The following is a 144,179-nucleotide window of genomic DNA, read 5'->3' as shown; positions in this document are numbered from 1 at the left end:
GATTGTGACAAATGCATGAAAGCACATACCCACCATTAGAATGTAGAATCATATCATACTAGTAGCCCTGCACACGAATCTGTGTGTGAGTAGCTCGCTTCTGCTTGCCTCAGCTGGCCACCCTGCCCACAAATGCTGGTAGCTCTCTGCTGCGCTTAATTGCTGCCCCACCCTCCTGTAGCTCTCCACTTGTTGCCCCAATCTCCTGGAGCTCTCCACCACTTGTAGATTGGTTGTGACCTTATGGTATCCTGCCTAATTTGCATATTCCTCTATTATTATATTAGATAGTATGGCTTCACTACCACAAAAATCTTCTGTGCTCTGCTTATTCATCCTGCACTTTTCCCTAACCCCTGGAAACTACTGATCTTTTTCATGGTCTCCCTAGATGTGCCTCTTCCTGAATGTTGTGTAGTTGGAATCACACAGTGGGTATCTTTTTGAATATTTAAAGAATGAATTCCACGGTAATTGGATGTAGTTACCCAAGAAGTTCTGTGGCCTTCGTTGTTATTTTCCATTAGCTTAGGATCTGATGAAATATGCCATATAAGCTGAAAGAGAATGATTCTATTTGCATGTTCCATCTAATGGGAAGGGTTAAGAAAGATGACCTCACACACCATTGCAGAGCACTAATAATTGGACCTCCCTGCTCTATGAGGTGGGTCTAGAGAGACTCTCCCAATTGAAGGAGACAGCCTCAAGTAGTTCAACTTCATACACCTGGAATCACAGTCTTTTCTACTTACATTCCAATTGGAAATGGAGCCAGAGAGAATTTGTTTACTATATTTTACTGGGCTGCAACGTGTAGTGCCTCGAGACAATGATTCCTTATGATAGGAGTGTTTCATCCTGGACTAGCTAGTCTGCTCCTACTAGTAAGAGCTGGAGAATTTGTATTGTGTTAGGGAAAAATAAGTATACTCTACTCTAACTGCTCCTAATGGAAGAAGGCAGAAAACTTATGCTACTTAAGTTTGACATGGTTAGTCTATAGTTCTGTTCCCACTAACAATAATATTTTCTGTCAGTCTGATAGGGTTTGGTTAGGATTATTGTTCCTTGTATATAGCAGTGCTCAAGTAAGTATCAAATTTGGATAGATCCCATTTTCTTTTCTTTTCTTTTTTTAGTTGTACATGTTTAAAAAGAGAAAGTAAATGTTCTTAATGCATTAGTGGCCTACAATAATATTTACTCTAGTATAGTCTTCAGGTGTGGTCCCAAAGTTACACTTTCTAGCAATGCATTAATTCAGTACTTTTAAAGTCCTGTATTATTATTGTTTTAAACTGTATTTTTCTTTTTTTAAAAATAGTGAGTGATGTCTCTAAAGAAGACTCTTTGAGCAGGTAGGATTTTATGGATTTTTCAAAATTATATGCTCACTAAGAAAATGCAGAGAAAAGAAACTAACATTTCTAGAGTGTTCTACTGCTGTCTATACCCTATACCAGTGGTCAGCAAACCATGGCTCACAAGCCACATGCGGCTCTTTGGCCCCTTGAGTGTAGCTCTTCCACAAAATACCATGTGCGGCCACACACGTACAGTGCAATTGAAAATTGGTGGCCCACGTGAAGAAGTCGGTTGTCAGCCTGGGCGAGTTGATTTTGAAGAAGTGGCCTTAGAAGAAGTGGGGGTTGTCGATTGGTTGGGCGATGGGTTACGGGGCGCAGGCGGGTCACTGGATACCTTGGATATGCAGCGCGGGGGAGGCGTGCGAGATTCATGCACAAGTTGTTTGAGCCAGTCAGTCAGCAGTCTCATTGTGCAGTGGTTAATGCTAGTAGCATCCACAAATCGTGCGCGGGTGACAAAAGATAGAGGAAACAAGTATACAAGACGAGTGTGGATAGGAGAGTTGGAAGGGGTAGACCTCAGCGAATGTACCTCAATCAGATTGAGGATGTTTTTAGCAAAGGCCAGCTTAGGAGTACCCTAATTAAGTTAATCACAATGTACCTACCTATATAGTTTAAGTTTAAAAAATTTGGCTCTCAAAAGAAATTTCAATCGCTGTACTGTTGATATTTGGCTCTGTTGACTAATGAGTTTGCCGACCACTGGTCTAGGAGGCCCAGTTAATCTAAGCCAGCGGTTCTCAACCTGTGGGTCTTGAACAATGAAAATGCATCCTGCATATCAGATATTTACATTATGATTCATAACAGTAGCAAAATTACAGTTATGAAGAAGCAACGAAAATAATTTTATGGTTGGGGGTCACCACAACATGAGGAACTGTATTGAAGGGTCATGGCATTAACTTAAGCATTTATCTTACTCTCCTAGACAATTGTAGTGGTAAATAGGACCTTGTTTTTGCCACCAAAGCTTCTAAGGCCCATATCAGTTAGCTATGGCCACAGAACTGAATCAATAGTTTACCTAAGCAAGGCCTCATGGGGCAAGTGTTTTTAGGAAAATGATATGAATTCTTCCTGAAACTAATTGTTTATCTGTTAGTAAAGAATATCTCTGTATAGGTTATGTCATGTTAAGTATATTCAGCATCTAATTAGGGGATATTTCTAATTGATTTTCCTATTTACCCACTTCCCAGTCTCGTTTTCCCAGTCTCCTCTGCCAAATTGTATGAAGTTTTGCCTTTTTGCCTAGAGTCCTTTGTTTGTCTACCTTAGCTTTTCCTGATTTTTTGAACTTTCTTCTCTCCTTTTCTTGGTGTTTCTTTCATTGTGTTATTTCTTTCCACTTCATCCAGCTCTGGTGTTCTCCATTTTTCTGTAGACAGAATCTAAGGCAGGTAGAATTGCAGAAGTTTAAGGAAGCCTAGTAATTAATTAATCAAAACACCCTTTAGTACTGCAACCTCTGTTTACCACACTGGCCAAGTGGTGGATCTTCCTTTAAATCTTCCCCTATGTCAGATGAGTGACCTCAGCAGAGTTTCTTATCTGTGAGAGGACTTTAAATGAGCAAACCCAAGTGGGATAGGTGGTGGCCTTTTCCCCCCTTCATTTTAGCCTTGGAGGTAATGTACACAGATGAACACTTCAGCAGGTAAATGGTCAACTCTAGACAGACAATCAGGGAATTCACTTGGGGAATATATCAAGTTAGCTGTTTCAATAACGTAATTGAAGAGGCTGAGGGTGAAGTGACCTCTGTGTTATACACATAGCTCCCATGTGTGCAGGAAATAATGCGTACAAAAATACAGTCAGGTTTCTTCCACAGCCTGGTACTGCTGTTTTTTCTCAAGAGAACTGTGGGTAGATGGCAGAAGGATAAGTATTTACTAGTGGTTTTAATTTATAAGTGTTTGTTTTAAAATGCTAGTAATCAATAAATTAAGGTATAATCATTTCACTCTTACTGTTTTTTCTGAATTAAAGAGTCACATTTATTGCAATCCAGGACTATGAGGGAGTCATGCATTCCAAATCTCGAAGTCTCACTGTTACTTTTTTTAAAAAAAATATTTTATTGATTTTTTACAGAGAGGAAGGGAGAAGGCTAGAGAGTTAGAAACATCAATGAGAGAGAAATATTGATCAGCTCCCTCTTTTGCACCCCCAATTGTGGATGTGCCCGCAGCCAAAGTACATGCCCTTGACCAGACTCGAACCTGGGACCCTTGAGTCCGCAGGCCAATGCTCTATCCACTGAGCCAAACCGGTCAGGGCCTCACTGTTACTTTTTATGTAACAGCTGAGAATTCATAGTTTGCTTTTGGCAGTTTGGGGATGCCAGTCAGTTAGTCTAGGTCAGTGGTCGGCAAACTGTGGCTCGCAAGCCATATGCCACTCTTTGACCCCTTGAGTGTGGTTCTTTCTAAGCCTTAGGAGTACCCTAATTAAGTTAATCACAATGTACCTACCTATATAGTTTTTTTCCTTTTTTTTAATAAATTTTTTTTGCTAAAAGTATTACAAAGGGTATTACATATTATGTCCTTTCCCCCCCCCCCCCCGCCCTTAACAATCCCCTGCCCTCCCTTACCCCCCAGTGTCTTATGTCCATTAGTTATGCTTATATGCATGCATACAAGTCCTTCGGTTGATCTCTTACTCCCCTCCCTCCTGCCCCCCAACCCTCCCTGGTCTTCCCACTGCAGTTTGACAATCAGATTGAGGCAGCTCTGCCTCTGTATCTATTATTGTTCAAAAGTTTGTAATGGTCTTTATTATCCATGAATGAATTAGATCATGTGGTATTTTTCCTTCATTGACTGGCTTGTTTCACTTAGCATAATGCTCTCCAGTCCCATCCATGCTGTTGCAAATGGTAAGCGTTCCTTCTTTTTTACAGCAGCATAATATTCCATTGTGTAGATGTACCACAGTTTTCTAATCCATTCATCTACTGATGGGCACTTAGGCTGTTTCCAGATCTTAGCTATGGTGAATTGTGCTACTATGAACATCTGGGTACATATATCCTTTCTGATTGGTGTTTCTGGTTTCTTGGGATATATTCATAGAAGTGGGATCACAGGGTCAAATGGGAGTTCCATTTCCAGTTTTTTGAGGAAATTCCATACTGTCTTCTATAGTGGCTGCACCAGTCTGCATTCCCACCAGCAGTGCACAAGTGTTCCTTTTTCTCCACATCCTCTCCAGCACTTGTCGTTTGTTGATTTGTTGATGATAGCCAGTCTGACAGGTGTGAGATGGTACCTCATTCTTGTTTTGATTTGCATCTCTCGGATGATTAGTGACTTTGAGCATGTTTTCATATGTCTCTTGGCTTTCTGAATGTCCTCTTTTGAAAGGTGTCTATTTAGATCCTTTGCCCATTTTTTGATTGAATTATCTTCCTTTTGTTAAGTTGTATGAGTTCCCTATATATTTTGGAGATTAAGCCCTTATCAGATATGACACTGGGAAATATGTTTTCCCAAACAGTGGGTTTTCTTGTTGTTTTGTTGATGGTTTCTTTTGCTGTGCAGAAGCTTTTTATTTTGATGTAGTCCCATTTGTTCATTTTCTCTTTAGTTTCAACTGCCCTAGGAGCTTTATCAGTGAAGAACTTGCTTCGGCATATGTCGGAGATTTTGTTGCCTTTGGATTTTTCTAGAATTTTTATGATTTCCTGTAGTACATTTAAGTCCTTTATCCATTTTGAGTTTATTCTTGTGTATGGTGTAAGTTGGTGATCTAGTTTCATTTTCTTGCATATATCTGTCCAATTTTCCCAACACTATTTATTGAAGAGACTATCTTAGCTCCATTGTATGTTCTTGCCTCCTTTGTCAAATATTAATTGAGCATATTGGTTCGGGCTAATTTCTGGACTCTCTATTCTATTCCACTGATCTATATGTCTGTTCTTGTGCCAGTACCAGGCAGTTTTGAGAACAGCGGCTTTGTAATACAGCTTGATATCTGGCATTGAGATCCCACCTACTTTGTTCTTTCTCAGAATCGCTGCAGCTATTCGGGGTCTTTTTTTATTCCAGATGAATTTTTGCAGAGTTCGTTCTAGATCTTTGAAGTAGGCCATTGGTATTTTAATGGGAAGTGCACTGAATTTATAGATTGCTTTGGGTAGTATGGACATTTTAATGATGTTGATTCTACCAATCCAAGAACATGGTATGTTCTTCCATCTCTTTTTGTCTTCCTCTATCTCTTTTTTCAACGTCCTGTAGTTTTCTGAGTAGAGGTCTTTTACCTCTTTAGTTCAGTTTATTCCTAGGTATATTAATTTTTTTGGTTCGATGGTAAATGGGATTGTTTTTATAATCTCTCTTTCTGAAAGTTCACTATTGGTGTATAGAAATGCCTCAGATTTCTTGTGGTTAATTTTGTATCCTGCTACACTGCCAAATTCATGTATTATGTCTGGTAGTTTTTTAATGGAGTCTCTAGGGTTTTGTATGTATAATATCATGTCGTCTGCAAATAAGGGCCGTTTTACTTCCTCTTTTCCAATTTGGATGCCTTTTATTTCTTCTTCTTGTCTAATTGCATTGGCTAATACTTCCAGGACTATGTTGAACAGGAGTGGTGAGAGTGGGCATTCCTGTCTTGTTCCTGTTCTTAGGGGAAATGGTGTTAGTTTTTGTGCATTGAGTATGATGTTGGCTGTGGGCCTGTAATATATGGCTTTTATTATGTTGAGGTATGATCCTTCAATTCCCACTTTGCTGAGAGTTTTTATCAAAAATGGGTGTTGGATTTTGTCAAATGCTTTTTCTGCATCAATTGATATGACCATGTGGTTTTTTCTTTTAATTTGTTTATGTGATGTATCACGTTTATTGATTTACAGATGTTGTACCATCCTTGCATCCCTGGGATAAATCCTACTTGGTCATGGTGTATGATCCTTCTGATGTAGTGCTGGATCCGATTTGCTAAGATTTTGTTGAGGATTTTGGCATCTATGTTCATGAGGGATATTGGCCTGTAATTCTCTTTCATTGTGTTGTCTTTACCTGGTTTTGGTATTAGGGTGATGCTGGCTTCATAGAATGAGCTTAGAAGTGTTCCTTACTCTTGAATTTTTTGTAGTAGTCTGAGGAGGATAGGTTTTAGTTCTTCCTTGAAATTTTGGTAAAACTCCCCTGAGAAGCCGTCTGGTCCTGGGCTTTTGTTTGCTGGAAGCTTTTTCATGACTGCTTCAATTTCTTCCATCGTTATTGGCCTGTTGAGATTTTTAGATTCTTCCTGATTGAGTTTTGGAATGTGTTTTTCTAGGAATTTGTCCATTTCCTCCAGGTTGTTTAGTTTGTTGGAGTAGAGTTGTCCGTAGTATTAACAATCATTTGTATTTCTGTGGGGTCTGTTGTTATTTCACCTCTATCGTTTTTGACTTGGTTTATTTGGGACCTCTCTCTTTGCTTCTTGGTGAGCCTGGCTAGAGGTTTGTCAATCTTGTTTATCCTTTCAGAGAACCAGCTCTCTGTTTCATTGATTTTCTGTATTGTTTTTTTTGGTCTCTATGTCATTTATTTCTGCTCTAATCTTTATTATCTCCTTCCTTCTGCTCACTCTGTGGTTTTCTTGTTGCTCTCGTTCTAAATCTTTGAGTTGTAGAGTTAGATGATTAACTACCATTTTTTCTTGTTTTTTGAGATAGGCCAGTAGAGCTGTAAACTTCCCTCTCAGGACTGCTTTCATTGTGTCCCAGAGGTTTTGGATTGTTGCGTTTTCATTGTCATTAGTGTCCAGGATGTTTTCAATTTCTTCTTTGATGTCATTGGCAACCCAGTCAATATTTAATAACATGCTATTCAGCTTCCAAGGGTTTGAGTATTTTGGGTTGTTTTTATTGTAGTTTATTTCTAACATTATGCCATCGTGGTCTGAGAAGATGCTTTTTATGATTTCAATCTTCCTGAATTTGTGGAGACTTTGCTTGTGACCCAATATGTGCTCTATTTTTGAATATGTCCTATGAACAACTGAGAGGAATGTATATTCCATGGCTTTGGGGTGAAGATGTCAATTAAGTCCATCTGATCTAGTGAGTCATTTAGGATTGCTGTTTCTTTGCTGATTGTTTGTCTAGAGGACTTATCCAGTGATGTCAGTGGTGTATTAAAGTCCCCTACTATGATTGTATTGTTGTCGATCTCTCCTTTGATATCTTCCAGGAGTTTTTTTTTTTTTATGAATTTGGGTGCTCCTGCGTTGGGTGCATATATGTTTACCAGGGTTATATCTTCTTGTTGTATTGATCCCTTTAGTATTATGAAGTGTCCTTCCTTAGCTCTTGTTATGACCTTCACTTTGAGGTCTATTTTGTCCGATATAAGTATTGCTACCCCAGCTTTCTTTTCCTTTCCATTTGCCTGAAAGATATTTTTCCATCCCTTCACTTTCTGTCCGTGTGAGTCCCTTCTAATGAGGTGGGTCTCTTGTAGACAGCAGATGTATGGGTCATGTTTTTTATCCATTCAGCCACTGGATGTCTTTTGGTTGGAGCATTTAGCCCATTTACATTTAAAGTTATTATTGAAAGGTACTTGTTTGTAGCCATTTCTTTTTTTGTGTGTGGCTGTTTTCTTTCTGAGCTTTTTATTTCTTCTTTTTACACCAGTCCCTTTAGCATTTCTTGCATGGCTGGCTTGGTGGTGATAAACTCCCTTAGCCCTTTTTTGTCTGTGAAGCTTCTTATTTCCCCTTCAATTTTGAATGATAGCCTTGCTGGATAGAGTATTCTTGGATTCAGTCCTTTGCTTTGCATCACTTTGTAGATTTCCATCCATTCTTTTCTGGCCTGATGTGTTTCTGTTGAGAAATCATTTGATAATCTAATGGGAGATTCCCTTGTATGTAACTTTCCATCTCTCTCTTGCAGCCTGTAAGATTCTCTCTTTGTCCTGAACATTTGCCATGGTAATTATGATGTGTCTTGGTGTGGGTCTTTTCGGGTTCACCTTGTTTGGGACACTCTGGGCTTGTGTGACCTTTTTCTTCCCCACCTCAGGGAAGTTTTCTGATATTATTTCTTCGAATAGGTTTTCTAATCCGTGTTCATCTTTCTGTTGTTCTGGCACCCCTATTATTCGTATGTTGTTTCGTTTCATGTTGTCCCAAAGCTCCCTTAGGCTCTCCTCCTCTCTTTTAATTTTTCTCTCCAATTGCAGTACAGTTTGGCTGTGTTTTGCTTCCTTGTCTTCTAAATCACTATTTCGGTCCTCTGCTTCTCCTAGTCTACTGTTGTTACTTTCAATGGTGTTTTTTATTGCAGCTATATCGCTCTTCATTTCTTAATGGGACTTACTTAAGTTGTTGATTTTTTCATATGTTTCTTCTTGCTTCTTGCATAGGTAGTTGATTTTTTCATCTGTTTCTTCTAGCTTCTTGAAAATGGTATTGATTTTTTCCTCCGTCTGGTGCATGCAATCTAGGACACTTATTCTGAATTCTTTTTCCGTCATGTTGCATGCCTCTGTCTCACTTAGCTGCTTTTCTGGTGAGTCCTCCTTTTCTTTCCTTTTGGGGTTTCTTTGTCTACCCATGTTTGATCTCACTGACATATCTAGTTGTTGAGTCATTCAATAGCTGCTCCCTGGGTGGCAGTGGCTCCTCCCTGGGTGGTAGTGGCTCCTCGGTCTGTGGTTGCTCCTTGGGCAGTTGTGGTAGCAGCTGCTCCTCCGTTGGTAGCAGGGTCTCTGGTGGGTGCTGTTCACAGCTGTGGTGGCTCTTCTGGCTGGTGGAGGGAGGCTTCACACACAGTAACTGTTTCCCAGACAGAGTGTGTAGTGATCAGGAGGCCGCTGTTGCTTGAATCTGCTTTCCATGGGGAGAAGCAGGTCTCCTCTGAGTTCATGTAGTCGCGATGCTTGAGAGCTGTTGCATCTGGGTTAGTAGCCGATCTCTGGATGTGGATAACAGCTACTCAAGATGGCGCGGTCTCGCTGCTGAGCTGGCGCCCAGGGGGAGGTTTCAGCCTCAATCTCTAAACATCCCCATTTTCTAGGAGTTCTCTGTCGTTCCTGGCTGCGGACAGTCTCTCAGCTGAATCTCCTCTGCTTGTTCGGGCTGTATGTTACCCATTTCAGCTGCTCGCCCTTATCTGCTCCGGGACAAAGCACCAACACGTCCATCTAAACCTCCGCCATTTTTTCTCCCCTACCTATATAGTTTAAGTTTAAAAAATTTGGCTCCCAAAAGAAATTTCAGTCCTTGTACTGTTGATATTGGCTCTGTTGACTAATGAGTTTGCTGACCACAGGTCTAGGTCATCAGCCAGAAAACAAACAGAGGCTCAGCTAGTTCGAAGAAGCAATAGGCGAAATTCTTTATCTCAGAACTTTTAAGATTTCTACCCATTTCATTCCAAGTAGGACCGCTATGCATGAGGTTATAAATCGATGCTCTGATTTCTCTAACTAGTTATTTGGGGTCTTGAAGTGTTCACTGTAGCTCCTGGGGGCTATCTCCAGAACAAAGGGCCTTGAAAGGACTGACACCATCCTGTCCCTCAAGCTCCATCTGAACCATAGGAACTCCATCTTGTTCCCATAACCTCCATTTTCTAAGAACTGCCATTTTGAAATTTCCACTAAACACAGATGGTCCTTTGTTCTGTTAATTCCAGGAAGTAACTAAACCAGATATCCTCCCTGATGGAAGTAACTCTGCTATTTCTAGCTTCTGTAAGCACGCTTGCTCGATTAATGGGGAAATAAGACATTTTGGAGGAGGGGTTAGCAATCTGAATCTGTGCCAGTAACCTAATGCATATCCTCGTTAGCCTATAGTCTAGTCACTGCCCCCTCTTAATTATCTGGTCCTGCAAGCCGCTCTGCCAGCATGGGGGTCTGGTCCATCCTTGGTTCCTCCCATGCCAGGTGTCTTCTGGTTATCTGAGCTGTGCTCAAGGCTGAAAGCTTTCTGCAAGGTATCTGCTAAGCACACTGCCCGCATTCCAGCACATGTTTCTTTGTGTGTGTGTGTGTGTGTGTGTGTGTGTCTTTTGCCTTTATAAGCTAACCCCTAACTAAGTTAATTTGGGGCTGCGAGAATTTGAGAGACCCCAGTCCTCCTACCACCGCTGGCTTTTGAAATAAAGACCCCAAGTTTGGCTCTCTGATTATGGCCTCTTCTGGTTAGCTCACTGAATTTCCAATATAACACTCCTATACCCTCCCTTGAATTTTTCAGGAACATAAAGGATTCCCTAAGTCCAGGTAGACAATTTTCTGTTACAAGTCAGATGGAAATGTAAAAAAACAACATTCTAATTTTTATGTTGGTTCCATTGATTCTATTGCTACTGAGTTGCCATTGAAACCCATCACATAATCATGATTGATCTTTGCTCCCAGGTTGGCCTTGCTGATCCAGATTCCTGAGTCTTCATGTCAACTCACACTTGGACTTGGGGGTCACACCTTTTTTTAGTTTACATACATATACTTTGTATGCTTATCCACTACTCCAATTCCCAGCACCCTATTCTGGCAGATGGGCCTCCTAGCTCCTGCCACCCACAGCCTCCCTCACACACGGGAAAGCTTATGTGCAGCCACTTCCTAGCCCAGATCTCTGGGGATGAGTTATCCTTTGAGCTTCCTGCGGTTATCTGTTTTGTTTTGTTTTTCCCTGCTAGCAGGTGTTACTTACAATAATACTAAGCTGCCGAAAAAATAAAAATAATGACACAAGAAAAAATCAGAAGATCTTTCACCTTTGTTACTATATCTATACTGAAGGTCACTTTATACCCTGTGGAGCATCTTTGTTTAGGTAGTGGAAGGCCCCTTATGGCTTTCTCAGAGTAGTAAGCACCAGATTTCCTGAGGTTCCATAATTGAGGTTGGCCCCTCAGTGATCTCTTTGCCATAATAATGAAACTTCCCCAAGTGATTTGAATTTACCTCAGGTTTCAAAGTATTTTAAACTATGCCTCACATGGAAGCCAGTCAACAGAAATCTCTGAATCAAAAGTAGGTTATTGGTCCTTAAAATTGCTAAGGGTCCATCCATGACCCATAGATATCCATGGGTGGCCACTAGGATTGCATCTTCCAAGCCAACTGGGGATGGACAGGGAGATTAAGCACCATTCTCATAAAGATTTGCTGTGTCACAGTTTGAGTAGGTAGAGAAGGGGTAGGCTTACTCCAGGCCAGGTCCTGACCTTTATGAGTTTTCTGTGGTTGGTATGATTTGCTACAAAAAGAAGGGAGCGTTGTGTTATCTGACTTTATGAGGTAATATATTTGTACATAAATTCAGTTACCAGTTATGTAACAGCTGAGATATCCTGAAATACAGACCACAATCTGAGTACAGGTAATAAACAGACTTAACAACATTTTCTGAAATCTGGAACATTTAGTAACCATGACAAGTTCACACTGGGATTTATTTGGGATTTAAAATAGTTTCAACAAATAAAGTTCATAACCAGCTTTTTTCTTTGCTTTATTGTTTTTCTGAGCATAACTTTTGCTGTATTATCTCATTTGACCCTCCTTAACCTTCTAAAATAAATAATAAGATTATTATGTTGTAGAGGAGGACCTTGAGCCACACAAAGACCTGTTGGTTATAGAATTAGGATGTGTGAGTTTAAGACATTTGTGATTATGTCTAGCTAACTCTAATTAATTCACTGAACTATACTGCCCTCATATCATGACTGTTATACCTTATGTTTTTAAATTACATACTTCATAAAACAGTTGTATACCTTACACATTTAAAGTGAATGGAATAATTGAAGTTTTAACATTAGTGCTGATATTACCTGAAATATTCTAAGAATTTACTATATTTGGAAAATATTTTTATGTTAATATTAAGAAAGTAATAGTACTTATCACCATTTTTTTCTGCACAGCAAGCAACAACTAACTTCTAAACATAAAGGAAAAAAGAAACCCACAAAATCTGAAAGTTTCACTCCTGGTAAGATTTCTGATAATGAATTCCTCTTGGCTCTCCTACCATAGATGAAGTAAGAGTAGGGAAGTTTTGATAACGAAAGTGCAGGGAAAAAATACCAATGTGTAAGTTGCAAGTATAGTTTTTCTTTATCTCTTTCTAAATAGAATAGTAATCAGTATTATTAACAAAGTTAATTGTAGGTAATTTAAAACGTGGGCAATATGGTTTGCAAAGTTCATTTATTTAGTTCTGACCCCTAAAATCCAACATTATATTTTTTATGTTAAAAGGAAAAAAGATGTTAAGATGGTGTATGTTTCCTCTATATTCACATTATCCCAAACTGGACTTGTTCTGAAAATGAATCTTTAGTTTTCACTGTGAATGGATTATATTTAGTAAATGAATATTTGTTATTGCATAGTGATTTGTCCACCAAAAAACAGTAACTATAACGAGGAACTCAACAATACTTTCCCGGTAGCACAAAAAGATGGCAAACAGTAAGAGCTACAACACTTAGCCATTGTGTAAGATTCCTGATGACATTGTTTTGTAAAGAATCTACCCATAGTTCTGAACTCAGAAAGGCAATTATTGCTGAGAATTTTCATATTATACCAACAAGGTCTCACTATTTTCAACTTTATTCCTCAGAAGTCAAAACAGAATGGTATAGGTTGACTTCATTAATTTAGTAATTATCAGGATACTGGAATTTCTTTAGAACAAGAGGTTCTGTGTAGTATTCAGAAAAAAATGATAATAAATATTTGAACAGCCCATCCTGGGACTCAACCAATTATAATAAATGTACAAAAATATTTCCCAGTAAAAAAAAATGCCGGATGTGGAACCTACTTCATTGTACAGTCTGAACTGTCTGATGACACCTTGCACTTGGTAGACCATCATCAGAGGGTTTGTGTAGGTTGGCTTTGCAAGTTATAGGAAATCAATGAAATAGCATTTTGACTTTGAAATTACTCATAATCTGAGAGAAGTGTTACTGGTTTATTTCTCTGTTTTTCTAAACAAAATTCTCAAAGAAAATGTCAAAATTCAGTTATTCATTTTTCAGCTGAATGGTCTGCCATTTAACTCTCAGGTGTCTTTCAGGTACTAAGTGTTATTCTGATGCTGCCAACTTGAAACTTTTTAAAAACAGTCATTGCCCTTTAAGATCATGTTAAGTTTATTTTAATTCCCATGATTTGCTATACTTTAGTTAGTGCTTACTGGGTGCCAGATTGCATTAGGGTTTTAGAATTATCCCTATTTATTCATTTTATTGGTGTTTAGTATGCACCAGCCCCTTTAAGTCTATGATGAGAATTAGAGTTTTTAAAATGTAGGTTAAGCTTTGGGTTGGTTTCTCAGTTGCTGAAAGCATTGTCCCTGACATGTCAAGGTTGTGGATTTGATGCCTGGTCAAATACCAGACTGATCCAATGAATGCATAAATAAGTATAACTACAAACCAAGGTTTCTATGTGTCTCTCTACCTTTAATCAATTTTTAAACAGTTCAAAAAATGTGGATTGGTTTTAGAGTAAGCATGCAGACCACAAAGCAGTTTTCCAGGTAAAGGGGCAGGAGGGGTGATGTTTGACAGGAGGAATGTCTATTAAGATTATACCGATCGCAGCAGAAAGGGCAGGGCAAGGGCTAAGATGCACAAGTGAATGTTGCGGGAACTCGGAGCAGTACAGTTTCAGAGGTGCGACGTGTGTGCTATGGGAATGGTTGGTAATGGGTGAGTGCCTAGCTAAGGCAGGCTTATGGATCTTTTTATTACCACAGAGTGGTCTAGAGCTTATCCTCGAGGCCTTGGGAAATTTCTCAGATAGGATGCTTTTAGCTTCGGGATTAGGTGGCCTCATTAACAGAGGCGGAAACAGTAGGAACCAGGATTGTTTTGGTGACTCAGTGATGTCATCAGGATCACAGATATTGTCCTTTTCTCAGCTGTGAAGTTGTCTTCATTTATGTCTGCTTTCCTGCTCAGTAATCAGCTCTGGTTCCAAAGCCTCCTATTCTCACATGTCAGTATGTGAAGGCCAAAGGGACTGCTTTTCTGTAAACATTTCTTTTTCCTTCTACAACATTTTGTTAAAGTAGAGTATGCACACATTGTAAAACTTTAAGGTGAACAACCACAGTGGTTTGACATTTATGTTCCTTATGATGTGTTCACAATGATATGTCTAGTAATCCTCCATCACTGAGCAAAGTTATTATGATATTGACCCATTTCCTGTGCTGCACAGCACACTGCACCCCTCTGGCTTATGTAATTTATACCTGGAATTTTGCACTTTATATTCTTTTATTTCACCCATCACCTCTGTTTACTATGCTCTAGCAACCACCAGTTTGTTCTCTGTGGCTATGGAGTCTGTTTCTGTTTTGTTGTTTTATATTGCACCTGTAAGTGAGAACCTATGGTATTTGTTTTCTTTGTCATATTTCACTTCTTAAGACCCTCCTAGTCCATCCATGTTGCCATAAAAGGCAAGAGTTCATTGTGTGTTTTTTATGTCTGAGTAGTCTTTCATTTATTTACTTATGTATTGAAGGGCACCTATATTGCTTCCATATTTTGGCTATTGGAAATAATGCTGTAGTGAACATAAGGGTACAAATAAGTTTTTAAATTCTTGTTTATGCTTCTGTTGAATAAATACCCAGGATTAGATAGCAGTTCTATTTTAATTTTTTTGAGGAATGTCCACTGCTTTCCACAGTGACTGTGCCAAATTACAATCACATAAGCAGTGCTCAAAGCTTTCTATTTTCTCCACATCCTCAGCAACACTTGTTATTTATTTATATTTAGATGACAGCCATTCTAAGAGGAGTGAGGATTTACTTCCTTATGACTTTCATTTGCATTTCCCAGATTAGCGATACTGAGCTATGTGTTTCCTTAATTTTTTTTAAATATGTTTTTATTGACTTTAAAGGGAGAGGAAGGAAAAGGGAGAGATGGAAACATCAGAGAGGGAGACCAGTCACATCCCTGAGGCTGCCTCCTGCACACCCACTCCTGGGGATCAAACCTGCCACCCTGGCATCTGCCCTGCCCTGGAATATCACCAGGGATCTCTTGGTGAATGGGACAAAGGACTCAATCTACTGAACCACACCTGCTGGGCCTATGTCTTTGTTTTAAATAGGAAGGAACTGAGAAGCTTGCACTTGACTTCCCTAACTTTTTATAGGCTTGGGTTAATCCCCTGCTCATTCCTAAACCAGTTAGTGGTAAACTAGTGACTAGGATGAGGATATTATAATCATTTCTCTTTTTGGAACTGATACACAATGAAGACACCAGCTTCTCTGTGTATAAGGACTATAAATGTCCCAATAGAATTGTGGTTCTCCAGTAAAAATGAAGACTAAGTTCGAGAGCCAGAAATATTTACTGCAGGGATTCATTGGGGTTTTGAGCAGGAGAGGAACAAGATTAGATTTGATGAGGGCCCCCTGATTGTGGTGTGAAGCAGGGATCACCAACTTTTCTCTGAAAAGGGTCTGATTTTAGGCCATGTGGTCTGTCATATGTACTCAAGTCTGCCATTGTAGTGTGAGAGCAGTCCTAGAGAATCTGTAAGCAGGTAGGCACGGCTGTCTTCCAGTGAGACTATTTGCAAAACTGCTTGTATTGGTCTGTGGGCCCTAGTTTGCTGACTCCTCCTGTAGAGAACAGATGGAAGGAAACTGCATAAAGGGCCTGGAAGACAAAGGAATATTTTGCCTCCTTGGATGAGCCTCAGTCCACTTAGAAAGTTTTATGCTTTCATGCTCAATTGAGATAGGAAGCTAGATTTATTCCATTTGAAATGTTTTCTAGGCCTATGTCTTTCTCAGTTCTTTTGCTTAAACAAATCTTATTCATTTAAGAAAGAACAAGAATGTTTGTTGGTATTCTCACACACCACAAGGGAGACATCTTTTAAGAGCTCATGTTTGACTAGGGCAGTTGAAAGTAAGTAGCAAAGTAAAGCAGACAGTAGAGAGGTCTAGTCATATGACTGTGGTGATGATTGCATGTAAAGAACTTGTGGAGAGACAGAAATCTAAGGTGATTCATAGGTTTCCAGGTAGTGCACTAGCATTTAGTTTCGGCATAAAGAACAGGAAGACCATGCTATGGCATGCACAGGTGCCAGGCCAGCCAAAGTGGGTGCGATGTGATTGGTGGGGCAGCCCGCCACTGCCCCACAATCGCCTAGTGGAGGAAGGCCCAGACCACCAGCCATTGGGATGATGAATCAGGGGGCTCCATGATCGCCCCAAAGAGGGAGCCCAGGCCACTGACTGCAGGGTGATCAATGGGGGGGCTCCTCAGAACAAGGGAACTCTGGGTGTGTGGCTGCGGAAGTGGGCAGCACCAGGCCAAGGTGGTTGTAGGAGTGGGAGGCACACGGCTGTGAGGCACCCCCGGCCATGTGGCAGCCAGGTCTTCCAGGGCCCTGGCCCCTGGGGCTGGAGAGGCCCATCAACCTGGGCTCTGAAGGCCTAACCTTGCATAAATTTTGTGCATCAGGCCTCTAGTTTATGATCATTACTGTTGTCTTGCAGTTACTCATTACTTGATTGATTCACAACTGTTGTACAAAGGAATTAAACCTTGTTTAGTTGGAGAAACTGTGCCCTGTGATGCCCTCATTTTCCTTTTAGAAACGTTGATACTATAATACATGTTGTCAATCAGTAGGACTCTGCATTTTCTACTGTGAATAAATAGGAATGTTACTTATTTCACATTATTTTCTTACATCAATGTTTGATTTATCCCTTTTATGTCTTTATTCCAATAGTTATAGATCTACAGAAAATTCCAAAAGGAGCATGGACCGAAACACAATCAATGAAAGGTATTTGGCGAAATCAGCTTATGTATTGTAATCATGTATAACATATCAATCCAAAGAATATTTTCACATAATGCAATTTTGTTAGAGGTTCCTAAATCCACGCCTAGGTTTGTTCATTCAGTAGACAATGTTACAGGACCCAGTATATAGTAGTTGTGCTCATACCTGAGATTTTTGATAGTGAAAGCCCAGAGTAAAGTCAGCCAAGAGAAGAGGTGTGTGTGACAAAGGGTGGAGGACACCAGGCACAAGCTTCCAAGAGTCCTCTTCCTGTGGAGTTACCTTGATGTGCTTAGTAATTCCAGTATATAATCATGACAACACACGTGAAATATGTCATCTACCAGTCTTCTTAGACTCAAGGAGAGGTTTTTATGGCATGGTCTTCACATAGGCGTCTTCGCCATAGCATGCACCAAAATTTTAGACTCCCAGAAGGAAAGCAGGTGTTCAGCATGAACCCCATTGTTTGTACAAAGTGCTTAGACACACGGGGCCACTCTCTCAGTTAGGGAAAGGTGGAAAGCCTCCCCAGATTCAGCTTTTCAGACACCAAATGAAGGGTAGCCATTTAAATAGGACTTTCTAAGGAGAGCAGTCTGAGGCCTGCAACATGAAATATCTGCACAGTAAGATTGACTGACCTTTTAGCCTTGACCTAAGAATTTATTTTAAGAGCAAGTAATATTATAACATAACATGGTACTGGTTCCATTCACATCATCCATAATTGCTTGCAATGCTGGTTACATTTGAGACTCTTGGTGAGTATTTCACAGATATTTGTACATAAATTACTAGGGCAATATTAGGCAATTATAAGCTCTCCATTTTATCCAATTAATGCTTCAAGATAATTTTTTGATAAAATCAGCAGAATGATTTCTGATTTAAAATGAGAAGAAAAGGTGTCTTTTAATTATATGGATGATTCAGTTTTGATTTATATTGTACTAAATCCCTGTTTATAAATACAACACAAGATATTCAATCATATTTGTCAGTTATTTTCTTGCACTGGCATACATTTAAAAGTATTGGTGTTATTTATGTCTTTTCACATCTTTCACTCAATTGCAGGGATAATACCCACTCTCTAATACTGGGGTTTTATCTTAAACTCCTAGGTTACTATCTTGAAAATTGCATTAATATGTTGATATGTGTTAATAGCAGATGCAGGGAGTACATTATTTTGAACAAAAATTAATAAGCCATATTTTTAGAGCAGTTTTAGGTGCACAGTAAAATTGAGCAGAAAGTATAGAGAGTGCTCATAGACCACACAAATGCAAAATACACAGCCTTATTCATTTCTGTTAATAATTTATTTTTATTAATTTTAGAGAGAAAGGGATAAAGAAACAAAGATAGAAACATCTGTTATGGGATAGAATTATTGATAGGCTGCCTCCTCACACACCACACCAGGTATTGAGCCCACAGCCCAGGCATGTGACTCTACTGGGAATCAAACCTTAACCTCCTGGTTCCTAGGTCAATGCTCAACGACTGAGCCACATGGGCCTGATGCCTTGCTCATTTTTGACCTCCAGTAACAGTGAGGTATATTTATTACAATGGATGAATGTGCACTGACTTATCATTATCAACTAAAGTCCTTAAATTACAATAAGGTTCACTCTTGGTATTGTGCATGTTATACATTGTGACAAATGCATGAAAGCACATACCCACCATCAGAATGTAGAATCATATCATACTAGTAGCCCTGCACACGAATCTGTGTGTGAGTAGCTCGCTTCTGCTTGCCTCAGCTGGCCACCCTGCCCACAAATGCTGGTAGCTCTCTGCTGCGCCTAATTGCTGCCCACCCTCTTGTAGCTCTCCACTTGTTGCCCCAATCTCCTGGAGCTCTCCACCACTTGTAGATTGGTTGTGACGTTATGGTATCGTGCCTAATTTGCATATTCCTCTATTATTATATTAGATAGTATCGCTTCACTACCACAAAAATCCTCTGTGCTCTGTTTATTCATCCTGTACTTTTCCGTAACCCCTGGAAACCACTGATCTTTTTCACTGTCTCCCTAGATTTGCCTCTTCCTGAATGTTGTGTAGTTGGAATCACACAGTGGGTATCTTTTTGAATATTTAAAAAATGAATTCCAAGGTAATTGGATGTAGTTACCCAAGAAGTTCTGTGGCCTTCGTTGTTGTTTTTCATTAGCATAGGATCTGATGACATATGCCATATAAGCTGAAAGAGTATGATTTCTATTAGCATGTTCCATCTAATGGGAAGGGTTAAGAAAGATGACCTCACACACCATTGCAGAGCACTAACAATTGGACCACCCTGCTCTATGAGCTGGGTTCAGAGAGACTCTCCCAATTGAAGGAGACAGCCTCAAGTAGTTCAACTTCATGCACCTGGAATCACAAAGTCTTTTCTACTTACATTCCAATTGGAAATGGAGCCAGAGAGAATTTGTTTACTATATTTTACTGTGCTGCAATGTGTAGTGCCTCGTGACAATGTTTCCTTATGATAGGAGTGTTTCATCCTGGACTAGCTAGTCTGCACCTACTAGTAAGAGCTGGAGAATTTGTATTGTGTTAGGGAAAAATAAGTATACTCTACTCTAACTGCTCCTAATGGAAGAAGGCAGAAAACTTATGCTATTTAAGTTTGACATGGTTAGTCTATAGTTCTGTTCCCACTAACAATAATATTTTCTGTCAGTCTGATGGGGTTTGGTTAGGATTATTGTTCCTTGTATATAGCAGTGCTCAAGTAAGTATCAAATTTGGATAGATCCCATTTTCTTTTCTTTTCTTTTTTTAGTTGTATATGTTTAAAAAGAGAAAGTAAATGTTCTTAATGAATTAGTGGCCTACAATAATATTTACTCTAGTATAGTCTTCAGGTGTGGTCTCAAAGTTACACTTTCTAGCAATGCATTAATTCAGTAATTTTAAAGTCCTGTATTCTTACTGTTTTAAAATGTATTTTTCTTTTTTTAAAAATAGTGAGTGATGTCTCTAAAGAAGACTCTTTGAGCAGGTAGGATTTTATGGATTTTTCCAAATTATATGCTCACTAAGAAAATGCAGAGAAAAGAAACTAACATTTCTAGAGTGTTCTACTGTGGGCTATAGCCTATACCAGTGGTCGGCAAACCACGGCTCACGAGCCACATGCGGCTCTTTGGCCCCTTGAGTGTGGCTCTTCCACAAAACACTATGTGCGGCCACACACGTACAGTGCAATTGAAAATTGGTGGCCCACGTGCAGAAGTCGGTTTTCGGCCTGGGCGAGTTGATTTAGAAGAAGTGGCCTTACAAGAAGTGGGGGGTGTTGATTGGTTGGGCAACGGGAGACAGGGCGCAGGCGGGTCACTGGATTCATTGGATATGCAGCACAGGGGGGGCACACGCGATTCATGCACAAGTTGTGTGAGCCAGTCAGTCAGCAGTCTCATTGTGCAGTGGTTAGTGCTAGTCGCATCTGCAAATCACGCACGGGTGACAAAAGATAGAGGAAACAAGTATACAAGACGAGTGTGGATAGGAGAGTTGGAAGGGGTAGACCTCAGCGAAGGTACCTCAATCAGATTGAGGATGTTTTTAGCAAAGGCCAGCTTAGGAGTACCCTAATTAAGTTAATCACAATGTACCTACCTATATAGTTTAAGTTTAAAAAATTTGGCTCTCAAAAGAAATTTCAATTGGTGTACTGTTGATATTTGGCTCTGTTGACTAATGAGTTTGCCAACCACTGGTCCAAGAGGCCCAGTTAATCTAAGCCAGCGGTTCTCAACCTGTGGGTGGTGAACAATGAAAATGCATCCTGCTTATCAGATATTTACTTTATGATTCATAACAGTAGCAAAATTACAGTTATGAAGAAGCAACGAAAATAATTTTATGGTTGGGGGTCACCACAACATGAGGAACTGTATTAAAGGGTCATGGCATTAACTTAAGCATTTATCTTACTCTCCTAGACAATTGTAGTGGTAAATAGGACCTTGTTTTTGCCACCAAAGCTTCTAAGGCCCATCTCAGTTAGCTATGGCCACAGAACCAAGTTTACCTAAGCAAGGCCTCATGGGGCAAGTGTTTTTAGGAAAATGATATGAATTCTTCCTGAAACTAATTGTTTATCTGTTAGTAAAGAATATCTCTGTATACGCTGAAACCGGTTTGGCTCAGGGGATAGAGCATCTGCCTGCGGACTGAAAGGTCCCAAGTTCGATTCCGGTCAAGGGCATGTACCTGGGTTTCGGGCACATCCCCAGTAGGAGATGTGCAGGAGGCAGCTGGTCGATGTTTCTCTCCCATCGATGTTTCTAACTCTCTATCTCTCTCTCTTCCTCTCTGTAAAAAATCAATAAAATATATTTTAAAAAAAGAATATCTCTGTATAGGTTATGTCATGTTAAGTATATTCAGCATCTAATTAGGGGATATTTCTAATTGATTTTCCTATTTACCCACTTCCCAGTCTTGTTTTCCCAGTCTCCTTTGCCAAATTGTATGAAGTTTTGCCTTTTTTCCTAGAGTCCTTTGTTTGTCTACCTTAACTTTTCCCGATTTTTTGAACTTTCTTCTCTCCTTTTCTTGGTGTTTCTTTCATTGTGTTATTTCTTTCCACTTCATCCAGCTCTGGTGTTCTCCATTTTTCTGTAGACAGAATCTAAGGCAGGTAGAATTGCAGGAGTTTAAGGAAGCCTAGTAATTAATTAATCAAAACACCCTTTAGTACTGCAACCTCTGTTTACCACACTGGCCAAGTGGTGGATCTTCCTTTAAATCTTCCCCTGTGTCAGATGAGTGACCTCAGCAGAGTTTCTTATCTGTGAGAGGACTTTAAATGAGCAAACCCAAGTGGGATAGGTGGTGGCCTTTCCCCCCCTTCATTTTAGCCTTGGAGGTAATGTACACAGATGAACATTTCAGCAGGTAAATGGTCAACTATAGACAGACAATCAGGGAATTCACTTGGGGAATACATCAAGTTAGCTGTTTCAATAATGTAATTGAAGAGGCTGAGGGTGAAGTGACCTCTGTGTTATATACATAGCTTCCATGTGTGCAGGAAATAATGCCTACAAAAATACAGTCAGGTTTCTTCTACAGCAAGGTACTGCTGTTTTTTCTCAAGAGAACTGTGGGTAGATGGCAGAAGGATAAGTATTTATTAGTGGTTTTAATTTATAAGTGTTTGTTTTGAAATGGTAGTAATCAATATATTAAGGTATAATCATTTCACTCTTACTTTTTTTTCTGAATTAAAGAGTCACATTTATTGCAATCCGAGACTACGAGGGAGTCATGCACTCCAAATCTCAAAGTCTCACTGTTACTTTTTTTTTTTAAAATATTTTATTGATTTTTTACAGAGAGGAAGGGAGAGGGCTAGAGAGTTAGAAACATCAATGAGAGAGAAATATTGATCAGCTGCCTCTTGTGCACCCCCAATTGGGGATGTGCCCGCAGCCAAAGTACATGCCCTTGACCAGACTCAAACCTGGGACCCTTGAGTCCGCAGGCCAATGCTCTATCCACTGAGCCAAACCGGTCAGGGCCTCACTGTTACTTTTTATGTAACAGCTGAGAATTCATAGTTTGCTTTTGGCAGTTTGGGGATGCCAGTCAGTTAGTCTAGGTCAGTGGTCGGCAAACTATGGCTCGAGAGCCATATGCGGCTCTTTGGCCCCTTGAGTGTGGCTCTTCCTAAGCCTTAGGAGTACCCTAATTAAGTTAATCACAATGTACCTACCTATATAGTTTAAGTTTAAAAAATTTGGCTCTCAAAAGAAATTTCATTCGTTGTACTGTTGATATTTGGCTCTGTTGACTAATGAGTTTGCTGACCACCGGCCTAGGTCATCAGCCAGAAAACAAACAGAGGCTCAGCTAGTTCGAAGAAGCAATGGGGCAAATTCTTTATCTCAGAACTTTTAAGATTTCTACCCATTTCATTCCAAGTAGGACCGCTATGCATGAGGTTATAAATCGATGCTCTGATTTCTCTAACTAGTTATTTGGGGTCTTAAAGTGTTCACTGTAGCTCCTGGGGGCTATCCCCTGAACAAAGGGCCTTGAAAGGACTGACACCATCCTGTCCCTCAAGCCCCATCTGAACCATAGGAACTCCATCTTGTTCCCATAACCTCCATTTTCTAAGAACTGACATTTAGAAATTTCCACTAAACACAGATGGTCCTTTGTTCTGTTAATTCCAGGAAGTAACTAAACCAGATATCCTCCCTGATGGAAGTAACTCTGCTATTTCTAGCTTCTGTAAGCACGTTTGCTCGAATAATGGGGAAAATAATACATTTTGGAGGAGGCCTTAGCAATCTGAATCTGTGCCAGTAACCTAATGCATATCCTTGTTAGCCTATAGTCTAGTCACTGCCCTCTCTTAATTATCTGGTCCTGCAAGCCGCTCTGCCAGCGTGGGGGTCTGGTCCATCCTTGGTTCCTCCCATGCCAGGTGTCTTCTGGTTATCTGAGCTGTGCTCAAGGCTGAAAGCTTTCTGCAAGGTATCTGCTAAGCACACTGCCCGCATTCCAGCACATGTTTCTGTGTGTGTGTGTGTGTGTGTGTGTGTGTGTGTGTGTTTATGTGTGTTTTGCCTTTATAAGCTAACCCCTAACTAAGTAAATTCGGGGCCACGAGAATTTGAGAGACCCAAGTCCTCCTATGGCCGCTGGCTTTTGAAATAAAGTCCCCAAATTTGGCTCTCTGATTATGGCCTCTTCTGGTTAGCTCACTGAATTTCCAATATAACACTCCTATACCCTCCCTTGAATTTTTCAGAAACATAAAGGATTCCCTAAGTCCAGGTAGACAATTTTCTCTTACAAGTCAGATGGAGATGTAAAAAACAACATTCTAATTTTTATGTTGGTTCCATTGATTCTATTGCTACTGATTTGCCATTGAAACCCATCACATAATCATGATTGATCTTTGCTCCCAGGTTGGCCTTGCTGATCCAGATTCCTGAATCTTCATGTCAACTCACACTTGGACTTGGGGGTCACACTTTTTTTTAGTTTACATACATATACTTTGTATGCTTATCCACTACTCCAATTCCCAGCACCCTATTCTGGCAGGTGGGCCTCCTAGCTCCTGCCACCCACAGCCTCCCTCACACACTGGAAAGCTTATGTGCAGCTCACTTCTTAGCCCAGATCTCTGGGGATGAGTTATACTTTGAGCTTCCTGCGGTTTTCTGTTTTGTTTTGTTTTTCTTCTAGCAGGTGTTACTTACAACAATACTAAGCTGCCAAAGAGATCAAAATAATGACACAAGAAAAAATCAGAAGATCTTTCACCTTTGTTATTATATCTATACCGAAGGTCACTTTATACCCTGTGGAGCATCTTTGTTTAGGTAGTGGAAGGCACCTTATGGCTTTCTCAGAGTAGTAAGCACCAGATTTCCTGAGGTTCCATAATCGAGGTTGGCCCCTCAGTGATCGCTTTGCCATAATAATGAAACTTCCCCAAGTGATTTGAATTTACCTCAGGTTTCAAAGTATTTTAAACTATGCCTCACATGGAAGCCAGTCAACAGAAATCTCTGAATCAAAAGTAGGTTATTGGTCCTTAAAATTGCTAAGGGCCCATCCATGACCCATAGATATCCATGGGTGGCCACTAGGATTGCATCTTCCAGGCTAACTGGGGATGGACAGGGAGATTAAGCACCATTCTCATAAAGAGTTGCTGGGTCACAGTTTGAGTAGGTAGAGAAGGGGTAGGCTTACTCCAGGCCAGGTCCTGACCTTTAAGAGTTTTCTGTGGTTGGTATGATTTGCTACAAAAAGAAGGGAGCGTTGTGTTATCTGACTTTATGAGGTAATATATTTGTACATAAATTCAGTTACCAGTTATGTAACAGCTGAGATACCCTGAAATACAGACCACAATCTGAGTACAGGTAATAAACAGACTTAATAACATTTTCTGAAATCTGGAACATTTAGTAACCATGACAAGTTCACATTGGGATTTATTTGGGATTTAAAATAGTTTCAACAAATAAAGTTCATAACCAGCTTTTTTCTTTGCTTTATTGTTTTTCTGAGCATAACTTTTGCTGTATTATCTCATTTGACCCTCCTTAACCTTCTGAAATAAATAATAAGATTATTATGTTGTAGAGGAGGACCTTGAACCACACAAAGACCTGTTGGTTATAGAATTAGGATGTGTGAGTTTAAGACATTTGTGACTATGTCTAGCTAACTCTAATTAATTCACTGAACTATACTGCCCTCATATCATGACTGTTGTACCTTATGTTTTTTAATTACATACTTCATAAAACAGTTGTATACCTTACACTTTTAAAGTGTATGGAATAATTGAAGTTTTAACATTAGTGCTGATATTACCTGAAATATTCTAAGAATTTACTATATTTGGAAAATATTTTATGTTAATATTAAGAAAGTAATATTACTTATCACCATTTTTTTCTGCACAGAAAGCAACAACTAACTTCTAAACATAAAGAAAAAAAGAAACCCACAAAATCTGAAAGTTTCACTCCTGGTAAGATTTCTGATAATGAATTCCTCTTGGCTCTCCTACCATAGATGAAGTAAGAGTAGGGAAGTTTTGATAACGAAAGTGCAGGGAAAAAATACCAATGTGTAAGTTGCAAGTATAGTTTTTCTTTATCTCTTTCTTAATAGAATAGTAATCAGTATTATTAAACAAGTTAATTGTAGGTAATTTAAAATCTGGGCAATATGGTTTGCAAAGTTCATTTATTTAGTTCTGACCCCTAAAATCCCACATTATATTTTTATGTTAAAAAGAAAAAAGATATTAAGATGGTGTATGTTTCCTCTATATTCACATTATCCCAAACTGGACTTGTCCTGAAAATGAATCTTTAGTTTTCACTGTGAATGGATTATATTTAGTAAATGAATATTTGTTATTGCATAGTGATTTGTGCACCAAAAAAAAGTAACTATAACGAGGAACTCAACAATACTTTCCTGGTAGCACAAACAGATGGCAAACAGTAAGAGCTACAACACTTAGCCATTGTGTAAGATTCCTGATGACATTGTTTTGTAAAGACATCTACCCATAGTTCTGAACTCAGAAAGGCAATGCTTGTTGAGAATTTTCATATTATACCAACAAGGTCTCACTACTTTCAACTTTATTCCTCAGAATTCAAAACAGAATGGTATAGGTTGACTTCATTAATTTAGTAATTATCAGGATACTGGAATTTCTTTAGAACAAGAGGTTCTGTGTCCAGTATTCAGAAAAAAAATGATAATAAATATTTGAACAGCCCATCCTGGAACTCAACCAATTATAATAAATGTACAAAAATATTTCCCAGTAAAAAAATGCTAGATGTGGAACCTACTTCATTGTACAGTCTGAACTGTCTGATGACACCTTGCACTTGGTAGATCATCATCAGAGGGTTTGTGTAGGTTGGCTTTGCAAGTTACAGGAAATCAATGAAATAGCATTTTGACCTTGAAATTACTCATAATCTGAGAGAAGTGTTACTGGTTTATTTCTCTGTTTTTCTAAACAAAATTTTCAAAGAAATTGTCAAAACTCAGTTATTCATTTTTCAGCTGAATGGTCTGCCATTTAACTCTCAGGTGTCTTTCAGGTACTAAGTGTTATTCTGATGCTGCCAAATTGGAATATTTTAAAAACAGTCATGCCCTTTAAGATCATGTAAAGTTTATTTTAATTCCCATGATTTGCCATACTTTAGTTAGTGCTTACTGGGTGCCAGATTGCATTAGGTTTTACAATTATCCCTATTTATTCATTTTATTGGTGTTTAGTATGCACCAGCCCCTTTAAGTCTATGATGAGAATTAGAGTTTTTAAAATGTAGGTTAAGCTTTGGCTGGGTTTCTCAGTTGCTGAAAGCATTGTCCCTGACATGTCAAGGTTGTGGATTTGATGCCTGGTCAAATACCAGACTGAACCAATGAATGCATAAATAAGTATAACTACAAACCAAGGTTTCTATCTGTCTCTCTACCTTTAATCAATTTTTAAACAGTTCAAAAAATGTGAATGGGTTTTAGAGTAAGCATGCAGACCACAAAGTAGTTTTCCAGGTAAAGGGCAGGAGGGGTGATGTTTGACAGGAGGAATGTCTATTATGATTATACCGTTCCCAGCAGAAAGGGCAGGGCAAGGGCTAAGATGCACAAGTGAATGTTGCGGGAATTCGGAGCAGTACAGTTGCAGTGGTGCCACGTGTGTGCTATGGGAATGGTTGGTAATGGGTGAGTGCCTAGCTAAGGCAGGCTTATGGAAGTTTTTACTACCACAGAGTGGTCTAGAGCTTATCCTCCAGGCCTTGGGAAATTTCTCAGATAGGATGCTTTTGGCTTCGGGATTAGGTGGCCTCATTAACAGAGGTGGAAACAGTAGGAACCAGGATTGTTTTGGTGACTCAGTGTTGTCATCAGGATCACAGATATTGTCCTTTTCTCAGCTGTGAAGTTGTCTTCATTTATGTCTGCTTTCCTGCTCAGTAATCAGCTCTGGTTCCAAAGCCTCCTATTCTCACATGTCAGTATAGGAAGGCCAAAGGGACTGCTTTTCCGTAAACATTTCTCTTTCCTTCTACAACATTTTGTTAAAGTAGAGTATGCACACATTGTAAAACTTTAAGGTGAACAACCACAGTGGTTTGACATTTATGTTCCTTATGATGTGTTCACAATGATATGTCTAGTAATCCTCCATCACTGAGCAAAGTTATTATGATATTGACCCATTTCCTGTGCTGCACAGCACACTGCACCCCTCTGGCTTATGTAATTTATACCTGGAATTTTGCACATTATATTCTTTTATTTCACCCATCACCTCTGCTTACTATGCTCTAGCAACCACCAGTTTGTTCTCTGTGGCTATGGAGTCTGTTTCTGTTTTGTTGTTTTATATTGCACCTGTAAGTGAGAACCTATGGTATTTGTTTTCTTTGTCATATTTCACTTCTTAAGACCCTCCTAGTCCATCCATGTTGCCATAAAAGGCAAGAGTTCATTGTGTGTTTTTTATGTCTGAGTAGTCTTTCATTTATTTACTTACATATTGAAGGGCACCTATGTTGCTTCCATATCTTGGCTATTGTAAATAATGCTGTAGTAAGCATAAGGGTACAAATAAGTTTTTAAATTCTTATTCATGCTTCTGTTGAATAAATACCCAGGATTAGATGGCAGTTCTATTTTAATTTTTTGAGGAATGTCTACTGCTTTCCACAGTGACTGTGCCAAATTACATTCACATAAGCAGTGCTCAAAGCTTTCTATTTTCTCCACATCCTCAGCAACACTTGTTATTTATTTATATTTAGATGACAGCCATTCTAAGAGGAGTGAGGATTTACTTCCTTATGACTTTCATTTGCATTTCCCAGATTAGCGATACTGAGCTATGTGTTTCCTTAATTTTTTTTAAAATATGTTTTTATTGACTTTAAAGGGAGAGGAAGGAAAAGGGAGAGATGGAAACATCAGAGAGGGAGACCAGTCACATCCCTGAGGCTGCCTCCTGCACACCCACTCCTGGGGATCAAACCTGCCACCCTGGCATCTGCCCTGCCCTGGAGTATCACCAGGGATCTCTTGGTGAATGGGACAAAGGACTCAATCTACTGAACCACACCTGCTGGGCCTATGTCTTTGTTTTAAATAGGAAGGAACTGAGAAGCTTGCACTTGACTTCCCTAACTTTTTATAGGCTTGGGTTAATCCCCTGCTCATTCCTAAACCAGTTAGTGGTAAACTAGTGACTAGGATGAGGATATTATAATCATTTCTCTCTTTGGAACTGATACACAATGAAGACACCAGCTTATCTGTGTATAAGGACAATAAATGTTCCAATAGAATTGTGGTTCTCCAGTAAGAATGAAGACTAAGTTCGAGAGCCAGAAATATTTACTGCAGGGATTCATTGGAGTTTTGAGCAGAAGAGGAACAAGATTAGATTTGATGAGGGCCCCCTGATTGTGGTGTGAAGCAGGGATCACCAACTTTTCTCTGAAAAGGGCCTGATTTTAGTCCATGTGGTCTGTCATATGTACTCAAGTCTGCCATTGTAGTGTGAGAGCAGTCCTAGAGAATCTGTAAGCAGGTAGGCACGGCTGTCTTCCAGTGAGGCTATTTGCAAAACAGCTTGTATTGGCCTGTGGGCCCTGGTTTGCTGAATCCTCTTGTAGAGAACAGATGAAAGGAAACTGCATAAAGGGCCTGGAAGACAAAGGAATATTTTGCCTCCTTGGATGAGCATCAGTCCACTTAGAAAGTTTTATGCTTTCATGCTCAATTGAGATAGGAAGCTAGATTTATTCCATTTGAAATGTTTTCTAGGCCTATGTCTTTCTCAGTTCTTTTGTTTAATCAAATCTTATTCATTTAAGAAAAAACAATAATGTTTGTTGGTATTCTCACACACCACAAGGGAGACATCTTTTAAGAGCTCATGTTTGACTAGGGCAGTTGACAGTAAGTAGCAAAGTAAAGCAGACAGTAGAGAGGTCTAGTCATATGACTGTGGTGATGATTGCATGTAAAGAACTTGTGGAGAGACAGAAATCTAAGGTGATTCATAGGTTTCCAGGTAGTGCACTAGCATTTAGTTTCGGCATAAAGAACAGGAAGACCATGCTATGGCATGCACAGGCGCCAGGCCAGCCAAAGTGGGTGCGATGTGATTGGTGGGGTGTCCCGCCACTGCGCCACAATTGCCTTGTGGAGGAAGTCCCAGACCACCAGCCATTGGGATAATGATTCAGGGGGCTCCATGATCACCCCAAAGAGGGAGGCCCAGGCCACTGACTGCAGGGTGATCAATGGGGGGGCTCCTCAGAACAAGGGAACTCTGGGTGTGTGGCTGCGGAAGTGGGCAGCACCAGGTCAAGGTGGGTGTGGGAGTGGGAGGCACACGGCTGTGAGGCACCCCTGGCCATGTGGCAGCCAGGGCTTCGAGGGCCCTGGCCCCTGGGGCTCGAGAGGCCCAGCAACCGGGGATCTGAAGGCCTAACCTTGCATAAATTTTGTGCATCGGGCCTCTAGCAACATTGATACTGTAGTACATGTTGTCAATCAGTAGGATTCTGCATTTTCTACTGTGACTAAATAGGAATGTTGCTTATTTCACATTATTTTCTTACATCAACGTTTGATTTATCCCTTTTATGTCTTTATTTCAATAGTTATAGATCTACAGAAAATTCCAAATGGAGCATGGACCGAAACACAATCAATGATAGGTATTCGTCGAAATCAGCTTATGTATTGTAATCATGTATAACATATCAATCCAAAGAATATTTTCACATAATGCAATTTTGTTAGAGGTTCCTAAATCCACGCCTAGGTTTGCTCATTCACTAGACAACCTTACAGGACCCATTATGTAGTAGTTGTGCTCATACCTGAGATTTTTGACAGTGAAAGCCCACAGTAAAGTCAGCCAAGAGAAGAGGTGTGTGTGACAAAGGGTGGAGGACACCAGGCACAAGCTTCCAAGAGTCCTCTTCCTGTGGAGTTACCTTGATGTGCTTAGTAATTCCAGTATATAATCATGACAACACACGTGAAATATGTCATCTACCAGTCTTCTTAGACTCAAGGAGAGGTTTTTATGGCATGGTCTTCACATAGGCGTCTTCGCCATAGCATGCACCAAAATTTTAGACTCCCAGAAGGAAAGCAGGTGTTCAGCATGAACCCCATTGTTTGTACAAAGTGCTTAGACACACGGGGCCACTCTCTCAGTTAGGGAAAGGTGGAAAGCCTCCCCAGATTCAGCTTTTCAGACACCAAATGAAGGGTAGCCATTTAAGCAGGACTTTCTAAGGAGAGCAGTCTGAGGCCTGCAACATGAAATGTCTGCACAGTAAGATTGACTGACCTTTTAGCCTTGACCTAAGAATTTATTTTAAGAGCAAGTAATATTATAACATAACATGGTACCGGTTCCATTCACATCATCCATAATTGCTTGCAATGCTGGTTACATTTGCGACTCTTGGTGAGTATTTCACAGGTATTTGTACATAAATTACTAGGGCAATATTAGGCAATTAAAAGCTTTCCTGTGTATCCAATTAATGCTTCAAAATAACCTTTAGATACAATCAGCATAGATTTATGATTTAAAATGAGAAGAAACTTTGACTTTTAATTATATGGCTGAGTCAGTTTTGATGTATACTGCACTAAACTCCTGTTTATAATAATAACACAAGATATTCAATCAGAGATAACATTTGTCAGTTATTTTCTTTACTTAGAATACAAGGAAAATTATTTGCCTTATTTATCTTTCCACATGCTTCACTCAGTTGTAGGGATTACACCCATATTCTGATACTTGGATATTTATCTTAATTTCCAAGGTGACTGTTTCTTGAAAATAGCATTAATATGTTGATATATGTTAATAGCAGATTCAGGAAATACAGTTTTTAACAATTCTTTATTGTTTAAAGTATTACATGAATCTCCTTTTGTCCCTCATTGACCTCCCTCACACCTCCTCTTTCCCAAGCACAAGCCATCACTCCCTTACTGCCTGTGTTCATTGGTTTTGTTCATATGCATGCATACAAGTCCTTTGATTCATCTCTTACCCCCTCCCCCCACCACCTTCCCTCATAGGTTGTTCAGTCGGTTTGATGCTTTTATGTCTCTGGCTCTATTTTTGTTCATCAGTTTATGTTGGTCATTATATTCCACAAATGAGTGAGATCATGTGATATTTATCTTTTTCTGACTGGCTTATTTCACTTAACATAATGCTCTCTAGTTCCATCTGTGCTGTTGCCAATGGTATGAATTCCTTTTTTTTTTTTTTTTACTGCAGCATAGTATTCCATTGTGTAGATGTACCATAATTTTCTAATCCACTCATCTGCTGATGGGTACTTAGGCTGTTTCAAAATCTTACCTATTGTAAGTTGTGCTCCTATGAATATAGGGGTGCATATATCGTTTCTGATTGGTGCTTCCGTTTTCTTGGGATATATTCCTAGGAGTGGGATTACTGGGTTAAATGGGAGTTCTATTTTTAAATTTTTGAAGAAACTCCATTCTGTTCTCCACAGTAGCTGCACCAGTCTACCTTCCCACCAGCAATGCATGAGGGTTTTTTTTTCTTCACATCCTTGCCAACACTTGTGGTCTATTGATTTGCTGATGATAGCTATTCTGGCAGGTGTGAGATGGTACCTCATTGATGTCTGATTTGCATCTCTCAGATGATTAGTGACTTTGAGCATGTTTTCATAGGTCTCTTGCCCTTCTGTATACCTTCTTTCGAAATGTATCTATTTAGATCCTTTGCCCATTTCTTAAAGTATTTTTATTGATTTTTTTACAGACAGGAAGGGAGAGGGATAGAGAGTTAGACACATAGATGAGAGAGAAACATCGATCAGCTGCCTCCTGCACACCTCACACCGGGGATGTGCCTGCAACCAAAGTACGTGCCCTTGACCAGAATCAAACCTGGGACCCCTCAGTCCACAGGCCGACACTCTATCCACTGAGCTAAACCGGTCTGGACCTTTGCCCATTTTTTGATTGGATTGTTTACCTTCCTTTTGTTAAGTTGTATGAGTTCCCTTTAAATTTTGGAGATTTAAATTTGTTCATGTCTTATCAGAGATAACATTGGCAAATATGTTCTCCCTTGCAGTGGACTTTCTCTTTGTTTTGTTGATGGTCTCTTTTGCTAGGCAGAAGCTTTTTATTTTATTGTAGTCCCATTTGTTTATTTTCTCCTTAGTTTCCAATGCCCTAGGAGCTGTATCAGTAAAGATATTGCTATGAAATATGTCTGCTATTTTAATGCCTTTGGCTTTTTCTGATAATTTTATGATTTCCCATTTACGTTTAAGTCCTTTATCTATTTTGAGTTTATTTTTGTGTATGGTGTAAGTTTATGTTCTAGTTTCATATGTTTTGCAAGTATCTGTTCAATTTTTCCAGCACCATTTATTGAAGAGACTGTCTTGACTCCATTGGATTCTCATGCCTCCTTTCTCAAATATTAATTTAGAGTAATGGCTTGGGTTGATCTCTGCATTCTCTGTTCTGTTCCATTGGTCTATATTTCCATTATTGCGCTAGTACCAGGCAGTTTTGAGAACACTGGCTTTGTAATATAGCTTGATATCTGGTATTGTCATCCCTCCAACATTGCTCTTCTTTCTCAATATTATTGCAGCTAATTGGGGTCTTTTTTGACTCCCGATGAATTTTTGGAGAGTTTTTTCTAGGTCTTTGAAGTATGCCATTGGTATTTTAATGGGGATTGCATTGAATTTATAGATTGCTTTGGGTAGTATGGACATTTTAATGATGTTGATTCTACCAATTAATGAACACAGTATATTCTTCCATTTGTTCATGTCTTCCTCTATTGAGCCCACAACTGGGGCATGTGCCCCCACCGGGCATCAGACCTTGACCTCCTGGTTCCTAACTGGATTCTAAACCACTGAGCCATGCAGGTCTGGTGCTCTGCTCATTTTTGACCTCCAGTAACAAGTGAAGTACATTTTTTTACAATGGATGGACGTGCATTGACTCATCATTATCAACCAAATTCCAGAGTTTACATTAAATTTCACCGTTGGTGTGGAACATCCTATGGGTTTTGACAAATGTATGATGGCACATACTCACCATTACAGTATCATATAGAATCCATTCAATACCTGAAAATCCTCCATGCTCTACTTATTCATCTTTCCTTTCCTCCTAAACTCTGTAAACCACTGATCTTTTTCACGTCTCCCTACATTTGAATTTTCCTGAATGTTGGACGGTTGGAATCATACAGTTGATATCTTTTTGAATGTTTAAATAAATGAATTCCAAGGTAATTGGATGTAGTTATCCAAGATGTTCTTTGGCCTTAGAGGTTTGTTGTTCTTCATAAGCATGGGATCTGATGACATATGCTGTACTAGCAGAAAGAGAACGCTTTCTATAGGCATTTGACCCCTAATGGGGAGAGTTGAGAAAAATGGCCTTGCACACTGCTACAGAGCACTAACTCTCTGGCCTACCCTGCTCTCTGAGATGGGAACAGGTACGCTCTAGCAATGGAAAGAGACAGTCTCAAAGGGTTCTACTTTATACAACTGGAATCACAAAGTCTTTCCTACTTATCTTACAATTGGAAAAGGGGTCGGAAGGAAACTGTTTCCTATATTTTGCTTTGCCTCATGCCCAAGCTTCCTTATGATAAAAGTGTTTAATCCTCAACCGGCTAGTCTTCACTCAAGACCTGGAGATGTTGTATTGTGTTACAGTAAAATAAGTCTACTCTCTTCTAACTGCTCTTAGTGGAAGAAGCCAGAAAACTCATGTTTTTTAAGTTTGACATGGTTAGTTCATGATTGTTTCCATCCAAAGTGCTATTTTCTGTCAGCCTGGTGGTCTTCCGTTAGGATTACATTCATTGCACATGGCAGTACAAAATTAAGTATACATTTTGATAGGTCCCATTCTTTATTCTTTTTTTGCATTATATATGTTTAAAAAGAGAAAGTAAATGTTCCAAATGTATTAATAGCCTACCAATGATAGGATTATTGTTTAATCTAAGATAGTCTTCAGATGTGGTCCTGAAATTATACTTTCTTACAATGCATTAAACCGGCACTTTTAAAGCCCTGTATTCTTATGTTTTAAAATGTATTTTACTTCTTTTTTTTAAAATAGTGATTGAGGTATCTTCAGAAGACTCTTCAAGGAGGTAGGATTTTATGGATTTTTTAAAATGTTATGGTAACTACCAGCATGCAGAAAAAAGAAACTAACATTTCTAGAGTACTCGACTGTGGTCTAGATTGTATCCTATCTAATAAAAGAGAAACATGGTAATTAGCCGTACCTCCGCTACCCTTCCCATTGGTTAATTGGGCGATATGCAAATTAAATGCCAACCAAGATGGTGGCTGGCAGCCAGGCAGCTTGAAGCGAACATGAAGCTTGCTTGCTTCAGTGACGGAGGAAGCCAACATTCCCCGCCTGCCGCTGCCGGCCTGTGAGCTTGCAGTTTGAAACATTGTTACAAATATAGAAGCTAAACAAAACCCCAGAAACCTGCTTTCAGCCAGCCGGGATCTCAGAGCTGGAGTTGAAACAGTGTTTCAATTATAGAACCCAAACAAACCAGATACCTGCTTTCAGCAGCCGTGGTCTCAGAGCTGGAGCCAAGCCTCAGAGCTAAAGCTGGCCCAGAATAAAAAAAAAAAAGAAAAAAAGGAGAGGTTGGGATCTTCAGTCACCTGCCAGCCTGAAAACAGCTCTCAGCCCCTCACCCAGACTGGCCAGGCACCCCAGTGAGAACCCCCACCCTGAAGGGGGTGTGACCAGCTGCAAACAGCCATCAGTCCCTCACCCAGACTGGCCAGGCACCCAAGCGGGACTCCCACCATTATCCAGGACACCCTTCAGGGCAAACCAGCCGGCCCCCACCCATGGACCAGACCTCTATCCTATACAGTAAAAGGGTAATATACCTCCCAGCACCGGGATCAGCGGAGCCATGAGGCCTCCCGGCACCAGGATCAGCGTGACAGGGGGTAGTGCCCAAACCCCCTGATTGACCTGCAGCTCTGTGTGTGACAGGGGGCAGGGGCCACAACCTCCCTATCCGCCCTGCTCTGTTCGTGACAGGGGAAGGCGATCCAACCCCCTGATCGGCCCTGCTCTCTTTGTGACAGGGTGCATGGCACACCAACCCCCCCCCCCCCCCCACGGGCCCTGCTCTGTGTGTGACAGGGTAGAGCCATAACCTCCCCATTGGCCCTGCCCCGTGTGTGACATTGGCGGTGCCCCAACCCACTGATCGGCCCTGCTCTGTGGGTGATAGAGGGCAGTGCCCCAACCCCCCACCCCACGGGCTCTGTGTGTGACAGGGGGTGGTGCCCCAACTCCCCTATCGGCCCTACTCTGTGAGTGACAGGGGAGAGCTCCTCAACCCCCTGATGGGCCCTACACTGTTCGTGACAGAGGGGAGCTCCCCAACCCCCTGATCGACCCTGCTCTGTTCGTGACAGGGTATGGAGCCCCAACCCCCCTAATGGGCTCTGCTCTGGGCATGACAGGGGGTGGTGCCCCAACTCTTTGATGGGCCCTGCTCTGTGTATGACAGTGGGGATTTCCCCAACCCCCTGATTGGCCCTGCTCTGTGCATGACAGGGGGTGGTGCCACAACCTCCCCATTGATGCTGCCTTGAGTATGACAGGGAGCGGTGCCCCAACCTCCTAATCGGCCCTACCCTGAGCATGACTGAGGGAGGCATCGCAACCTCCCAATCCGCCCTGCTCTGTGCTTGACAGGGGGTGGCGCCCCAACTCCCCAATCAGCCCTGCTCTGAGCCCAACCAGGGACTGCACCTAGGGATTGGGCCTGCCCTCTGCCACCCGGGAGCAGGCCTAAGCCAGGAGGTCGTTATCTCCCGAGGGATCCCAGATTGCGAGAGGTCACAGGCCGGGCTGAGGGACTCCCTCCCCCCCGAGTGCACAAATTCTTGTGCACTGGGCCTCTAGTAATATATAATTAGCCTGTGTTATATAGTCATCACAATAGTTTTGCAAAATAGGTGTGCTAATGTAGCCTACGTTTTTATTAATGAGGCAACTGTGGTTCAGGGAGGTAGATGAATTGACCCATGATTCCATTGTTAGCAAGGGACTGACTGATGATTTGACTGACAACCAGCCTGGCTACCAAATTATTCTGTTGTCCCCCACTATACACTGATAAGTTCCTGTGTAGCTCAGGCATCTAGATATTGATGCGAATCCGAACAACTCATCAAATCAAATCTGATTATGTGTTAAATCTGATTTAGAGTTTGCTAAGATGTCCAGTTAGTTCTACCGTTTATCTCACTATTCTTGACAACTGTACTGGTAGATAGGACCTTGTTTCTCCCACAAGAGCTTTTAGGGCACAACTCGGGTAGCTATGGCCAAAGAACGAAAGGTTTAACCTTAGCAAGTCTTAATCAGACAAGTGTTTTTAGGTTAAATCATATGAAATCTTCCTGAAATGAATTGCTTATCTGTAAGAAAAGAATGTCTATGTATAGTTCATGTTAGATTAACTAAATTCAGCATCCATTTTGAGTCTTTAATATCATTTCACTGTTCCTTTTTATGTACCAGGTGAGATATCATAGTTTGGTTCTGGCACTTTGGGAATGCCAGTCAGTTAGAATAGGTAATTAGCCCAAAGCAAGCAAAGGCTCACCTAGTTTGAAGAAACAATGAGCCATATTCTTTGTCTCAGAATTTTTAAGATTTTTACCCATCACATTCCAAGTAAAACTTCTATATATGAGGTTACAATTAAAATCTCAGCTCTGATTTTTCTAACTACTTATTCAGGATCTTGAAGTGTTCAATGTAGCACAAAAATCTGTACACCTTCGCCCTTAATTTTTCAGGCACACATAGGATTCCCTAAGTCCAAGGGAGACAATCTTCTTTCATAAGTTGGATGAAGATGTCAAAAAGTACATTCTAAAATTTCTGTTGAATCCATTGAATCTATTGCTGCTGAGTTGCCATCTAAACCCTTCCTGTGGTCACAATTGATCTTTGCTCCCGGGTTGCCCTTGCTGTTCCAGATTCCTCAGTCTTCATGTTGACTCACACTTGGACTTCAGGGTCACACCTATTTTCACTTTACACACATAAGCTTGTGTGCTTAGCCACTATTCCAATTACCACACCTTATTCTGGCACCTGGGCCTCCTAGCTCTAGCCATCCACAGCCTCCCTCACACACTGGAATGCTTATATGGAGCTGACGTCTTAGCCCAAATCTTTGGGAATGAGTTATTCTTTGAGCTTCATGTTTGTTTGTTTTTTGATAGCAGGTGTTACTTAGAACAATTCTAAACTGCCCAGGAGATTCAAATAATGCTGCAGGAAAAGATCAGATGTTCCTTTTTCTCTTATTATTATATTTATTGTATCATATCTATACTCCAAGGTCACTTTATATCCTATGAAGCATCTTTCTTTAGGTAGTGGATGGTCACATACGTCCTCGCCAAGTGTAGTAAGCACCAGCTTGCCTGAGGTTCCATAATTTAGATTGGACCCTCAAGAAATCTCTTTGCCATAACAATGAAATTTCCCAGGTGACTGGAATTTACCTCAGGTTTTAAAAAATTTAAGTTTACCTCACATGGAAGCCAGTCAACAGAAAGCTCTGAATCAAAAGTAGGTTATTGGTTCTTACAATTGGTAAAGCACCATGCATTACTCATCAGTTTCCATGGGTGACCAGAAGAATTGTATCAGGGAGATTAAGCATCATTCTCATAAAGATCTGCTGGGTCACAGTTTGAGTAGGTAGCGAAGGGGTAGTATTAGCCCAGGCCCGGCCCTGACCTTTATTAGTTTTCTGTGGTTAGTATGATTTGCTACATGAAGAAGGGAACATAGTGTTATCTGACTTCATTATGTTATACTAGAGGCCTGGTGCACAAAATTCGTGCATTGGGGGGAGTGTCCCTTGCACAGCCTGCACCCTCTCCAACCTGGGATCCCTCGGGGGATGTCTGACTACTGCCATGGGATTGGGCCTAAACCGGCAGTTGTACATCCCTCTCACAATCCTGGAATGTTGGCTCCTAATTGCTCGCCTGCCTGCTCGTCTGATTTCCCCTAACTCCTGCCTGCCTGCCAGCCTGATCACCCCCTAATTGCTCCCCTGCCAGCCTGATTAACACCTAACTGCTCTTTTCCCAGCCCAATCGCCCCCAAATGCTCTCCCCTGCAGGCCTGATCTTACGCCCAACTGCCCTTTCCTGCCAGCCTGGTTGCCCCCAACAACCCTCCCCTGCTGGCCTGATCTTTTCCCCAACTGCCTTGCTCTGCTTGCTTGATTTTGCCCCCAACTGTCCTTCACTGCCAGCCTGATCGCCTCTAACTGCCTCTGCCTGTCTGACCACTCCTAACTGCCCTACGCTGCAGGCCTGTTCTTGCCCCCTACTGCCCTCTTCTGCAGGACTGATCTTGCCCCTAACTGCCCCCCTCTTCTGGCCAGTTTGCGTCTCACTGGTCAGTTTCTATGCCAGTCAGGGTCAAAAGTCCGCCTCCAAGGCAGCCATTGGCTCCTCACACTTCAACCAGATTTGGTTCTCACTGGTCAGTTTCTATGCCAGTCAGCATCGCTGGGCCTATCAACGGGGCCTAATCAGAAAGGCGGGGCTGATCTTCAGCCCCAGGGGAGGCCTGGAGAGAAATGGAGGCGGAGCTGCTGGAAAGAAAGAGAGAGGCAAGTGCTGATCAAGAGCTGCCACAGATGCTACGGATCAGACCCTGCTTCTCTCTTTAGGCCTCTCTCCAGGCCTGACTCGCAGCCCCCTCAGCAGTGAGTGCTGGGTCACCATGCCTGCAGCCAAAGCAGTCAGTGCTACGTTGCCACAGCAACCCAGGGCTGACTGCAGGACTGACTTCAGGTTGATGGAGCCTCTGGTTGTGACAGACCCAGGGTTTTTAAATATTAGGATTAAATAACATAATAGAATATGCTCAGGGTAAAGTGATGTCTGTAATCTATTTGTACATACTTTTTTTTTGCCAGTTACATAATAGTTGAGATGCCCCGAATTACAAACCACAACATAAGTATAGGTAGTAACCAAGATTCATAACGTTTTCTGAAAACTGCAACATGTGAATGTTAGAAAACATAAAAAGCCCACATTGGGGTATATTTGGGATTCACAAATAGTTTCAACAAATAAAGTTCATAACTCAATTTTTTCTTTTCTTTACTGTTTTCTAAGCATATGTTTTTGCTCTATTATCTCATTCAATCTTCCTACCAACCTTCTAAAGTAAGGTAGTAAGATTCATATTTTGTAGAGGAGGACCTTGAGCCAAAAATGTTACTTGTTTGAAAACAAAGAGCTGTTGGTTATACAACTAGGACGTGTGACATTTGCCATTGAGTTCAGCTGACTCTAATTTATTCAGTGAACTAGACTTTCCTCAAATCATGACTATGATACCTTATTTTTTTAATTACATACTTCATAAGACAGTTATATAACTTACAAACTTAAAGCGTATGAGATAATTAATGTTTAAATATTAGTTCTGACATTATCTGAAATATTCTAAGAAGTTATTACATTTGGAAAATATTTTTATATTAATATTAAAGAGTAATATTATATAACACCTTTTTTTCCACACAGCAAACAACCACTAACTTCTAAATATAAAGAAGGAAGGGGATTCCAAAAATCTGAAGATTTCAATCTTGGTAAGACTTCAAATAGTGAATTATTCTTGGTGGTCCTACCATAGATGAAGTAAGGGTAAGGAAATTTTGATAATGAAAGAGCAGGGAAAAACTACCAAACAATGTTTAAATTGCATGTATAGTTTTTCTCAATAGAATAGTAATCAGTGTTATTAAAAAAGTTAATCAGAGGCAATTTAAAATCTGGGGCAATATCATTTAAAAGGATGTTCATTTATTTAGTCCTGACCCCTAAAATCCCATATGATATATTTATGTAAAAAAGAAAAAAGATTTAAAGTTAGGATGCTGTATGTTTTCTCTATATTCACACTATACCATATTGGACTTGTTCTAAAAACGGATCTTTGGTTTAGTTTTAAATGTGAATGGATTACACTTAGTAAATGAATACTTGTTATTACATAGTGATTTGTCTCACTAAAACTAGGAACTCAACAATACTTTTCTGGTAGCACAAACAAATGGAACACAATAGAGCTACAGCACTTAGCCAGTGTGCAAGAAACGCAATGAGATTGTTCTTTAAAGACATCTACCCAGAGTACTGAGGTCAGAGAGGCAATGCCTGTTGAGAAGCATAGCAAATTTTTCATATTATACCCACATGGCCTTACCATTATCAACTTCATTCCTCAGAAGTCAAAACAGAATGAGATATGTTCACTTCATTAGTTGGATAATTGTCAGGACACTGGGATTTCTTTAAAACAAGATGCTCTGTTGTCATTGGTAATGATAATGATAATAAATATTCAAAAAGTCCAACCTGGGACTCAACAAATTTTAATAAAAGTGTAAAAATGTTTCTCAAGACTGAAATGCCAGGTATGTCACCTAGTTCTTTATGCAGTCTGAATTGTGTGAAGACACCTTGGGGTTAGGACACAATTATCAGAGGACTTGTGTTGGTTGGTTTTGCAAGTTATAGGGAACACAAAGATAAAACAGCATTTTGACCTTGAGTGTACTAATCATATGAGAGAGCTGTCCCTGGTTTATTTCTCTGCTACTTTCTTTAAACTAATTATCAAAGAAAATGTCAAAATTCAGTTATTCATTTTTCAGCTGAATGGTCTTCCATTTACCTTTCAGGTGTCTTCCAGGTACTAAGTGCTATTCTGATGTTGCAGAACTGAAACATTTTAGAGATAGTCCTTGCCCTTTAAGAGCTTGTTAGGATCATTGTCATTTCTATTCTTTACATTACTTTATTTATTGCTTACCACATGCCAGATCACATTAGGAACTTATATTACCCTTGTTTATTCTTTTTATTGGAGTTTAGTATATGCCAGCTACTTTAGGTCCATTATGCATATTAGAATTTTAAAAATGTAGGTTGAGCTTTGGCTGGGTTTCTCAGTTGCTGAAAGCATTGTCCCTGGTATGCCAAGGTTGTGGATTTGATGCCAGCTTAGGGCACATACCAGATTCACTCAATGAATTCATAAATAAGTGGAACAACAAATCAATGTGTATCTATCTATAATCATTTTTTTAAAGTTTAATAAAAATTTAAAAATGTGGATTAGTTATAAAATAAGCATGCAGAAGATGGCGGCGTAGGTAAACACTGGAGACCGCTGCCGCAAACAACCATTTCAAAAACACAACTAAAAGACTGAACGGACATCACCCAGAACCACAGGAAGGCTGGCTGAAGAGAGACTCTACAACTAGAAGGAAAGAGAACAGCAAATCGAGGCTCAGAGGCGGCGCAGTGTGGAAAATACAAAGGTACCGAGGTGCGCGCGCAAAGCGGGCTGGTGGCTGAGGGCGCGGTTCTCGTTTTCTGTCGGGAGTGAGTCTCAGACTCTGGGCTCCAGATCCGGGCGAGTCTCTAGGGACCCAGACTCAAACGGGAGAAGCGGGATTATCCGGCATCAGTTGGAACCTGAGGGCAGCTTTCTCTCCAAAGTTTGCAGCGGCTGCCGGGGTTCTGAGAAGCAGAGCCTCTGGGAACGGGACTGAGCGTGGCCATAACTGCTCCCTCCGCCCGCCCTGTTGATCCCGCCCCGCCCAAACCCTGCGCACAGTCATTTGCCGAGCGCCTCAGGCAAAGGCTGGATTAGCGCCGCCCCAGAAGGCAGACGTTTTCCATACAGCTGATTCCTATAGCCAGTCGGCCTGGTGGTCAAACCCCTCTAGTGTTAACTACAACAATTAAGGCTTGGCTAGAACAAGACTGCGCACAGAGACCACAAGGGGGTGCACCAAGAAAGCATAAAAGATGCGGAGACAAAAAAACATGACAGAAATGGAGGATATGGAGCTAAGAATCGCAATTTTGAGGGCTTGCCATAAATTTGTGCAGAGTCTCACGAAAACTAATGAGACCCTCGATGCTACGATAAAGAAATTAGAAAGTAAGCATACACGGACTGAAATAAAGAATATTATACCCAATAGCAGACCAGAGGAGCACAATAATCAAACAAAAGATTCGACAAAAAACACCCAATTGGAAAAGCAAAATGAAAAAAGAATCCGAAAGTGTGAAGATAGTGTAAGGAGCCTCTGGGACAGCTTTAAGGGGTCTAATATCAGAATTATTGGAGTGCCAGAAGATGAGAGACAGCAAGATATTGAAAACCTATTTCAAGAAATAATGGCAGAAAACTTCCCCCATCTGGAGAAAGAAATGGACTTACAGGTCCAAGAAGCGCAGAGAACCCCAAACAAAAGGAATCCAAAGAGGACCACACCAAGACACATCATCATTAAAATGCCAACAGCAAAAGACAAAGAGAAAATCTTAAAAGCAGCAACAGAAAGAGGCTCAATTACCTACAAGGGAATACCCATATGACTGTCAGCTGATTTCTCAACAGAAACTTTGCAGGCCAGAAGGGAATGGCAAGAAATATTCAAAGTGCTGAATACCAAGAACCTACAACCAAGATTACTTTATCCAGCAAAGCTATCATTCAGAATTGAAGGTCAGATAAAGAGCTTCACAGATAAGGAAAAGCTAAAGGAGTTCATCACCGCCAAACCAGTATTATATGAAATGCTGAAAAGTATCCTTTAAGAAGAGGAAGAAGAAGAAAAAGGTAAAGATACAAATTATGAACAACAAACATGCATCTATCAACAAATGAATCTAAGAATCAAGTGAATAAATAACCTGATGTACAGAATGAACTGGTGATTATAATAGAATCAGGGACATAGAAAGGGAATAGACTGACTATTCTTGGGGGGAAAAGGGGTGTGGGAGATGCGGGAAGTGACTGGACAAAAATCATGCACCTATGGATGAACACAGTGGGTGGGGAGTGAGGGTGGAGGGTGGGGTGGGAGCTGGAAGGAGGGGAGTTATGGGGGGAAAAAAGAGGAACAAATGTAATAATCTGAACAATAAAGATTTAATTAAAAAATAAATAAATAAAATAAGCATGCAGACCACAAAGACGTTTTCCAGGTAAAGGGGCAGAATGGTGATGTTAGGCAGGAGTGATATATATTATGACTAGAGGCCCTGTGCATGGAATTCCTGCCCTGGAGGAGGGTGTCCCTCAGCCCGCCTGCACCCCTCCAATCCGGGACCCCTCGGGGGATGTCCAATCAGCAGTTGGACATAACACTTGCAATCCGGGACTGCTGACTCCTAAACACTTGCCTGACTGCCTGCCCGATCACCACCTAATTGCACCACTGCCGGCCTGATTGACACCTAACTGCTCTCCTGCAGGCCTGGTCCCCCCCAACTGCCCTCCCCTGCTGGCCACCTTTTGACAATGTGGTGGTGGCCAACTTGTGACAATGTGGGAGTGGCCATCTTGTGATGACATGGGGGCAGCCATCTTGTGATGACATGGGGTGGCCATCTTGTGACATGAAGGCATGAGGGGTCAATTTGCAAATTACCTCGTTATTATATAGGATTGCACATTTGGCAGCAGGAAGGGCAGGGCAAGGTCTCAGATGCGCAAGTGAATGTTGCTGGAATTATGAGCAGTACAGTTTCAGCGGTGCAACATGTGTACCATGGGGATGGTTGGGAATGAGGTGAGTGCCTAGCTAAGGCAGGCTTATGAAAGTCTTTACTACCACTGACAGATGTGGATCATATCCTCCAGGCTTGGGAAATTATCAGCTAGAATGCATTCAGCTTCAGATAATAGGTGGCCTAAATAAATATAGGCTGAAACAATAGGAACCAGGATTGATTTGGTGACTCAGTGATGTCATCAGGATTCCAGTTTTTGTCCTTTGTGCAGATGTGAGGGTGACAGTGTTTATGTTCTTATTGGATAAATCCCCAGAAATAGATGGCAGTTCTATTTCTAATTTTTTGAGGAATGTCCATGCTGCTTTCCCCAGTGACTGTGCCAATTTACAATCATGTGAGCAGTGCTCTAGGCTTTCTCTTTTCTCCACATCCTCCCAACACTAGTTAGTTAGTTATATTTTGATGATAGCCATTCTGAGAGGAGTGAGGAGGTACTTCCTTAGGAATTTCATTTCCATTTCCCAGATTAGTGATGGTGAGCTATGTGTTTCCTTAATTTTTTTAAAAACATATTTTATTGATTTTTTACAGAGAGGAAGGGAGAGAGTTAGATAGTTAGAAACATCGATGGGAGAGAAACATCGATCAGCTGCCTCCTGCACATCTCCCACCGGGATGTGCCCGCAACCCAGGTACATGCCCTTGACCGGAATCGAACCCGGGACCCCCCAGTCCGCAGGCCAATGTTCCATCCACTGAGCCAAACCGGTTTTGGCATTTTTTTTAAATACATTTTTATTGACTTTAGAGGGAGAGGAAAGAAAAGGGTGGCAGAGATAGAAACATCAATGAGGGACAGCCATCACATCCATGGGCTGCCTCCTACACACCCACTCCTGGGGATCAAGCCTGCCCCCCTGGCATCTGCTGTGCCCCGGGATGTCACCAGCGATCTCTTGGTGAATGGGGCTATGGGCTCCACCTACTGAACCACACTGACTGGGCTTATGTCTTTCTTTTAAATAGGAAGGAACTGAGAGGCTTGCAGTCAACTTCCCTAACTTTATATAGGCTTGGGTTAATCCCATGCTCATTCCTAAACCAGCTAGTGGTAAACTAGTGACTCTGATGAGCTTACTATAATCCTTTGTCTTTGGAGTGGGGGAGGTACCACCTTCTTTGTTTATCAGGACAGTAAATGTCCCAATAGAGTTGTGATTCTCCAGCAAAAGTGAAGACTAAGGAAGGGAGCCAGCAGTATATACTGCAGGATTTACTGGAGTTTTGAGATGAACAACATTAGATTTGATAAGTGCCCTGTGGAGGTGGTATGAACCAGGCATAAGCGAGCTTTCTCTGTAAAGGGCCTGGTTTTAGTCCATGTGGTCTGGCATATCTACTCAAGTCTGCCATTGTAGTGTGAGAGCAGCCCCAGAGCATCTGTAAGTGAACAGGCACGGCTGTGTTCCAGTGAGACTTTATTTGGAAAACCAGATGGCAGCTTCTACTTGGCCTGTGGGCCCTAGTCTGCTGATCCCTTCTGTAGAGGATAGATAGAAGCATAAAGAGACTGAGAGACTAAAGGAACATTTTTGCCTCCTTGGACTAGCTTCAGTCCATTATGAAATTTTCATGCATCTGTGCAGAAATGAGTCAGGAAGCTCAATGTATTCCATTTAAAATGTTGGTGTTTTTCTAGGTCGATGTCTCCCTCATTTGTTTTGCTTAAACAAATCTTATTAATTTAAAAAGGACCAATTATAGTTGTTGGTATTTTGCCCCCTGTGAGAGCCATCTGTTAGAGCCTGTGTTTGATTAGGGCAGTTGACAGTAGCAAAGTAATGCAGAGAAAGTAGAGAGGTCTAGTCCATATGATTGTGGTGATGATTGCAGGGGAAGATTTAGCAGGGAGAGAGAAATCTAAGGTGATTCATAGGTTTGCAGGTAGTGCACTGGCATTTAGATTGCACATGAAGAATAAAACGTTGTCAGATGAGCAGGAAGGAGCAACAGTTCAACAGGAAAGACCAATATTTTTCCAGACAGGTTGAGTTTAATGAATATCTATGGATATCCTTACATTTTGGATACAATTTTTTTTTTACTTTTTGACTTTTCCTGTCAACGGGGCAGTCAGACATCCCGCAAAGGGTCCCAGATAGGAGAGGGTGCAGGCCAGACTGAAGAACACCCCTCCATGCACAAATTTGGTGCACTGGGCCTCTATTGATAATATAGCTTGCTACTGGTTTCAGTCACATCAGCCTAATTGCTTGTAATACTCATTACTTCTGTGACACATAGTGAGCATTTCATAGGTATTTGTAAGTTAGTAGGGTGATATTAGGCAATTATAAGCTTTCCTTTTTATCGAAATAATGCTTCAAGATAATTTTTAGGTAAAATCAGCTTAATGATTCCTGATTTAAAATTAGAATAAAAAGTGTCCTTTAATCATATGTATGATTCAGTTTAGATTTATATTGCTTTAGACCCCTGTTTAAAATCACAAAGCAAGACATTCAATCATATTTATCAGTTATTTTCTTTTTTTTTAAATATATTTTATTGATTTTTTACAGAGAGGAAGGGAGAGAGATAGAGAGTTAGAAACATCGATGAGAGAGAAACATCGATCAGCTGCCTCCTGCACATCTCCCACTGGGGATGTGCCCGCAACCCAGGTACATGCCCTTGACCGGAATCGAACCTGGGACCCTTCAGTCCACAGGCCGACGCTCTATCCACTGAGCCAAACCGGTTTTGGCAATCAGTTATTTTCTTGCATTAGTATACATTTAAAAGTACTTGCTTTATTTATGCCTCCCATATGCTTAACTCATTTGCCGGGAAAATACTTATATTCTGATAACTGGATCTTTAACCTAATTTCCAAGGTGACTGTGTCTTGAAAATAGCGTTAATATGTTGATATATGTTAACTGCAGCTTCAGTAAATACATTATTTTAAAGAACAATTAATAATCCTTATTTTTTAGATCAGTTTTAGGTGCACATTAAAATTGAGCTAAAAGTACAGAGAATGTCCCCCCCCCCACACACCAAACACACACAGTCTTCCTCTTTTTGTCATCCTGCACCAGAGAGGGACATTTATTACAATGGAAGGACATGCAATGACTAGTCATTATCAACCAAAGTTCATAGTTTACATTAAGGATCAGTCTTGGTATTGTACATCCTATGGTCTTTGTATGATGGTACATACACACCATTACAGTATCATATAGAGTCATTTCGCTCCCCTAAAAATTCTCCGTGCCATACATGCTGAAAGAGAGTGCTTCTTCCAGGCATTTGCCACCTATTGGGGAGGGCTGAGAAAAATGACCTGATGCACGTCTGCAGAGCACTAGGTGTCTCTCCCACCTTCTCTCTGAGGTGGGGACAGATACACCCTAGCACTGGAAGGAAGCAGTCTCCAGGCGTTCTACTTTATACAACTGGAATCACAAGGTCTTTCCTACTCATTTGCTATTGGAAATGGGGAAAGAAAGCATCTGTTTTCTATGGTTTGCTTTGAAGCAAAATGTACTGCTTAGTCATCAAGCTTCTTGTGGTAGAGTATTTCATCCTAAACTGGCTAGTCTTCACTCAAGAGCTGAAGATGCATTCTGTTATGGTAAAATAACTGTCTTCTTACTGCTATTAATGGAAGGAATCCAGAAAACTCCATGATATTTAAGTTTGACATTGTTAGTCTATGATTCTGCTTCCACTAATGATACAGTTTTCTGTCATTCTAATGGGGTTTGGTTAGGATTATGTTCATTGTACACAGCAATTCATAGGTAAGTATCAAATTTTGATACATCCCATCCTTTTGTTGCATTTGATATATTTAAAAAGAGAAAGTAAATGTTCTTAGTGCATTAATGGCCTACCAATAATATTCAGTCTAGAATAGTCTTCAGGCGTGGTCCCAAAGTTATACTTTCTAGCAATGCATTAATCTGGTACTTTTAGAGTCCTGTATTTTTACTGCTTTAAAATGTATTTTACTTTTTTAAAATAGTTTTTGAGACCTCTGAAGAAGACTCTTTATTCAGGTAAGATTTTATGGATTTTTTCAAAATTATATGTTAACTAAGAAAATGCAGAGAGAAACTAACATTTCCAGAGTCTTCTACTGTGGGGTAGATCCTACCTATACTATGTGATTAACCTGTGTTACATGGTCATCACAATAACTCTGTAAAGTAACTGTGCTATTGTAGCCTACTTTTTATTAATGAGGCAACTGTGATTCAGGGAGATGGATGAATTGACCATGATTCCATAGTTAGCAAGGGGCTGATCCATGATATGACTGTCAACCATTTTGGCTCCCAAATTATTCTGTTGTCTCTCAACATAAACTGATCAGTTCCTGTGTAGCTCTGCCATGGACATACAGATGCAAACCAGATCATATCAGAAAGTCAAATTGATTGTGTGTTAACTCTGATTTAGAGTTTTCCTTGGTAGCCCAGTTAGTCTAAGCAGTTATCTTACTATCCTTGACAAATGTAGTAGTAAATAGGACCCTGTTCTTCCCATCAAAGCTTTTAGGGCCTATCTCAGTTAGCTATGGCCATAGAACAAAAGATTTGATCTAAACAAGGCCAAAACAGACAAGTGATCTTAGGTAAAATGATATCTATTCTTCTTGGGAGGAATTATTTATCTGTGAGTAAAAAATATCTATGTTATATTCATTACATTCAGCATCTAATTAGAGGATATTTCTAATAGATTTCTCTATGTACGTATTTCCCAGTCTGGCTTTCCTCTCAGGCTGGTATGTTTGCCCAGTTGTATGAAGGTTTTTTCTTTTTTCCTAGAGTCCTTTTTTCATCTTCCATTGCTTTCCTTGATTCTTTTACTTTCTTTACTTTTTCTGGTGTTTCTTTTGTTGTGTTATTTATTTGCTCTTCTGGCATCTCCAGTGTTCTCCATTTTTCTGTAGACAGAATGAGAGGCAGGTAGATATTCAGGTGTTTAAAGAAGCTTATCAATTAATTAATAAAAAAAATCCTCTTGTACTTCAACCTGTGTTTACCATCTTGGCCAAGTTGTGGTTCCTTATTTAAATCTTCCCCTACTTCAGATTAGTGACCTCAGTAGGGTTTCTTATCTGTATGAGGACTTTAAATGAGCAGTACCCAAGTGGGATAGGAGGTGGCCTTTTTCCTCCCTTCATTTTAGCCTTGGAGGTAATGTACACAGATGAACACTTCAGCATGTAAATGGTCAATTCTAGACAGACAAACAGGGCATTAACTTGGGGAGAAATCAAGTTAAGTAACACAATAGAAGGCGCTGAGAGTGAAGTGACCTCTGTGTTATATGCAGAGCCTGCATGCTTGCAGGAAATAATGAGTCCAGAAATACAGTCAGGCTTCTTCTTCAGCAAGGTACTGATGTCTTTTCTCAAGTTTACTGTGGGTGGGTTGCAGAAGAATATGCTTCTGTTAGTGGTTTTAATTTATGTTTGTTTTAAGATACTAGTTATCACTAATTGAGGTTTAAAATCATTTCACTGTTACTATTTTTGTGACAGATAGGATTTCATAGTTTGAGTCAGGTAGTTTGGGGATGCCAGTCAGTCTAGGTCAGTGGTAGGCAAATTGTGGCTCCTGAGCCACATGCGGCTCTTTGGCCTCTTGAGTGTGGCTCTTCCACAAAATACCACGTGCAGGCACGCACATACTGTGTGATTGAAACTTTGTGGCCCATGGGCAGAAGTTGGTATTTTGTGGAAGAGCCACACTCAAGGGGCCAAAGAGCCGCATGTGGCTCACGAGCCACAGTTTGCCTACCACTGGGCTAGGGCATCAGCCAGAAACACAAGGCTCAACTAGTTAGAGGGAGCAATGGGCCAGATTCCTTATCTTAAAACTTTTAAGATTTTTACTCATTGCATTCCAGCAGAACTCCTATGCATGGGATTATAAATAAAGTCTCATCTTTGATTTTTCTAACTAGTTATTTTGGTCTTGAAGTATTCATTGGAGCAGAAAAATCTGTTGTGTCTGGGAGTATCTCCTATCCATTCCCCTTTTAATTCTTCAGGAATATAGACGATTCTCCAAGTTCAAGGGAGACAATCTTCTTTCACACGTCAGATGGAGAGGTGAAAAAGGACATTCTAACTTTTCCATCTTCTCCATTGATTCTATTGCTGCTGAGTTGCCATTGAAACCCATCTTTGCTCCCTGGTTGGCCTTGCTGATTCAGATTCCTGAGTATTCATGTTGATTCACACTTGGACTTGAGTTACTGCTCTGTATTTTTTTTTTTTTTTTTTTTTAGCTTATATACCTATGCTCTATATGCTTATCCACTATTCCAATTACCAGCACCCTATTCTGGCACCTGGGCCTCCTAGCTCTACCCATCCACAGCCCCCCCACCCACACACACACAACTGAAAAGCTTATGTGGAGCTTACTTTTTTAAAAAAAATTTGTTTTATTGCTTAAAGACTTACAAAGAGTATTACATATGTATCCTTTTTTTCTATTTTTTTTTTTTTGGAGCTTACTTTACGGCCCAGATCTTTTCAGACTAGTTACCTTTTGAGCTTGTTGTGTTTTTTTCTCCTGCTAGAAAGTGTTAGTTGGAAACATTTAAGCTGCCAGGGATATTCAAATAATGTTGCAGGAAAGGGCCAGATGATCCTTTCTCCTTTGTTACAGGATCTGCACCACAAGGTGACTTTTTATTCTGTTGAGCACCTTTATTAGGTAGTGGAAGGTCCCACATCACTCTCCCAGAGCAGTAGGCACCAACTTGCCTGAAGTTCCGTAATTGAGGTTGGCCCCTCAAGTGATCTCTTTGCCATAACAATGAAAGTTTCCCAAGTGACTTAAATTTACCTTAGGTTTCAGAGTATTTTAAATTATTCCTCACATGGAAGCCAGTCAACAGAAATCTCTGAATCAAAAGTAGGTTATTGTTCCTTAAAATTGCTAAGGGCCCATCCATGACCCGTAAATATCCACGGGTGACCAGTAGGATTGCATCTTCAAAGCCAATTGGGAATGGACAGGGAGATTAAGCACCATTCTCATAAAGATTTGCTGGGTCACAGTTTGAGTAGGTAGAGAAGGGATAGTCTTAGTCCAGGCCAGGTCCTGACCTTTATCAGTTTTCTGTGGTTGGTAAGATTTGCTGCATAAAGAAGGGAGCATGGTGTTATCTGACTTCCTGGGGAAGTCCATTTGTACATAAATTTAGTTGCCACTTGCACAATAGCTGAGTTACTCTGAAATACAAACCACAATGTAAGTACAGGTAATAACCAAAATGCATAACATTTTCAGAAAACTGCAACATTTGAATATGAGAAACTATGAAAAATCCACGTTGGTATTTATTTGGGAATCCAAAATAATTTCAAGAAATAAATGTCAGGACTAGATTTTTCTTTGGTTTATAATTTTCTGAGCATATCTTTTTACTGTATCATCTCTTTCAATCTTCCTAGCAAACTTTAAAATAAGGCAGTAAGTTTCTTATTTTTGTAGAGGAGAACTGAGCCAAAGATAAGTGACTTGTTTAATAACAAATAGCTACTGGTTATAGAACTAGGGTGTCTGAGTTCTAGAAACTTGTAATTATGTCAAGCTAACACTGATTAATTCACTGAATTATACTTCTCTAAAATCATGACGGTTACATTTTTTTATTTTGTACTTCATAAAACAGTTGTGGAACTTACAAATTTAGAGTGTATGGAATCATTAACATTGCAATATTAGCTCTAATAGCTGAAATATCCTAAGAATTTACTATATTTTGAAAATATTTTTATGTTAATATTAAGAGAGTAATGTTATTTATCACCAGTTTTTTGCACAGCAAGCAACAGCTAACTTCTAAATATAAAGAAGAAAGGAGGCCTCAAAAATCTGAAAATAGCACTCCTGGTAAGACCTCTGATAGTGAATTCCTCTTGGTGCTCCTGCCATAGATGAAGTAAGAGTGAGAAAGTTTGATAATGAGAGAGCAGGGAAATAATACCAAACGATGTGTAAGTTGCATGTATAGTTTTTCTTAATCTATTTCTTCTTAGCATAGTATTCAGTATTGATAACAAAATTACAATCTGGGGCAATTTCATTTGAAAAGAAATTCATTTAGTTAGTCCTTATCCCTAAAATTCCATAAAATATCTTTATGTAAAAAAATTATGTTTGGATGGTGTATGTTTCCTCTATGTTCACATTATACCAAATTGGACCTGTATTAAAATGGATCTTTTGTTCAATTTTCATTGTGATGGGTTATATTTTGCAAGTACTTGTTATTACATAGAGATTTGTCTCACTAAAAGAAAGAAACTAAAACTAGGAACTCAATACTTTCCTGATAGCACAAACAAATGGCAAACAAAAAGAAATATACCCCTTAGCCAGAGTGCAAGAATCTCAATGAGATAGTGTTTTAAAGATGTCTACCCATAGAGCGGAAGTCAGAAAAACAATACCTGCTGAGAAGCATAGCGTATTTTTCACATTATGCCAAGAAATCTCATTATATCAGCTTCAATCCTCAGAAGTCAAAACAGAAGGAGATATGTTGACTTCATTAATTTGATAATTATCAGGACACTGGCATTTCTTTAGAACAGTAGTTCTCAACCTTCCTGATGCTGTGACCCTTTAATACAGTTCCTCATGTTCTGGTGACCCCCAATTTCATTGTTATAAATTGAATATAATTAAAGCATAGTGATTAATCACAAAAACAATGTGTAATTATATATGTGTTTTCCGATGGTCTTTTTTTTAAATTAAATCTTTATTGTTCAGATTACATTTGTTCCTCTTTCCCCGCCCCCCATAACTCCCCTCCTTCCAGTTCCCGCCCCACCCTCCGCCCTCACTCTCCACCCACTGTCCTCATCTATAGGTGCACGATCTTTGTCCAGTCTCTCCCCGCATCTCCCACTCCCCTTTCCCCCACAAGAATAGTCAGTCCATTCCCTTTCTATGTCCCTGATTCATTATAATCACCAGTTCATTCTGTACATCAGATTATTTATTCACTTGATTCTTAGATTCACTTGTTGATAGATGCATGTTTGTTGTTCATAATTTGTATCTTTACCTTTTTCTTCTTGCTCTTCTTAAAGGATACCTTTCAGCATTTCGTGTAATACTGGTTTAGTGGTAATGAACTCCTTTAGCTTTTCCTTATCTGTGAAGCTCTTTATCTGACCTTCAATTCTGAATGATAGCTTTGCTGGATAAAGTAATCTTGGTTGTAGGTTCTTGGTATTCAGCACTTTGAATATTTCTTGCCATTCCCTTCTGGCCTGCAAAGTTTCTGTTGAGAAATCAGCTGACAGTCGTATGGGTATTCCCTTGTAGGTAATTGAGTCTCTTTCTCTTGCTGCTTTTAAGATTCTCTCTTTGTCTTTTGCTCTTGGCATTTTAATTATGATGTGTCTTGGTGTGGTCCTCTTTGGATTCCTTTTGTTTGGGGTTATCTGCGCTTCTTGGACCTGTAAGTCCATTTCTTTCACCAGGTGGGGGAAGTTTTCTGCCATTATTTCTTGAAATAGGTTTTCAATATCTTGCTGTCTCTCATCTTCTGGCACCCCTATGATTCTGATGTTTGTACGCTTGAAGCTGTCCCAGAGGCTCCTTACACTATCCTCGTATTTTCGGGTTCTTTTTTCATTTTGCTTTTCCGGTTGGGTGTTTTTTGCTTATTCGCATTTCAAATCTTTGACTTGATTCTTGTGCTCCTCTGGTCTGCTATTGGGTGTCTGTATAATATTCTTTATTTCAGTCAGTGTATGCTTAATTTCTAATTGGTTCTTTATCACAGCATGGAGGATCTCATTAGATTTCGTGAGGGTCTCATCAAGTTTATTGGCAGCTTTTAGCATATTATTGCAAGCCCTCAAAATTGCGTTTTTTAGCTCTATATCCTCCATTTCTGTCATGTTTTTTTGTCTCCGCATCTTTTATGCTTTCTTGGTGCACCCCCTTGTGGTCTTTGTGCGCAATCTTGTTCTAGTTAAGACTTAATTGTTGTAGTTAATACTAGAGGGATTTGACCACCAGGCCGACTGGCTGTGAGAATCAGCTCTGTGGAAAACTTCTGTCCTCTGGGGAGGTGCTAATCTAGCCTTTGCCTGAGGCGATCAGGCAAATGGCTCTGCCCAGGTCTTGGGCGGGGCGGGCTCAACAGGACGGGCGGAGGTAGCAGTTATGGCTGCTCTCAGTCCGTCCCCAGGGGCTCTGCCTCTCTGTCCCAGCAACCGCTGCAAACCTCGGAGGGACCGAAGCCAGATAGCCCCGCTTCTCCCGTTTGAGTCTGGGTCCCAAGAGACTCGCCCGGATCTGGAGCTCAGAGTCTGAGACTCACTCCCGACCGAAAACGATGACCACGCCCTCAGCCACCAGCCCGCTTTGCGGGCGCACCTCGTTACCTTTAAATTTTCCACACTGCGCCTCCTCTGAGCCTCGTAATGCTGTTGTCTTTGCTTCTAGTTGAAGAGTCTCTCCTCAGCCAGCCTTCCTGTGATTCTGGTTGATGTCCGTTCCATCTTTTAGTTGTATTTTTGAAGTGGTTGTTTGCGGGAGCAGCCTCCGGTGTTTACCTATGCTGCCATCTTCGATTCTCCTTCCGATGGTCTTAGGCGACCCCTGTGAAAGGGTCTTTTGACCCCCGAAAGGGGTTGCGACCCACAGGTTGAGAACCATGCTGTAGAACAAGATGCTCTATTGCCATTGGTGAAAAAATAATCATAATAAATATTCAAATATCCCAACATGCGACTCAACAATTTACAATAAACATACAAAAATGTTTCTCAGTAACAAAAATGCCAGATATGTTACCGAGTTCATTGTGCAATCTGAATTGTGTGAAGACACCTTGGACTTAGTCGACTTTATCAGAGAACTTGTGTAGGTTGGTTTTGCAAGTGATAGGAAACACAAAGATGAAATAGTGTTTTGACCTTGAAGATATGCGTAATATGGGAGAGCTTCCCCAGGTTTATTTCTCTTTTATTTTTTTAAAACAAAATTTTCACAGAAAATATAAAAATTCAGTTACTCATTTTTCAGCTTAGTGATCTGCTATTTAACTCTCAGGCATCTTTTAGGTACTTGTTAGTGTGATGTTGCAGAATTCAAATACCGTCCCTGCCTCCAAGAGCTTGTTAATATCATCACCATCTATATGATTTTCTATTCTTTATTCAGTGCTTATTAGGTGCCATATCACACTAAGTGCTTACAAATATAGTTATTTGTTCTTTCTTATGCCTGAGTAGTATATCAGTCTCTCTCTCTCTCTCTCTCTCTCTCTCTCTCTCTCTATATATATATATATATATATATATATGCATATATATATCACATATACAAAACACATATACATAACACATCATCTTATTTATTCATTTATCTATGGAAAGAATCCTAGGTTGCTTCCATATCCTGGCTATTGTGAATAATGTTGCAGTGAACATAGGAGTGCACAGATATTTTCCCCCCCAAAATTCGTGTTTACATATATCTGTTGGTTAAATATGCAGACAAGAATGGCAGTTCTGTTTCTAATTTCTTTAGAAAGCTCCATGCTGTTTTCCACAATTACTGTACCAATTTATATTCACATGAACAGTGTGTGAAGCTTTGTCTCTTCTCCATGTCCTCAAAAACACTTGCTCTTTATATTTTGAGAACAGCCGTTCTGAGAGGAGTGAGGTGGTACTTCTCTGTGGATTTAATTTGCATTTCCCTGATTAGTGATGTTGAGCTATTTGTTCCCTTGAATTTTTTTAAATGTGTTTTTAATTCTTATTAGAGAGAGAGGAAGGGAAAGTGAGAGAAACATCAATGAGAGAGAACCATCACATCCATGGGCTGCCTACTGCAGGCCACTGTTGGGGTTGAGCCTGCAACTGGAGCATGTGCCCTGACCAGAAATTGAACCAGGAACCTCTCAGTGCATGGGACAACTCTTCATTCACTTAACATTACTGGCCTGGCCTGTGGGTTTCGTTTAAGTAGGGAAAAAACTGAGAAACTTGGAGTTGACTTCCCCTAACTTTTGATGCACTTGGGTCACATCCCATGCTCATTCTTAAATCCTTTAGAGGTAAACCAATTTCTTTAATCAGCTTAGTATAATCACAACTCTCTTTGGAGCTGGGGAGATAACACCTTCTTTGTGTATCAGAACAGTAAATGTCCAAATACAGTTGTGGTTCTCCAGCAATAAGGAAGACTAAGGTAGGGAGCCAGCAATACTTACTACAGGGATTCACTGGAGTTTTTGGCAGAAGACTAACAGGATTACATATGATTAGGTTCCTCTGGTTGTGGTGTGATGCAGGGATCAGCAAGATTTTTCTTTTAAAGGGCCTGATTTTTGTCAATGTGGTCTGTCATATCTACTCAAGTGTGCCATTGTAGTGTGAGAGTAGTCCTAGAGAATCTGTCAGTGAATATGCATGACTGTGTTCCAGTGAGACTATTTGCAAAACCAGATGGCAGCTTGTATTTGACCTGTGGGCCCTATTTTGCTGACCCCTCCTATAGAGGATAGATGGAAGGAAAACACATAAAGAGATGGGAGACCAAAGAATAATTTGCTTCTGGACTAGCATAAGTCTACTATGAAGTTTTCAAGCATCCATGCTGAAATGAGTCAGGAAGCACAATTCATTCCTTTTAGGTTTTTCTACGTTTATGTCTTTCTCATTTGTGTTTTTCTACATTTATGTCTTTCTCATTTGTTTTGCTTAAAAAAATCTTATTAATTTAAGAAAGAACAATAATAGTTGGTAGTATTTTCCCTGCTGTGAAAGCCATCGTCTAAAAGCCCATATTTGACTAGGGCAGTTGACAGTAGCAAAATAAAGCAGAGATGGTAGATTTTGTGATGATGGCATGTAAAGACTTACTAGGGAGAGAGAAATCTAAGGTGATTCATACGTTTCTGGGTCGTGCACTGGCATTTTTTTCAGTTGTTGTTAATCCTCCCATGAAGGTATTTTCTGATTGATTTTTAGAGAGAGTGGAAGGGAGAGGGAGAAGCAGAGAGAAACACTGATGTGAGAGGGACATGTCAATTGGTTGCCTCCTGCATGCACTCCAACCAGGGACAGGGAACCTACAAGCAAGGTACTTGCCCTTGAACACAATCACACCTGGGATAGTTCAGTCTGTGGGCCAAGGCTCTATTCACTGAGCAAAACCAGTTATGGCCTGAATTGGCATTTGGAATGGACATGAAGACTAGGACTTTAACCGATTGGAAGGAAAGAGCAACAGTTCATGAAGAAAGACCAGAATTTTCCCATACAGTCTGAGTTTAATGAATATCCATAGATATCCCTATATTTTGGATAACATGTCTTTCACTTTTTACTTGCCCTGTCAACAGCTGCCTTTAATAGGTGAGCCATGATATTAGTTTAAGAAGAAATTTTTAAAAAGATTCGTAATAAAGAAAAAGAACTCTGCAATCATTAGAACACTCTTTTATTATATACTAGAGGCCTGCCTGCCCCTATGGGGGCTGATTGGGGGTGGGGTCAGCCAGGAGATCTAATGTTGACAGCTATAGATTTTCTCCGGCTGGATCTAATTATAAAGGATGGCCAAAAGAAAACCCACCACAGAATTGTTTTGCATTTCACATGCCATGAGATGAAGTTGTTTATGTGTTGTTTGCAAACATATATCAAGATGGATGATACCCTTTAATGATTTTTGCATTCTTTCTGGGACTCTACTCTTAATTTCCTGATATGATCTTCATGCTTGTTTTTTAAAGTTTTTCTCTTTTTGAATGTGCCTGTGTTTCACTGAAAACTCACCTAATCTGCAAGTCACTGCAATTTCACAAAATCCCCACGCAGCCTCTCTACATCTCTCAGCAAAGGGCCGCCATCCATTAATGCTTATGTTGCCTTTTTGACTAACTTGGAAGGTCTCCTGGGGATTCAGGCCATGGAGGAAGAATTCCACACCTTGGCTGCAATATTAGCAGAGCCCGCTGGAGACTCTGGTTGGGGTCAGAGGGACTGATAATTATTTTTCTTGTGCTTGCACTAACTGTACATGCACCAGGGAGCCAGGCAGTGATTTAGGAGTGTTTGGGGTCATTCTGGGTGGAGGTAGGCCAGGAGGAGGGGCTGTGAGCGGTTGGCGGTTGGCTGAGCTCCCCAATCATGGTGTTAGGGGCCGATTGGGGGCTGAGCCAGCCAGGAGGGTGGGCCAATGCCGGCCCAGTTGAGGCTGGTTGGTTGTTGCAGTGCCTGTCATAGCCTCCAGTCTTTCTGGTCATTCTGGCATAATGATCGCTGGGCTTTTATATAAATAGATGATAATTATTTTTTTTTGCAGTTATCCCAGTTAGTTGATTATGAAAGGGAATCACACCCTGTTCGGTTGGAGAAATTTGTCAGTGAGATGTCTTCCTTTCCTTTATAGGAACTTTGCTATAGAACATACTGTCAAGCATTGGGATTCTGTATTTCTTATTCTGACTAAATAGGACTGTTGCTAGTTTCACATAATTTTCAGACACCATTGATTCATTTATCCCTTCCATGTCTTTATCCCAATTGTTATAGATCTACAGAAAACTCAAAAACAAGGAAGGATGGAAGCAAAGTCAAGGACAGGTATTCAGTGAAATCAACTTCTCTATTGTAATCATGTATAACACATCAATCCAAATAACATTTTCACATAATGCAATTGTGTTAGATGTTTCTAAACACACCCCTAGGTTTGTTTATTCACTAGAAAATTCCACAGGACTCAGCATATAGGTGTGCTCACAGGTGAGTTTTATTACAGTGAAAGGTTTATAGCAAAATCAGCAAAAGAGGAAAGGTGCATGTGACAAAGTGTGGCAGACATCTGGTACAAGCTTCCAAGAGTCCTCACCCTGTGGAGGTACCAGGATGTGCTTAGTTATTCCAGTGTCAAATTCTGACAACACACATGAAATAGGTCATCTACCGGTCTGGTTAGATTCAGTGCCAAGGTTTTTACGGCACGCTAGTCACATAGACATCTTCCCCATAGCATGTACCCAAATTCTAGATTCCCAGAAGGAAAGCAAGTGTTAAGTAAGAACCTCATCAGTTTTACAAAGTATTTAGGCACAGGGAGCCACACTTATCATTTAGGGAAAGGTTGAAAGCCTCCCTAGATTCAGGTTTTCAGACAGTAACTGAAGGGTAGCCATTTAAGCAGGACTTTCTAAGGATAGCAGTCTTAGGCCTGCTGCATGGAAATTTTCTGCACAGCAGGTATAGCCCTGACTGAATATTTGGTTTTGGCCTAAAATTATGTTTTTAAAGCAAGTAATATGGTAATATAACATAGTATTGGTTTCAGTCCCATCATGTATAATTGCTTGCAATGCTGGCCACTTTTGTGACTCTTGGTGAGTATTTCACAGCTATTTGTACCTAAATTACGAGGGCAATCTTAGGCAATGATCAGCTTTCCTTTTTATCCAATTAATGTTTCAAGATAATTTTTACATCAAATCAGTGGAATGATTTTTGATTTAAATTAGTATAAAAAGTATCCTTTAATTATATGGATGTTTTATTTTTTATTTATATTTCACTAAATTCCTGTTTATAATTTCAAAGCAAGTTATTCAGTCATATTTATTAGTTATTTTCTTACCCTAGTATCCATTGAACACTATTTGCTTTATTTATGTCTTTCCATATATTTCACTCCATTGTGAGGGTTAATTCCCATTTTCTGATACTTTGATCTTTATCTTAATTGTTCAGGTGACTGTGTCTTGAAAACAGCATCTGTATGTTTATATATGTTAATAGAAGATTCAAGGGATACATTATTTTGAAGAAAAATTACTAAGACTTATTTTTTAGAGCAGTTTTTGATGCACAGTCAGATTGAGCGGAGAGTACAGTGTGTGCCCATAAACCACACAACCCCAAACACACAGCCTCGCTCATTTTTTACATCCTGCACCAGAGAGGAACATTTATAACAATGGATGGATGTGCACTGAAAAAATGTATGATGGCACATACCCACCATTACAGTATCATATAGAATCATTTCACTATCCTAGAACTCCTCTGTGCTTTGCTTTTTCACCCCTCCCTTCTCCCTAGTCCCTGGAAAACACTGATACTTCTTAGTCTCCATAGGATTGTCTTTTCTTGAATATTGTATAATTGGATTCATACAGTGGGTATCTTTTTGAATGTTTAACAAATGAAAATTCTAAGGTAAATGGATGTAATTATCCAAGAGGTTTTTTCCTTAGTTTTTTGTTGTTGTTGTCCATCAACATAGTATCTGATGACATGTCCCATACATGCTGAAAGAGAAGGATTTCTATAGGCATTTGCCACCTAAGGGAGAGGGTTGAGAAAAATGACCTGTGCACTACTGCAGAGCACTAACTGTCTGGACCACCCTGTGGTATGAGGTGGGAACTTTTACACCCTAGCAATGCAAGGAGACAGTCTCAGTGGGTTCTACTACGTACAACTGGAATCACAAAGCATTTCCTACTTATCCTGCAATATGAAATGGGGCCAGAGAGAGTCTGTTTCCTATGTGTACTTGTGCTGCAATGTCTAGAGCAGTGTCTAGCGATTAAGCTACCTTATCATAGAGTGTTTCATCCTAAATTAGTAAGTCTTCACTGAAGAGCTAGACAATTTATATTGTGTTAAGGCAAAATAAGGATACTCTCTTCTAACTGCTGCTCACAGGAGGAGTCCAGAAAACCCATACTATTTAAGTTTGACATTGTTAGTCTATGATTCTGCTTCCACTAATGACATAATTTTCTGTCAGTCCCATGGGGTTTGGTTAGGATTATGTTCATTGTACATCGCAGTGCACAGGAAGATATCAAACTGTGATACCTCCCATTTCTCTCTGTGTGTGTGTCCTTGATATATTTAAAAAGAGAAAGTAAATGTTCTTATGTGTTAATGGCCTACCAATAATATGATTAATGTTCACTCTATTATCATCTTCAGGTGTGACCCCAAGTTATACTTTCTAACAATGTATTAGTCCAGTACTTTTAAAGTCCTGTATTTTTATTGCTTTAAAATGTTTTTTTTTTTTTAATAGTGGTTGATACCTCTGAAGAAGACTCTTTAAGCAGGTAGGATTTTATGGATTTTTTAAAATTATATATTAATTAAGGGAATTCAGAGAAAAGAAAATAACATTTCTAGAGTGTTCTATTGTGGGCTAGAGCCTATTCTATGTAATTAACCTGTGTTATATAGTCATCACAATAGATTGGCAAAGTAACCTACTTTTTATTAATGAGGTGTCTGCGATTCAGGAAAGTGGATGAATTGATCCATGATTCCATAGTTAGCAAAGGCTGAGCCATGATTCGACTGTCAACCATTTTGGCTCCTAAATTATTCTGTTGTCCCTCAACATAAACTGATAAGTTTCTGTATAGCTCTGCATGGAGATAATGATGCAAACCAGATCATCTCAGAAAGTCAAATCTGATTGTGTGTTAACTCTAATTTAGAGTTTTTCTAAGGGGCCCAGTGAGTCTAAGCATTTATCGTACTCTCCTTGACAAGTGTAGTGGTAAATAGGACCTTGTTTTTCCCACCAAAGCTTTAGAGCCCATCTCAGTTAGCTAAGGCCACAGGAATAAAGGTTTTACCAAAGCAAGACCAAATCTGGCAAGATTTTTTTTAGGTAAAATAATATTTATTCTTCTTGGAATGAGATATTCTAAGTAAAGAATATCTATGTGTAGATCATGTTATCTTAATTATTATGCATATGTTTAGAGGATATTTCTAATTGATTCCCCTCTTTACTGACTTCCCAGTCTGCTCTTCTCTTTAGGCTAGCACCTTTGACTAGTTGTATGAGGTTTTTCCTTTGTCTCTAGAGTTGTTTTCTTCCCTCTTGCATGAGTTTTGATTTATTTTATTCTCTGCTTTTATTGGTGTTTCTTTCTTTGTGTTATTTTTTCCAATTCTTCCAGCTATGGTATTATCCATTTTTTTATAGATAGAATCAAAGACACATAGAATTTCATAATTTTAAGGAAGCCTAGCAATTAATTAAACAAAACCTTCCCTAGCACTTCAACTTGTGTTTGACATCCTGGCCAAGTGGTTGTTCACATGGAGTATTGGAAGCACATGAAAGTGACTCATTGAGATAATAATAAGTGGTGGAACAGAGAGGTAAATTCAGGTTGCTAAATGCAATGCTCATCCCTTTTTTTCATTCTGTAAGTGAGTTTTCCTAATAGAAATAAAGGAGTGCGTTGTGAACACAGTCAATAAAGGATAAGAATGGAATTAGGGAATACCAAGTTCCAAGCAGAACAACACTGGGTTGGGTTTGAAATAAGAGTTTTGGAGAAGATATGAAAACATTGAAATTGATGACATGTTAAAGATAAGTTTTAAGAAGAAGGACATTCGCCGAAACCGGTTTGGCTCAGTGGATAGAGCGTCGGCCTGCGGACTGAGGGGTCCCAGGTTCGATTCCGCTCAAGGGCATGTACCTGGGTTGCGGGCACATCCCCAGTAGGAGATGTGCAGGAGGTGGCTGATCGATGTTTCTCTCTCATCGATGTTTCTAACTCTCTATCTCTCTCCCTTCCTCTCTGTAAAAAATCAATAAAATATATTTTAAAAAAAAGAAGAAGGACATTGAATGTGGGTTTTTCTTCAGAAAGGCAGGTTAAAATATGGGGCTCAAGGATATCCTGAAGTAGTTGCTGCTCTTTTGCTTGGTTGTTTATTTGGAGGAATGAGCAGCATTCAAGGTTTGTTTAGAAAAATATGAATAGAATTTGAGCCACTGGAAAGATTCTTTTGATCGCATAAAGGACTGTGGTCTCCTCTGCCTGACTCACAGAGTGGGGCTTACGTCCCCTTGAGTCCTAGGGAATGGAGATTGCTGAACTTTATAGATCTATGGCCCAAGGCAGGTGTCTTCTCCCCTTACCTGGTTTCCCAATTAGCTGATGTGCTTTCCATGTACATGGAGGACTGGGCAGGGGCAGGCCTAGATGTCAAATCAGAAATGGAGTTGGGTAACACTGAAACTTTTTGTAAATAGAGCCTCAACATTAATTATATCAGGAATCATTATTTGATATGCAGGTGGCTTATCTTAAACTTAAATTTTTTGTTGCTTGTTTTAAAGAAGTAAACTCACTCATTTTGTTGTATATATTACTGTAAAGACTTTGCAGCAAACCTGGCATTGATGATTCAAGGTCGACATCATGCAATGAAGACTTGAAGGTAAAGTGCTCTCTTGTGAAATTAATTTTCCTGCTGTCAATTTAATTTTGTGTGGTGCTTACTCTTATAATTTTGTAGGAGCCTACCTATCATTGATTTATGTTTCTAATGCAAAATTAGTCTTTTTATTGTTAAATTCTCAACCAAGATATGCTTTTCTAAAAATTGATTTAAGAGAGAGAGGAAGGGTTAGAGGAAGAGAGAGAGAGAAAGAAAGAGAATCACTGACATGAGAGAGAAACATGGACTGGTTTCCTTGCCCTGAGCCCCAACTGGGATTGAAGTGACAACCTGGGTATGTGCCCTGACTGAAAATTGAACCCATGACCCTTTGGTGCATGGGGCGACGTTCCAACCAACTCAGCCACATAGGCCAGGCCAGAAAATATGTTTATTTTATTGCCTGATTCCTTTTATATGTAATTTCCATAATAAGTAACTACACAGAGATAGAAATCAGAGACTGCGGTAGGGGGAATGGGGAGTCTCTATTTCATGAGAATGAGGCTTTCTTCTGGAGTGCTGAAAAGTTTTGGAACTAGATCGAGGTCATCATTGTACAATATTGTAAATGTACCCAATGCTACTGAATTTTTCACATTAAAATGGTTTATTTTGTGTTTGGTGAACTATATTCACTACAAAAAGAAAACTGTCATAATAATAATTAATCAATCAATTGAATTAAGATCATGTTACACCTTTAAAAACAACACAATAGGCTCATTTAAAACTGGTCTTCTGGTGAAAGGTTACATTGTTAATTTGAGACTTTCTTGTTTCTTGAGATAGGCCTACATTGCTGTGAATTTCACTTTTAGGACTGCTTTCCCTGTTCCACAGATTTTGGGTTGTCATGTTCTCATTTCAGTTGTCTCCAGGTATCTTTTGATTTCTTTCTTGATCTCATTGTTAATCCATTCACTGTTTAGTAACAGGTTATTTAGCCTCCATGTGTTTGTAGGTTTTCAGGTGTGTGTGTGTGTGTGTGTGTGTGTGTGTGTGTGAGAGAGAGAGAGAGAGAGAGCGAGAGAGAGAGAGAGAGGAGAGACACAGAGAGAGAAACATTGATTTGGTATTCTTCTTAATTATGCATTCATTGGTTGTTTCTTGTGTATGCCTTGATGAAAGATTGAACTTGCAAACTTTGCACATCAGGACAATGCTCTAATCAATTGAGTTACCATGCCATAGCCTTTTTAGTTTGAATTTTCAAGAAATATAATTTTTCTTCTCTTTGCTTTCAATCTGTGTGTATTTTCACTAAGGTTGGTCTGTTTTAGACACCACAAGTAGGGCTCTTATTTTCTTATCCATTCATCTATTCTATGCCTTTGATTAGAGCATTTAAACCATTTACAATTAAAGTTATAATTGATGGGTACATATTTTTTGCCATTTTATTCTTTATAATTATGTTCTTCACCTTCTTTTTTTCTTCTTCTTTCTGTAGAAGTCCCTTTAACATTCCCTTTAATACTGTTGTTTTTTTTTGTGTGTGTGTTTTCGATGATTAACTCCTTTAGCTTACAAGGGAAGCTCTTTATTTTTTCTTCAATTTTTAATAATAGCCTTGCTGGGTAGATTAGTATTGGTTGTAGGTCCTTCTTTTTCATAATTTTGAATATTTTATGCCAATCCCTACCAGCCTGAAATGTTTCTGCCAAGAAAACATCTGACAGTCTTATGGGCACTCTTTTGTAGTTAACTATCTACTTTTTCTCTTTAAGCCTTTAAGATCCTCTCTTTGTCTTTAAGCATTGCCATTTTAATTATGAAGTGTCTTGGAGTGGGCCTCTTTGAATTCATCTTACATGGGACTCTTTGTGTCCTGTACTTGTGATCCTTATTTTTCACAGGTCAGGGAAGTTTCAAGTCATTATTTCTTCAAATAGGTTCTCAATTTTCTGCACTTTCTCTCCTCTTTCTCTACAATGTGGATGTTACTATGGTTTGTGTTGTCCCTGATGTCATTGAAACTAGCTGATTTTTAAAAGAAAAACAGAACTTTTTTTTTGCTGCTATAATTGGGTGCTTTCTGCTACCTTGTCTTCTAAGTCAAATATCCTATTCCTATTCTTTGCTTCATCTAATCTGTCATTGATTCCTTCTGCTGTATTCTTCATTTCAGATATTGTACTCTTCAATTCTGAGTGGTTATTTATGTGGAATCTTGGTCATTTTTAATAATTGCTATCTCTGTGTTGAAGTTATTACTACATTCCTTGAGCATCTTTGTAACCATGTTATTGAACTCAGTATCTGATGCGTATTTTCCGTCCATTTCATTTAGATATTTTTTCTTGAAACTTTCTCTGTTCTTTCATTTGGGGCATGTTTGTCTCCTCATTTTGTCTGCCTCTCGCTATTTGTTTCTGTATATTAGTTAGATCTGCTTTGCATCCTAGTCTTGGAATAATGGCCTTATGTACTAGGTGTCTTTGAATCTCATTGGCACAATCTTTCTGATCACCTCTGTTAGGTGCTCCTGGAATGTCACTTGTGTGTGTTCTGTGAACCCCCCTTTTTAAACCCTTGATAGCTGTTGGCCTGCTTGTGGAATGGGTTGATCTTCAAGCTGGCTGACTATACACGGTACACAAGCTGCTGTGCAAAGTTGACCCTATGTTGAGCAATTCATGCCAGCTCAGTTTGCTGTATGCCCCGATCTTCATTTGGGTGTTCTGCTTGTGGATTTAATTGGGTCATGCTCTCAAGTCCCCCCACCTAACTCTCAGGTTTGTTGGTTCTGGGGCTTCTTGGAAGGTACTCTTCTGCAAGTCATTGTCAGTCTCTGCCTCTGATTTCCCTTGGGGTACCTGTGTGGAGCTGTAAAAAGATCCAGTATTTGTGACTGCCTCTGCTGGGCCCAGGTGCACCTGGGAGGGGCCAGCTGCACAGCAATGCCTCCTTCCACCAGCATCCAGCCCATGGGGCAGCTGAGCAAAAAGCCCGTGTCACTTGGAGATCCATCTCTGCCTACAAGCTTTCTGTTGGGGTCATTCACTGAAAGAGTGCCCATTGGTATGTGAGTTGCATGAGGTAAGTGACTCATCAGGTAGGTGCAAATGGTGTTTACCATGTTGATACAGATTCAAACTCCGTTTTGTTTTTGGGTGTCAGGGCACTCAGCACAAGTCCCAGGGTACACAAATGCCACTTATCAGCCACCAGATACCCATGGACTGCTGTGTTTGGGTGCGTCCTCAGGAAGACATTAAGGGAAGGCTATCAAAATTCATCGAGGCCCAAAGATCAAGATTTGGCTGTATGAAGGGAGGGCTCAGCACTGGAATGGTGGCTTTAGTTAGATCAGTAAGGGAATAAAGACCCCCCCCATCCAAAGTCACACAACTCAGTCTCAGACACCCCCTGAAGCCACCCAGACCTGCTAAAGAGATCTCCATGAAACACCATGGGCCCACACTCCTTTGAAGCAAGTAGCTCCACAGGATGGGGGGAAAGGATTCAGGGCAATGGTCTAGAACATTCCCCAGGCAAAGGCCATAGGAAGGGAGGGCATGACATCAGGTGTGATGACAGCTGTCATCATTGTGGGAGAGGGACTCAGCACAGGGAGGGCACCCAGAGGCCATCCCCTCAGCGCTCTCTACCAGCGTCACAGAAAGCAGTCTCCTCACATGACTCCCAGGCCACTCTGAGCCACCCTTTCTTCATAGGCCCAAGGTAGGTGGTGGGAAGGATACTTGTGAGCTGGGTCATTTGTTGGGGCCTTGAATTTCTAGCAGAATCCTACCTCTTCCTGGAGGGCAGAATCCCTGCTGATTTTTACAGCCAGATGTCCTGTGGGCTCCTCTTCCAGGCTCTGGTTCTCAGGGCTGGAAGCCCAGCATGGGGCTGAGACAACAAGCTCGTCAGGGGGACCACTGCGCTGAGACATGCCTCTGCATTCTCATCCATCACAAGTGAATGTGGGGCCAGCCCAATTGAATCTCTGTCCTGGGAGTCATGTGAGGAGACTGCTTTGTGTGGCGCTGGTAGAGAGCGCTGAGGGGATGGCCTCTGGGTGCCCTCCCTGTGCTGGAGGCTTCTTCTATAGATCCTTGGTTATAATACTGATAATCAGCTAGTCTTCAGTTGGTTATTCAAGTTGGTAGTTATATAATTGAGTTGTAATTCCTATCTGGTCCATGGAGAAAGTGAGTGTCACTTTCTCCTACTTTGCCTACGTCTTGGATCACACTGAAAAATTCTGAAATGCACTAGAGGGACTCACTATTTAGGATATGGTGAGGTGAAATATTTTAAGTGAGGAAGGCATTGTAATGTTAAAATTCAGCTACTAATTTATTTCTGATATATTTAGCACCTAATGAATTCTTTGATTCCAATAGTGTGACAATTAGTTTTGAGGCCATATGTTTTTATATTAATTTAGACCAAGTCAAGATTTTCCTTTCTTTTTCTTCTGAGTTACAATTATTGATTTTGGGAATAGGTAAACATAGATTAAGAATTCTAACAGTAATTTTAAAGTATATTCTAATGTTTCTTTGTCCACACTTGATTACTTAAGGATAAAGTTATTTCAGAAACACATACCCTGACAGCCAAGACATCTAAAATTCAAAGAAAGCATATTCATCGCCCACCGTTGCATCTGGAAAAAATGTCTCAAGAATCACAAATAAACAAGGCATGTGACAAAGAGGATACATCTTCATATTCAGGACACTCTTTTGTGCAAAAGGATGAGGAAAATGTGCATCAAGCAAGGCACATTAGAGACAAGAAGAATTTACAGCTTTCCAAAGATGAGTCAAAGCAGAAGTCACATCAATTTTCTGTAAAATTCAAAAAAACGGATTGTCGTGAGGAAGAGCCACTAAGTGACAACTCTAAAGACGAGGCAAGCTTAAGACAAATGCATTCAAATTTGACAAGGAAAATGCTTGATTGTGAGGGAAAAGGTGCATTTGGAAAGTCTATCTCTGCAGCATTACAAACATTTCCTAAACGAGAAGAAACCACTCTCAAAATTATTTCTCCATCTCATGGACACACCGGGTCCCCGGAAGACTCTCCATGGGACTCTTCTTCTGAGCTTTCTTTAAGAGAAAAGGAATTACACTCTGAAAATGATCACAAACCTAATGCTGAGCAAGTTTTAAACAAAAATAAGCAGAGTATTTATAACGATACAGAAAATAAAAAAGTAAGGACCCTAGTAGTTACATCTGGAGTGAAAGAAGACCAAGCGTTTGCTATGCAGATGACAAAAAATATGAACCCAAATACCACAGATTGGAAATTAGGCATCGGACCTACACCTCAGTCTCATGATCCAAAAAGCCATCCTGAATTGGAGCTTCCCTGCTGGAATGGAACAAAACTCATCACTGAAGTAAAAAACCACGATATGCCTGCTATTACAAATATTAATAGGGAATCAAAGCCAAATCAAGACTTGTTCCATAATCCATTATGTGCAGATAATTTCAATGCTAATTATTGTACAAGCATGGACTCTAGATTAAAAGATGTGAGTTCCTCTGCACTGCACAATGACAGAACATCTGGAGTATCTGTAATTGAAAAACTAAAGCAAGATATGCAAAGTCTTAAGAATGATATAGAAATGTTAAAAGTAAAGAAGCTGACTGGGGAAAAAGAGAAAGCTCAACTTCCAAAAGAGGTAGAATTTCACTTGCTGTTACTCTTTGTTTTCTCTCTGTATCAATTCTCTGATTCATTCTGATAATCCACTCCTGAAAAATATATTGTATGTAAAATGAGGTTGTCTAATTATGCAATTGTATATATATATATTCTGTCAACTAAATAGCAGGAGTATAGGAAAATATTCTCGTATAATCATGGATGTTTCTCTCTTTCCCTCTCCTATGCTGTTTTCCTAAAATCAATTTAAAAAACCATAAATTGACCTAACCAGTTTGGCTCAGCAGATAGAGTGTCGACCTGCGGACTGAAGGGTCCCAGGTTCGATTCTGGTCAAGGGCATGTACCTTGGTTGCTGGCACATCCCCAGTGGGGGGTGTGCAGGAGGCAGCTGATTGATGTTTCTCTCTCATCGATGATTCTAGCTCTCAATCCCTCTCCCTTCTTCTCTGTAAACTATCAATAAAATATATTTTTAAAGAACAAACCATAAATTGCATCCCAGAAATAATAAAATGAAAAGAAGCTATAACTGGGAGAAGGGTTATAAACAAATATCCCCCAGCTAAACTCCTCTATTTTGTGCTATAGTGTGTACAATCTTCTATGGTTTACTCAAAACCTTGGAACTTAGAATTCTAATATGATCATTCAGGATATTTTTATTTCATGTTAGTTACAGCTTACATTCAATATTATTTTATATTAGTTTCACATGAACAGCATAATGGTTAGATAATCATATACTTTACAAATTAGTCTCCCCAATATTTGAAGTACCCACCTGGACTGTACATCACCATTGTAATTTTATTGAGATATTTTACTAACAAACATATAAACTTCCACAAATACGTTTATCACCACTCTCAGAAGTGTTTGTTGAGTCAAAGCTTTACATTGTGTTGTTTAATAAAGTATGGTACTGCCAAAAGTAATGAAACCTTACCATTTGTGACAGCATGGATGTACCTAGAGGGCATTATTCTAAGTGAAGTATGTCAGACAGAGAAAGATAAGTCCCATCTGATTTCATTTACATGTGGAATGTAAAGGGCAAAATTGATGAACTAAGAAATTTAAGAGAGACTCATAGATAACACATCTGACCAATGGATGTGAGAAGGAAGGGAGTCAGTAGACTGGGCAAAAAGTAAAGGTATTAAAAAGTAAAAAATGGTAGTGACAGAATAGTCACAGAGATGTCAAGTTCAGGGTAGAGAATGTAGTCAATCCTATTGTAATAAGTATAGGTGGTGTCATGTGGGCACTTGAAATATCAGGAGGACCACTTTGTAGAGTATCTGATTGTCTAACCACTATGCGGCACAACTGTAGCTAATACAAATAATGTTGAATGTGAACTGTAATGGAAAGATTAAAATACAGAAACGTAGAATACCCTCCAAAAATAAAATCATGGCAATTATCATTTTGACATGTATGTATCATATAGGTCACATGAATTATTAGCTATAAACTCAATATTTGTCTCTAAAAAAGAAAACTGAGTTTTGAGGTGGAAAAAAAGTTGAGACATTATGTTCCTTTATTTGAAAAAGTGGATGAGCACTCTCATTACACTGAGGCAGCGGTTCTCAACCTGTGGGTCGCAACACCTTTGGCGGTCTAATGACCCTTTCACAGGGGTCGCCTAAGACCATCCTGCATATCAGATATTTACATTACAGTTCATAACAGCAGCAACATTACAGTTATGAATTAGCAATGAAAATAATTTTGTGATTGGGTCACAACAGGAAGAATTGTATTTAAAGGGCCAGATGATTGAGAATCACTGCACTAAGGCAATAAATTACTTTTCAAAAGTCATACTTAATTTCCCTGGTTAATTTGATGAAATTTTCTGTTTATTTATTTGATTCAGTATTATAGAATTCCTAGAAGCCCAGTGCAATAATTCATGCACAAGGTCAGACCAAAACCGGCTCTCAAACACACCTCAAAGGGTCCCAAGAGGGCACAGGCCAGGCAAAGGGACCCTACTGGTGCATGATACGGCCTGGAGCAGAACATGGGATGTTGGCCAGGTGGGAAGGGACCACGGGAAAGCTCCAGGGGCATGTCCAGCCATCATTCTCAGGCTCAATCAGTTGGATCCCAGCAGCAAGCTAACCAACTGGTCAGAGCATCTGCCCCTTGGTGGTCAGTGCACATCATAGCGAGCAATTGAGCAACCTTAGCATATCATTGGCATATTGCACCTTGATTGGTTGAATGGCTGACTAGATGACTAGACACTAAGCATGTTAGGCTTTTATTATATAGGACTAGAAGCCTGATGCACGCAATTCAGAAACTGGGGTGGGGTCGTCTCTCAGGCTGGCCTGCAGCCTCTGGCAATCCAGGACACCTCCCATAGCAGGATCAAGCCAAAACCAGCAGTCAGACATCCCTCTCACAATCCGGGACCACTGACTCCTAACCTCCCACCTACCTTACTGCCTGATCACCCCTAATAATTCACCTGCCTGTCTGCTTGGCCCTAACCACTCTGCCTGACTGCCTAATCATCCCTAACCACTTGCCTGCCTACCTCATTATACCTAACTGCTTGCCTGACTGCCTGATTGCCACTAACCACTGGCTTCCCTGCATTATCACCCCTAACCACCCAGCTGCCTGCTTGATCACCCCTAACAACTCACCTGCCTGCCTGATCACCCCTAACCATTTAGCTGCCTGCCTTCTTGCCCCCAACTGCTCACCTGCCTGCCTGATTGCTCATAACCCCTCTGCCTACCTGCCCAATACTCCCTAACCACCTCTGCCTTGGCCCCCACCATGGTGGCTTCATCCAGAAGGACGTCCAGGATGACGTGTGGAAGGTCGTTTGGCTGTCCGGTCCAATTAGTATCTTATGCTTTTATTATTATCGATAGCCTTTCTTTTGCTGCCATAAAGTGCTAGGTAATGCATCTTTAGGAACTTTGGACAGATCATTAAACCTTGGTTTTATTCCCATTATCAGTGAATATGGGCTAAAGTAAGTAGATAACTACTTCTATGTCCTCTAGCTATAAGATTTTATAGTGATTGTGACATTAGTGGAGCATTCCATTAACCATCAATCCATTGGTTTCACTCTGCTACACTGTTGTGGTAAACTTTTGTTAATACTTATTATGAATACCACCACTTTTTTATGCCATTAAAGATCTTAAAGAAAAAAATTATAAAAGACAATGGGGGAAGGAATAGCTTCCTGCAGAAAGAGGATAGCTTCCTACTTGCTACTGACGCACATTGTCACATCCTTGAAATCTGGCTGTAATACAAGACCCAGGTGAGAAAGAAAAGAGGACACATTTTTCATTTTTTTTTACTTTTACTTCTCTGACTCTGCTAGATAAATGGGGTGCGGTGGGTAAGGGGAATGTTAGGTAGCAAAGAGTGGATGTGATGTGAATAAGAGCTCCAAATTAAGACAGCCCTGTAAAATCTTGGAAAATTCTGCTTCTTTACTAAAACACAAATGAAGCAGAATTTACAGCTTCAATGACCTATAACGATAAAAACACAAAATATTTTTATTGATTAAAGGCAATTAAACTAAGAGCCAAATGATAAAATTAATGAAAACATAAACAGTCTCTTTAATGACTAAGGTAATAGCAATATCCTTAATATCAAACTTTCATCAAAGGCTGAAGAAGTAAAGAAGAAGCAGAAAAACAGTAAAAAGAAAGTGACAGGAACCAAGTATAATGCTGCTGATGATGACAGTGATGCATGGAGTCAACAAAGCGAAGTTGTACAAACTGAGAAGCAGCAGCTTCCTATTATGGAGAATGAAGATTCTGACAGGTAAGCCTACAGCAATATTTAATAGTAGATAATTATTCTTTTCCTATAAAACAAATTCCAATTGGAGCAGATATTCATGATTAACACACTTTATATGTTTACTAGGGAGATTGATCCTTCCCTGGAAAAGTGTAAATCCACAAACAATGAGATACCAATTTTTAAATTTAAAATGATAAATATTTTATTAAAAAAATAACAACCAGAATTGGCACAGTGGAGGAAAATGCACTCCCCTGCACTACTGGTACATGAAATTGGCAAATCTTTTTCAAATGGTAATTGAGTTAGTTTCAAAATTTTAAGTATGTCATTCCTTTATCCCAATAACTTCACTTCCAGTACTAAATCCTACGGGAAAACATGACTTGGATATACACACATATACACATTCTAAGGACATCAATTATATATTATCAGCTATAAAATAAATACATCATGGAGATGTAATATACAGTTTGGTGACTATAGTGAATGATATGGTATTGCATATTAGAAAGTGTCTAAGAGAATATATCTTAAAAGTTCCTTTCACAAGAAAAAAAATTCTGTAAATATGTATAGGAACAGAAGGTAGACTAAATGTGGTGATCATTTTGCAATATCTTATATAATAAAAGGGTAATATGCAAATCAACTGAACTGCAGAATGACCAGTGGCTATGATATGCAGCGACCAGCAGGGGACAGATGCTCAACACAACAGCTGCCCCCTGGTGGTCATTGTGCACTCACAGGGAGAGCACCACTCAGCCAGAAGTTGGGCTCAGGGCTGGCCAGAGCAGCAGCAGTGGCAGGAGCCTCTCCCACCTCTGCAGCAATAGGTCATTATATGCATTACACACACACACACACACACACAGACACACATATATATGCATATATATATGTTATGGCAGATGTTAAGGATATATAATATACATTTATGCATTAATGATACTAACATAAATATACATATATATGTTTATTTATTACAACATTGCTTACAGAAATGTTGTAGTTATTGTAAATTCCTATTTATAAGGTAATACATTTTTATACCCAAAAAATAATGTAGTATGCAGCCACTGGAAAAATGGGGGTAATTCTGGCCTACAGTGTACTGATTGTTTCACAATTGACTTATATTTAAAGCATTTGGGTTTAATGGCATGTGTTAAGCAAATTTTGTGAGAATACTCTTGATATCTGTTCAGTTATAAAAGGAAGTTATATGCTACGCTGTCACTCTACTTTGTTTCCACCTGAATTGCTAGCTACTAAATTTTTGTGTTTTCTTCCTAATACCTGAGTGCTCAAATATTGGGCACACAAATTAATCTGAAAGCTGAGTGATTTCACAAGGCAATTTGTTCCATTTCTTATCTACAAATTTCAGCATGATGTGTAAAACCTATTAAAACACATCAAGGGATTAATCTGCTAGGTGAAGGGCTGAAAGACCTTTTCTCTAAAGTGCCAGATGCCTCTGGGCTGGATTTGGTGTGCAGGCATTCGTTTGCTGACCCGTTGCATTATAAACCATGTGGCTCCTAATTTAGTGAATCTTCTTTTTGGAAGGTACCCTGCATGCATGCCTTTATCTTTCCTTTTTGAGGAGAACAGATTTCAGTATGCACCACACCCAATTTTTTAACATATTACACAATTGACAAAAATTCAGTTTATAAAGTAAGAATATTACCTGCATGTTTCCCCCTTTATTTCTGTTACAGTTTAATATGACTAATTACAGTGTACTTTGTACATTTGAGTAGTGTCACATATTCTAGAGTTGGATGATTTTCATCTAGCAAGAAATCCTTCTGTGATCTTTGTAAGCATGAGAAACATCACAATCAGGTTATATAATATTAAATATCTAGAGAAATTTCATGGGTTCTTTTACTTGTACAGTATTGTAAATTTTGCATGTTTTAAACCGTGGAATGTCACGGTTATATGAAAAAACTTGTAAGTATTACGAAATCCTTCCTAGTCGCTATGAAAGGATTGAAAGATACAGCTAAACATGAAGATGAGGTCATCCAAGGTCATGCCATTTAGCTACAAAGTCCTTCAAAGAGCTATCTATACTCACTGATTCCAATTTCCCTTCCATGCACTCTTGAGCCCACTCTAGTAATTTTCAGTCCCCTCCTCTTCTATATAATTGTTTTTCTCAAGGTTAGTACTTGTTTTCCCTCAAATAAATCCAGACATAATGTTTTAGACCTGGTTTTACATAACTTATCAGCAATGTTTGACCCAATGGAAAACTCTTTTTTCATTTGACTTTCAGGACTTTGAGTTTTCAGGGGTGAAAACACACTCACCTGGTTTCCCCCTTGCCTGCCTAGCCTGTCTCTTAGTCGTTTGGCTTCTCCTCATCTCCCACCTTTACACGTTCAAATGTCCTGGGATTCAGTCTTTGGTCTTTTTTCCTACCAAAATTGACTTTTCCTACCTTGGATATACTAATGATCTTCAAAATATATCCCCAGCCCAGATCTCACTCCTTAATGCCAGACCTATATATCAAACTGTTGGCTTAATCTCTCTTTTTAAAATATATGTATTTCTCTTGACTTCAGAGAGGAAAGGAGAGAGAGAAAGAGAGATAGAAATATCAATGATGAGAGAGAAATATGGATAGGCTTCCTCCTGCACACCCCCTACTTGGGATCAAGTAATGTGTCAGGAGATCTTGTGAGATTACTTTCAAAATTCAGTGGAACCTGAATATAAGGGACTAATTCGGGCAAGGGGTATACTTTAAAGATGAAAGTCAGTTATATACAGTAAAGTAGGTTTTCTGAATGTGTATGTGAAAACATTTACACATGAGCTTACCGGCTTTTACATATGTAGACACATTTGTATGTATGAAAATTTTAATTTCACAGAGAAGTTTTCCAAAGTCATTATTGCTAATATATTCACTGTAGTTTTGAGAGTGTAATAAGTACACAATCTAAATGGAAATAACCAGAAAATACATTTTAATTATATTTAACTCAACAAATGAACAATGTTCTAAAAACAAACAAAATTTTAATTTTATTAGAACAGAAAAAAAGTTTTTCTTTTAATCGTTTTTGGGCGATGATATATCCCGACACTCCAATTGAGGTATCACTTTAATGTGTGATCTTGAGGGGCTTGCTTTAGGTAATCCTGCTTTGAAAAAACTATCCTGTTTAGCTTAAACATTTGAAGTCTGCTGGTTTTTTTCTTATAATTACCTCCCTAATATTTTGAAAATGGGTTTAATGAAGCTGAATTTTCTTATCTGATGGCTTGTCAATAAATGTTATTAGATTGTGGAGATGGGATCCAAGCGATGATAACTTTGTGTTTGAGGCGTGTTGTTTCTTCTTCCTCCTCATCTTCACTCCCATCCTCATTTCCCAGGTCAGAACCTCATCTGCTTCTTCACTTTCAGTCATAGTGTGATACCCAGGGTCACCTTCATCTTCTAACCGCTGTTAAAACAACTTCCTCAGCTACTACTTCTCCACCAATATTCTGTGTTATCCCATAGTAATCAGTAATCTTCAGCACCTTCTAAATGCAAGTCTCCCTTCCTCATCAAGCAAATTCTTCCAACCATTTTCCTTGGTTTGTACTTTCACTTCTTTTCATGCTGCAGCAAAATTCAGAGATTGCTGATTTTAAATGGTAACTCTTTGAAACCGTAAGTGTTGTAAGGTACGCTGTCCTCTTGTATGTTCATCATTGCCTTCCTTCTGCAATACAACCATTACTTCCTCTAAAAACTTTTTGCAGCTATTCATTTGGTTGCCATAATTGTATTTTAAGGTCAGGGTTGGAATGATGTGTTTTAAGATACATACATAATTTTAACTTTATACCGAATAGGACTAGGAGTTCCAGTCACCAAGAATGAGCAAATGCACATGGCTGGGGCACGGCTCAGTGCACTTGGGAATGAAGGCGGCACATGTTAAAACTTCTGCAGAAAGTCACTCCACTCACCAACAAAACCAACTACCCACATGCCATGTGGTGTGATCACGTCCTGATCATTTGCCTAACACTGTTTAGGAGCAGTGACTCGTGGATTTAAACACACAGACTATCGTTGTTGATAAGTGGTGAAATTACTCTAGTGGTTTTACAACATATGGCCTATTTGATAAAATTTGTTAAAAATAGCTGAATTAATCACAAAAAATTACCTGTTAATTTAATTATAAGCAAATCTTGATTGCATTTTTTATTTAATGGTTGCATTCATTAATATTCACATATGACACACAGACCAGAAGTTTTATCTGTTAAATCCGAAGTCTGTTAATTCAAGGTCCACAAAAATCGAGAGTTTACTGTACCAGTATATCCAGAATCCAATCACATCTTCCAGGCCAGGTCACTAACATCTGCTATCTAGATTAGCTTAATAGTCAACTAATTGACTATTGATTTTCTTCTTACTTTTTCCTTCCTCCCTTCCTTCCTTCCTTCCTTCCTTCCTTCCTTCCTTCCTTCCTTCCTTCCTTCCTTTCTTCCTTCCTTCCTCTTTTCCTTCCTCCTTTCTTCTTCCCTCCCTTCCTCTCTGCCTCTGTCCTTCCTTCTTCTTTTTATTTACTTTCCTACATCAATTCTAGTCTTTTGTTCAAATCTAAACACAGTAGGCCTATTAAAAGGTAAGTCAGATTATATTGTTCCTCTGGTCAATACCTTCTAATTGCCTATTTCACTCAAAGTACATGCCTTCCACAGGCCTTCCAGCTAGGGATTGAACCCAAAACCTTGGTACGTACAGATCCATCTGCTATGTTCAAAATAAAAACTATTTCATATTCAATAATTATAGACTTATTTTTGAAGTTTGGGTCAAGAGGAATTGTTTAATAATTGCTCTCAGGGAGATCCTTTTTAATATGTTTCAATTAATTTTAGAAAGAGAGGAAGGGAAAGGGAGAGAGAGAGAGAGAAACATCAATGATGAGAGAGAATCATCAGTCAGCTGGCTCATGCATGCCCATTACTAAGGATCATGCCAGCAACCCTGTATGTGCCCTGACTGGGAATTGGTCTGGTGACCTCTTGATTCATGGGTCGATGTTCATCCATTGATGCTTAGTGTTTAAATGTTTAGTTTTAACCAGGAGAGTAATTTGTGTGACTATATGTAGGTTATAATTTTATTTCATTCCTTACCCAAGGGTATATTCTTAATGATTTGAGAGACAGAGACAAACATCAGTGTGAGGGAGAAACATCCAATGGTTGTCCCCGGTATGCTTCCCATCCAGGGGCTGAACCCAAAACCCGGTAGGTGCCTTGACAGGGAACCAAACTGGCAACCTTTTCGTGTCTAAGATGATGATCAGATCAACTGAGCTACCCAGCCAGGCATTGTTGTACATTTGTGGAGGTATATAATCATGATATTCCTATGCATGCATGTATTCCATTAAAAAAAGGAAATATACTTTTCTGTTGGTAAATTTAGCTTTTTATATTAAGACTAGACGCCTGGTGCACAAAAATTTCTGCACTGGCGGGAGTGGGGTATACCGCAGCCCCACTTGTGCCCTCTCACAGTCTGGGACCCCTCAGGAGATAAGGACCTGCTGGCTTAGGCCCGCTCCTGCATAGCAGAGGGCAGGCACAATCCCTAGGTGCCTTTACCGCAGCCCCTGGTCGGGCTCAGAGCAGGACTGATTGGGGAGTTGGGGCGCTGCCCCCATCATGCATAGAGCAAGGCGGATCAGGAGGTTGTGATGCCACCCTCAGTCACACTCAGGGCAGGGCTGATTGGGGGGTTGGGTCGCCTCCCCCTGTCACACTCAAGGCAGGGACAATGGGGAGGTTGCGGCACCACCCCCTGTCACGCACAGAGCAGGGCCGATCAGGGGGTTGTGGTGCCACCTCTGTCACATACAGAGCCAGCTGATCAGGGGGTTGGGGCACAGCAAACTGTCACGCACAGAGCAGGGCCCATCAGGGGGGTTGTGGCTCCGTGCCCCATCACGCACAGAGCAAGGCTGATCAGGGGGTTGGGGAGCTCCCCCCTGTCATGCACAGAGTAAGGCCGATAGGGGAGTTGGGGCAACGCCCCCTGTCACACACAGAGCAGGGCTGATCAGGGGTTTGGGGTGCTCCCCCTGTCACAATCAGGGCAGGGCCAATGGGGAGGTTGTGGCTCCACCTGGTCACACACAGAGCAGGGCCCATGGCGGGGTTGGGCGCCACACAGTGTCACACACAGAGCAGGGCCTTTTGGGGGGTTAGGGAGCTCCCCCCTATCAGGCACAGAGCAGGGTCAACCAGGGGATTGGGGTGCCTTCCCCTGTCAGGAACAGAGCAGAGGGAATAGGGAGGTTGTGGCCCAACCCCCTGTCACACACACAGCTGCAGGGCGACCTGGGTATTTGTGCGCTGCCCCCTGTCATGCTGCTCCAGAGGCCAGGAGGCCTTACAGCTCAGCTGATCCCAGTGCTGGGAGGCCTTGCTGCTCCGTTTGACATTGGGGCAGTGAGGCCTCACTGCTCAGCTGAACCCGGTCCTAGGAGGCCTCAAGACTCCACAGGTCCCGGTGCCAGGAGGACTTGCGGCTCTGCTGATCCCGGGTTCAGAAGGCCTTGCGGCTCCACTGATCCCAGTGCTGGGAGGCCTCGCTGCTCCACTCATCCCGGTCCTGGGAGGCCTCGCAGCCCCGCTGATCCCAGGTTTGGGAGGCCTTGCGGTTCCGTTGATCCCAGTGCTGGGAGGCATATTACCCTTTTACTATATAGGATAGAGGCCTGGTGCATGGGTGGGGGCCAGCTGGTTTGCCCTGAAGGGTGTCCGGGATCAGGGTGGGGGTCCCCCTTGGGGGCCTGGCCAGTCTGGGTGAGGGTATGATGTCTGTTTGCAGCTGGTCACACCCTCTTCAGGGTGGGGTCCCCACTGGGGTGCCTGGCCAGTCTGGGTGAGGGTTGAGGGCAGTTTTCAGGCTGGCAGGTGACTGAAGCTCCAAAACTCTGTGTTTTTTTTTCTTTTTCCATTTTTATTCTGGGATTTATTTACCTTCTATGGCTGTCACTGGAACTGAGAGCCAGCTTTAGCTCTAAGGCTCGGCTCCAGCTCTGAGACCTCGGCTGCTGAAAGCAGGTTTGGGGCTTTGTTTACCTTCTGTATTTGAAACTTTGTTGCAACTCCAGCTCTGAGATCTCGGCTGGCTGAAAGCAGGTTTCTGGGTTTTGTTTAGCTTCTATATTTGCAATATAGTTTCCTGGAGTTCAAGTTCAGAGGCTGGCAGCGGCAGCGGCAGGCAGGGAACCTTGGCTTCATCCTTCACTGGAGCAAACAAGCCTCCTGTTCACTTCAGTTGCCTTGCTGCTGGCCGCAATCTTGGTTAGCTGTTAATTTGCATATCTTGCTGTTTAGCCAATGGAAAGGGTAGCGAAGTTATGGTTAATTACCATGTTTTTCTATTATTAGATAGGATTAGATGCAAAAGTTACCAAATAATTTCATTTTCAAAGAAAACCATAACTAATTGGATTCTTGCATTTTCTAACTACGTATATAATGACATGCAGGTTTTTTATGTTTTTCAATTTTCTACTTTTTCCAGTTTTGTTGAGCTATAATTGACATTAACATTGTATATTTTGAAAGGATACAGTGTGTTTATTCGATACACTTTTTATGTTGTTAAATGATTACCACGGGATTCTTTGTTGATATTTCCATTACATCACATAGTTACCAATTCTTTCTTTGTGGTGAGAACATTTAGATCTACTCCCTAAGCAACTGTCAAGTATGTAATACAGTATTGTTAACTATAAGCACTATGCTGCACATCAGACAGGGTGTAATCGTGTATGACACTTATTTAAATAATGCTGGCAATATGAGAGAGCAGGAGGTCATCCAAGAAAATCTATTCTGTACCCCCACACCATATGCCAGCTGCTTCTATGGGAAAGACAAAGCTTACATGAGGAAGTAGGCAAAAGAAATAAGAATGGGTATGATGCAAATGCCATAAAATGGGTATTACAGGCATGGGGCAGTATGCAGAAGGAATAAAAATGGGTATAATGGTTACAGATTACACCAATGAAGGCTGGGACTCCAGTGCTTCATCAACAAGGTTGTTAATCTTTCCATGATAATAGGTAGTTAAGGAGGATGGACCACTTTTCCTGGTTAATGTCCAAGTTCAAGTAGGGTGTGGGGAACTCCCTGCCAGATGAGAATATGTTTTCTTTAATTAGAACAAAATGATCTCGTTTAACAGAGCATGATTAATATTTGTTATAACTATAGCTAGCCTCTACAATCTATTTCTGCCTCTAGCAGTAGTATTTCCTTCTTTCTCTTTCCCTGGCAAAATTCCACTGTGTGTGTGTGTGTGTGTGTGTGTGTGTGTGTGTGTGCGAGCACATATATATATGTGTTTACACACATTTACTATATAAGCACACATATACATGTACATTCACATACTTAATACACATACATACATACATACATATATGCCACATCCTCTTACCTGTTCATTAATTGGTGGACACATAGGTTATACATCTTGGCTATTGTGAATAAGGCTGCAGTGAACATGGGAGTGCAGCTATCTCTTTGAGGTGGTGATTAATAATGTATGACTACTCTCTAAATGTTTGTTATATCCATTGGTCTAATGTTTGGTTCAAGGTTAACATTTCCACCTCTTCACACTGAGCATTTAAGTGTTTCTAAGGATGAATTGAGCCCTGGCCTGTGTGGCTCAGTTGGTTGCAGCACCATCCCTTATACCAAAAGTTTACTGGTTTGATTCCCATTCAAGTCATATACCTAGGTTGTGGGTTTGATCTCTGGTTTGGCTATGTATGGGAGGCAACCAGTCGATGTTCTCTCTCACATTGATACTGTCTGTCTGTCTGTCTCTCTTTCCATTCCCCTCTTGCTAAGACCACTGGGCATAATCTCAGCTGAATATTTTTTTAATTTTTTATTTTTTGCTAAAAGTATTACAAAGGGTATTACATATGAGTCCTTCCCCCCCTCCCCGCCCTGCCCTCCCTTACCCCCAGTGTCTTATGTCCATTAGTTATGCTTATATGCATGCATACAAGTCCTTCGGTTGATCTCTTACCCTCCTCCCTCCTGCCCCCCAACCCTCCCTGGTCTTCCCACTGCAGTTTGACAATCAGTTTGAGGCAGCTCTGTCTCTGTATCTATTATTGTTCAAAAGTTTGTAATGGTCTTTATTATCCATGAATGAGTGAGATCATGTGGTATTTTTCCTTCATTGACTGGCTTGTTTCACTTAGCATAATGCTCTCCAGTTCCATCCATGCTGTTGCAAATTGTAAGAGTTCCTGCTTTTTTACAGCAGCATAATATTCCATCGTGTAGATGTACCACAGTTTTCTAATCCATTCATCTACTGATGGGCACTTAGGCTGTTTCCAGATCTTAGCTATGGTGAATTGTGCTCAGCTGAATATTTAAGAAATTAAGAAAATGAATGAATTGAGTCTCTTGTAGGCAGCATATAGTTAGGTCTTATTCTAATCCGTGAAGACATTCTCTACTTGTTTTCTTTTTATTGAATTTGTTAAGGGGTCTCTAGTTAACAAATTACACAGGTTTCAGATGCACATTCTACAACACATCATCTGTACACTGCATTCTGTGTTCACGACCCCATGTTATCCTCTGCCTTTTGATTGTAGAATTCAATCTACATACAAAGTAATTATTGGCATGTAATGACTCACTACTGCGATCTAGTTTTTCTGTGGCAGTTTTGTACATTCATTGTTCCAGTCTTCCTCTCATGCTGCCTTCTTTTGTGAATTGAAAATTTTCCATAGTGTGCTTTGATTCCTGCTCTTTATCTTTTGTGAATCTGCTGAAGGTTTTTGCTTTGTGGTTACCATGAGATTTATATAAGACATCTTATAACAGTTTATCTTACTGGATCATATCATTGGTTATATTTAACTGCAGGTGTATCTTAAGAAAAGAAAAAGAGAAGAGACGAAAGGGTGATCTGTTATGTGAAAAATATAGGGTGCAGTTAAGGAAAAAAGAAGAGCACTCAATTAAAGAAGTTGAAATGAACCCCCCACTTGAAACCACGATTAGAGCACAAGATATCACACTGGCGATTATAAGAGACAATAAGGTAAATTTATCTTTGGTGAAAATCTCTTCTTTCTAACAGTACTTCATCAATAGTTATAGCCTGTCATTTAATGTATATTATTAATTTAAAACAAACCAAAAATATTCTCATTCAAAATGTGAACTGTGACCTTTATGATTTCAATTATTAGTAACTTATTACTGTCCTTGGCATCTAATAGATGCTCTGTAAATGTTTTCTAAATGAAGAAATAGAAAATAAATTGAGCCTACCCATTAGCATAAATGTTCATTCTGACTCTCAATAAATGTTAACATACAAACTAAGTTGCCTTGAGATGGTGATGGAACTAGTCAAATGTTCATAAAGGAATTTTATTTCAGTATACTGTATTTTTGCTCTATGACAAATGTAGCTATCACTTAAAATTTTAGTTTTCCATGGAAAGGAAAGATCCTTGTGCTTTAAGAGGATACATCCTCTTCACAGTTTATTTAAGGTACTGCTCTTATGCTTTGGAATTTTTCTTAATGAAAGGAGACTGAAAATGAAATGAAATGTGACCCTACCAGTGGTTGACACACTCATTAGTCAACAGAGACAAATATCAACAGTACAACGATTGAAATTTCTTTTGAGAGCCAAATTTTTTAAACTTAAACTATATAGGTAGGTACATTGTTATTAATTTAATTAGGGTACTCTTAAGTCTTAGGAAGAGCCACAGTGAAGGGGCCAAAGAGCCACATGTGGCTCACAAGTCTCAGTTTGCCGACCACGGCCTAGGTTGTAGAAGAGCAAAATTACACTCAGAGGCGACCTTCTCGAGAACAGAAGGCCAGCATATTACCAGATGGAATTCTTACCAAATAACTTTGCAAAACAAAGGTGATAGAAATAGCTCGTAAGAGCCCTAACCGGCTTTGCTCAGTGGATAGAGCGTGGGCCTATGGACTGAAGGGTCCCAGATTCAATTCTGGTCAAGGGCATGTACCTTGGTTTCCGGCATATCCCCCGTAGGTACTTGCCCTTGACCAGGGCATGTTAATATGTATTATGAATACCACCACTTTTTTATGCCATTAAAGATCTTAAAGAAAAAAAATTGTAAAAGGCAATGGGGGAAAGGATAGCTTCCTGCAGAAAGAGGATAGCTTCCTACTTGCTACTGATAGCTTCCTGCTTGCTACTGATGCACATTGTCGCATCCTCTATATCTGGCTGTAATGCAAAGTCCAGGTGGGAAAGAGAAGAGGATACGTTTTGCATTTTTTTTATTTTTACTTCTCTGTTTCTTCTAGATAAATGGGGTGGGGTGGGTAAGGGGAATATTAGGTAGCAAAGAGTGGATGTGATGTGAATAAGAGCTCAAAATTAAGACAGCCCAGGTTCAATTCTGGTCAAGGGCGTGTACCTTAGGGGGTGTGCAGGAGCCAGCTCGTCGATGTTTCTCTTTCATTGATGCTTCTAAATTTCTATCCCTCTCACTTCCTCTCTGAAAAACAGAATCAATAAAATATATTTTTAAAAAAGAAATAGCCCATAAAAAATTAACTCTGAGGTAGTTTATTTAGTCATTTTCAAATGTATGTATGTGTGAGTTTGTATATATTTAAAAAAAATACTGTACACATGGAAACTAGAGGATTTAAAAAGCATATAAGAGAGGGGGAGAGAGAGAGAGAGAGAGAGAGAGAGAGATGGCTTTTGAAGCCCATTGGATATAATATTGTTAATTCAAATCCATTTGTCTCAACCAGTGGCATGCACAATGGCCTCATCCAAAGAGAGGGCTTTTAATATTTACCATAAGAATCAATGTGTTGTCCATGGTCTCAAAGGTATTGCTACTCACAACAAATGTTCCAGATTTTGGTGTTGATTTCATTTCCTTGATATATTCATATAGAGGTTAGTTTTCACTTCCAGTGATGGTAAGGAGGAAAGTATAGCAGGTTCAGAGATCATATTTTAGATGTCATTCTTCTACTTTTGAGAAAATTAACAATTTGTTCTAAGTAGCATCCCATTTTAATACAAGGGACTTCTGAAGAGAATGCGGGCCATAATATATATTTAGTAATAATTTATTGGTAAGTAATTTATTCCTAGTAAAGTAGATCAGAGTACCCACCCTCCCCATATCACAGTTAATACTAATTTAAACAGCATAAAAAAGAAATAAATGTTATTGAAGCAACAAATATCTCACGGTTTTCTAAAAAGAGCTCTGTAAATTTTATATTATTCATTACCTGTTTTTTGAAAAATAGGCTTCTTTTGTTTTTCTGTATCTACACTAGAGGAGAACTATGGATTGGCGCATGATCACAAATTGTAGAGTCTGAAAACCTGGGGGAAATCCTAAACTTCCTTATATTTTTAACCCCTCCATTCCAGATTGTGATAACTGAATGAGTTAATTGATGGATATAGAAGTGCTCAGGAAAATGCTTGATTATCAGTTATTAGCAGAGATAGTTTTTATTAATGACTATAAAAGTATTAGAACAGTAGAATATCTATGGGATAATATTGGGCAAAAAGAATTTTGGGAAATTTAGTTGATCCTATTATATGCATGGATCATACTACTCGCCTGTGGGGTATGTTCAGACTGTCATCTCAATTTGTAAGTGTAATTAAAATTATTCATCTTTTACTTAAATGCATTCTGGACTTGTGGTGATTTAGAAAACCCTGTCTAATTCTGAGACTCTTAAAATTCTGTTGTTATTTTTTCACTTAAAAATTCATCATATTATATTATATTTTTGAACTTTGGGGAATTTATGCTTGTATAAAGTTAGAGGTTTGGATCCAAATCTATTTTTTTCCAGTGAGATATCCACTTATTGCAAACTTTTATTATAACATAGGTTATTCTTTAATTTCAGAGGCTATCATGACATGTGATTTCAATGTTTTAGCTAAAAGTCTCCTTTGTGTTCCTTAGGTTTCTGAGAGTTCTGAAAAAGAAAAATGTCAATTGGATGAAAATCGCATGTTGTGGGATGAAATTGCCAAGCTAAGACTGGAAATGGACTCAGTACAAAATCAGACCCTGGAAATGGGAAAAGAATATTTGGAGAACATTGCAATTGGCAAAGAAAAGAAGGACCATCCTCAAAACACAATAACAGAAAGAGTATCTCAACACAATGTGCAGCTTGAAGTTCTGAGAGCTGAGCTTATGATGCTAAACCATAAACTGGCGATCGAACAACAAAACAGAAGAAGACTGGAAGCACAAGTTGAATCATATCGGTCTAGACTAGCTACAGCTGTACAGGATCATGAGCATTGTCAGACATCAAAAAGAGAGCTAGAACTTGCTTTCCAGAGAGTAAGAGATGAATGGTTTTGTTTATGGGACAAAATGAATTTGGATATGTCTAACCTGAAAGATAACAATGAGATTCTTTCTCAACGACTTTCTGAAGTGGAAAGTAAAAACAGCAGCTTAGAAATTGAGCTTCACCACATAAGAGATGCTCTGAAAGAAAGGACATTGGTTTTAGAAGGAGTAGAAAGAGACCTCAGTCAAAAACAGTGTCAAAAGGAGGAAACTGGACACGTGCATCAAAAGGAACCAGGTAAAGTGGATAAAGACATTGGAAAGCAGGAATCCTTAATGGAGAGGCTTTCTCACCTACAGACGGAAATGATGTTGCTTCAACAGCAACTGGATGAGGATCACAACCAAGCTGACAGAGAAGAAAAGACGGTAATTAACACCCAAGATCAGATTCGGGATATCATGAAAATATTTGATCGTGAACATCAAAAGTATGTTCTTAGGCTGCATGGAATAATGATGGATTTACTCAAACAATGGCATAGTTTTAAAGAAACAGTACTTCAGTATGAAAATGATAATGCAGAAAGAAATGTAAGTATCCAGACACATAAGTATTTTTTAAATTTCCTAAGAGAAAATTCAGAGTAATATTTGATGATGGCTAAATGCTGAATCTAGTTGAATATTAAAAATGTAGATATTATAGCCCTAGCTGGTTTGGCTCAGTGAATACAGCATTGACTTGAGGACTGAATGGTCCCAGGTTCAATTCTGCTCAAGGACACATGCCCAGTTGCTGGCTCAGTCCCCAGTAGGAGTGCAGGGGACAGTCAATTAATCATTCTTTCTCATCTTTGATGTTTCTATCTCCCTCTCCCTTCTTCTCTGAAATATATATATATATATATATATATATATATATATATATAATGTATAGTTTATAAATATGTTTGCTCTATCAGCTTCAAAGCAGACATTGTAGTCAGTAGATGGACCTTAGAACTGAGAGATGCTTTGTTTTGAGTAAAGACTTGCTGCCCATGAAATTTTAAGAGGTTACATTATACACTATTAATACATACAGATTTATATTAATAATTTGGTCTTACATTGATAGAATAATAATTTAAATCTTTCTGTCACCAAATTTAAAACTATTAGGAAGTAGGTAAATGGAAATGCTCTACCTAAAATGAGTACTTTGAAATTAAGATTCAATTAAGTGGATTAATTTGACAGCTAAGTTCAGATCAGATTTCCAGATGAACTGAAATGTAGATGCTGTATCACATAGTACCTTTCCTTCAGTAGCATCTTATATATTTGAGTTGGTATAATGTTATTTTTATTCATACCAATTTGAATTAAATTTGAAAATATTGCAGTCTCAAGTAATATATTCCTATGATCTCTCAACTCTTTTCAAGGCATCTACTTTTCATTACATCATAATTTGGGACAAATATGATGAGTTATAGCAAATCTACACTTTATTTAATCTTCCCCCTCCTATTTATAATTTTCTTTGAATACTTTTACAAATAATGTGCTTATGTTTCTCATTTTGAGGCCTAATTACTATCATTTGGGGATAAGTTTGTCCAAGACAGAGAGAATTGTAGCTCTCTGTGATTCATGAACTTGGCATTGGATCTCCATTTCAGACTAGGGAGGGGTAGCAGGGTTTATGTGTAGCAGGAAGGGAGGTGAAGGCCTGATTACCTAGGGCCTTGAAGGCCATTGGAATGACTTTTCTTCTAAGTTAGGAACCTATTGGGAGGATTTGAGCGGGGGACTAAATGTGTGAGGAACTCTGAAGTTAATTGAAGACTCTGGTTAAAAAATAAATAAAAAGAGAAAATTTTCCATAATATCAAATTCACTACCACTTGATCCACCTAGTGCCCATTTCTCTTTGAGATGTTAGTAGATTGTAAAGCTTTGAGATTTATGGGGGAGGGGAATTGAGAGTGGGGCTGAATCAGCTGTCTGATGAGGCAGGAGGGTTAAATTTTCTGTGACTTTAACCTGATTAAGCAAACAGGAGCATGTCCATATGAGGAAAAGAAGGTGAATTGATGTAGCTGGTGATATTTTTCCAGTCATAGATTATTGTCATAACATTATGATAATAATATATGACTCTAACAAGGTACACCCAGGGTAGGGCAAAAGTAGGTTGATAGTTGATTGTATGGAGAACAATACAATAATTAGTCAATTAGTAAAATAATTTAAAATAATCTGATTTATAAAATCAGTAACAGAAATATCTTACCAGGCATTTGTGAGAAAACTTCAACAAGAAATGGCTGATTTCAAAAGAAAACTATCTACAGTAGAGACTTCTCAGGAGATTGAATCACGTCATCATGTGCATTTAGAAGATAAGAAACCAGATTTCAAGAACAAACTAGATCAAAGCAGAAGTCAAGTATGTATGAAATTTAACCTGTCATCAGTTAATCTATAGCTGGTTAAATAAAATGTTTTAGGGTACTACTTTTCATGGCAGCTTTTGTTATGGGTTGGCTCAACGAGATAGACCACCCACTCAGAATTTAAATTTGAAAGCCGTTTATTAAGCTGGCCAGCTGACCACAGCCCGTACCTTCCCCCTCTGGGAAGCCTCGCGGCATGTGGCAAAGAGCAAGTGTGCATTATGATTTTTATAGCAAAACAGTGTTACCTTAGAAGCTCACAGAAAGTTCATAAGCACAAAGGGGGGGTAAACAGAGTCACACCTGACTGGTCTAAGACAATCTAGCAATTTTTCTTCCATGGTTCCTAACCCTGCAAACCCCCTCCATACGTCAGTCCCTCCTCCCAGCACATACACAATCCTCATAGCCTGGCAACACAATCCTTCCCCATACGTCAGTCCCCCCTCCCAGCACATTCTGTAACATTCTGTAACCCTTCCAGGGCGCAGTCCCTCACCCTAGCACATTCCCTACTGGTCTTATGCCCGAATCAAATCTTTGATTCAGTGCGTTCCTCTACGATATGAAATTGAGGAAGCATTTGGCAATGCAGGGATCAAGCCACCGGGGAAGAGTCTGGCATTTGATGGTGAAGAATTGGCCAGGGTCTCGGCCACTGACATAGAGTCTTAGTTCCCATGTCTTTCTCTTTCCCATTGGTTAGTTCACCAGGTGAGAGGCATGAGGAGGACGGGGTTACAATTTCTAGTGCCTCTTTCTTGCAACTTTGATGGTGGTTGGAGTGCTCAGCACCACCTGGTAGGGTCCATCCCATCTAGGTTCTAGGCTGCCAGGGTCGTGACGTTTCACCCAGACGAGGTCACCTGGAGAGAAGGCAGGCTGTGTTGGACTGGTTCTCGGTGCGTCCTCCTCCCGTGCGGCTCTCACCACCCGTTGTGCTGACGTGGCGCTGCTCTGCAAAGCCTGTAAGGACTTAAGCAAACTTTGGGTAGATGGCTGGGCAATTTCTTCCTCCCCCAACCTGGGCACCAATGGCAGCGGTCGCCCAAACATTATCTCAAAAAGGAGTTAGCCCTTGGATGTATGGGGTGTACCTAGCTCTGAGGAGAGCAAAAGGAAGGAGACTTACCCAGTTTTCGCCAGTCTCTAATTTTAACTTAGTTAATGTTTCCTTTAAGATCCAATTTATCCTCTCTACCTGTCCAGAACTCTGTGGTCTACAAACACAATGCAATTTTCAAGTAACTCTTAGGGCCTTAACTATGGATTGTAACATTGGCGATAAATGCCAGGCCATCGTCGGACCCCATGTATAGTGGCAGGCTAAACCGGGGGACAATTTTAGTGAGGAGTTTTCTAATTACTACCTGTGCTGTCTCTGCCTTGGTTGGGTATGCCTCAGGTCAGCCAGAGAAGGTATCAATGAAAACCAGCAAGTATTTATACCCTCCTTGTCCTCCTGGTATCTCGGTGAAGTCCACTTCCCAGTTTTCTCCGGGTGTCTGACCTCGGAATCGCTGTCCCAGTGCGGCCACAACAGGGGGCCCTTGATTCACCCGGGCACACACTTGGCACCTTCTAGCCAACTCTTGAGATATTTTCTGGAGCCCTGGGATGTAAAATTCTCTTCCCAGTAGTTCTGATAGCTTCATTCCCCCAGGTGGGTGCTCTGGTGGGTCTGGGAAGCGATGGTCCGCCCCAGGGCTTCTGGCATTATAGGCCTCCCATCTGGCAGAATTAGCCATCCAGCCTCTCCTTCCCGGGCCCTTAGTTTCTCAGCTAGCCTCTGCTCCTCTGGCAGATGAGTAGGCTTCTCTGGGAGCCTTCGTGCTGGCAGGCTACGAGAACTTCTAGTGGCCCTACTGGTCTTTTAGTCAATTCCTTGGCCCCTATATGGCTGCCAGGTGGTTAAGTATCTCAGCAGCTTTTTCCTTTCCTCATGAGGTCAGGAGACTTCTTTAAGGTGGCTCCCGTGTCCTCCTGTAAGGGCAGTGTGAGGAGATATATCCCTGTAGTCCCTGGGTAGGTCTGGCAGGGCCAGTGCCGGGGCGCTTACCAGGGCTTCTTACATCTCCCCTGGCTCCTCCTCATGTGCCCCCTGCTACCGGGTACCTTCCTCTACGAAGCTGCTCCCGTCGTCCATGTAGAGGGTCTCATCCGGATTCTGCAGGGCTGCCACAAGGTCCTCACAGAGGGAAGTGAGGGTAGTCAGTGTCTCCTCGCAGTCAGGCAAAGGGGCCTCTGCCTTCTCGTCAGGGAGGAGTGTGGCAGGGTTCAAGGCAGCTCTTTTCAGGAAGCTGAAATGTTTACTCTTTTTCCCTTTTCCTACCAGAGGGCCTGAGTGGGTGCTATGAGTTTCACAAGGAAGTCCACCTTTTGCCCCCCCACTGTCAGGGTTATTCTGGGCTCCTGGGGGCCAGCTGAGCTCCGACAACCCCAATCCACCTCCTCCACCAGCATGGGAGGGAGTCGGTTCCCCCGCATGTTCAGGGCCCTCCCTTTTCCAATGTCCTTCCTTTCTGCAAAATGCATATTGATTTTTCCCAAGCCTGGGTTGGACTCCTTTTCTTTCACGAGGCTTTTCTTTGCCCTTGTTGTCTCTCCGGCCCCTTGGGCCTTTTTCCTCGTTTAGGGCCAGGAGGACCTTGGCCATCCAGGTGTTTAAACCTGCCATTGGGTCCTTCAGATTGTCAAAAACCTTCTGGGCCACCTCAACCAACTTAGAGATTGATTTCCCCTCAAACCTTCTAATTTCTGTCATTTTTTTCCTAATATTTGGGGCCGACCTGGAAACAAATGCAACATTGACAGCCCTCCGACTTTCCAGGGCATCAGGGTTAGGCCCCTGGACTGTCTCTGTCACCTTAGAGAGGTTTGTGGGTCTCCAAGCAGCAGCTCGGATGCCCCCTAATAGAGCCTGGCGATACCGATCAAGAGCCTCCTTTCCCCTGTCACTATAGGGGTTCCAGTTGGGTTGCCTGGAGGGAAACACAGCCTTTAATCTGTCTTTTATTTGTTCTTTCAGAATGGACTAAAGGAGCTTTATTTCCCTACAGGGTCTTATATGTCACAGGGCCTCACAGGGTCTGTAATTCCTGTAACAGAGGGCTAGTATTCACCACTTTATTAACCCCCTCTGTTCTAGACAGGCCTTCCCCAGTTTCCTACAGTTGAGGTTTTGTGCCACCCCTGACATGGGCATGGTCACACAGGCCTGTAAGACAGTATACAGGTTGCTAACTGTCAACTGTCTCTCAATAGAGACCAAAATTTAATGGGTATTCTTCTTTGCCCACCTGGGCAACTGCCCTCTCGGCAGCTAGACACTTTTTACTTTTTGGGTTCATTCCACATAGCCTTTTTCCAGGACAGTTTACACATAGGCCAGTTCTTCTTTCTAGCCACAAATACAGTTTGTCCAATTTTCTTAAAATGTATTCTGGCACAGGAGAAAGTTATTTTGCTGTACATAGGTAGCTTAATCCCTATACAACTGGGCTTGGACCTCTGCCTAGCAAATTGCAGTCTATAAGTTCAATATGCAGCCTCCGGTCCTCCTAACCTAACGAGGTTTCGGCTAGTCTCTGAGTCAGACTTCTGCTCTCTTGGAGAATTTCAAAGTCCTGATGGCTCCCAGGTCCAGGGAGAGTGCCCTTTTCTTAACTCTGTTTACTAGTTACAGGGCCCTGTTTTCCTTGTCTTCCCACCATCCCCTTTATGGCAGAACAGCGACCAGGCCTCTTTGAAGGGAGTGTACTGGAAGGGGATATCAGCCCCTCCTCTTCTAGCAGCAACAGGTACTAAACCCTTTCAGTACATTTGCAAACAGGGAGCTTTTACTAACTCTATCTGCAGCTTTCATAGATCCCAGGCTTGCTGCTCTATTCCTGGGGCTGTAGGAAGGCTAGTAACAATCACTGGCTTACGGCTTAACTGCTGTAGCCTGCAAGCCAAAAGCCAAAGTACTTTCTCGCTGCTGCTTCTTCTTCTTCTTCTTCTTCTTTTTTTTTTTTTTTTTTTTTTTTTTTAGGGCTACTGCAGGCAGCTCAGGCATCCAGCTCCCCTTCTTTGTTCATTCACTCCCCAATCTGGTCTGGAGCTGGGAAATAGCGCCTCGATCTGCCTTGCTTCCCCAGAGGGCTGCTTGTCTGGCCCCAGATCTAGAGGGCCTGCCAGCCGTAGTGGCAACATAGGAACTTCAGGACTGGCGGATATTGCAGGGTCCTGCAGTTTCCGCCCCCCACCCCTCTCCCTCCATACGCTGTCCCTGTCTAGTATGGGATGGACTGAAGGGGTTGAAGGACGACAAAGCCCCTCCCATCGGTGGGTGTGGAGGGAAGACAGTTGGCATCGGGGGAGGCAGGGGCTCCCGGTCAAGAGCTGGTGGCGTGGCCTGGGCTTGAGGCCTGGGCTCACCCAGATCTGGTGCCAGGGGACCATAGGGGGCGGCCGGCTAATGGGCTCTTCCTGCTCTCCCTGAAGGACCGGGGGAGCCTTTCCCTTCTGGGGCCCGGCCAAAAGAATTGTCTGTCTCTGTCCCAATTTTTCCTCGGGAGGCAAGCCCTCATTTACCGGGGTTTCTTGGACAATATGTCAACCCAAATCTGAATATAAGGAATTTTATTAGGATGCCCTGGGTGGCCGTGTATGATGTAATGGACCCGGTAGGCAGTGGTCAGATCAAAAGACCCTGCATCTGGCCACCCCTCCTGGAAAGTGGGCCACTCCCATTCATAGAATCGCTGTAAATCAAAAGTATTAACATTATAACCTTTAAATTTACCCTAGAACTTCAGTTTAATACAGTAAATTACAACCTAGGTAAGAGCAGCTGATAGACAAATCTTTATTAACTGGGCTAATTCTCCTTAACAGTGAGCAAAAGATTCTGAGAAAAATAATTCTCGCAGCTGCCGAGAGACTATTTGCAGACTGCTCAGGGGCCAGCCCAAACGTTCAGCCAAGCGTATCAACAGAAAGCAGAATAAATCAAAGTAGCTCTTACTTTACACAGACCAGTAATGATTTACACTTTCTTAATAGACCAGCCCAGGCTGGAGCTGTATCCAGTCTCCCTTCTCTGTAGTAATTTGGCCAGTCCCACACAAATAAACTTTGTCCCGACCCCATGATGATTGGTGGCGAGAGACAGACAAGGGAAGGGGTGACCTGTTTTCACAGATCCTCACTCAGATGCCCGCCTGGCCGCGTCCCTTGGGAGCTTAGATTGGTCGTAGCTAAGGTGCACACGTATAAACCCCGGGTCTGGTCACCTCCACATGGGGGTGAGTCACCGTTATGCCATATGACGAATCTCGGAACCGCAGGTTGGGGCCCACTCGGACTCCGTAACCGAAGTCGTGGAGCCACATAAAGGAGAGGAGAGGGCAGGCCCCCTCCTTCCACACTCACACACTTTCACCAGACATTCACTCAGAGTTTAAACAATTCTCCCAATTTCTAACAATTTCCCAATTCCTGAGGGAGCTCTATAGCTTCCCGGGAGGTGATCAAGCTCCCCTTCCACTCACCCGGAGTGGGCCTGACTGATAGGGGTTCGACAAAGATGACTGACCCTATCCCATTTGACAAAGACAAAGACAACAAAGAACAAAGACAAGATAAATCAGCCAAATGCAACCTAAGGTTGCCCGAAACCTGCAGCTTGTTCCTTGAAGTCCTGAAAATTTTCAAAAAACATTGCAGCAGGGTGTACACAGAAGCAGACAACTTTTTGACAACAAATACCAAGACAAACAAATACCAGACAGACAAACCCAGTGCAGCCTACAGCCGCACGAACCAGGGACCCCAGCCACTGTCGTGGCCGCGGGTCAGGACCAGGAGTACCGCTGCGTCCAACCCTCCCTATAGGTCCTTCCGTGGGACGTCCCAATTCCTGTTTAACGACCGGTCCCTTACCTCTCTCGAGAGTCCAGGTGGCTTGGTTTCCGAATTGAAAGTTTTGGGTGGACTGGAGGCCTCCTTGGTAGTCATTCTCCACAGGTGTGGGGTATCTCGCTGAGTGCCCGGGGACAACTGGGGGAGAGCCTCCTGCCTTGAATAGGGGGTCCCTCTCCTCCCTTCCGGGGGAGAGCCTCCTGCCCTAAACAAGGGGTCCCTCTCACCCCTGCTGGGGGAGAGCCTCCAGCCCTAAATAAGGGGTCCCTCTCCTCCCTGCCGGGTATCTCGCTGGGGCCTCCAAATATTATGGGTTGGCTCAACGAGATAGACCACCCACTCAGAATTTAAATTTGAAAGCCGTTTATTAAGCTGGCCAGCTGACCACAGCCCGTACCTTCCCCCTCTGGGAAGCCTCGCGGCATGTGGCAAAGAGCAAGTGTGCATTATGATTTTTATAGCAAAACAGTGTTACCTTAGAAGCTCACAGAAAGTTCATAAGCACAAAGGGGGGGTAAACAGAGTCACACCTGACTGGTCTAAGACAATCTAGCAATTTTTCTTCCACGGTTCCTAACCCTGCAACCCCCCTCCATACGTCAGTCCCTCCTCCCAGCACATACACAATCCTCATAGCCTGGCAACACAATCCTTCCCCATACGTCAGTCCCCCCTCCCAGCACATTCTGTAACATTCTGTAACCCTTCCATGGCGCAGTCCCTCACCCTAGCACACTTTCTTGTGTATTTCCTTGTGGTTAATATATGTAAAGCCAATGTCCCTAATGACCAGACTGACCAAATGACCAGACTGACCAAACGACCAGTTGCCATGAGGTGGCATTGACCACTTCTCGGTCTCTCCCTACAGCCCACGAGAGGGGTCAGGTGGGACTGGAGACTGGTGAGCAGGCTGAACTGCTGACCTCTTGGCCTTCCCCGCCCCCCAAACCCGAGGATCCAATGGGTCAGCGATAGTGAACAGGGGATCGGGGTAGGTGGCGGAAGGACCGGGATGACTGTCAGGCTTTTGTGATCACCAGCTCATCCCAGGCTGCTCAGAGGCTCAGGCCTGCGGGAAAGAAGGAGCCAGCAAATTCATCTACATGTGCGTGCGTGCCTTATCTCTTGTTATGTCCTTCATTTTGAGGTCTATTTTTTCATACACAATTATTCCTACCCCAGCTTTCTTTTTCCTTTCCATTTGCCTGGAAGATATTTTACCATTCCTTCACTTTCAGTCTGTGGGACTCCCTTGCTTTGAGGCGGTTCTCTTTCTTGTATACAGCATATATATGGGTCATGGATTGTCTCACCAGCTGTTTAACTTGCCAATTCCGAGTGGATGTTATTCGATTTAGTTGTCCCTTCTATCTGCTCCGTGAGAAGGCGCAGGACACGTCCACCTATGGGGTCACCCTTTTGAAAACCAGCATTCTATTCTCAATGTCAGTATCTGTGCCAGTTACTTATTGCTGCTTAATACACCACCTCCAAACCTTGTGTCTTAAAGCAGCATTTATCTTGTGCACAAATCTGCAGTGAGGCCAGCTCATTTCATTTCCACTTGTCACCAGCTGGGATGACTTGAAGCTTGGAAGTGGAATCATCTGCAGCAGCAGTTCTCAACCTTCCTAATGTTGCGACCCTTTAATACAGTTCCTCATGTGGTGACCCCCAATCATAAAATTATTTTCGCTGCTACTTCATAACTTAATTTTGCTACTGTTATGAATTGTAATGTAAATATCTGATATGCAGGATGTGTTTTCATTGTTACCAATTGAACATAATTAAAGCATAGTGATTAATCACAGAAAACAATATGTAATTATATGTGTGATTTCCGATGGTCTTAGGCAACCCCTGTGAAAGGGTTGATCAACCCCCAAAGGGGTCACAACCCACAGGTTGAGAACCGCTGATCTAAAGACTTGTTTATTCACGGGTTGGTCAGGTGCAGTGGGCTTCTGGCTGGGACGCTCCCTGGAACAGTCTCAGCTGGACACCTGTATGAGGACTGACCATGTGGCCTGTGCTGCTTCGTTTTTCACAACGTGGTGGCTGGGTTCCCAGAGTGAGCTTCCCTGGAGAGAGTCAGATGGCACCAGACATAGCAGTCACTGTTAGGTTAGGTAGCTCAGGAGGCGGCGCAAGAAATAGAGAGTCCAGTGAATCAGAAAAGAAAGGAAAGGAAAAGGTTTATTTCTGCATCCCCGGGAGACCCACGTACCCCCAAAGACAGGGCCCGTGGATTCACACCAACAGGGAGGGGGGCGTTTTTTTTATACTGAGGTTGGGTGAGGGGCGGGGACATGAGCTAAGGTATTCAGTTGAGGAAGTTTCAGCTGCAGGGGGTTCAGGCAGGTATTCAGGAATGAGTTAGTATCTGTTTGGGGTCGGTGTTGATTCAGGGAGAAGCCAGTATCTGTGTCTGGCATGCTGATCTGTTAGACATGCCAGGGGGAGTCCATCATCTTGTCACATGTCTGCATGTATCTGATCCTGGGCTCTCTCTGACCTAACAGTCACCATTATCACTGACCTGCCAGCAAGTTTGCTGTTGATGGTGATGATGTTGTTTTGTTTACTATGTTCCCTGATTTTGTGGGAAGTAACAAAGAATTTTAAGATAGCATTATTGAATTAAGCCTCCCATGCCCACTTTTTGGGTTCTAGAAAAAATATCGAGGTTATGTGGCTAAACTTTAACAGTAAGAGTTTTAATTTCTCTGTAATCCAGGGAATCATTTCTTCTTGGAATGCAATTCTATTTAGCATCAAATGTTTTTTTGGTTCAGTAAAAGACCTATGGCATTAGAATCCGTATTTATGAGTCATGAATTAGTCTCATTTTGAAAGTCTTATCTTGATGACAGTTCTGAAAACCACAGTATGATATCTCTAAAACTCTTTTAAACATTGTGAAGAGGTTAGATGGGGGAAGAGGTAAGACACTTTCTACTAAGGGCCAACGTGTAGTCATTTTGTGGAGGAAAAACGTGAAACAGTCATAGAAAGAGAAGCATAAAGTCAAGTGCAGATGTTGTGTGGCAAAGGCGGCAACAGTAAATGTATTTTTGTGACTCCTGGTCATTTTAACATTGGTTTTGATTCTGAGAAATTAAGGTTCCACATTCCAAGACTCTACCACTGTACAGATACCATTTTATTGCCATTGAATTCATTTCAAAATGTCATACTGGTGAACACACCTTCATAACCAAACTAGATTCTTTTCTTCATGCAGAATGATGATCTTATAGGAAAACTGAAACCGTCATCTTCAAACTGTATACGTCTGGATGAAGAAAAGACACCTCAAGAGGAGTTATCAAGGGACGCACTTCTAAAGGAATGTGAAGAACTGGAGGCTGAGGAAGAGAAGTGGAAACAAAGGGTCAAAAAGCTCAGAAGATATCAGGAAAAGCACATGGCAGAAGACTGTGAATTAGAAAAGTATAAACCGAAGCTTGATGAACGGATAAAGGATATAACAGACAAAGTGACCCAACTCGACTTATTTTTACAGGTTAAGTTGTTGATTTAATGTGCTATAAATCACTGCAAATTACATTTCTGATAAATACAGGGGTTTTGCCTTTCCTTTACTTCCTTTAATGGTAATTTATTTTACAGATTTCTGGAAAGAAGGTGGCATTTGTTTTTCCTTTTTAGTATTTCAGTTTCCGTCATTATTATCACTGAATTGATCTTTCCAAATGATTCTTATTAGAGGATCATTTTATTTTTAAGACCAGTTGATGTTAAACAAGAATATTTGAAAGAAAAGGGGGCCCTGACTGGTTTGGCTCAGTGGGTAGAGCGTCGTCCTGTGGGCTGAACGGTCCTGGGTTCGATTCTGACCTAGGGCATGTATCTTGGTTGCTGGCACATCCCCAGTCAGGGGTATGCAAGAGGCAGCTGATCGATGTTTCTCTCTCATCGATGTTTCTAACTCTCTATCCCCTTCACTTCCTCTCTCTGAAAAATCAGTAAAATATGTCTTTGAAAAAAAAGAAAGAAATGGGGGAATGTGATTTAAAAATTGTTCCATACTCTTGGGTTAAGTTATATCCTTCTACTTTAAAATTTTCAAACTGATTCTATTATTCCTTGAATTATCAAATTACATGAGTACTAATAGAAGAAAGATTAACCTTATAACTCAGATTTAATTCAGTGGACATTGATGATAAACATTTTAAATGTCAGCTTTTTTCACACTTCAAACTGATCTCTGATTCGTTGACTCAAAACTAAAGAAGACAATTGTAACTGTTCATGTTATACTTACTTTATTTTTTTATTTTTTGCTAAAAGTATTACAAAGGGTATTACATATATGTCCTTCCCCCCCCCCCCACCCACCCTTGACAATCCCCTGCCCTCCCTTACCTCCCAGTGTCTTATGTCCATTAGTTATGCTTATATGCATGCATACAAGTCCTTCGGTTGATCTCTTACTCCCCTCCATCCTGCCCCCCAACCCTCTCTGGTCTTCCCACTGCAGTTTGATAATCACTTTGAGGCAGCTCTGCCTCTGTATTTATTATTGTTCAAAAGTTTGTAATGGTCTTTATTATCCATGAATGAGTGAGATCATGTGGTATTTTTCCCTCATTGACTGGCTTATTTCACTTAGCATAATTCTTTCCAGTTCCATCCATGCTGTTGCAAACGGTAAGAGTTCCTTCTTTTTTACAGCAGCATAGTATTCCATCCTGTAGATGTACCACGGTTTTCTAATCCATTCATCTACTGATGGGCACTTAGACTGTTTCCAGATCTTAGCTATGGTGAATTGTGCTGCTATGAACATATGGGTGCACATATCCTTTCTGATTGGTGTTTCTGGTTTCTTCGGATATATTCCTAGAAGTGGGATCACAGGGTCAAATGGGAGTTCCATTCCCAGCTTTTGGAGGAACCTCCATACTGTCTTCCATAGTGGCTGCACCAGTCTGCAATCCCACCAGCAGTGCACAAGTGTTCCTTTTTCTCCACATCCTCTCCAGCACTTGTCATTAGTTCATTTGTTGATGATAGCCATCCTGACAGGTTTGAGATGGTACCTCATTGTTGTTTTGATTTGCATCTCTCGGATGATTAGTGACTTTGAGCATATTTTCATATGTCTCTTGACTTTCTGAATGTCCTCTTTTGAAAGGTGTCTATTTAGATCCTTTGCCATGTTATACTTACTTTAAACATGTATCCTGCCAAAACCGGTTTGGCTCAGTGGATAGAGCGTCAGCCTGCGGACTGAGGGGTCCCAGGTTCGATTCTGGTCAATGGCATGTACCTGGGTTGTGGGCACATCCCCAGTAGGAGATGTGCAGGAGGCAGCTGATGATGTTTCTCTCTCATTGATGTTTCTAACTCTCTATCTCTCTCCCTTGCTCTCTGTAAAAAATCAATAAAATATATATTTTTTAAATGTATCCTTTTATTTGCTTTAGACAAGAAGAGCATCTCAAGAAATCTCAGAGCCATTAACATGTACTCATAATGCTTCAAATATAAGTCATTTGGAACTCAGAACACCGCTTTTGCAAACCTCTCAAGATGATAGCAGAAATAGAAACCGAAAAACACTTGTGACTCTACCAAGAAGTATTGGAACGCCGCAAATGATTGGAGAGGAAACGAACTTGGTAAGGCAAATGCAGAATCAGAGAAAATAAGTTTAACTCAGTAATTAGCCTCTAAACTTAAAACATAATTACTATAGTGCCAGGTTCATGAGATTAGGGGGGCGTGAAAGCTAACTAAATAGTAAAACTTTGGCAAATGAACTTACCATTCAAATGTTCTTCCAGGACAGTTGCATCTCTCCTCCTTTTTTGGTTTTACGTGCCTTTAGTTTTTTCCCCTTAATATTTTCATATAGTTAACCTGATCTACCAGTCTTTAAGCTGAATGTCTTGAAGCTCTAAAATTTAGTAATTCTATATAATAAAAGGCTAATATACAAATGGACCAAATGGTGGAACTACTAGTCGCTATGATGCGTACTGACCAGTAGGGGGCACATGCTCAATGCAGAAGCTGACCCCTGGTGGTCATTACACATCCACAGAGGGAGCACTGCTCAACCAGAAGCTGCCCTCATAGCTGGCGAGTGCAGCAGCAGTGGCAGGAGCCTCTCCCACCTCCACAACAGTCCTAAGGATTTCCAACTGACAGCTTAGGGCAGTGATGGTGAACCTTTTGAGCTCAGCATGTCAGCATTTTGATAAACCCTAACTCTGGTGCTGTGTTACATATAGAAATTTTTTGATATTTGCAAACATAATAAAAGAAAGATTTATATTTTGATATGTATTTTATATATTTAAATGCCATTTAACAAAAAAAAATCAACCAAAAAACTGAGTTCATGTGTCACCTCTGACAAGGCGTGTCATAGGTTCACCATCATTGGCTTAGGTCATCTGTGGGACATCCCCCGAGGGCTTCCAGACTACAAGAGGGTACAGGTCCAGCTGAGGGACCCCCCACTCCGAGTGCATGAATTCCCTGCAAAGGGCCTCTAGTACTCTTATAAAATTGCTTGTCAGAATCCCCCTAAATAGAAACATTTAAGATAACAACTTAAACACAATGGGTTAAGTTACTCCAACACAATCAGGTACTTGGTAAATTTACTTTCTTGATTGTGACCTTTGTTATTATCACTAGAGGGCGCCATTAGACAAACTGTCCTTTATAGTTATCTACTCTATATAAAGACATACATGTTAAATAGGGAAAGATTACCATAGGGGTGGGGGACAGTATCATTGACAAAGTGGCTAAAAAAAATGTGATCTGCAGGAGGAGGGTGTGGGGAAGACAGAAAGGGCAGATCCCACCTCCAACACCTTGGTAACAGTGGTATAAGCAATGGCCTCTGGAGCTGTTTTCGGTCATTTGATCACCAGCCAGGCTACCTTGTTCTCCCTTAGAGGTTGTTGCTCTAAATTATACCTCAGTGTCAAGTGATTAACAACATCTCCAAGGTAATGAGTGTATTGTACAAGGGTGGTGAAGGCAAATGCTTGGCAATGTCTTTGAGGGATTTTTATAAAAATCTCTAATGGGGCTACTAAATATGTCCAAGGGCCTCTTCAAGGATCTTGTACGTACCGCCCTTCCAGAGGCAGCAAGTATAACCTCATAAGCCATCTGCATCACTGACAGCCTCCTGACTTTGGATTCCTTAGCTGGGACCCCCTCTCCCCACTCCCTAGAAACATAAGTACTTTTCAGAACAGTTTAGAACCTATACTTGAATAGAGTAGCTCTGCTCAGATACATTTTCATTGTTAAAAAGGAGTTTAATGGGAAATTCCGTTTATCATTGTGTCTACTTAAAAAAATGCAAGTCATTGAGGGAAAAATAAAATACTAAGCATCTGCTGTTTACAATCCTACAGGGCTCAGAAGCACCCAGCAGAGGTCAGCACTGAAGTGCTCCTTCTTGCAGGAACAACAAAGCAGATGACTGAGTACTACTCATATGAGGCCAGTCCTGGAGACACCTTGTGGTGGAAATCCTGATTATAGTTTTACAGGCAATAGAAAACTTGGTGGTTCCTACTCTGAGAAACGTTTTTTATGAATCAAATAAACTTGTAATAGTAAACTGATTAATATTTGTCTTTAAGTGAAAATTTTTGCCACCTCTTGGATAGAGAACATTAATTGCTACTTTCCTTACAGCATTTTTATTTCAGTTTTTGTAAAATGTCTTGCTGAGCAGTTGTCCATTTTCTAAATAGTGCAATGAAGGAAATATTTGAATTTTTATTTTATATATTTGCATTTTTAAGTGAAGTTCACTTATGTCTATATCTTGCCAGCCCTTGAATGACTGATGACTAACATGGCAATGTCAGGACATCTTGATATAGCAACTAGCTTTTGTTGTGTATCAGTTATTAATAAATCCATTCATTATCTCATTCATTGAGTTCTTAGTTCCATAATTCGATTGGTTCATTTTATAGTTTTCATCTCTTTGGTAAGGTCCTTCTTTTGTTCATTAATTTTATTCCTGAGCTCATTGAACTGACTTCTTGTATCTCACTGAGTGTCTTCATGACTGCTGTTTTGATTTCTCTCTCCTTTATATCACAATCACCCATTATTTTGAGTTCCTTTCTGGAGAAGAGTCATTGTCTTCCTGTGTAATTGTTACCTTGGTGGTCCATGCTGCTTGATGGGTTGTTCCTCTGCTGGCACATTTGAAGTGGTGAGCACTTTTCTTATTTAGGAACATTTTCCTTTCCACAATTCAGCAGGTGGATAATTTGAGGTCTTTCTTTAGCTGTCCAGTAGGTGGCAGGATAGTGCAGTTTTTGTTTTCTCTTACCTGTCCTACTTAGCTTGGGGAGGGGGACTTCTCCTCACTTGCTAAGTAAAGCATTGGCACAAGGTTGCCACTGAATTAATTAGATGGAGTCAGAGCCTCAATCATTCACCAAGTCCTGATTCTGGTTGTGCCATGGGGATTGTTTCCATCTCTCCTGGGCTGGACAGGATTCTGATTTCCCAAGTACATTTAGCCAATGTAGAGTCACTTCTTGTTCTTCAATTCATTTATTTGCTGTTTTGTGTTGTTTTCTTCTTTGCTTCTTCTCCTGGTGATCTGGGGATAACCATTTAGCCACTTGGCGCAAAAAGAACAAAGGGAAGAACAAAGACAAGTGTCCAGCGTCCCGCCCGGCTGTGTTGAAACGCTTTCAGTCCTCATGGTCCTTGAACATCCCACCCCCTTCAAAATAGGTTCTCCATTTTCCAGATACTAGAGATTCTCTTCCTTTTACCAGTTCCTCCACCAAATAACCTCCCTCATTTATGAAAAACCCACAGAGAAAAACCAAACGAAAAAACAAATACCTAAACCATAAAAAAGAAAAATCATAAAGACCACCAATGACCCGTGCTGAAAGGCCAGAGGACCCATAGTGGCCCCCTCCTCCTGACCCCAAAGCAGATCTGGAGCCTTCAAACTACCAACACACCTTCTGAAGACAGCGGACTCCTCTCCTGTCTGCCTGCAGTACCCAGAATGGCTGTAGAAGGAGGAAAGGGTTCCCGTGCTGCTTTCATTTGTTCTGTTAGTGACAACGCTGCGCCAGCCCTAAGGGTCACACCCCATATGTGAAGCTCCTGTCTCTACCTCCAGCCACTGGTATCTTTTCAAAAAATCCACTTTGACCTGGGGATGGTCACAAGGCAATGACAAACTGCCTTTCCAGAGGCAGACACCATGTGAGCATGCCCCTTAGGACATGTGTTAGCTACTTCACCTCCATTAAAGCATGTGTGCACATATGCATGTGCGTGTGCATGCACAGGTGAGCAAATACATGCATGCATTCTCTCAGGGCTGGGCCCTCCTGATCCAGAAACTTGACTTCCTCTCCCAGAAGCCTGATGGTCCAGGAGAAGCCCAGACCAGCCAAACCATAAAGACCTGGAGGCCCTGGGTGGACCCTGGAGTCAGGCTCACTGTTAACCTAGAGCTTTGCCAAGCCAGGCCTGGTTTCCACATGCTTCAGGCCAGGGCGGTCTTCCAGGCAGGTGGCCTCAGGCTTTGCTTCTCTCCAGCTGGCTCCTGGGCCACTCTTCTATAAACACTGGGTCTGCCCACCTGGGTGATGGGGCACTGAAAAGCCTTGCCTGCGCCCTCCCAGCAAGTGTCCACAGTGTGCAGAGGGGAACATGTGGGAGAGGCAGGTGCAGCCTGATTTGGAAAGTGGCTGCAGTGCACCAGTGTCCCCCACTGAGGATGACACTTTGATTTATTATTTCTGAGTGACTTCCAAGGGTAGGAACAAAATGTAATATATTTCATACACTTGTTCACACTTGTGAGACATATGCGCTTTGAGGTGTCCCCCAAATATATATACTACAGGGTGTCCCCCCAAATATAAACACACTTCAACAGCTGATAACTCAATTTTCACTCCATTTCAGTGTTAACAGATTTAATGTAATGGGTGAAGCCAGACTGAACTTTGAACAAAGAAGATGTATCCTCTGGACTTTCTTTTGGGGACACATAATGGATGAGGTGTCTGGCACAGAAAGGGCCACATCCAGGCATCAGGGCTGCTGTTGACAGAAGATGTGAACAAACAGAACGCAGTGATTCGTAGTGTTTGCCATTCCAAGGCTTCCTCGGCAGCAGTGCCTGGACCAGAAATAAGGCAAAGGATGGAGGTGCAAACAATAAGAATCGTTCCTTCGGTTTGTTGTTTGTACATATCTCTTAACTTAGCTGCCCTGTATTCCTCAACCGTTATCTGTTGTCTGTTGTCAACTTTATCTTTTATGTATCCCCATAAAAAGCCTAGTGGAGGAATTTTCTTCATTCAAATCTTAGTTTGGCTTCACCCATTTTTTCCAATCAGTAAACTTGAAAAGGGGTGAATATTCAGTGAGTTATCAGCTGTTAAAGTGTGTTCACATTTTTTTGGAATTCTACCTTCTGTTCCATTGGGACTCATTTTTTTCCACCGGATTCTTACCTGTGTGTACATTGGAGGGGGGCACCCTATATTTACATTTAAAAGGCAGTCATTCTTGTCCTTCAGGAGTTGATTTATTATTTCTTTTCACTGTGTGCACATCTTTTGGACCACCCAATGTTTACATCCCATAGGGAGTCATTCATTTTATCAGGAGTCTGACCTCTGTATACAAATCTTGGGGACACTCCATGTTTATATTCCAAAGTGAGTCATTCATGTTTATCGGGAGTCTGATCTCTGTGTACCTTTGTTGAGGGGACACTCTATGAATGTTCTATAGGGAGTCATTTGTTTGCATTGGGAGTCTCACCTGCTGCTGTGTCTATTTGGCCGGGTCCCTGACAAATAGACACAGCTTACTAAAGGTGCTCATTGTGGGATGAACTAACCCTGGTGATTTGGGTTCTCTAAGGATTTTCTCCGTTTGAGCTAAAGTGCTGAGAAAGAAATGTTAACATGGTCCATTTTCTGAGTGCTTTGAATTTTGTATTAAGTAGCCATTGATTCTGGAACACAAGGACGGGTTTATAATAAAATGAGATGTTGTAGAATTGAGTCGTAGTTTTCCTCACCGCTCGTCACTGGCAGCGCTGTTGGGGCGTTGGGTCTCCGGGGTCCCTGCTCATCCCCCCAGTCTCCCCAGACCCTGGAATCCACCAGCTCCCTTTGCCAGGAGGTGAGAACTTGGGAAAGCGAGGTTTCCTCTTTACCATGCAACAGCGTTTATTTTACACTCCTATTAGTTGAATCCCATTTTTATAGGAGATTTATATCACAATAGGAGGTAAGTGTAAAGTGATCTGTTGGATTTTTCCAAGGACATTCAAACAGGAAGTGTCAGGAGAAGGAGGCAGGGAGGAAGGCAGGTAGAGATCCCCTCCTGACCTAATCTAATGGTGTTCGGTCCAGCTGCCACCTGCATGTCCCCTTCCTTCCTCACCAAACCTCTCCTGTAAGTTGCCTCCTGTCACTTCCTTCCCCATTCTTAGCTGAGGTCCTGCAGCTGTGGGAGCTGCCCACTCAGCCAAGCTGCCCTCCCCAATGCTTTGAGCCAAACTGAGCAGCGCCACCTGCAGGCCTCCTCCCTTGCACCTTTGGCTTTTGCAGGATCTGACACTGGCCAGTCACCCCTTGGAGCTCTCAGCCTCTGTCCCATGATTCTCTCTCCTCTGGGACAGGTTTTTCAGGGCTCACACTTGCCAATCACTCTGTCACTCACTCATTCCTTCCACAAACACTCATTGACTGCTTCCACCATGGAGGTAGCTCCCTCCAAGCCCCCTCTGCAGGATTGATCACCTTTTCCCCTAGGTCTGACGCTCCCCTCCTAAGCTTCAAGCCTGACGTCAGCTGCCTTAGATCCTCTGTGCAGGCTACAGGCTTCCTCCATTCTCCCTGGCTCTTCTGGGCTCCCTAAAAATTCAAGCAAACCAGCAGTCCATCACAGAAGCCAAAAGCCTGTGGTGCAGACTGGACCCCACCTCTCTCCATATCCCACATTTGATAGGTCCCCTGAACCTAAGAATGTGTGTGGAATCTTCCCACTCCATCTTAGATGATTGTCCTCATCCCAGGTCCCATACACACTCCATTCCCTGGGTCTTGCCAGGGACTTGTCAGCTGGTCTGCCTGTGTCCCTCAACTTTTCAGTCCTATGGCACCTCTCGGCATTCACCCTGGGTGACCTTCCCTTTTGAACCTTCCCTCCCTCAGGCTCCACACTAGCTACTCCCATCCCTTCGTGGTCTATCTTTTCCATGGGTCACCTCAGAATGCACCCAATGCTCTACCACCCTCCAGTCCAAGACAAGCTCATACAAATCTGCCACTTTCATTGCAATCTTCCCAGAAGGCTCCAAACACCTCAAGCCCCAGCCTCTCCTGGGAACCTCCAGATCTGTTTCCAGGTTTTATGTCCCAAAGACACCTCCAACTCAAAATGCTCAGCACATGGTTCTCCATCCTCCCCCCACCACAGCCTCTTTGTTCATACTCTCATCATCTCGGTCCCCCATCCAGACCTGTGCTGTGCCAGCAGGGCCATAGGTGAACCTGAAAGTGTGGGGGGTGGCAAAGGTGAAGGATTAAGGAAGAAAGACAAGAGAATAAAGCTGGGGTTAGGTGGGATGCTGCCCTCTGAGTAGAGAGAGAATGCCACGGCCTACAAGCTGAGTCTATTTTTATAGCCAGATTCCACGATGCAAAGTAAAGGCATTGTCAAGATGTTTACAACGTTCTCCCAGGTTTCTAATCTACTCAAGCACCTGAACTCTATCAAGCACCTCCCACAGCCTACCTCACTGACACTGGCCAGTCACCCCTTGGAGCTCTCAGGCTCTGTCCCATGATTCTCTCTCCTCTGGGACAGGTTTTTCAGGGCTCACACTTGCCAATCACTCTGTCACTCACTCAGTGACACGGACCACAGTTTCGGACCATAAGGTCAAGCTTACAACTATAGCCTTTGGCTATAATTTTTCCAGGACTTGCATGTGACTTTCCCATGAGAGGATCATTTCCTCTAATTAGTCTGAAGCTTGAACCTGTCCAAACACAATAGCCGCTCTCCACACAGACCATGTTGGTTATCCCCCTCTCTCTTTCCCGTGTGGTATCCAACACTCCCTCAGCTGCTTCCTACTCTGATGTTTTATTCAAATACCCAGCCACACCCACATGGTGGGTCCTCTGGGTAGTACCAAGGGGTCCCATTGCTGAGCGGGCATTGCAAACCATACCCCACTGAGCTCCATAGATGCACCTCTACCTTGGCCTGAGAGCTCTGTGATCTGGGGGGGGGGGAGGAGGAAATACCCAAGTGACAGCTCTAGGCTGAGGTCTGCCTGCAGAGAGGGTGGGATCACCTATGGGACAAGGGGCACTCCCCCTGCGGACAACAGCAAAATGGGAAAATTAGAAAAGGTTGGAAAAAACTTGGGAAGCATACAGCCAAGTCTTTATCAACCAACCAGAGGAAGGGGAGGGAATATGTTTATCTGTATGCATACACACACACACACACACACACACACACATATACATACATGTATGCAAACAGCTCATTGATTCCCTTAGTAAGCTCTCATTGATTTTGCCAAACAGGTGTATTTATAGCTAACCTATGCTTGCCCTCAACTAACAGATGAGGGTGGTTCCAAAGTGAATGTTGAATGATGTTTTCTTTTATGCTGGCAAGTAAAACAAGCTGAAGGTGTCTATAAGAGCCTCACTCATTCAGGTCGTCCTTTTCTGAATGGCAGCCTATGTTCCTCAATTTCTTATAATGTATTTGTATAGCACCCTGGCCCTACCACTGGCCCTGTTGTACACCCATCGGCCCCTGTGTCATTCATGGAATGTTTTATATTTGCAACCAGCCCTTTCACCAGGTCCAGAGAAACCGAACTTTCTGTCCACCAACTTCCCTGATGCCTGGGGAGGGTGCTTACTTTCATTCACTGAGCAGCTACTGTGGGTCAGACTCCTTCTAAGCACTCTGTGGGAATAAATGGATTTACTTCATGTAGTTCCTGGTAAATGTGGTGACAAAAAGGGTGACTGACTCCCTCTTCCCAATTATCACCAGGAAATGATTGAATGAGAGACAGGCATGCTCTCCAGAGTGTAAGACAGGAGGGAGACCCTGTAGAGACTTGGGTGAGGGTAGTGAGGGTGCTGAATATATGCAACACTGGAGGAGGTGGGACAGAAGGAAGACCAACATTGTCATGCCTGCTCTTGAGTCTCCCTGGCACAGCCCTACACACTGTTATTGAGGCCCTCTGGGCAGATATCAGCCCTGGTCCACCTGTCAAGGCACAGGATGTGAGGTGCTCAGGGAGGCAGTGAGGAGCCAGTGCCCCAGGCAACCCCTCCTCTTGCTCCTCACCTCCAGCCTGGAGGCTGCTGCTGGGAGTCCCTTCCTCCACTGTGGATTCTCTGCAGGAGCTTAGGAGATGGTGATCTGGGCAGGTGGGCAGGGTCCAGAACTCTCCACACTGCTTCTGAAACACTCACCCCCAGAAATCAGGGTGAGGATATGGTAGGTCCTTCCGGGGCTGCAAGGGAAAATCTTTCCCAGTTGCTGGTGGTGCCAGCAATCCTTGGTTCCTTGGCTTGGAGACCCATCCTCCCCACCCATCTCTGCGTCCAAGTCACATGACATTCTCTCTGCCAGTGAGTCTAATTTCCCTCTTACAAGGACACCTGTCACTGCAGTGAGGGCCCAGCCATCCCAGACCCAAGGCCTCCTCTGAACCTGATTACAACTGCAAAGGCCCTATTCCCAAATAAGGCCATGGTCAATATGTCCCATCCGCGTGGATGTGGGGACACTGCAGAACACACCTCAGGACAGGTATCACATGGCACACGAAGACATTGAGGCCCGAGGTTGAGTGGAAACACCAGTCTCAGAACAGCAAACTGAGTAGAAATTTCCTGTAAATACTGATAAATGCACGCTCTGGCCCAAAGGCACATTTTCCTACAGGCATGAGGCCTCTGTACCAGGACCTGCAGGGCTTTGCTCTGTGAAGTGAGAACGCATCTCTGAACTCACCTACTCAGTGCAGTTCTGACAGTGGACACATTGCAGCCTCCCGCCACCAGGGGGCGACGCGTCGCCCCTCGCAGTGCTCTGTCCTCCAGGCATCACCCGGAAGTCCCGCCTCTGCCTGGAGTCAGCAAGGTTTGTCCAATAGACAGCAGAGTCCAGGGGTGCAGGACTGTTTGGCCTGAGTGGCTGCTGGCAGTTCAGGGCCCTGAAGCCTTGAGGGGGACTAGGGCCTGGGGGAGGCAGGTGGAGCCCTGAGGCGGCTGCCCTGCAGAGAGGAGGTCCTGCAGGCGTCCTGGGAGGGCAGCCTCGCTGGACACATGCTCCCTGCAGGGAGTCCATCAGCTTCTGCAGCAAAGATGGGAAGTGGGGGCCGCGCGGGGAGCGGGCTGAGGACTCCCCGCTCTGCGTGGACCAGCTGCTTAGGGAGGTGCCTTCTGAAGTCAGGGTTTGGTTTCTCAGAAAGACTCCTCCTCACAGGCCAGTCCCGCCCTCCCTGCTGAGGGTGATGGAGCCCCGCGCCTGCCTCTGCCCTGTGTGGCCACAGCTCAGGGCGCTGTCCCAGGGCTTTCCTGGGCCCATGTCTTCCTGTGACGGACCGGGATCCTCCTCAGGCAAAGGGTTTGGGCTCAGGCAGAATGTCACCAGATTGTAAGAAACGCCATAGACACTGACCACCTGCAGCATGTCATGCGTCCACTGGACGTGAGCACAGGAGGTCATTGGTCCACTTTGCCCATTAACCTTCTCTCCTGGCATGAAGGACACCAGATAGGACTCGTTGCAGGGGCCTCATCATAGTGCCTGGGAGCTTGGCGTCCCCTGAAACCTGTGCCAGAGGGATGAGCTCTCCGGATGCGTGTCCATGAAGCTCCAGTTCTGTGGCAACAGGATCGTCCTCGTGGGACCCAGAGTGTGTCACCAGTCCCGGGGGACGGTCCCTGGGCTGCTCTTGAGTCATTTATTAATCAAACATCAGGTCTCTGCAGAGTATGTGCAAGTCCCATCAGAGCTCATGTAAGTGCTTAATAACTTCAGCAACATGAATGGTATTGCTTGTTGTAAATGCTCTACTAAGCTACAGGTTATATTGAAGACACCAAATAAATTCAAAATTTTAGATAAATTGACGTAATTAATTCCAATTGTGTGTTGAACGCATTCAACCTGAGTAGTTTATACATAAACTAGAGGCCCAGTGCACCAAATTCGTGCACTGGTAGGGTCCCTAGCAGCTTCCTGCTGGCAGCTGGATACACCCTCCATTCCCCCAGCCAGCCCCCGCCCTGGTTGAACTCCCGGGCAACTCCCCATGGAGTGGACACTTTGCACACTATTATGTAAAATTATTTTTATGTCTGCAGATTTCTAATTTCTCTTTTCAAAAATAGATTTCTATTGATTTCAAAGAGGAAGGGAAAGGGAGAAAGACAGAAACATCAATGATGTGAAAGGATCATTGATCAGCTCCCTCCTGCAAACCCCACATAGGGGACTGATCTCGAAACCTGCGCATAGGTCCTGACCAGGAATCAAACTATGACTTCCTGGTTCGTATGTTGACTCTCAACCACTAAGTCATGCTGGCTGGGTAATTTCTCTCCTCTCTCTCTCTCTCTCTCTCTCTCTCCCTCCCTCCTCCTCTCTATTTCTTTAAGTTATATTTGAGCTTAATGCCCTGGTCATAGTATGCTCTTCAAGTTGATTTTCATGCAGGGGCACCAATAGGGAGTTTACAGGTTATATTTATTATTTGTTCCCTAAAGAATATCCCCTGTCTATGGACACTGGCCTCTGTGAAGTCATTCTCATCTGCCCAACTGTGCCTTTCTCTGGAGTCTTGTAGCATTTAGTGTTTGCCCTTCAGCAATGACACGTGTATATCACACTGTAACCTGTCCGGTTGAGCTCACCTGCACCCACAATTGAAGCAGCCCTCCATAACCTGCTCTTCCCCTCAGGTTCCCTCTTCCAGCTTCTGTTCCTCAGAGTTTAATCTTTTACGACTAGTGGCCGAGTTGCTGGTCACAACTGCTAGTTCTGTTTTGGGGTCTTCCTTCCCAGGTCCAGCAGGACTGCATTTGTGCAGGTCTCACTTCCCAACTGGACCTTCGACACCACTCTATGCCTCCTCCTCCAGGCTCAGTGGGCATGTCAGAATGAGTGTCGGTAGATGTGCAGTGCTGCAGACAGAGATGTGTAGTGGTATTTTTCCAAGGAGCCAGATGGTTGCTTGCTGAGGCAGTCCCCCATAGACTTAGAAGACGAGAGGGTGTGCTAACATGGGAGGCTCCAGTGCTGTGGCAGATTGCTCTGTGCTGCATCTGCCAGTCTGTGTTGCTGGGTATCAATACTGTACACTCAGACTGGTTTTTAAAGTTTCTGTCCTGTGGGCCTGTGCATCCTACCATGTGTATAATGATGCATTGATTTTAAAAGTACTGACTCCTTCAGCATAAACACTAACAGCTTGTTGAAAAGAAGGATCCTGAGAGTAACTTGCCACAATTGTCAGGTGTTTGCAATAACGTTTTGTCTGTTCCATTGGTGCAGGTGAAAGCTCCCAATCTGGAGGCCACAGTGAGGAAGTTTGATGACGTCTGTAAAAAGGGCAGTGAAGGCAAAGAGTGTGACAACCTGTTCACCATCATTGCCCATTTGTATGACTTCCACCTGGGACAGCCTCTCCTCATATTAGTCATTTTGGAAAAACTTACAAGAAATTTCACAGAGAAAGATAGGAACTGATCCTATTAACACATTTCGTACTGCTCAGGAGTTTTCTCATGTTTCGCGCGTCATCTGTTAAGGACCTCTCAGAAGTGTTCTCATTTTTCACGCCCAAGGAAAAAAGAGTGAATCTAGATACTTATGTAAATTTTGTTTGGTCCCTCTTCATAGAGGAAAATGTTTGACGCAGTACCATACATTAAAAAAGTACTAGGAACTTCAATTGTTTAATTGTTTTTGTGAATAAAAATGTTATAATTATTGAAAAACAACACCTAAAGTGCATTATGATGATTTAAATAATGTGCAGTTTGCCCAAAAACATGCAGTCCTTGGCATATGTCTTAGCAATTTCTATGCGGTACGCAATGTGTTAATGCTGAAAAATGTGGGCTTTTTGTTGAGAAAAGATAATGTTTTGTCACTTTGTTGTTTTTTTTTTTTGCCTTTAAAATCTTTTTATTGATTGATTTTAGAGAGAGGAAAAGAGAAGAGAGAAAGAGAAAGGGAAACATTGATTTTTTTTTGTTCCACTTATTTATGCATTCATTGGTTGATTCTTGTATGTGCCCTTACTGGGAAATCAAACCCACAACCTTGGACAATGCTCTACCCAACTGAGCTACTTGGCCAGGGTCTGATTTGCCTTTTAGATGGTCCCAAGTGTATAATAGAACAACATTTAAACATTCACCTTGTATTTCTACCCTGCAAAAAACATTCCAAAGCATTCAGAAGAAATATGATACAGCTCTGACAGCCCATGCTAGGACACAGAAAGGAGTTCTGCTGTTCAGTTTCTCCCACTTCAATGACGCTGTGCCCGAGTTCCAGCTTCCTCATCTATCAGGTGGGAATCATAAAAGCCAGCGTTGTCTGCTTAGCCTGAAGTTGTCTTCACCTCAGAGTTATCAGAGCTTCTTTCTCAAGAGCTCCTGGGCTACCCCTGCTTCTGATCAACAGTTCTTCCAAGTTATCATTCTCAGTGCACAAGGAAGGACAGTGAAGGGACTAAGCCAGCAATGGCGAACCTTTTGAGCTTGGCGTGTCAGCATTTTGAAAAACCCTAACTTAACTCTGGTGCCGTGTCACAGATAGAAATTTTTTGATATTTGCAACCATAGTAAAACAAAGACTTATATTTTTGATATTTATTTTATATATTTAAATGCTATTTAACAAAGAAAAATCAACCAAAAAAAATGAGTTCGCGTGTCACCTCTGACATGCGTGTCATAGGTTCGCCATCACTGGACTAAGCAGTGCAAAGGAGCTTGATTTGATTGCAGTTTCATAATGAACCAACAGAGGGCGCGGCTGCCTGTACGCTTGGTTGTATCTGTTAATTTTTAGCAGGAAAGCAAGTGACAGGGCAGCCCTGGTCCCAGCCCCAGCCCAGGCTGGATCAGAACACATTTTGGGTGAAGGATCCTACTCTCGGAGAAAACACTGCTAAGCACAAGTTACAGGATCTTCTGGAATACCATCATATAAAGAATGACTAAATGAACTGGGGGAGTATTTAGAATAAGAGACAAAGAGGAAATGACAGATTCCCCCTCCCCACGACAGCCCCTCCACTGACCACCACAGCAAGTGTTTTGAAATTGCCTTTGCACGTGATCTCTGTAATCTTGCCTACTCTTAGCCTACACCATCTTCATAAACCCACTCCATTCCAGCTTCCATCCCCATCACCTGGGCCAAATGTCCATGGCCCGCCTCTCTGGCTTTGCCCACTTTTCTAAGTCTTTGTTATCTACTCACCCCTTCTGGCTCAGTCCTGGTCCCACTTCCCACTTGCACACTCAGGGTCTAGGTGACAGCATACACATTCCTATAGCTTTAAATGTTAACAATGTGCTGACAATTCCCAGCCTAGTTGTTATATCCAATTGTCAACTTAACATCTGCATTTTAATATCTGAAGGGCTTATTAAAATGAACAATTAATAAGCCCTTCAGATATTAAAATGCACACAACCAAATCCAAACTCTTGATCCAACAGCAGAATCCCTTCAATTTATTTTTCCTCTAGTTTTCTACCTTTTAGTAGATGGCACCTCTAGCTGACTAATTAGAAATGCACTAGTTGTAATATTGAAAATACTTGATTGCTGGCTGGTGACTGTACAAATGGAAAGGAAGCTAGGATGCTAACCATGGAGGTGCTGCTCTCTGAGTACCAGCCTGATAGCTCCCTCTCTCACCAGCCACATGTAATCCTTCACCAAGTCCTCTGCAGTCTGTCTCCAAAATACATATCAAATCTGTTTAGTTTTCATCTCTATGGTGACCATCATCTGTTTTGTCACTTTAAGTGATCACAGAGAACCAGGCCAAAGCCAGCGGGGCAGGCAGCAAGTTCCAGGACAAGGCAAGGTATGATGGGTCACTCGACCTGCCTCCTGACTACCTAAGTGTTCAGAAGCTGACCGGCACATAGAAATAAGTGGGGTAAATGCTATATTTCATTTCCTATTAATCTGCTATCTTCTGCTTCTGTGATTTGATTTTTTAATCTTTAAATCTAGAGGCCAGGTGCACAGATTCGGCTCTCCGATATCCCCCAAGGAGTCCCAAATTGCTAGAGGGTGCAGGCCTGGCCAAGGGACCCCACTGGTGCACGATTGGGCCAGGGAGGGATCGTGGGAGGGCTCCAGGGCGTGTCTGTCCCATCTAGCCCAGTCCTGATCAGCTGGACCCCAGCAGCAAGATAACCTACCAGTCACAGCATCTGACCCCTGGTGGTCTGTGTGCATCATAGCATCTGGTCAATTGGTCGACGGTTGGAGAGACAATTAGCTTTATATATATATATATATATATATATATATATATATATATATATATATATATATATATTTGAGGCCCAGAGCAAGGGATTCATGTACTGGTCGGAGGGGGGCATGGCCTGCAAGGATCAGCCTGCGGTGGAAGTCCACTCATTCTGGTCAGCACTAGAGGAGCGTGCTAACCACCACAGGGCAGATCCTACATTGAGTGTTGGCCCCCTGTTGGTCAATACGCTTTATAGTGACTGGTCATCGTTCTGGTCATTCTGTTGTTTGGTCACTGGGCTTTTATTATATACTAGAGTCCCTGTGCATGAAATTCGTGCACGAGGTGGGGGAAGGGGAGGGTCCCTCAGCCCAACCTGCACACTGTCCAGTCTGGGAGCCATCAGCAATGTCCTACTGATGGCTTAGGCTCGCTCCCCGAGGTTCTCGGCTCTCTGCAGGGCCTGCCTGCTCCACACCATGGAGACGGCAAGCAGGCCCTGCTGGGCGCTGCCTACTGGCCACACTTGCTTGCTCCCACATTCCCCCAGCGACCCACGAGCAGGCCCTGCAGGGAGCTTGCCTGCTCGGGGGTCCCCATGATGATCTGCCAGCAAGCCCTGGGGGTGCTGCCTGCAGACCAAACTTGCCTGCTTGGGGATTGCTGTGGTGACCCACCATGCCTGGCTACCTGTCAACAGGCCCTGCTGGGTGCTGCATTCGGGCAGTGCTTGTCTGCTTGCAGATTGCCGGGGTGACCTGCCAGCTGACCCTGTTGGGGGCTTGGCTGGTCTGGGTCACCATGGCAGTGCCCGCTGGCTTCACATTGCTGGTGTGACACTGCCAGCATCCTTCCCTGGATGCTTTGGGCACCTCCTTTTTTCACAGTGATGATTAATTTGCATATTACTCTTTTATTATATATGATGATGTGAACAAGCCTTTTTTCAGTTTTAAGAAACAGAATAGTTCTTCAGTTTAAGAATTGATTTAACACTCATGTATTCAAAAGTTATTTACTGAGGAAGGCCATTTGGCTTGGGGCTCAGGTGTCAGCACACCTGGACTACCAGTTCAGTCAGTGGACAGCCCTATACCTGAGTCTTCCAAACCTCAGTTTCCCCTTCTAGAAGGCAGAGCTGAGCATGGCTCCTACCTTGTTTTCTTTTCTGAAGATCAGAGTAGGGGAGGACAGGGAAGCCCCAGGATGCATGAGGAGCAGGAAAAGGGTTTGTGTGGGGCCCACAGAGGAGCAGGGCAGAGGCCATTGCAAGAATCTGGGCTTTTATCCTAAAGGCACCAGAGGGTTCTGAGTGGGAAAATGGCAAAGGAAGTTTTCATGATAATGGTCTCTTTGGCTACAACATAGAAGACGGAGGTGGTCAGGCAGGAAGATGGAGCCAGTGGAGGGAGGATTAGCTCTGTTGCAGTGGGTGTGGCAGTGGGGACTGACTAGGTGGGTGAGGGGTGCGAGGGAAGGCCAGGGTCAGCCCATGTTCTCAGCTTGGGCCTTCGGTGGACAGCAGTACATGCAGAAGACCCACACTCAAAAGGGAAGATGAGCTCTTTTCTGAAATCCCGAAATGTTCACTGTTAGGAGGTGTGTTCTGAGCCCTCTGAGGAGGTCCTGAGGCTCTGAGGTGGGAAGCCTCAGGATTGAAGCACTGACATTCAGACCTTTGGGAAGAAGAGCAGTTGAGGGTAGGAAGAGCAGGAGGAAGGTCATGGGAACCAGGCTGGAGTGTTCCAGAGAAGAAGTTTCCCCATATTGAATGCACAGAGGTCAGGTTTAAAAGAGAGAATTCAACCCGGCTTAGTAGTGGAGAGTCTACTGCTGAACCAGGAAGTGATGGTCTGATTCCCAGTCAGGGCATATACCTGGATTGTGGGCTCCATCCCCAGTGTGGGGCATGCAGGAGGCAGCTGAGCAATGATTCTCTCATAATTGATGCTTCCGTCTCTCCTTTTTCAATCCTCTCTGAAATCAATAACATATATATATCTCCTCACTGGAGGATATTTTTCCATTGTTTTTTTTAGAGAAAGTGAAAGAGAGAGGGAAAGACAGAGGGAAATATCAATGTGAGGAAAACACATCAATTGGTTGCCTCCTGTACACACCCTAAACCAAGGCCTGGGCCAGGGTGGAATCTGCAACTGAGGTCTGTGCCCTTGAGCAGAATCAAACTCAGGAACCTTTGGTCCAGAGGCCAAAGCTCTATCCACTGAGTCAAACCAGCTATGGCAAAAAATATGTTTTTAAAAATAAATCAATTTAAAAACCACAGAAGTTAGCAGAGGCAGAAAATACTCTCCTGGTTGCCTAGGGCTGGTGGGTTGCGGGGAATTTTGGTGTGGCTGTTAAATTGTATTTGGAACTGCTTTTTGGTGAGCGCTGAAAATGATGTAAAATTGTGGACATGGATGCACAACCCTTAATATACTCAGTGTGTATTTTGAATGGGTGAGTTTGATGGTATGTGAACTATATCAATAAAAAGTCAGCATTTGAAGAAATAGCAACATGGGATATCTGGGAGTTCTCTGTACTATTCCTACAGCCTTTCTCTCAGTATGACACTATTTCCAGGTTAAAAGTTAAAAGAGTGAACATCCCAGGAGTCGGGAAGGAATGGCAACTCTTGTGGAAAGCAGGGGTGATCCAGAGCACAGGGTCGGGAGGGAGGAGCACAAGTGAGGGCATCAGTGGAAACAGTTGGGGGTGGGAGAACAGGAGAGGAAAAACCATAGATTTGTGGGTAGTGGTCAAGTTCCCAGTGGAGCTCTGGTGCAAGCTCAGTGCTGGATTGATGTTAAAATGCTGCAGAAGGTGCAGAAGGATTGGTCTGCCTGAGACCATCAGGTTTATTAGCAGTGATGGCCACCAGCAGAGTTGGTTTATTTCTTCCCAAGTTGAAGGTCAGTTGAACAGACAATTTGAAATGATGGCTTTCTCTTTCGTGTGTTTATATTTTTAGGATTCGATTTATGCTGGAAAAGATGTTGGTACTGAAGGACAATGACATGCAGAGGGTTCTGGGCTATGACCCTGAGCCTGTAGAGAAATTGAGGAAATTGCAAAGATCTTTGGTGAGTCACTTTTACTCATAAGTGCTTTGAGTTCCCTGTGGATGTGAACCCATCGTGGAAGTCTGGGAGGTAGTTGGAGCTGTGAGTCAGGTGACCGGCCTGGTCAGCAAGAGTTCGGAGGGATTGAGTGGCAACTGTGTTTCTGTGGTGACACTCTGTGATTGGCCTGTGTGCAGTGAGTCCCTGTTAGTTAAGCATCCTCCATCCTTACCTTGTGGTGCTGGACTGGGCTGTGGAGCAGAATCATCCTAGAACTTTCTGATCATTTTGGAAGAGGCCCCACAGGTGTTAGCCAGAGGTGTTAGGACCAGAGGTGTTAGCCTCGGAGGAGAGGGGGCTTGTATGCTTATCCTTCCCAGGTTTTTTTATGTGGGGTCATAGCTGAGACCCACTGCCCTCTCTAATCAGGGTGAGTTCTCTATACTTCCTTTATTATTTTTATTTTTTAAAAAATAATTCCATTATATACATATATATAATTGGTTTCAGAGAGAGAGAGAAACATCAATGATGAGAATTTTTGATTGACTGCCTCCTGCACACCCACCCTGGGGATTGAGCCCACAACAGGGGCATGTGCCTTGACCTGGAATCAAACCATGACCATCTGGCTCATACATCGATGCTCAACTACTGAGCCAGGTGGGCCAGGCTTAGGTGCAGTAAAACTGCTTATATAAATAAAGGAATGTTATTGCTGGTTTAGTTTACTCCAAGGTATTCTTTGAAACTATTGGGAAATTTGGCAAGAATTTAAACTAAAATTTGAAAATTAACTTCTTAGACCTAGTGGAACTCATTTTGTCTTTCAATACTGTCCTGAGGATATGCTTACTCATTAGAGAGAGAGAGGGAGAGAGAGCGGGGGAGGAGAGAGAAATGTTGATGTTAGAGAAAAGTATCAATTGATTGCCTCTCATAGGCACTCCCATTGGGAACTGAACACCCAACCTAGGTATGAAACCTGACTGGGAATTGAACCCAGAGCCTTTCAGTGTGTAGAGCGGTGCTCCAACCAACTGAACAACACTGGCCATGTCATGGAACTAAGATTTAGGATAGAAAACCTTGGGTTACTCCTTAAATTTCTGCATATCTGAGATCCAAAATACAGCTAAGTCAATGGGAGTTCATGGAACGCCTTGATGACTTTGAGTGGATTAAATGAGATACAATGTCTGCAACATGCTCATCACTGTGCTAAGCTGGCACTCACTCTATTGTGGTTTCAGTCGGCCTCATCCTGTTTTCTGTGTCATTGTTATAAATTTTCCTTAAAACAGCTCTAGGTTCATAAATTTTGCATCATTTCTCTGAAACGTTGACCCTGAATATTGGGAGCAGAGAGTGGAAAATTTTAGCATCCAGTTACTATCTCATTAACATAAATTCAACAGTTATTGAAATCTTGATTGGCATAATGATAAAAGAAGTAATTTTCAATATATCAAGATTCTTTCAATTATAAGTAATTTGCTGTGTTCTCAGGTCAGATCACGACATCTATAAATTTGTTTCCAGTTTAGATCACAGTTCGTTTGACATCATTTTAAATCTCATCATGCCTCCCACAAATGAAGCAAGTTAAGTTTATGGGATAGATTTTACAAGAGGAATTGATTGAGGTAGTTCTGAAAAAAAACAGATTTAGGTGTGATTTCTTTTCATTTTTGTACTTTTGTTAGGGGCAGGAATAGAATATTGGGGACTAGCTGTAATAATAAGAAATATTAATCTGGCTCTGTTAACTGTGATTGTTACGTTCTGATTAGAGAAAGCACATTCTAATCTGTTTGAGAGTTGTACGCCCTGGGGCATGGGAGCTAACATGGGAATCCAGCCATCCTCCTTTCCCCAGAACAGCCTAGATTAACAGCCTGGTTGCCTTTAAGCTGGTCCCTGAGGCACCAGCCCCTTATGAACCCCCAACCCGCATTGCCTGTAACCTGTAACCACTGTACCTTGCCTACTTCCCCATGCGTGTAATTTCTACTTTCCCATGGAGTCTGTATCATTCTACCCAAGAGAAGAATGTGGCTTATGGTGTGAGTAGCGCAGATGTTTGTGGATGACTTGCTGCTCTCCCATTCTGCCCACATTAATGGAAGAAACACCATATATGAGTCAACCCAGTCTCTGCTACATTCGTTCAAGTATTAACCAGCAGCCTAGGCCCATTAGGTTGTCTGGTTTCACTTTAAGTAATTTTATAGCAGTTAGTGAAGCTAGGTAATTAACAGAAATGATAATCAATACTCCCCCATCATAAGTCCAAAGATTTCATCAAGTTAAAACAATTTACATTTATTTTAAATTAAGAATGAATTTTTAATTAACAAGTAAAATCATTACTAGTTTAGAAATAATTAAAACGCTATTAGCTCATTTATTTATGGCCTAAAGATTTTTTTACTATTAAATCTTTATTATTCAGATTATCACAGTTGTTCCTCTTTCCCCTCCCCAATAGCTCCCGTCCACCCATTCCCACCACACCCTCTGCCCTTATCCCTGCCACCCACTGTCCTCATCCATAGGTGTACAATTTTTTCCAGTCTCTTCCCACACCCCCACATCCCTTTCCCCCCTGAGAGTAGTCAGTCCACTCCCTTTCTATGCCCCTGATTCTATTATATTCACCAGTTTATTCTGTTCATCAGATTGTTTATTTGCTTGATTTTTAGATTCACTTGTTGATAGATATGTATTTGTTGTTCATAATTTGTATCTTTACCTTTTTCATCTTCTTTCACTTCTTAAAGGATACCTTTCAGCATTTCATATCATACTGGTTTGGTGGTGATGAACTCCTTTAGCTTTTGCTTACCTGTGAAGCTCTTTATCTGACCTTCAATTCTGAATGATAGCTTTGATGGGTAAAGTAATCCAAGTTGTAGGTTCTTGCTATTCATCACTTTGAATATTTCTTGCCACTCCCTTCTGCCCTGCATAGTTTCTGTTGAGAAATCAGGTGACAGTCATATGGGTACTCACTTGTGGGTAACTGATTGTTTTTCTCTTGCTGCTTTTAAGATTTTCTCTTTGTATTTTGCTCTTGGCCTTTTAATTATGGTGTGTCTTGGTGTGGTCCTCTTTGGATCCCTTTTGTTTTGGGTTCTGTGCGCTTCCTGGACTTGGAAGTTGATTTCTTTCACCAGGTAGGGGAAGTTTTCTGTCATGATTTCTTCAAATAGGTTTTCAATATCTTTCTCTCTCTCTTCTTCTGTCACCCCTATAATTCGGATGTTGGTACACTTGAAGTTGTCCTAGAGGCTCCTTACACTATCTTCATATTTTTGGATTCTTTTCTTCTTTTTGTGTTTCTGGCTGGGTGATTTTTGCTTCTTCGTATTTCAAATCTTTGACTTGATTCTTGTGACCCTCTAGTCTGCTGTTGGAACTCTGCATAATATCCTTTATTTCAGTCAGTGTATGTTTAATTTCTAGTTGGTCCTTTTTCATAACCTCGAGGGTCTCACTAAATTTATCAGCGGTCTCACTAGATTTCTTGGGGGTCTCACTAAATTTATCGGTGGTTTCTAGAAAGTTCTTGAAAAACCTTGAAAGTGTGATTTTTGAACTATATATCCAGTAGTTTGCTTTCCTCCATTTCTGTAATTTGTTACTTGTTTCTTTGTCTCCGCATTTTTTTATGCTTCCCTGTGTTGATAGAGTAACTTTCTGTGTTAGGTGTCCTATAGGGACCAGTGGCTCAGCCTCCCCAATTACCTGAGGTGGACACTTTTGGTGCACCCCTTTGTGGGCTTTGTGCACAGTCTTGTTGTAGTTAAGTCTTGATTGTTGTAGGCATCACTGGGAGGAATTGACCTCCAGGCCAGTTGGCTGTGAGAATCAGCTGTGTCTGCAGTGGGAGAACTTCTGAGCTGGAGACACTCTTCTGGGGAAAGACTTGCTTCAATGGGACTTTGGTGCTCACTGAGTCTGCCCCCTGAGTGTGTCCCTTATGGATCTGAGTAGTTGTAATCTGTATGTTCCCACTCTGACCCCTGGGGACACTGGCTGTTGGATCTGTAAGGTGCTGATAATTTAGCCTATGCCTGAGGCTACACAGCAGGAGCTAAGGAGAGATACCTCTTCTTTGTTTGTGGTTTGGAGGTGCCAGATGAGGCCCAGCTGTGAAGCAATGCAAGCTTCCGTGGGCCTTGGACCTTCTTTTGGAAGTTCTGGGTATCTCTGATTCACATGCAGTTTGTTGGGTAATGTTCAGATTTCAAAGCGCCGGGCCTTTCATATGCAAAGCCTCTGTGCACAGCTTGGATATGGTGGAAGCAAGCAGCTATGGCTTCTCCCCAGTCCCACCCTAAGAGGCCCACATCCCAGGGTCCCTTTAATCACTGCAAGCACCTCTAAGAGAAAGCCACCCTCGAGTTCTGCCTGATTCCAGACAGTCCAGTTTTTCCCCGTATGAGTCTGGGTCTCCAAAGATTCACCTGGAACTGGAGTTCAGAGCAGTCCAGAGCTTGAGACTACCTCCCGACTGAAAAAGACAACCGTGTCCTCAGCTGCCAGCCCTCTCCTTGTGCGCCACTCCTCAGTTGCCAGCCCTTTTGACTTGGGCCTCTGTACCTCTGCACTTTACTTCCACACCTCCTCTGAGTCTCAGTGCTTGTCTCTTTCCTTCTAGTTGTAGAAGTTCCACTCAGCCAGCCTTCCTGTAGTTCTGCATGATGTCCGTTTTGTCTTTTAGTTGTATTTTTAAAGTGGTTGTGTGAGGCAGCAATTTCCAGTGTTTACCCATGCCACCATTTTGGTTTCCCCAGCCAGCCTAAATGTTTAAATTCTGTTCAGAGGATACCTGCTTATTTGCTCTCTAAATGTCTTTCTTGCAGGTGCTAATTTAAGACTCCTTGCACAGAAAGCTATGTACAATATCTTTTTGTTAAAATAATTTCCAATCAGGCTGTTGTGGCTCAGTGATTGAGCGTCAAACTATGAACCAGGAAATCACTGTTCCATATCCGATCAGGCACATGTCCAGGTTGGGGGCTTGATCTCCATTATGGGGCATGCAGGAGGCAGCCTATCAATGATTTTCTCTCATCATTGATGTTTCTATACCTCCCTCCTTCTTGTTTTCCCTCTGAACTTAATAAAAATATATATTTTAACATTAAGTAAATAAAGTATTTTCCAAACACACAGCTTTACTTTGTTCATTTTTCTTATAAACTACACATTAGTGAATCATTTGTGAAATTGTTTCTTAGGAAGTTGGCTGGGAGCTGAGCTCTCTAGATAAGACTCCACAAAATAAAATGAATGTGTTGTAACCTGAAAGGAACAGATTGATTTCAATAATTCAGCTGATGGGAAAACAATAATTATTAGAAATGTGGTAGACAAAGTTAGAATGAAGTAGTTAATTTCCATTTATTATCTACTTTTTATTTCTTTATATTTTCTTTACCCAGATAGGTTTTAAGTTTCATAGGGAGAGTGTCCTAATATTTGTGTATTTCAAAGCAGTTAACATTGGGCATGAGCTGCCTGCAGAGCAGTTTAGAATGCGGCCCATAGGGCAGTTTGAAATGGGTGGCATGGAACAGTGGAATGTGAGGTGCAGAGTCGTGGGACGTGGAGTTGGTGGTGTGGAGTCGGTTGAGTGCAGAGTCAGTGTGTGAAGAGTCGGAGTGTGAAGAGTCGGTGGACGTAGATTCGGTGGACATAGAGTAGGTGAACTTAGAGTCGGTGAACTTAGAGTCGGTGAGAGCAGAATCGGTGAGTGCAGAGCCTCTTCATGTGTAAGAAGTGACTGTCCCTGCCTCCCGCTCAGGGCTGTTGAGGAGAGTGAATGTTTCAAGGACAGAGGGCACCTAGTGCAGGGCTCTGGATGGGCAGAGAGACAGTGCCCAGGTGAATCCATAGTCTGTGAGCAAACCCTTCCGGCTGCCAGGCTTTGATCAAAATTATGTCCACTGATGGGAGGTCCATGGCTTCCCTTCTACCAAGAATCTTGGGTTCAGGCTCCTTAGGGGAAAATGGACAGGTGATGGAAAGGCAGCAGTTACCGCCTCCTCCCAGTCATTAGAAACCCTGAATGGAGAATACTGCCACCGAAAGAAATGGTCACATCCCTTGGATGCATGTTCCCACACTGTGAAGGCATTCAGGGGAGACTCAGACCCCTAAGACACCCAGTGGTTCTGGGAGGGCTCCGGGGAGGGAGCAGAGATGAGGTGAAAGAGCCAAATGGCTCCCCCATGTGTGCTGGGCACTGGGACAGGAGTAAGTCCAGCAGACTCCACCCATGAGGGGACCTGCGAGGGACCAGCCATGGCGTCCCACACCCAACATGTGCCTGACACCCAGAGGCCCATTGTATTATTTGTTGTGTCTGAGCCCTCATTTCCAGGAAACTGCCGAGAGCTGTTGGTTTTCCAAGAGGACATGTGGAAACTGTTCAGATAGGAACTGTGTTGAATAAAAGCTTGCCCGAATAGCTATTTATTTCCAGCCCCAGATCAGTGGAGTGACAGTGGAATTGAGAGGCCTAGACTCAGCACTTAAACCCTGGACAGACTCTTAGCCCACCCTTCCTTGTTATGGAAATGGGCTCAGCGAAATCTCATGCCTATCAGTAGCTGTACATTTCAGACCCTCTTGTCCCACATGTACAACAGATTGGGACACTGTTAGGTTTATGTGGTGCCCTTCTCTGACTTTCTGCTACTGGTTTGTTGCTTTTGCCGACATAGTGACCTGCTGATGGTGAAGAGTTTCTTATTAAGCTCAGTGGCTTGACTGGACTGGGCAACATTTAAGGTCTTCAAAACAGATCAGGCCTGCCTGGCCAGGGCTGATGCCCAGGTTGGAGGAACCTTACCCAGGGGTTGCCTGTGAGAGACAGCCAATCAATGATTCTCTCTCATCATTCATGTTTCTATCTCTCCCTCTCCCTTCCTCTCTGTGATATATATATATTTAAAATACATTTTATTTATTTAAAATATGTGTGTCTGTGTGTGAGTGAATGTTTAAAAAAACCTTAAAACCAGATAGGGCCTGACTGCTGTGTTGCTTTTCTGTAAGGATGGATGTAGGTGGGTGACTATTGCAAAAAGGGTCTCTACTAGTGTTTAACATGTGGGTTGCGCTGTGATTTGGAAGTCCCTAAAACCTTTCCAAGACATGTTAAACCTGCTAAGGAGCCGCAGAACTGCCCATCATCATATTCCTTGCTTTAAAGCCCAGTGCTGTATGCCCCTTTGTTCAGACACCACTGAGAGACATTGGGTGTCTTCATCACCTAGGCCACTGGGTCAGCATGTCTGTTAGTGGCTGTAGGTCTCCCAGCTGGGCTCTGTGTTGGAGTCACTTCTGTGCAGCTGTGTTTTTGGAATTGAGAAGGTGTATGGAGGCCCTTCATTCTGGGGGAATGACGATAGATGCATGGGGGTGGGGACTGTCCAGAGGGTGCCCCGGGGTACATCCTCACCCCACCCCTCTTCCTGCACTAGGATCGTGGACACATTCCCCAGCGGTTTCTTGAGGAGCTGTTGGGGGACAGAATGGCCCTCAAGGCTGAACGGGTGCAGAGGATGAACCAGCCTGCCCACCTGAGCTGGGAGATGGAGCAGCTGTCAGAAGGTAGGTAGCAGCCCCTGGTGCCTGGGAGTCAGCCTGGATGTGGCTTCCTCATCCAGGGAGCTGAGCTCTTGGATATGAATCTCATTGTCAGCTCATCCTCACCCCAAGGGAATAAGATTTTATTTAAAAGCCATTTGGAACTGTGTCATTGCAATTCTCCCCAAGGAGAACATGAAGGGTCTGGCAGCCTTGACGTGAGGACATGAATTACAAAGTAATAGATTTCTCAGCTCCCATGTGGACAGTCCCAGGAGCTTCCAGAAGACAGCACGCTGGCACCCTTAGGATGTCTTAGATCTGTCTGTGGGGGATTAAAAGCTCTGGATGGCAGGAGACTTCCCCAGTGGTTACTAACGTCCAGTATACCTGACCCTGGGCATGATTTCCTCCATTCATTTCATAATTGGGCAGATGGGTGCAGTCTGTACTCTGTCCCCCCTGGGCAGGGGTTGCTACATGTTGGCTTTTCAGGGGAGCCAGGCCTCTTCCCATCCCTCTTGTGTTTGCCCCCTCACAGCCCCAGAGGAGGTGTGGCGTTGGCCAGGGGAAAGTGGTCTGGGGGCAGGCAGTGCACCAAGCAAACAAGTAGCCAATTCCTGTGCTGAAGAACATCATATGTGCACCTGAGGTTTCAGGTGAAGGTATGCTTAGATCTCTGCAGAGCTCAGGAGGGCCTTGGGCGTGTTGGGGCGGGGGAAAGGTGCTGCTTTTCCAATATTGATCAACATTCCTAAGCATCATGGAGAGACTGTTGAAAGAACCTGGATATTCCTTCTCTTCAAGGGTTCCCATCAGTTCCAAACCTAAAATCAGTTCATTGAACTGTGAATCTGTGTGAGAAGCCAGTTTTTTTTTTTTTTTCTGGGGTTTGTTATCTCGGCACTCCTGGGACCAAGTGTGGGCCAAACAGGGATTCCTGTTCTAGGACTTCAGGTTCCTGGGGAGGACCACTGCCAAGTGCTCAGGTTCATGGGGAGGACCACTGCCCCCTGGTGGAAGGCAGGAGTGGGGCCGGCTGGCAGGGATCTCTCAGACCTCATGTTTCTCTTAGAGACCAGGGAGATTGGTGGGTTGGGCAGTCTCCCTGATTCAGGCCCTCTGTGTAGTTTGTGAATCTTTTGAGGTCAGTGCCCTTGAGTACTTCTTGGTGTTCACACTTCAGCTACTTAGCTAGCAGGAGCCTTACCAGTGGGGACTAACTCTAGTACAACTGACATTCATAAACAAAGTGTGAATGTACTTTTGTGAGGATGGTGTAGTGGCATCTTGAGTCAGAAAGGCCTGGCTTCAAGTTCTGGCTCCTCCAACTGTGAGCCAGGTGACCTCTTTTGAACCTCAGTTTTCTTATCTGCAAAATGGGGTAATGAAGCTGCCTCATAGGATTGCTATGTGTAACTCCTGAGAGGAGACAGTGAAGCCTTACGCCCTGCCTGGCCACCAGGGCACCAATAAAGATGGCTGTCCTCAACACCCTTGTTGAATTAAAAGAACCCCTTTGATCTGCTTCTTGGGGTGTGTGTGAACACAGTACGCAGTAGACAACCATTGTTTTTTCCCCATAAAATGCTGTGTCAACATAAGAGCCTCTGAGGGGCTGGCCTTTAGGGGAGAAGAAATGAGGCTGGTCATCAGCTCCACTGCAGCACTTGGCGATTCTTCACAATCATTTCCCAGGAGCACAGAGCCACAGGGTGAGGCACTGAGTGAGTCAGGAGGTGGGCTGGGTGAGTTGCAGGACAGTGGAGATGCATCTAATGGCACAAAACTATACACTGAAAAATAGTTAAAATGGTGAACCCAGTGTTGTACATTTATTTCACCCCAATCTTCATAACATGCATTTTTATAGATTTCAGAGAGGAAGGCAGAAGGAGAGAGAGAGAGAAATATCAAAGATGAAAGAGAATCATTGATTGGCTGCCTCCTGCCTGCCCCATGCAAGGCATGGAGCATACAAACTGGGCATATGCCCTGACCTGAAATCGAACCATTACCTCATAGTCCATAGGTTGGCACTCTATCGCTAATCCACACTGACTGGGCTCATCCCGATTCATAAAACTGTTATTTTTAAAGCTAATGCTGAAACGGTGCCATTGAATGAGCACAGGTTGTGACTTAGTGGAGTATTCTGCTGTTAGTGTCATTGGTAGCCTTGTAAGGATGAAGCCCTTGGCGTGCTTCCATGTGTTGACAGCATGTGTGTTTGTCTGTGGAGTGCGCTGAGCTGGAGTTGGGCCACGAAGGTTCATCTGCACCACTGCTGAGTTGACTGCTGCTTGGGGTCTTCAGTCTGTTCTGGCTTCTTGGGTCTGTGCTGCTCTCCTTGGTGGGAGCTGATCACATCCACCTTCATGTGCTGGGGTGAAAGCTGGCGTCCACTCTAGGTCCTTCCAGCCCCAATGGGGTGAATGGGAAGCAGATGGGGTGCAGTCAAAGGAGCAGAGCAGTGTCAGTAGGGTCCCGGGTTTGAGGATGTGGCCCTGGAGGGACAGGTGAGGGAGCACCCTGACCCCTCACACATTCATTTACCTAAAATCACGTACCTGTGTGTGGCAGAAAGGGGCTGAGAACTCCCGTTCTTCCCAGGTCTGTGCTCCTCTTTCTGTTCTGTGTTCAAGCTGTGTAAAAGCAAAGGAGGAAATCTGCATTCTTCTGTCCTTACCTTATGTTTTGATCTCGCTTAGACTTTTTCAAGCCATTTAGATGTACTTTCTAATTATTTTTTCAATGCTATTGTAAAAGTACAAAATGAAATCTCAATCAGAAGGCCCTGCCCAGGGATGGTAAGTACTGGGCATACTTGCCTCAGAGCCTCTACCACCTGCAGACGTACTGGTCAATTATCACAGCACCCACACCCTGAGCTGAGCCACCCAGACCCCCATCACCCTGAGGGCTGGCACAGAAAACTCCATATCTTTGCCATCTCTGTTACTCTCTGAAATCCATGACTTGATGGCCAGGTTAGAACTTGGTAAATAGTGGTTCCAGCAGTTGTACCAAGTTGAGGTTTTGCATTGGCCTCTCCACCATCACATTCTTTCTTTTTAAGCTCTGGGTTGCTTCCTTACCAAGCCCCAGCTGAGCCAGCAGAGGGGCCATAATGGCCTGAGGAACACTCAGGTGCCTACAGCAACAGCAGCCTGTGAAAAATTGAGGGGACCCAGCCAACCGTCCCAGGTCCCTCCAATCTACGGCCCAGGGTGGTGGTTGTCTTGGGGCCGGGGGCAGATAGTGGAAGCCCAGGCCATGCAATGTGGGCTCTGACTCAACTTTACTCTTTAGCCTCCAACCGTATCCTAGAAAACCAGACCCTCCAGGGCGTGGTCCAGGAGATGCAGGGTGCCTCCGTGGCCCGGCAGGACAGCAGCCTGAGGTGCACGGAGCTTCAGGAGGAGAACCAGCAGCTCCAGAAGCAGGTATCGGTGGGTGGTGTACAGAACATACGTGCAAGCAGGTGATTAGGTGGTGCACCCAGGTGTTGGTGTGGATGTGAAACTGGGAGAAATGCAGAATGCAGGGCAGCCCCAGTTATGGTAGCGGGACACGAGTCCTCATGGAACAGAGTCCGAGGCAGCAAGACATGTCGGTGCAGCAGAGTGAGTGGACACTATGGACGTGTCTGTGCCCCATTGCCTTCATCTTCATCTGTGAAATTGGGTTAATGATGTGCCCCCTGTAGGTGTTTTGAGGATCATATGAGTTAGCGAAGGTAAATGGTCTGAGCACATAGTGTTTACTGAAAGGAAAGCAGCGCCCTGTTAGAAAGCACAGGGCGGGCCTGAGAGGGAAGCAGTCATGGAAGCCACGCACATGTGTATAGGACCACGGATGGACCGCTTCATGGCTGGGTCTTTGTCTCTGCAGAAGGAACAGTTGGAGATGGAACTCCTGAAGGAGAAGAACAGCAGCCAGGAGTGGCAGACCCTCACTGAGGAGCTCGTTAAAGCCCTAGAGCAGCTGCTCAATGAAGTTGACACCCTGAAGGTGGACAGAGCCATTCAGGTAGGCACCCCCAGAGCTTGTGCCTCCCCTGGTGCCCCTGCCTACAATGCGGAGTGTCCAGGATCACAGTCCTGTCCTGGTCATTGATAAGTGATTCCTGGGTGAACAGTTTCCTCGCTCAGCTGCAGCTCAGAGAAGCAATCCTCAGCCACAGCAGCAGGATGGGGACAGGTATCTCTGCCCAGGAACACTGGCCATCTTGTTTTTTATTGACAGGACTTGGGGGAGGAGACAGGTGGTGCTTCTGGCTTTGCTGCCTGGAGGCCAGGGATGCTGCTCCATGTCCTGCAGCCCCCAGGACAGCCCCGCAGGACAAAGAATGATCCTGCTCCATTGTCCAAGGTCACCCTGAGAACCCTGGCAAACCTCCAGGGTGGATTTGCCTGGCACTACCACAAGTCCCAGGGAAGGCATCCCAGCACTGGGGCAGCGGCTCATTGATTTTACCCAGGGACGAGGCTTCCCCCTCTGCCAGCCTTGGCAGTGGCTGTTGTACCTCCCCAAGAAGTGGGCAGGAAGGCTCATCCTTGAGAAAAAGCCTGTTAAAGTGTTCTATGAGGTAAGAGGTTTCACTCTGTGAAACAGACTTTCACAGGGGCTGGGTCTTTCGCTCTGCAGATGGAAAAGTGGGAGATGCTACTCCACAAAGAAAAAGAAAAGACCCAGAAGATGGAGACCATCAATAAAGTACAGTACCAGGCCCTCCTGGATGAACACAGCCGCTACAAGACCCTGCTGCATCGTTCCCTAGAAATAGAGAGCAAGGCGTTCAGGCGTAGGTGGGTGCCGTCAACTGTCAGGGTGACTAGCGAGCTCTCCAGGCTCCTGTCCCCCTTTGCTCTGGTCCCTCATAGTTCCTCTGGATCTGCTGCTTCACAGGGAAGAGAAGTGAATGGAACTCCCCCCTATGCGATGTGGGGTGGGTGCAGCTGGAGGCTGAGGGGCAGGGGGGTCCCCCAGGGGAGGATGGTGTGCCCACCTGATCCTGGCTCAGGGAAACGATGTGTCAGCATTGGGGTCAGTGCTCCCCTGGGGTTCCTGCCCCCTCTTCCTCTTCTCTCCCAACCAAGAACAAGGAGGGGGCGCTCACCACAGCTTCCGATGTACAGGGACGTGCCTCACCAGCTTCCAGGCCTCTTCTCTTTCAAAGTCTCAAAGTCTGGGCTTCTGTGTGTGTTTTTTTAACTTTTAAATTTGGAAACTTTTGAATATATGGGAATGTGCAGAATTGTATAGTGTGATTCCCAGGTACTCATCCACGACATCAGTACTTCGATACTGTGCCCATCTCATGTCATCTTTACCTCTGACTCTCCACCTCCATACTCCTTTTTTTAAGGTAAAATTGATGTCCATTGACATGCACAAATCTCAACTTTGAGCTTCTGCCAGATCAGGGCTTTGTGTGCGTGCAGTCAACCAACGTCGCAGAGCTCCTGCTCCAGCAGATCCCAGATTGCTCCGGGGCCTGGGGCAGGTGCAGTGGCATACAGAGCTTGGGGGAGGTCTGATGTGCACAGGATACCAAGTGAGGAGAGAGGGGGAGAGATGTGGCTAAAGAGAGGCTCTCCCACACTTGGGGCAGCACAGGAGAGAGCTGTTGTCCACTTCCTATGCTTGTGAGACACCCCTGCTCACAGCATTTCCTTTGAATCCTCCTCAAAAACACTGAGCAAACGTGGGGTCTTCAGTAGTGTAAGCAGCTGAGGTGCAGGGAGTTTCTATCACAGGGAGCCTGCTGAGGGTGCCTGCTGCTGCCGTGAGTGTGGGGGCCATGACATTCATTTATTCACTAACCCAGTGCTTCCTGTAGACTCCACAGGGCTTTCCACCTCCTTTATCCTCCAAGTGCTCCATCCTCTGGGGGGTGCCAAGACATCTGCTCCTACCAGACTCTGTTCCTTCCAGCCAGAATGAGCATCTTCTGCTTTTTGGCATCCCCCTCTCTGCCTCCTCCTGCACCCATCCCAAACTCCTGTGATGCTTAGTGAGCTTCTGTGGGGCATGTGGTGCTAGCCCTGTGGGAATGCTCCTAGCTGAGTAATGAGGGGAGACTTGTGTGGTGCCCACCCCTCACCAGTTGCCTTCAAGCCCGATGATGTGGTTATAACAGTGTCATTATATTCTTTTTTCCCTCTTTTTTTATTATTAAATCTTTATTGTTCAGATTATTGCATTTCTTCCTCCTCCCCCCCATAACTGCCCTCCACCTAGTATCCACCCCACCCTCCACCCTCACTCCCCACCCACTGTCCTCATTCATAGATGCGCAATTTTTGTCTAGTTTTTTCCCGCATCCCCCACACCATTTCCCCCCAAGAATAGTCAGTCCATTCCCTTTCTATGCCCCTGATTCTATTATAATCACCCCTTCATTCTGTTCATCAGGTGATTTATTCACTTGATTTTTAGATTCACTTGTTGATATATGTGTATTTGTTGTTCATAATTTGTATGTTTACCTTTTTCTTCTTCTTCCTCTTCTTAAAGGATACCTGTCAGCATTTCATATAATACTGGTTTGGTGGTGATGAACTCCTTTAGCTTTTTCTTATCTGTGAAGCTCTTTATCTGACTTTCAATTCTGAATGATAGCTTTGCTGGATAAAGTAATCTTGGTTGTAGGTTCTTGGCATTCATCACTTTGAATATTTCTTGCCACTCCCTTCTGGCCTGAAAAGTTTCTGTTGAGAAATCAGCTGACAGTTGTATGGGTACTCCCTTGTAGGTAACTGACTTTCTTTCTCTTTCTGCTTTTAAGAGTCTCTCTTTGTATTTTGCTCTTGGCATTTTAATTATGATGTGTCTTGGAGTGGTCCTCTTTGGATTCCTTTTGTTTAGGGTTCTATGCGCTTCCTGGACTTAGAAGTCTATTTCTTTCACCAGGTAGGGGAAGTTTTCTGTCATGATTTATTCAAATACGTTTTCAATATCTTGCTATATCTCTTCTTCTGTCACCCCTATAATTCGGATGTTGGTATGCTTGAAGCTGTCCTAGAGGCTCCTTACACCACCTTCTTATTTTTGGATTCTTTTTTCAGTTTGCTTTTCCAGTTGGGTGTTTTTTACTTCTTCATATTTCAAATCTTTGACTTGATTCTTGTGATCCTGTGGTCTGCTGTTGGGAGTCGGTACAATATTCTTTATTTCAGTCAGTGTATGCTTAATTTCTAGTTGGTCCTGTATCACAACATCGAGGGTCTTGCTAGATTTCTTGAGGATCTAACTACATTTATAAGCATTCTCACCAGTCTTTTCGAGGGTCTTACTAAATTTATCGGCAGCTTCTAGACAGTTCTTGAAAAACCTTAAAAGTGTGGTTTTGAACTCTAAAGCCGGCAGTTTGCTTTCCTCCATTTCTGCTATTTGTGTCCTGTTTCTTTGTCTCCGCATTTTTTATGCTTCCTTGTGTTGATAAAGTGGTTTCCTGTGCTAAGTGTCCTCTAGGGCCCAGTGCAGCCATGGGCAAACTACGGTCTGAGGGCTGGATATGGCCCGTTTGAAATGAATAAAACTAAAAAAAAAAAAAAAAAGACCATACCCTTTTATGTAATGATATTTACGTTGAATTTATATTAGTTCACATGAACACTCCATCCATGCTTTTGTTCCAGCCCTCCGGTCCAGTTTAAGAACCCATTGTGGTCCTGGAGTCAAAAAGTTTGCCCACCCCTGGCCCAGTGGTTCAGCCTCCCCAATTACTTGAGGAGGACACTCTTGGTGCACACCCTTGTGGTCTTTGTGCACTGTCTTGTTGTAGTTAAGCCTTGATTGTTGTAGGTAACACTGGGAGGGATTGGCCTCCAGGCCAATTGGCTGTGAGAATCAGCTGTGTCTGCAGTGGGAGAACTTCTGATTTGAAGCTCTAGGGAGGTGCTAATCTAGCCTCTGCCTGAGGCTATCCAGCAAATGCCTCTGTGCAAGGCTTGGGCGGGGCAGGTCCCAGGGCATCAACTGGGTGGGCAGTGTGAACAGTTATGGCTGCTCTCAGTCCTGCCTTCAGATTCCCTGATTCTCAGTGTCCCAGCAATTGCTGCAAGTACCAACGAGAGAAAGCTGCCCTCGAGTTCTGACCAATGCCAGACAGTCCCACTTCTCCCGTATGAGTCTTGGTCCCCAGAGACTCCCTAGGAACTGGAGCTCAGAGCCTGAGACTCCCTCTCAATTGAGAAAGACAACTGTGCCCTCAGCTGCCAGCCCGCTCCACGTGCACCTCTTTACCTTAGTATTTTACTTCCACACCTCCTCTGAGTCTCGGCATGCTTTTCTCTTTCCTCTAGTTGTAGAATTTCCACTAAGCCAGCCTTCCTGTGGTTCAGGGTGATGTCCGTTCCGTCTTTTAGTTGTATTTTTGAAGTGGTTGTGTGAGGCAGCAAACTCCAGTGTTTACCTATGCCGCCATCTTGGATATTTCCATGATATTCTTAATGTCTGCTCACATGGGGAAGGTTTGTGCAAGTGGCATCTCACTGGCTCTGAAGGAGTGTTTCATTGTCATTCTACTGGTAGCTGCTTGCTAGATAGACCTCCTGTGTTATTAGGTAGTGTTTGCTGGTGCACAGAGAGCTGGAGCCCTTGGTCTGTCTGCAGCAGGGCTACAGGGTGGGAGGTGGAGGTGCCTGCAGCACAGGCTGGTGCGTCTGTGTTCATTTCACTTGACACCTGAGTGGGACCCTCACTCCTTCGTTCCCCAGCACATGTTTCCTGGGTATCAAGCCTCATCCCATTGACTCAGTGGGGAGTGAGACTCACAGTTTCTGCCCTGCAGTAGGGTGGTCACCAATGGTTGGAATGTACTTAATCCATGACCTTATAAACACTGAGACAGGAAGAAAATAAAAGCGCTGAACTGAGGGGGAGATGAGGGGGACCTGAGGGGAAGGTAAGTGCTGGACTGGAGGTGCCTGGAGGAACAGGCTGAGTGGATGTGCATGTGCCTATGTGCCAATGGACCCTGGCATTTGCGTGGTCCCCAATGGGCAGGCCTCTGGCCCCCATGCTGCCTGACTCAGCATAGGGAGGCTGTTCTGGATCTGGGCAGAGTGCACACCAGGCCCTGGTGTGGTGGGAGGTCAGCTGTCATGTGGGTGGAATTCCCTGAATATGTGCTGGTTTCTGTGAGAAGGGTGTGAAGTTCAGAAAACAGTGTTGGTGTTCCCAGCGGGCTCATGGAGAGAGGCTGCTGAGACAGGGACGGGAAGGGACCCTGCAGACGTGTTGGGTGGGAAGAGAGACACTCAGCTCTGGGGCTGGAGGAGACTCCTGCCCATTACCGCAGCCCTAAGCTCTGCAGAGAGAAGCCGCTCACAGAGGCTGTGCATTCTCCTGTGTGTGGGTGCCTAGCGGGTTTGTTTCCCTCTTCAGGGAGCAGGACCAGCTCCAACATGAGGCAGCATTACAGGAGCTGAGGGACCTAGTGAGCACCCAAAGAGAGGCTCTGAAGCAGGCTGCCCAGGAAGAGAGGCTGCCACAGGAGGAGAGGTAACCACCTTCACCCCCTGCAGTGGCATCTGCCAGGTTACATTCAGAACAACTCACTCAGCACCCACTGAGCTAAGCTCAAGCGAGTCTCCTGGTAATGGTATATTTTTCCCAACCCTGTCATGGTCACAGCTGGTTGGTCACAAGGGAAAGGCAAGCCAGATAGTGGCTGGGATGGAAGGATAGCAACACTGGGATCCTGCATTGTCTACATGTGGATGACCTCCCCTCTCACCTTGATGATGGTGATGATTGTATTGGGCATGGACTCCTCCATCCTCTAATACCAGCCATCCCTTGAGGGAGAGACGCTTGGTCTTTGGCATTCACGCATTGTCTATTGGTGAAATCACCTCCTCACTGAAAAGCACTTAAACCACCAAATTATAACCATGGCCTTTCATGGGACTTTCCAGATTGCAAGAGAAAGGAGTCGCCTGATGGGCACATTTGCAGATGAGGTTGAAAAAGACCTTTGGCTCCTGCCTTTTTCAACTCTCACACTGCAAACCAGTGACCCTTTTATGGTCCATTGAGTGCCATGGAGTTCTATTTTCGTGCTTTTTGGTGGTGATGTCATTGTTTGAAATGCCCCACAAATGGATTGCTGAAGTGCTATCTAGTGTCCCCAAGTTCAAGGCTGCACTGGGCCTTATGGGGAATAAGAGGGGCAGCACGTGAGGTTCCTTTTGGTCCAGGGCAGGGTATGGTGCACTTGGCTGTGAGTATATTACACGAGGTGTCTTGATGACTTGGTCGGTTGACAAAAATGTGGCCAAAAACTCACACGAACTGGCGGGTACAGTTTCAGTATCCATTAACTGAGTGTTCGCAGTGGCTTGATAGAACTTTATACCGAGAATCATGAGAATTGACTGCACTACAGTTATCTCTTAAAACAAAACAAAACAGAACAAAACAAAAAACCACAGATGAGGAAGAAGCTCAGAGAGATTAAATAACTTGTTCAAGTTCATGTTCCTAGTTAGCGAGCCTGTCAGGAATCAATTCCAGGTCTTGTCTCAACCCAGAGGCATGTCCATATGAAGCCTTCCTTCCCACAGCCTTGTTCTAACCTGTATTGGGGGTTATAAACTCAGGTGCCTCCAGTGGCCAGCCAGGTCCAGCAGGTGGGGGAAGGATTGTCAGTGTTAGATCAGACGCTCGTGGAGAATACACACCCTCTGAGGGCTACTTGCGGAGAGGCAGGCCTGGGCTGCCAGGCCATTCTTTTTATAATCTTTTTTTTAAAATCCTTACAACATGATAATTTTCCATTGACTTTTACAGAGAGTGAAAGGGAGGGAAGGAGAAGGGGAGAGAGAGAGAAACATCCATGTGAGACCATCACATCTATTGGATATCTATAGCACACACTCAAGCTACAAGGGGGAGCAAACCGGCAACCCAGGTCTGTTCCCTTGAATGAGACTTGAACCCATGACCCTTCTGTACATGGGTGATGCTGTAACTACTGAGTCATACCTGCAAGCACCTTTTGTTTATGCTTTCTCCCCACCATCTGAGAAGATAGATACCTGAATGTTGACCTGACACTTAAAAATTTTTAAATATTGTTGAACTAATTAATTTAAATGGAAAAATACAGATGATGTGCACCAAACAGGGCACATCTGTGTTCAAATTGAGTCCATGAGCTTCCTGTCATGTGAGCTTTCTGGTATAAATCTGCCCCCTGATACTCAATCGAGCAGTTAAGATGACGATGATGATGATTTCAGTGGATTTACATAATACTCTCCAATCTCATATGTTATTTGTCTCAGGAGAGGAAATAAGAAAGGGCTTGGAATTGGGGAGAAGAGATGGACAAAGACATATAAATTTACAGCAAAAATGTTCTGATTCCATGTATTTCAAAAGTATTTCAGTCAAAGAACCCTTTGTTCCAAGTCAGCAGGTCTGCCAAAGCCTTCCATGGGAAGGATTCTCATAGGGTGCTCTGTTGAAGTGGTGTCCGAGCCTGCCTGTCCTGTCTCCCCCAGCCCACAGTGGGCAGCTGCGCTAGCCTTCTAGAGCCCCAGTGGACACAGTTTGAAATCCACTAAGTTTGTTCCACCCTCATTTACACACGGGAGAAAAAGAGGCACAGAGAGGTTGTGGTTTTGATTAAGGTGCACACCTGGGTCTGAGGCTGGGAGTGCTCCTCAGCCCTTGGCCCTGTGGCTCTCCACCCCCAGAGTCAACTTCTGGAACCAGCTGATGATTGCAGAGCCGAAGGAGCTGCACACCCAGAGCAAAGTGATGCAAAGCTCCCCAGAGGTCCTGCAGCAGGAAGTGATGCTCTGGCAGGCCCAGTACAAAGGGGCCAAGGAGGACCTGCACAGGATGGAAATCTCGCTGAAGAAGCTGAGAAGCCAGTGTGAGGTGAGGCCTGGGCTGGTGGGGTCAGAACCCCCTGCGTGTGCCCTGAGCGACAGCCTTGGCTCAGCCAGTTCGCAATGGGTCCTCGTTGGCTTCTTTGCTCCAAGACCGTGTGTGAATGTCACACAGAGGCCGAGAGGAAGCCAGAGGCATTTGAAGGGGACAAACCCCATGACTGGTGCGATTGAGTTAGAAAACACCTTACACCTGAGCCTTGTTTTTGAAAGGTCGGGGCGGTGCATGGAAACAGCCAAGTACTGTTTCATTTCCGAACCCTCGGCTGAGAACTTTGCTCTTTGCTCACCCATGTTCTCATTTAATTCTCCCAATGATTTTGTGAGCTGGGGTTCCCATTCTCATTGCTCTTAAGTTGTGGGTTGCAACCCAGTTTGTCTGATGCCAAAAGTTGAGACTTTTTTGCTACAGCAACAGGGATGATATTCTAGAGCAGAAGCAGTCCAACTTCAGTCATACATATTCATATCCAACCCCTGCTCCTGTGTGTTTTTATGTCTGTGAAACAAGAATACATTTCTAAATATGTTTTATTTCATTTTATGGATATCAGTGAGAGGCAGGGAGAGGGAGAGAGTGATGGAATCGTCCATGAAGAGAGAAAATCCTTGATGGGCTGCCTCCTGCAGGCTCCCTACTGGGGATCAATGCCACAACTGGTCATGGTCCTTGACCAAGAATCGCACCACAGACCTCTTGGTGCTGGGAGGATGCTCAACCAACTGAACCTCACCAGTGGGGCAGCTTATTAACAAGATGTTCTACATTGTTTTTCAAGATTGTGATTAAGGCCTCAGAATTTGTTGTCTATTTTGCAGTTGCAGCACATTGCAGCTCAGACCGCCTGCGTTTTCAGTGCTCAGTGGCCACAGGAGGGCTGTGGTTCCCTGATTGGACGGGACACTTGGCCATCCACATGTCATTGATTGTGTTGGTCATTCCCATTGTCGTAGATCATACCGAAATGACCACCTTTGAGCATGTGGCCTTTTTCTTCTTTTGGGAACAGATTCCCCTCAGTGGAATCACAGGGGCGCATGGTATGTGAGACATTGTTGACCTCTCTGTGACACAGGAGGTCAAAATTACCAGCAGAGGTTAGGCAGGTACCAACTAGAAGAGTCAGGGCCTGGTATCCAGGGGGTATCTGATAATGGTTTTGCATCTTCTCATGTAGGTGCTCTCTCATGAGAAGGAGAACTTCCAAGAAGAAAAAGTTAAGCTCAAGAGGAAGATTCAGACATTGGCCAGGAGGAACAGAAAGCTTCTAAAAGAGAATGAGAAAGACAAGACTCGGCGCATGTAAGGGGTGTGGGCTGACCTGTCAACAAAGGGACCCTTCTTTCTAGTCCACGCCTAGGCCTCAAGATGCTGGGCAGAGAGCCCCCTGGTGCACTGGTGTCCCAAGGGAAGGGGACACACCACCTTCCCATTGCATCCTCCTATCATTTTCCCTGGAATGGTCCTAGAGTTCTGCAAGTAGGGGTGGTTGGCTTTTGAAAGATACTGCCCACTACCAGATGGTTCTTAATCTGCCTTTGGAATTCAGTTCAGTTTAAAAAATATGATGGCAGTAAAGAGTGGTGCCCAGGGAAGAGATTCAGATTGCAGGCGGAGGCCTTTCTATGTGTTTTCCCTTAATGAGCTGGGCAGAGGGTTGTTGCTGCACCATGGTTTTCCTTCCTCTGTGGACAAGACACATTCCTGGCTTTGGGAAGGCCCTGTGAGGTGCACAGAACCAGTTACCGGGTGGCCAGGAAGTAGTTGGAGTGATAGGAAGTGAGCAGAGCTGTGTGCACAGCAGACAGATGTTGAGGAGCTTCATAGAGGCCGAGAAGGAGGCCTGGTGGTGGGAGTTGGGGTTCTGCTGCTGACCCAGATGGGGATAGGTCTAGCCAGTGGGGGGACATGAGATGGAGCATGGGTAGTCTGGGTGCAGGGAAGGTGCCGGCAGTGGCAGGAGGGAAGGCTGCATCAGGCAGCGCTCAGCTGTAGAAGGCATCCACACCAGGCTAATGAGTTGGATCAGCTGGGAAGTAAGTGTTGATGGGAAGCTGGTCTACAGGGCCCAGGAAGCTGACAGAAAGGAGGGCAGGAGGAAGAGCCTTGGTGTTGGAAACATTGTGGTTGGAAGTCATGTAACCCGAGATGCCTCTGGTGGGTCCAGGGTAGTCTTCCCCCCTCGGTGCTATGCTGCTGAACTGTCCTTCTTTGTGTTCAGGAATGGCTGGCTATGTAGGACAGAGGGACATGGTCCCAGTGACCACGGGGGGCACTGTCCAAGTCCCTGGGGTCACAGTGCTGCTTTATTGTCCTCTCAGATTCATCTGCGCATCTACAGGTGGTTAGCCACCTAGCCAGGATGGTTTACATGGAAAGCCACACTGTAGTTTTGGGGTAGAAATGACTGTGGCCTGAGTTGACTCTCTGTGACACAGGAGGTCAAAATTACCAGCAGAGGTTAGGCAGGTACCAACTAGAAGAGTCAGGGCCTGGTATCCAGGGGGTATCTGATAATGGTTTTGCATTATCTGGTGTCTGCAGGAGGCTATGGAGTTGGCAGGCTTGCTGAGCCTGTTCTGAGCGGAGTCTTCCCCAGTCCTGGGAGGGTTGTAGATCCTGCCTTCTGTGAGTTTGTGCACCCAGGGGTGCAGGGTTGGTCAGAGCCAGACAGGAAAGCAATCTAGCATAAAGCCAAGCAGCACGGCCGTGAACAACACAGTGCCAAGGACGCTGGGAGCAGAGCAGGTTCGGTGTCCAGCCGTTTGAAAGCCATCACTTCTAACGGGGTGCTTACTTCATGATGAACTGGTGGAAATTTCCTCGTATTAGTGGGACCTCAGCAGCTTCATGACCAACAGAGTCTGAGCAGCTGCCTTTATCCTGAGGACTCGTTTTCCAGCAAGGAAACCGGGGTCTGAGCTGTCAAGGCCCACGGATTTCCGAACCTGAGTTTCACATGGTTCAGGGCTTGCTCTCCTGGGATGACATTCAGCCTGATCCTCGTTGCTTCAGCAGGTCTCCTCGACGTGTTAGGGTTCCCGGACCCACGTCACGTGCTTCCATCCCCATATTCCCGCGTCAGAAATCAGTAAGGCCATGAGCACCATGTTGTCTGAATCCTAGGAAAATGCCAGCCATTCTGGGCCTGGTCCCACGCTGGGCCGATGAGTCGATTTACATGTTTTATTTTAAAAACCAGATTGTTTTTCTTTCTCGTCTATTTACAGGGAAAATGTAAATTTCTTACCGACAATCATAGAAGAGCAAGAGGAAACCGTTGTGGGTTCTTATGAGTCTTGGGGTCCTGTTCCACAGAAGTGAGTTTGATTTAATGGCAATAACTTAAGCACAGAACAGAAAGCTTGCTCTTTCACGAGTGGGGAAAGCTGTAGCCATGTACAGCAGTGGCCAGTTTGTGGGGCCCCCATCTTCCTCTCTATGGCCGGTCCCCTGTGTGCATGTCTCTCCCAGCACTGAAAAAATTTAGAGTTTCTTTTGGTCCTGCCCTCCATACTCAGGGTTATCCTAGGAGGGATGGCGAAGATCAGCTGGCCATGAGCCTGTTTAAGGGGCAGAGAGTCTGTGGTTTAAAGCCACTAAAGCAGGACTCTCAGTTTGTGTCTCCAGGTTTCAGGACCTAGAAAACCATGTTTCTGTTTTGGGAAGGAATCATGGGCCAGACACCTGCCTAGCACCCAGGGTCTTCAATTACAGGGACCTCTAGGTATTCCCTACATTCCTTTGGAGTCTCTGGACCCCAGGGTGGTTCACAAACATGTTCCCTTCTTGCAGTTTATCAGCTCCGGTGGCGGGCCGTCTTTGTCCCCAAGACTGCTGGTCTGCTCCATACAGCAGGGCTTCCTCTGGTGCGGGTCTGAGCCCCATGAGCTGGGCCTTCAGATTATCCTGTCCCAGCCCAGCCTAGAGGTCATATCACCATGAATCCTGTAAGACCTCTCTGTTGAAATCTCAGAACCACAGAATCTTCTACCTTCTGCCTGACCCTTCTGTTGACAGGGAAATGAGGCATCTATGAGGGAATTAAGCAATTTGTGAAAGCACTGTGCTGGTCTGTGGCAGAGCCAGGATTAGAACCCACATGTAGTTCTTATTCTATTCAAATGCCCCCATTTCCAGTTAGCTGCAATGTTTTACTTACCCTTTAAATTCACTGTTTTCATTTATTTCTTTTTATTTTCTTAACCTCACTTGAGGGCATTTTTTCATTGATATTTAGAGAGAGTAGAAAGTAAGGAGGCGGGGGAGAGAAACATCAGTGGGAGAGACACATCGCTTGGTTGTAATCCTGTACACACTCTGATTAGGTCCAGTGATAAACCTGATTGTTGTATTTGAAGTTCCATTTCCCAAGAGGCTAGTGTGGGTTTCTGCCACAATGAACGCTTCTACCATCCCTGGGTCTGTGTGAATTCACTGCCAATAGTGTTCCACCTCCTGAGACCCACATATGAACATGGTGGTGCTGGAGAAGAGCACCATTCTTCTGAACCCCAAATGAACAGCCACTTGCCCATCTGGAGGGACATTGAGGGTTGGTAATGTCCTAAACCTCTACTTCCTGTAGGAAAAAGTGGTGGACTCGAGCCAGATCCTTCATCAAATTCTTCAAACCCAAAAACAACGGTTCTGGAGAACCAACGCAGCGAACCCAAGACAGCCCTCCTGGGCCCCTGGAGGCCACCCCATCATGCTCATACTGGGTGGAAGAGCAAGATGCCCCCAGCACGCCACCTCCAAAATGTAAGAGGGGTGACTGAGCTGTAAGTGGGAAATAAATGGGAGGATCTCAGGTCTTCTCCATGGGCAGGGCAGCACCAAGGAGATGGTGTGCTGGGTGTGCACATGAGTGTAGGTGCCGGAAGGGGGTGTGTCTTCCCTTAGGTATGTGAACAACCAAATATAAAATATAAACCCTTGTCAATGTTGGACACTTTTTTCCCAGAACGATGTAGTTCTGCTAGCATGAGGAGCCTTGCCCATCACATATAGTTGGTAGGTCCTGGGATGTACAGTGCAGATCTCCATAGAGTTAACGCAGGCACTAGAGCCTTCTGAAGACCAGGGCCAAGCCTGAGACTCATGTGCTCTCAGTGGCTGGCATTACAGTACCTGACAAGATCTAGGGAGGGTGACAAGCCTCCTTCTGAGTGTGACATGTGCACAATCCTTTCTGGGTGGCATTCACCACTTCAACGTTTGGTGTGTCACTGGAGATGCAAAAATGAAGTGTGAACAGACATGCCCACTGTTTGGGGACTGATGCTTGCTTTCCCAGTCTTTACAGCAGGTGAATTAGGTCAAATGCTCACATGCAGGTAAATGATAATGAAGTTTATTATCATTTGTTTTATCTAGAGGGGTTCTTTAGCCTGATGTTTTCATACTGGCTCCTTAAATGTTGTGACATTTATTACCTCAACTTCTATTATTGTATAAATTGCCTTAATGAATATAATTAGCCTAATTGAGTTAGCAAACCTTTCAGAGAAAAAAAAAATGCTTGACAGATCCAAACTGTCATTTGCATGCATGAATGAGCAGGTGAGTGGTAAATAATAGTAATGGCAGCCGTGCAATGGTGCTTCCTGGGCTCAGTCCACTTTAGGGATTTGACCCGCTTTATCTACCACCTTTAGTCCTAACTGCCGGGTGAGATAGGCATGATTCCTATCCCCTTTTCAGAGCTGGGAAAGTGAGGTTTGATAGGGTGAAGCCCTGGCCCAGAGAATAAGTGTTGGAGCTGGGATCCCAACCTGGGTCTGACAGATCATGGTGCCTGAACTTTAACCCCTGTGAGCACTGCCTGCACTTCAAGCTGCTTTAGTTTCTGAAGATGCTGAACCAGCCTGTGGCCCCAGCATTGAGTAGTGGGTCCTCATCCTGTGGTGTGAGCTGTGGTCAGCAGGAAAGAAGTAACGGAGGTTCTTCTATGTATGAACTTGAATCCTCAATCAGAAATCT

General features: G+C 42.6%; 1 protein-coding gene across 1 annotated transcript; it reads left to right on the top strand.

Annotated features, from left to right (window-relative positions):
* The first annotated feature begins 63,757 nt into the window (after positions 1-63,757).
* LOC138998619 (protein Daple-like) lies at positions 63,758-139,500 on the top strand. Its single transcript, XM_070400751.1, has 13 exons — positions 63,758-63,799; positions 73,107-73,267; positions 83,228-83,405; positions 86,323-86,514; positions 112,650-112,756; positions 118,586-118,697; positions 126,176-126,305; positions 129,594-129,727; positions 130,176-130,313; positions 130,932-131,092; positions 135,678-135,794; positions 137,996-138,182; positions 139,372-139,500. Exons 2-13 carry the CDS (start codon positions 73,245-73,247, stop codon positions 139,498-139,500), a joined length of 1,608 nt encoding a protein of 535 aa, XP_070256852.1. The 5' UTR covers positions 63,758-63,799; positions 73,107-73,244.
* The last annotated feature ends 4,679 nt before the right edge of the window (positions 139,501-144,179 follow it).

Source organism: Myotis yumanensis, unplaced genomic scaffold, assembly GCF_028538775.1.
Source record: "Myotis yumanensis isolate MYYU_CA2020_CCGP unplaced genomic scaffold, mMyoYum1.0.hap1 SCAF_20, whole genome shotgun sequence".
Classification (NCBI taxonomy): Eukaryota; Metazoa; Chordata; class Mammalia; order Chiroptera; family Vespertilionidae; genus Myotis; species Myotis yumanensis.
The sequence above is the reverse complement of the archived record's forward strand: the minus strand, read 5'-3'. Positions and strand labels throughout refer to the sequence as shown.

Coding starts and splice junctions, on each gene's coding strand:
- LOC138998619 (XM_070400751.1), top strand. CDS start 73,245: ATGGAGAATGAAGATTCTGACAG. Junction 112,757..118,585: donor TTCACCATCATTGCCCATTT/GTATGACTTCCA, acceptor TTATATTTTTAG/GATTCGATTTATGCTGGAAA. Junction 118,698..126,175: donor GGAAATTGCAAAGATCTTTG/GTGAGTCACTTT, acceptor TTCCTGCACTAG/GATCGTGGACACATTCCCCA.